General features: G+C 49.0%; 1 protein-coding gene across 1 annotated transcript; it reads right to left on the reverse strand.

The window, feature by feature from the left end:
- Positions 1 to 3,761: 3,761 nt before the first annotated feature.
- Positions 3,762 to 87,965, reverse strand: cat (catalase). Its single transcript, XM_072518842.1, has 13 exons — positions 87,825 to 87,965; positions 67,498 to 67,669; positions 63,696 to 63,806; positions 58,147 to 58,277; positions 50,585 to 50,689; positions 37,311 to 37,436; positions 35,801 to 35,992; positions 34,891 to 35,043; positions 26,891 to 27,029; positions 24,308 to 24,438; positions 17,663 to 17,770; positions 9,211 to 9,297; positions 3,762 to 4,518 (listed from the first exon to the last, which is right to left on the reverse strand). Exons 1-13 carry the CDS (start codon positions 87,888 to 87,890, stop codon positions 4,462 to 4,464), a joined length of 1,578 nt encoding a protein of 525 aa, XP_072374943.1. The 5' UTR covers positions 87,891 to 87,965; the 3' UTR covers positions 3,762 to 4,461.
- Between the last annotated feature and the right edge of the window lie 56,214 nt (positions 87,966 to 144,179).

Consider the following 144,179-nt stretch of genomic DNA (forward strand, 5'->3'; position numbering starts at 1 on the left):
TGTTCTGGGCCTGCCCAGCGCTGGAGGAATTTTGGAAGGGTGTAGCGAGGACAGTGTCGAGGGTGGTAGGTTCCAGGGTCAAGCCGGGCTGGGGGCTCACAATATTTGGGGTGGCAGAGGAGCCGGGAGTGCAGGAGATGAAAGAGGTCGGTATTCTGGCCTTTGCGTCCCTGGTAGCTCGGAGAAGGATTCTTCTTCAGTGGAAGGATGCGAGGCCCCCAAGCGTGGAATCCTGGATCAGCGATATGGCGGGGTTTATTAAATTGAGAGGGTGAAATTTGTCTTAAGGGGATCGGTACAAGGGTTCTTCAGGCGGTGGCAACCGTTCCTAGACTTCCTTGGGGGGGGGGGGGGGGGGGGTTGGTTCGTTTTTCTTGAGGGGGCGTGTATATTTGCCTCTGTGTTGATGAAGGCTGTTAATTTATTATTGATGTATATGGGGGGGGGGGCGTTTGTTCTTTTCTTTCTATATTTTGTTGTTGATATTGTGAAAATTTGAATAAAAATTATTTTTTAAAAAAGAAATATCTGAGGATGACAAATCGCCCTCCCAAAACAAAAAAAAAAGGGGAGTACAGTAAATACAAGATTAAGGTTAGAAACTTAACAATGGATTCTTGTCTAGAACTTCAGATCGTTTCAAATTTGCAAGATCGGATTTCAGTTTGAGATTAAGAGCCATTCAAGCCTTCCAGATAAACTCAACAGTAATTCAATTCATTTGAGTTATAAAGTTTTATGATGAAGGAGAATGGAGGATCTTGTTCAGTATTTTTATTAAGCAATTGTGAAATTGCTGTCTCTTTGAGCATCTGTAGCCATGAGAGAGGGCTAACAGTTAACTCTGATATTTGCGAGCTGTGAGAATGTGCGTGTTTGGTCTGTGAATGTTCATATATCTCTGCTAAGATTTATCTTCTGAGAAGTAACCTTGAGTTTATAATTTGGAACTTTAGAATAGGAACCAGGAAGATTTTTACTTAACTTATTTTGGTTAAAGCACTGAAGCGCTAGGTTTCCTTTGTGAGTGTGGTGATATTTGTTTGTCGTCTGACATTGTGATTTAAAGATCATAGTTTTGAGTCTAATTAACAAATTTTTCTTTTCAAAGGTTATCATTGACATTTCCAGGGTAATTTTGATACACGAGGAGTTTTAATCAGGGTACAAAATCGTGTAAGAATAAGAAAATATTAGTTTTATGGTGTTCATTGGAAGTTAGGACAGTTGAAATACACATGACCAATCCAGTGTTAGATTAGTCCAGGGTTAAAACTTCCTTGACACAACGCAGATGTATTAATTCTGAGTTTGCAGAATTAAGTGTAAAGGACAGATGGGTAACTAAAATATGTCCATGATCATGTTGCTTGTTTAAACAAAAGAAGGGTGGTGACAAAATGACGTACGGTAGAGAACTCTTGCTCCACCCCTTTTCAAACCAGCAGAGAATTGACCCGTGCTTGTTAATGCCTGGATTTGGTATGTCTCTCTTATGGGGACCATGAATTCATATTCAGTTGAATTGGTTTTTGGAGCAGACGAGGAGCTGGATTAGGAGTTTGTCCCTGTCCACACTGCGCTCTGGCTTTGTAATTCTGATAAAGTAATTAAAAAAACTGGAGCTTACAAATCTTAATTTTTGAATTGTCAGATATATTCAGATTAGTTAACCCACTCTGTCCCAAGCAGAATGGATCTTTTGTGTTTTACTTTACAAGTAACTGCAAGTGGAACAATATTTGCAGTAGCTTCAGGAATTTGCGATAATTGAGTTATTGTAAACTGGTTAATTAAACAGGCACAAGCACGTCAGGGTCGGTTTCAAGCGCAACAGAATCAGGCACATAACCACGAGGAAAATAGATATAAAAAGGTTGTAACCTATGAGAACGACTAACCCCTGAATAACAGAAGTGTTTGGCCCATACAGGAAAAGCTTTATACGGACAACATCTAACACCTGGTGACGACCAGGACACTTTTCCTTTATATTTTTAGATTAAACATTCAAAAAAGGCTGGAACGACAGCAGCAGTTGTGGGGACTTGTGATGGCTGAGATCTCAGAACAACTACAAGCACATAAGAGCGCAGGAACATCACTGATTTCACAACGGACACCGGATGAACGTAGCTATATGAACTATGGTGCTTTATATAATTTTATTGACGGGATGTGCATCCCAGCAGCCAGAGACTGGAACAACGATAGAGATTATTTTAAAACGTGGCTGCAGGTACATTCAGGGAAAGATGCGTACACAAATTGTGTCTGTACTTCTTGCAGGTTCAGGTATTGTTTATAATATGAAATAACTATGTATAGTGTTTTAAGTAAGGTTGTTATGAAGCAGGCTGCCAATGACACGGGTGCCACTAGACTGAGGGCATGACAACCTACACAGGGTTAGAAGAGGCATAATCAATGATGCAGTTTTGTTAAATGCAAAGGTGGAACAACTTCTAGGAATAAGGGAATATTAGAGAAAGGTCTAGCCAGTTTGAATAGGACAAGTGTTAGGTACACACACACACTAAGACATTCAACAATAATTAGCAAACTCATCGACCAAGAAAGGGAGGCAGCCGGAAGGCTCAGACAGGGGCAGCTAAGCCACAACCTTGATCTGATCTATAGGGGGGAGGTGCTGATTGAATAGACAGCCCGCAACTGGCTAAGCTAGCCAAATGTCAAGGGACGCTGGACAACCGTACTCTGAAGGGAGTAACCAGAGTATACTCAGCGATCCCGGACTGCAAAATGGACGAGATAACGGGGGTAGAGATGGTCCTGATGATCCCTATCATCACACCGGACTCAGGGCCATACTCTCACAACCAACTGGAGGACATTGGAATTGTACGGGCTAACACCTCCCTCAGGTACTATCTCATCGAGACCTTCTCTATGCAGGGATAATATATGGGATCTCCCTCACGTTGCCCCCACCCGGTGGGACAGGGAGAGTTGGACGAATGTGGGTTAATCAGAACTCATGAATGTGTCTTAGAGATTACACCTGCCCTCATGCATTTTAAGTTTACGGAGAAAAGGAAATGCTGCGTCTCCGCCACCGTAACCTCCTATCGCTATAGCTTTTGTACCCCTTAGGCCCACCACTATAGGCCTAGCAAGGATCATTTGAGTTAGGATTAAAGAGCTAGAAATGGGAGCCAGAGATGGTCCCACATCTTGCAGAAACTCTGAGGGAACGAAGACTCAAGATCGGTCAATCAGTTAAGCTTTACGACCAGTTAACGAAAAATCTATGCTTTGGGAAAAAAAAAGACAGAGGAACTACTTCAGAGTGCTAGTTAGTGGCAGAGAATGTGGGACCGTTAGATGAGCTTACTTGAAAACTGCTATGAATAACATCATTTAATGACAGACAGCAGAGTTAGTCAGGGAGGCAGGAATGATTGATATCAAGACATTAAATGGGACATACATCGGTTCGTTTGAGGGGTGATCCTTTGAATCACATGCACGGTGTACATACGGAACATCTGGGAGGTTACATGCCCCAAAGACCATATTAAACGCACCCTGCTGCCCTCCTATCGAATCATTGTGGTCATCTGTCATTCAGTAAACTTCTTCCAGGACCAAAAAAGATAGCACCTTCAACTGTGCAGTGCTCCTTCAGTACTGAACTCGAGCATTGGTCTAGAGTTTGATGCTCAATTCTCTATAGTGGGACTTAACCAACCACCTTCAGATTCAGAGATGAAAGTGCGATTAATTGTGCTACAGTAATATTTGTATTTGTACAAGTCAGTTTTTATTTGCAATAATATTTGTAAGTTGCATTCACAGATTAATTTGAGTTTCATCCTTTATTTAGTAACCAATTGCCCAGATTATAAAAATAAAATCAGTATTGTTTAATACAGCAGTCATTATGAGCCAAGTTATTAGCCTGTACTTGATTTCAAGAACAAAGGCACGGAAGTTAGTGTGTTGGGTATTCAAAACTATATTTAGCAGATGCCTAGACATATGAACAAGGATAAGTGCTGAAAGACATTTAGTTGGAACTGGAGAAGAGCTCACATGAGATCACCCAATATGAATTCTCAGCCAAACAAACGCATAGCCCAGATCAACCAGTCATCGTGTGACCAGATGAACAGTTTAAAATACAGTATAAAAAAGAGCTCATCTCTAGGACCATGTAGCTTAAATCTGGGAGCAAGTAATGGACGGAATTTGAAAATGCTAATTGGGAAGTCTGGGAGGAGGAAAGAGAGGAGAAACTCAATGCGATTGGTTACAAAGGCAGGCATTAAATCGGACAAGATTTGTTTTTAGTCTTTGAACAAAATATGCAAAAAGAAAATTCTTGAGTTACAAGATTTGAAGGTTAGCGATCAGTTACACAATCATAGTTAACAACAACGGAAGCTCATTTGGGTCTACACAGTTGCAGTCATGGCACTTCACTTCAGGCTTAACCAGTCACAGGTTTGACCTCTCGGCGGAAGAGGCATGACGACTGTAGGTTCTGACCACTGCCTGTATCATAAAAGGAAGACACCAAATGTTAGCACCCATGACCAAGGTTTTCTTTAAATATACACAAGCTGCATGGAAAGACCTGACTCAAAACCATATAGTATACAATGATAGTCATGTGCAGGACTTGAACAATCATAAATCCTGAATTTTGAGGATTTACCATAGTTCGCAAAGCATAACATGCTCTTAGTAAGGGTACTAATCTAATTTACTTGCAAAGCTTAATTCCATTATCTTGAAATATTGGCAAATCAGAAAAATATTGGGAATGGTATTATAGCAATGAAATTCCCTGTGTTGTGTGCTGAAACTATGTGCACTCTTATGAATCTTCTTCTGCCTCAATTTTGGTTGAGTTTCAACTTTCTCTAGGTTAACATTGAGAAAACCAAAACCATTCTCTGTATTTCCACATCACAACCTCCTTACTCTCGGCAATTATATTTCTTTCCCAGTAACTATCACTGTTCTAAATTCTTCAATCATCTTTTCAGAGGATGACTTGAATATAAGTTATATCAATTTGTTAAAGGCTGAAGTTTGCCTGGAAGACAGTAGTTACTCCAAATCGTGCATGCTAGGTTGGCCACCCACAGGCAGATGTGAAGAGATTTAAATGCAGGATGGGTTTTTTGCAAAGTAATTGTCCAGTGACCAATTCAATAACAATGTCTGGCCATTCAAAAGATAACTAGGACCTTGCCGCTTCTTGAATTATATGCGTCAGTAAAGAGGGCCTTTATAAAATAAAGTCAACATGGACACCAGAAAGTTGGTTAGGAAAACCAAAGAAGGGTTGCAAGGACGAAATAACGTCTCCATTATCAAGAAAGATAGCAGGAGCAACTGAATTAACAGAATTATGGGCACGATTCTCTGAAATGGAGACAGAGTGTTCGTGCCGTCGTGAACACCGTCGAGTTTCACGACGGCGCGTGACGGCCCCTATCCCGACCGATTCAGGGCCCGAAAATGGGCTAGGAGCGGTGCCGCATCATTTACGCGTGCCAGGCCTTGGCGACGCATACATGACACGGCCGGCGCCGCATAACTGGCGTCACCCGTGCATGCGCGGGTTGGCCGGCGCATGCGTGGTTGCCGTCCTCCGAGTCCGCCCCGCAAGAAGATGTCCGACGGATCCTGCGGGGCTACGGAAGAAAGGGGGTCCTCCTTCAGAGAGGCTGGCCCGACGATCGGTGGGCACCGATCGCGGGCCAGACCCCATTTGAGCCCCCCCCCCCAATGTGCAGGATCCACCCCCCAGCATCCCGCGCTGTTCCTGCCGGCAGCAGCCAGGTGTGGACGGCGCCGGGGCGAACCCGCCGTTTTGGGCAGGCCGCTCGGCCCATCCGGCACTGAGAATCGCGGGGGTACTGGTGAATCGCCATTTTGGCTGTCTCAGGCGACTCACTGGACCGCGCCGTGCAAAACGCGATTGTGCCGATCTGGCAGCTTCCGTGAATCGCGGGAGGGCGTCGGACCGGCGTCGCGGGAAAATTTGGCGACCCAGGCGATTCTCTGAAACGGCGCGGGAGCAGAGAATCGCGCCCTATATGTTTGGTTTATGCAAGAGATTCCCCTCCCCCTCACCAACTCCCAAGTGGGTGACTGTGTGGAACAAGTGAATGGAAGTTGAATTAATTATATCAAGTGGTGGTCAATACTTCAATATTCTTATGGTGGAATAATGCCGATTATGAAGTGAACCAAAATAGTACCAAACCTAGTGTTAACTTGGTCTGTTTCCTGAAAGATTATTATAGGTGATCAAGATGCACATGGATCATAGGAGAGGTTCATTTTTACTCTCCCAGGTTCCATTATTTTTCTAGTATGAAGGGCAATAGGGATTTATGCCAAAAGAACACAAAGCGCCCAAACCCCGTATCCTGGGACTATGACCTTTCCTTCTAGAATTCCCCACAAGAGGAAGCATCCGCTCCATGTCTACTTTATCCATACCTTTTATCATCTTGCATACCTCAATTTGATCTCTCCTCATTCATCTAAACTCGAGAGAGAGAGAGAGAGAGAGAGAGAGAGAGAGAGAGAGAGAGAGAGAGAGAGAGAGAGAGAGAGAGAGAGAGAGAGAGAATAGGCCTAAACTGCTCAATCTCTCTTCACTAGACAAACCCCTCATCTCTGGAATCAATCTAGTGAACCTCCTCTGAACTGCCTCCAATGCCACTACATCTTTCTTCAAATAAGGGGACCAAAACTGTGTATAATACTCCAGGTGCAGTCTCAGAAATGCGTTGTACAGTTGCAACAACACTTCCTTACCTTTATATTCTATTCCTTTAGCAATAAATGCCAACATTCCATTTGCTTTCTTTATTACCTGCTGTACCTGCATGCTAGTTTGTGCGACTCATGCACGAGGACACCCAGATCCCTCTGCACCGGAGCACCCCATTTAAAGTCTCTCCCCATTTAGATAATAAGTTGCCGTTCCATTATTCCGACCAAAATGGATGAAATAGGTGAAAGCCAAGCTACAAGGAGATATAAACAGTTTGCAAAGAGATACTGATAGGTTAAATAAGTGGGTAAAAAGTTGTCAAATGAAGTATAATGTGAGAAAATGTGAAGTTAATTTTGGAAGTGAGAAGAAAACAAATTATTTAAATGGAAAAAAAAAAAACTACAGAAAGCTGCAACAAAAAGGGACTTAGGGTACTTGTGCACAAAACACAAAGCTAGCACACAGGCAATCAGGAAAGCCAATGGAATGTTGGTCCTTATTTCTAGGGGTTGGACTATAAGAGTAGGGAAGTCTTGTTGCATCTAGAGTACTGCGAGCAGTTTTGGTCCCTTATTTAAGAAAATATATAATTTCATTGGAGGCGGTTCCTATGGTGCCCGGCATGGAGGGATTGTCTTCGAGCAAAGATTAAACAGGTTGGGCCTCTAATTTAGAAGAACGAGAGGCGATCTCATTGAAACATATAAGATTCTTAAGGGGTTTGACAGAGTAATTAATGCTGAAGGGGTGTTTCCCCTCACGGGAGATTATAGGACCCATGAGAATAGTCTCAGAATAAAGAGGTGCCAATTTAAGACAGATGAGGAGGAATTTTTTCCCTCTAAAGGGTTGAGAGTCTTTGGAACAGAAGGATGGAGGGGCAGAGTTCTTGTGTATATTTAAGGCCGAGAGAGATAGTTTCTTGATCGGTAAGGGAATCTACAGTTATGGGGAAAGGTCAGGAAATTGGACGCGAAGAATGTCAGATCAGCCACAATCCTATTGAATTGTGGTGCAAACTCGAGGGGTCGAATGTCCTACTATTTATTATGGTCTTACTATGGAGCATTTACTTTCTTCTCATCTCCAGTCTTGACCATTATGATGATCTCTTCACTATGCTGCCTTCCTCAAAATTTCCACCAACATCACATCATGCATAAAATTTGACTCACCCACTGCCCTCAGCCTCGCCAACTCACCATCATCCAAGTCACTAAATTATTAATTCATTCTTAAAATCCCATGGTGTCATCCAATCCTATGTTTGCAATCTCTACCAACCCATATTATATACATCCCGAAACACGCAGCACCTCTGAACCTGGTCTTTGTAAATCTCTCCCAATCCAACATTGGAGCAGAGGCAGGACAAAAAATTCTCTCCCCAAACCTCTCCCCCCATTTCTATTTATTAAAAAAAAACAATAGTTAATACATTTTAGGCCATGACACCCATTTCCTGGCTCAATATCAATTTTACCACCCTCCACCAGAGACGCATTTTACATAAATATTATATAGCTACATGTGCTGGTCGATTATGAGAGTTTTCCTACACACACCTTCCCTCCAATGAAAAACATATTGCTGCATTTTCTTTGGCATCGCCATTAATAAAATTCACTGCCGAGTGCAGCACAAAGCAACACACAACAGGAGATCCCAGGTTCAATTTGGTCTATGCAGAGTTAGTAGATTTTGGCATAGCGCATTGCTTTGGTCACGAGTACAATGGTCAACTGGTTTCATAGAATTTATCATAGAATTTACAGTGCAGAAGGAGGCCATTCGGCCCATCGAGTCTGCACCGGCTCTTGGAAAGAGCACCCTACCCAAGGTCAACATCTACACCCTATCCCCATAACCCAGTAACCCCACCCAACACTAAGGGCAATTTTGGACACTAAGGGCAATTTATCATGGCCAATCCACCTAACCTAATAGGTTTAGTAGTGAAATAGCGATTCAGGAAGTTTTAAAGCTGAAATCCTCCCAGTTGGTAAACTGAAATTAATAAATTCATTAGCCTGGTAAGATAACTGTGAAAGCTGCCAAAAAATTTGTATCTATCAACACATCTGATGCTTTCTTTCATTTCAACTAGTCAAGCCTACACATGACTTCAGTTCCCCAACGTATGGTTGATCCACAATTCCTTTAAATAAGCATGGACAATAAACGTCATCTTGATACATCATTCAAAATGATATTAGGAATTGGATATTCCACACGAAAATCAATGTTACAATATTGAAAATGGGATCAATACATAACATTACTGATGCAGTTGAAGATATTTTCTTAGAAATCCTTTCCCAGTCAACTCGAATCAAGCTCTAATCCCATCACCATAATCAAATGACGTGTTTCATGAAAAGATCATTGCGGTGCAAGCACAATTAAATTCAAAGTGGAATAAAAAGATTAAAGTAGTCAAGTACCTTCGGAGGACATTTGGAATTGTGCTTCTCCAGCAATGCTCGGACCTGAGCAGCATAGTCAGGATGAACTTTGTTTAACACACATAGCTGGAAAAGCAATAATTAGAGTTAGGAAACACACTTATATCCTAGCATTAGCATTCCACAGAATGCCAGCCCTCCATGTCTAAATTTTCCTTTGAAGCTCACGGTGGGTACTAATTTTTCCCAACAAGGTCAGACCACATTCTAGCTCTGCAACCTCTGCCAACACAGTAACACAAGATAAGTCTCTTTCTAGCAGCCCATGGCGCCTTGGCGACTCTTCATACAACATTCTCTTTCTGTGAAAAAGAAACTGGTCATAGTGGAGTACAGAGATCAGAAAGACACTGTGCAGCAGAATTAGAAGGGACAGGATGCTGTCCAGCACGTCACAGGTAACAGATTTTAACTCCAATACGCTTTCTCTCCAGATTTTATCAAGTCTAGTGGTTGGGGCTGAAGAAACATTTGCGCATTGTAGTCCTGTCCAACTGTTAAACTAGATGCAGGCAGGTTTAATATCATAATTAAAAAGATGCAATTTGTTGGTCAGGGCAAGAAGCTGGAAAACAAGCCATAGATAGCATCCCCATTGTTCTATCAGAGAGTTTTTGAAATTGTTTCCGGAGATTCATTTGTAGAATCTTTCCTCTCAGCACTCAATCCAGGGATACGGTCAGCTTTTAAAAAGCGATTAACCCATATAATGATTACTGTCTTTTGTTAGGATACCAGACCAGACCCCAACATTTGTTAAGATACTGGACAAGAACCCCAATTAATTTTCCCATTTGTAAAACTGTGAGGAAAGGATACTTCACCTCGGGAGTGATTACGCTGACCAATAGGTATCTTTTATGTTAAAACCTAAATACAGAATAACCACATTATCAAAGAAATAGCTTTATAACAGTTAACAGTTCTTTTGTGGCAGATGTTAAAAGCAGTGTTGGGGAAGATCATCTCATACAAGGCAAACATGGTCAGGGAGCCCATGCAGGAGTGTCAGGAGCTGATGGACGAGATTCTGGGTGTAGAGAGGGAGTATACGAGCGACCCAAAGCCAGAGCGTTGGGCATGAAATAAGCAGCTGCAGTTTGACTGGTTGTCTACGGACCAGGTGGTACATCAGCTGCGACATTTAAAGGGGGTGGCATGTAAGTATGGAAAGAAGGCTAGCTGCCATTAAAGCAAAAAAGAGATTTTGTGGGTGAGAGAGCTGGGGAGTGGGTTGGCAGAGGTTTGCACAGCCTTGGGAAAGATGCAGATGGGGAAGACGCCGGGGCCAGGTAGAATTTTATAAGAAGTTCGCAGATCAGCTGGCACCATTGGTTCCGGGGATGTTTAATGATTCATTGGCACGGGGTTTCATCCCGGAGAAATTGGGGCAAGTATCCACCTCCATCCTTCTGAAGAAGGATAAGGATCCCACAGAGTGTCGGCCCTACCGACTGATTTCTCTGCTCAACGTGGATGCAAAATGTTTGGCAAAGGTCTTAGTGTTGAGATTGGAGCCCCATCTCCTGGAGGTTATGGGGAGAGATCAGACAGGCTTTGCAAATGGTTGAAAGCTGTCGTCCAACATGAGGGGCGCGGCTGCCATTCTGTTTGGCTGGGACTAGAGTTTTCACTATCTGGGGGTTCAAGTGGCTCGGGATTGGGCACAGCTTTGCAAATTGAATTACACTAGCCTGGCGAGTAGCGTTGGCGGGGGGGATCTCCAGAGATTGGACAGACTTCCACGTCGGATTCAAGCTATTAAGATAAATATCTTGCTGCGATTCGTGTTTTTGTTTCCATGCCTCCCAGTTTTTCTACCCAAGGCATTTCTTCGGAGTTGGAGCGGCTCATAATGGGTTGCAAACGGGCTGGAGAATTCCTCTCTGATCTGGAGGGGGTCCCACAGAGGGAGAGTCAGGTGGGGGTGGTTGACACTGCTGAATTTAATGCTTTATTATTGGGCAGCCAATGTGGAGAAGGTGCTGGGGACCAGGAAGTTACTTGGTGGGAACTCCATCAGCATTTTAAGTTGAGGGTAGTATCGAGGTGGGCCCCAACTGTAGGAACCATTTGTTTGAACTGGCAAAATTGGATGCCACATTTGTGGGGTGGAAAGATAAGGGGCTGGAGAGGGCGAGGGACTTGTTTCTGGAAGGACGGTTTACCAGTTGGGGGGAGTTGAGGAGAAGCCAAGACTTGGGGGCAGATATGGTCAGGTACTTTCAGGTGCAGGAAATTTGTTTGATGGGCATTTTCAAAATTCCTGATGGCACCGTCGTCTACTGTCCTGGGTGAGGTTAGAGGAGGGCAGCATGTCAGGGATGTATGGACAGATCATTGGGTTGGGGGGGGGGGGGGGGGGGGGGGGGAACAGCAGGTTTCAGTAGAAGAGGTGAACGCCAGATGAGAGGAAGAGTTGAGTCTTATTTTGGAGGAACAGGCGTGGAGTGAGTCCCACCGCAGGGTGAATGCTTCTCAATCCTGCACAAGGTTGAGTTAGATTCAGCTCAAGGTAGTGTTCAGGCCACCTCACCAAGGCCAGAATGAGTACATCTGAGGGGGTTGAGGATAGGTGGGAGTGGTTCTCGAGGGAGGCCACCTAGCGACACCCACATGTTCTGGTTCGGTCCCAAATTGGTGGTTTTTTGGGGTCTTTTTCAGCACCAGACCGGCAATCTTGAATGTTGTTTTAGAGCCTTGTCCATTAGTAGCTATATTTGGGGTGTCATAGAATCATAGAATTTACTGTGCAGAAGGAGGCCATTCGGCCCATCAAGTCTGCACCGGCCCTTGGAAAGAGCACCCCACTTAATCCCGCGCCTCCACCCTAGTAACCCCATCTAACCTTTTGGGCATTAAGGAGCAATTTATCATGGCCAATCCACCTAACCCGCACTTCTTTGGACTGTGGGAGGAAACCGGAGCACCTGGAGGAAACCAAACACAGACACAGGGAGGAAGTGCAAACTCCACACAGTCACCTGAAGCCAGAACTGGACCCAGGTCCCTGGAGCTGGGAGGCAGCAGTGCTAACAACTGTGCCACTGTGTCGGACCAGCAGGAGCTGAGGACTGTTGTGGGTGAGGATGTCTGGCATTCGCCTCGCTGCTGGCCAGGCGGCAGCGGATTCTGCGGAGTTGGAGGCAGGCCACACCACTGAGTGTCACAGCGTGGCCTGGTGACATGGACCCTGAGAAGATCAAGTTGTGTGTGTGTGTGTGTGTGTGTGTGTGTGGGGGCGGGTGGATGCGATTGCGGCTGTTCATATTGCACTTTAAGGATCTCGTCACGGTTAGCTGCTCGGGTGGGTTCATTTTTTTTTTTTGCCGGGGGGCGTTGCTATAGTTGTTGGTAGGAGATTTTTTTTCTATAGCTGGCACATTTTTGATTTGTACAAAAATGGTAAATGTTCAATAAAAATATTTTTTAAAAAAAAGAATAAGGTGACTTCCGGTGGCGTTTGCGAGCGGTCGGCCGCATCGAGAAGAGCTCCCGCCAGTGGCCACTATTTGCGGTGCTTTTGGGGGGTTTCCCCGATTCTTCGCTCTCTCTTCCTCCCCCCCCCCACTGATTATTGGCGGCCTTTGGGGCCGTCCCGGGTAGCAAGCGGGGCCGGCTTGAAAACCAGCGTGGAACCCCGCGCGGGTGTCGGGCGGCTGCTGCTGTGACGTCAGGCCCAGCGCACGCGGAAGTCGGAGCAGCGGGGGCGGAGCTAAACGGAGGCCGAGGCAGCAGGCCCGAAGCCAGAGCGTGATGTAGGTGAGATGTCCCACATCGGATGGCTCCCGCCTAGAATGTGGTGAGAAGATTGAAGTCCAGTCCCAGGGAAATTCTGGAGGAATACAAAAAAAGAGAAAGAAGTTTTAAAGAAATTTGGTGAAAGTTTTTATCCCCCACTTTTTTTTTGGAAAAAAAGAAACAAAAGATTGAAGAAGGAAAGAAGGGTCGAAAAAAAAGGAAAAATAATAAGCCGTTAAAGCTTGCAAAGAGCAGCGTCGAAGAAGGGAGGAAAGGCGGGCTCGCCGTTGAATGAGAGGACGAGCAAAAGTGCTGACAAGATGGCGGATGCCGGACCGCATGGTGGGGCCGCACTACTTACGGTGGAGAAGATGACCGAGGTGATGGCAGTGGAGCTGGAAAAGCAGTTTGCGAGGCACATGGAGGCTTTGAGGAAGGAGACGGTGGTCGCATTGAAGTCATTGGTGGAGGAGGCAATCGCCTCGGTGAGGATAGCAGTGGCCAAGACATCGGCCGAGGTGAGAGAGCAGGGTGAGAAGGTGAAGGAAGTGGAGAAGGCAGTGTAGCAGCACAGCAACCAGTTCACCTCGATGGGGGACGAGCTGCGGAGGGTGGTGGAGGTCAACAGAGGACTCCGAGCAAAGCTCGAGGACATGGAGAACCGCTCGAGGCGGCACAATCTGAGAATTGTGGGCTTGCCCGAAGGGGCAGAGGGTCCAAGGCCAACAGAGTACTTCGCTAAGAAGTTGGCAGAGCTGATGGGAGAGGGTGAGAACCCCTCCCGGTACCAACTGGACAGAGCCCATCGGTCATTAAGGCCAAAGCCCAAAGTGAATGAGCCGCAAAGAGCAGTAATTATCTGCTTCCGTAAGTACTGCATGAAGGAGAAGGTGTTAAGCTGGGCGAAGCAGAAGCGCGAGGTGCAGTGGGATGGTGCTGGAGTTCAGATCTATCAGGACCTGACAGTGGAGTTGGCAAAAAGACGAGTGGCGTTGGAGACTCACTTGAGGGTGAAGGACCAGGTGAGACTTAAAAAGGGCTGGGTTAGTTAGGTGTTTCACGCTGGATTTGACGGAAGGGCTCGAGGGGTAGCGGTAATGGTCAGCAAAAGAATACGCTTCCAGATGGAGAAGGTGGTGGCAGATCAGTGTGATTGTGACAGGGGCGCTGTTAAGTGTATACGGTCCCAATTGGGGCGATGTGGGATTCGCAAAGGTGTTTGGGGCCATCCCCGACTTGGACACAAACAAACTGATAGTGGGGGGGGGGACTGGAATTTGGTGCAGGAGCCATGGTTGGACAGGTCACGGCCGCGCTCGCTGGTCCCATCGAGGGCGGGGGGGGGGGGCGAAGGCGTTGGCTGGGCTAATGGTGGAAATGGGAGGGATGGATCCTTGGAGGTTTCTGCAACCGAGGAAACGGGAGTACTCGTTTTTCTCAGCAGTCCATAAGGTATAATCGCGGATCGAGTTTTTTGTTGATATGGTACTGGAGAAGGAGATAGCACAGAGGCCGGGGTGGAAATTAGATGTGGGACTTTTGGGGGACCAAGGATTCTGTGACAAAATTGAAAAAGGTAATTAAGGAATATGTTGGTTTCAACTATACAGGTGAGGTGTCGAAGACAGGGTGGACAAAGAGGAGAGGTTGGAGCGGCAGAGAATAGATGAGATGTTGAAGGTAGAGAGGAGTTATGCAGAAGATGGGGACCCAGTGAAGCTGGAAAAGAGGAAGGAACTACAGGCGAGCTTTGACCTGCTATCAACCAGGAAGGCGGTGCGCAAACTGAGGCAAGCAAGGGGTGCAGTTTACGAAAATGGAGATAAAAAAGGTCAGCTCTGGAGGGAAGCAGCGGCAAGGGAAATTGTTCAGGTGAGGGATAGGGCAGGGAATTTGGTGGTGGCTCTGGATTTGATTAACAAGGTTTTTGAGGAATTTGAGAGGTTGTACAGGTCAGAGCCACCTGGGGGAGACCGTGAGATGCAAGAATTTCTAGATGGGTAGGAGTACCCGAGGTTAGGGGAGGGGGACAGGGCTACATTAAAATGAGCGATAGTGGAGCAGGAGATAAAGAATGCGATTGGGAGGATGCAGTCAGGGAAGGTGGCAGGGCCGGATGGGTTTCCGGTGGAATATTATAAAAAATTCAAGGATAAGCTGGCACCCCTGATGGTGGGAATGTTTGAAGAGGCGAGGGAAGGGGGTGTTGCCACAAACTTTGGGGCAGGCATTGATTTCCCTATTGCTAAAAAAAGATAAGGATCCAACAGAGTGTGGGTCGGATAGGCCCATATCGCTTCTGAATGTGGACGCAAACGTATTGGCGAAGGTACTGGCGGGTAGGTTGGAGGAGTGCCCCCCGAAGGTGATAGGTGAAGATCAGACGGGGTTCGGGAGAGGGAGGCAGCTCTTTTCAAATGTTAGAAGGGTATTGAACGCCGTTATGGCACCGGCAGAGGGGAAGGAAACAGAGGCGGTTGTGGCACTGGACGCTGAGAAGTCGTTTGAATGGGTTGAATGGGGGTACTTGATGGCAGTTCTGGAGCGGTTTGGGATTGGACCAAGATTTGTGAACTGGGTAAAGCTACTATACAAGGAACCGAGGGCGAGTGTACGCACAAACAACATCAGCTCGAGATACTTTTCTCTCCACTGTGGGACGAGGCAGGGATGTCCTATGTCCCCCCTGCTGTTTGCACTCGCGATTGAGCCGTTGGCCGTCGCAATAAGTAGTTTGGGGGTATGGAAAGGAATAGTGCGGGGGGGGGATAGAGCATAGGGTGTCCTTACATGCCGATGATTTGCTGTTATCCGTGTTGGAACCGAGTGTGTCGATATGGGGAATATTGGAGCTGCTTCGAGTATTTGGGTCTTTCTCGGGGTACAACCTAAATATAGACAAGAGTGAGTATTTTGTGGTGTCTCGGCCGGGGGTGGGGGCTGCCATTCCGTAAGGCAGGGACTCACTTTAGGTACCTGGGGGTGCAGGTTGCCCGGAAGTGCGGGGGGCTCCGCAGGTGCAATATTTCTAGTTTGGTGGGGAAAGTGAAAGCTCATCTGGCAAGGTGGGATGGTCTCCCTCTGTCACTGGCGGATCGGGTACAGGCGGTTAAAATGAATGTGCTGCCGCGATTTCAGTTTATTTTGCAATGTCTGCCGATTTTCCTGCCAAAGGCTTTTTTCAGAGAGATTGAGGGAAGGATTACTTCGTTCGTATGGGGAGGGAAGGTGGCCAGAGTTAGAAAGGTGCTGCTACAGAGGGGAAGGCAGGCTCGGGTCTTCTGAACCCGATGTATTACTACTGGGCGGCGAATGTGGAGAAGGTGCGGAGCTGGGTCAGAGGGGTTGATTCCCAGTGGGTCAAAATGGAGGAGTTTGTGCAGGGGGTCGGGATTGAAAGCACTAGCAACAGCGCCGCTCCAGATAGCCCCAGGGAAGTACTCGGGGAGTCCGGTAATAATAACTTCATTGAGAATTTGGAGGCAGTTTCGCCAACATTTCGGGTTGGGGGCAGGGTCAAGGGAAATGCCGATTCGGGGGAAGCACAGATTTAAGCCAGGGAGGTGGGATGGAAATTTTCGGAAATGGGAGGATTAAGACACTAAAAGATTTGTTTCTTCGGGGTCGGTTTGCAGGGCTGAAGAAGCTGGAAGCGAAGTATGGGCTGGAGCAGGGGGAAATGTTTAGATACATGCAGGTTCGAGATTTTGTCAGAAAGGAGATAGAGCTTTCCGGTGGAGCCGGCCTCCACATTGCTGGAGGAGATGCTGATGACAGGGGGACTGGAGAAGGTGGTAGTGTCAGCGGTTTACGGAGCTATTTTGGAAGAGGAGAAGGCACCACTGAAAGCGATCAAAGCAAAGTGGAGGAAGAGTTGGGAGAGGACATGGAGGAGGGGTTCTGGTGTGAGGTGCACCGGAGAGTGAATGCCTCCGTCTCGTGCGCGAGGTTGGGGCTGATACAGCTGAAGGTGGTATACCGAGCACACCTCACGAGGGCGAGGATGAGCCGATTCTTTGAAGGAGTAGGTGTGTGTGAACGTTGCCGGGGGCGGGGGGGGGGGGGGGGGGGGGGGGGGGGGGGGCTAATCATGTTCATATGTTTTGGTCCTGTCCAAAGCTAGAGGATTACTGGAAGGAGGTTTTAGGGTAATTTCTAAAGTGGTGCATGTGAAACTGGACCCGGGCCCCCGGGTGGCCATATTCGGGGTGTGGGACCAGCCAGGGTTGGAAACGGGTGCAGAGGCAGATGTTGTAGCCTTCACCTCATTGAGAAGGATGGGATCGTTGTTATTGATATGGGGATTGACATATTTGTTATTGATTATTGTTTGTTGTTGGTGGGTGTAAATTTGGGAGAAAATGTGAAAAAGGAGGAGAATAAAAAATATTTAAATTAAAAAGAATAAGGTAACATGAGAAAGCGTCAATGTAAAGCCAGTGATAACATGGTAGGCCTATATGTGCTCCCACATGTGCATGTTGCACTAATGGAAGAGTTTGTACTGAATATTTAAGCCCTATTTGCCTTGTTGAAACACAAGAGCACAGAAATTTGATCTAGTTTAAGTATTAACGTGTGTGGCTACCTAAATGGAGCTCTGCAACATAGAGAAATTTGATTAAGTATTATTCTTTTCTCTAATAATTGACAAGAACTATGCATCTTCACCACATGGTGTACAACTCACCATTCTGTTCTGAATGAAAAGTTGAGCATCCTTGAGATGACCTGCTAAATTCTCACATAGTCTTCGACGCTCATCTGCATTCAGTACTTGCAGATAAAATGCAGTGACCTGGTGCAGACAAAAAAAACCCTGAGTTTTTAAAATCATTGCAAATGGCATTTCATACTCATAAAATACCTACATTGTAGAAGGAGGCCATTCGGCCCATCGAGTCTGTAGGGAAACATTTCTGGGGGGAAAGAAAATCACACAAATACCAAGAAAAGGAAGGCATTTCATTGAATCACAGAATACCTCCAGTGCAGAAGGAGGCCATTCGGCCCATCAAGTCTGTAGGAAAATATTTCTGGGCGGGAAAAAGAAAATCACACAAATACCTAGGAAGAGGAGAGACAAAATAATCAGGACTTCTAATTTTGCAACAGTCTAATGGGCGAGTTGATAGTATTTTCAAAGAGCTGGCTCGGGTAAGATGGGTTGAATGGTTGTATGATTCTAATGCATGGCAATGTGGCATCAATTGGAAAGAGAACAGTTTTGAACTTTGGTCTATACCCAAATTGTGACCGGGTGGCAATGGGAAATATGTTCAGTCTCAGCAATACTGGGAAAAGTGGAAAATTCCCCTTTCTAGGAGAAGACAAGAAGTTGAGAGAATGTGAATGTAAAGCTGGTAATAATGTGGTGAGTGTGTTCATGTGCTCGTACATGTGTGTATTTCACTAAAGGGAAGATTTTGCACAAAACCTTGAAGCCATTTTTGCCATTTCTCCAAAAGGCACAGGATTTTGATCGAGTTAGTTTCATGCAGCCAGAGCTAACATTTAACTGGTAATACATGTGCGTTGATATTAACATCTGGATCAGTCATGGCTGCAACTGCCTGGTTAACATCTTTACCTAGACGCTCTTGGATTGTTGGAGGCTGTGTGCCAGGTAGCTTCAAACAACTGGGCCAAAAATGAACCTTGTTTAAATATTGCAAGTCATTATCAACAAAAACAACTGTCTGGACTCCTTTCCATTGTGAGGTTATGGTGCGTTGTTTTGCTCTGTACAAAAGTAGCATGTAGCAAATACACATGACCCATCGCGGAACAAACAACAGTACAGCACAGCAACAGGCCCTTTGGCCCTCCAAACCTGCGCCGACCATACTGCCCGTCCCTCCCAAAAATCTTCTACACTTCCGGGATCCGTATTCCTCTATTCCCATCCTATTCATTTATTTGTCAAGACACCCCTTAAACGTCACTATCGTACCTGCTTCCACCACCTCTTCCGGCAGGGAGATCCAGGCACCCACGACACTCTAAAAAACTGGCCTCGCACATCTCCTCTAAACTTTGCCCCTCGCACATTAAACCCTATGACCCTGGTAATTGACTTTTCCACCCTCAGAAAAAAAGTGTCTGACTTATCCACTCTGTCCATGACGCTCAATTTTGTAAACCTCTATCTGATCGTCCCTCAACCTCCTTTGTTCGTTCCAGTGAGAACAAACTGAGATATTTTTAAAATAAATTTAGAATACCCAATTATTTTTTCCCAATAAAGGGGGAATTTAGTGTGCCCAATTCACCTACCCTGCACATCTTTGGGTTGTGGGGTGAGACGCACGCAAAAACGGGGAGAATGTGCAAACTCCACATGGACAGTGACCTGGAGCTGGGGTCGAACCAGGTCGTCAGCGCCGTGAGGCAGCAGTGCTAACCACTGCGCCACCATGCCTCCTTGAACAAACGGAGTTAATCCAACCTCTCCTCATAGTTAATCCATACCAGACAACATCCTGGTAAACCTCTTCTGTACCCTCTCCAAAACCTCCACATCCTTCTGGTCGTGTGGCGATCAGAATTGAACACTGTGGACACGATTCAACGGAAAAATCTTGAAGTGTGGTAGCGCGGGGGAATTGTCACAAGCTTCCCAGCGCTCGGACCAGTGATGCCGGCAATGCAATTCAAGGCCCAGCGAGGCCAGCAATGTAATTCCAGGTTAATTGGTCCAGTTAACAAGGCCTCACGGGCTTCTCGCCGTAAATGACGGCTTGCCAGCTGTTTCGTCGGAACCGTACTCGCCAGCCCTCCGCTAACAAGGTCGAGCAGCACTTAGTGCACTTGCTCAGCCAACCCCAGCCAGCTCGCAACAATGACGCCGAGGAGACCAGCCCCAAGATTCGGGGACGCTGACCTGCGGAGGCTCCTGGACACGGCTCAGGCCAGGAGAAATGTCCTGTTCCCCCGGGGGAACCAGAGGGTGAGCCACAAGGCAGCCAGTGTACGACCAAGAGGACTGACCAGCAGTGCAGGAAGAAGGTCAGTGACCTACACTGGGCAGCACGAGCGAGTAGACACCAACCCGCCCCCCCGACCCACCAGACTCTTCCGACACACGGGAGCATCCACCCCAAATTCGCCAAGCGATCCCAGTGCCCTCCCTTCCCCCCCCCCCCCCTCCCTCCCTCTTCCCCCCATCTCCCATCACTGTGAACCACACGTGTGGCTAACGATGCCCTCGCTGTCTCCCCAGGAAAAGCTCTCCCACAATCGGCAGGAGGGGGTCCAGGCTGGCAGCCGGGTGCCAGACACAAGAATCCTCACCTCCTTTGAGGAGCGTGTCCTGGAAGTGGCAGAGGACAGATTGGTCACCCTCGCGGAGGCTGGCCAACGCCGCAGAGGTGAGGAACCACCGGGCTCCACCTAGTGGACCTGTCAAATGTGAGATGTGACTGCCTTACTGACTGACCCTTCCCTCCCACTGACCACATGTCCATTCTCCCGCAGGATCTCCAGCCGACGGCGCCAGCCCATCCTGGGCAGCATCCTCTCCTGACTCTGATGATAACACCGCGGAGAGCTCCGAGGATGCCACCGTGGTCGCGGCACAGCTGTCATTCTCACCCCCTACTAATGCAAATACACGTACCTCGGTGGGCATGTTAGTGGTCAGGCTCCTGGGGCACAATCTGATGAGCACCATACCGCTGATGACATATCTGGTGGAGGCAGGAACCCCCAGACAAGACAGCAGTCAGAGGGCTGCTGGATATCATGACCAGCTGGGTCCCAGCCCCTGGAAATATGTTACCCCGAGCTGATGGAGACGATAGGGAGCGGCCAGGATGTTCAGAGGTTGATGTCAGCGTCGCTCCAACAGAGGGGTCCCAGACGCTACGGGCACAGAAAAATGCGCCGAGGCCAACACTGCTAGGGTGGTGACCATAATGGAGAGCCTGCCGCACGACTATGGCACCATGAGTGAAGGTATCCAAGGCATCGCGCAGTCGGTGACAGTCATGGCTGAGAGTCTCAGCGGAATGTGGGCTCGCTGGGGAATGTAACCCAGTACCAAGCCGACCTTGATGAGGTTCTGCAGGATATGTCCCACTCTCAGATGGGCATTGCCGAGGCGCTGTGGAGCATGTCCCAATCCCCGAGGAGCATCGCCGAGAGCTTCGACACCATGGTGTAGACTGTGGGGAACCGCCAGGGCTGGCAGAGCCAGATGATGCAGTGGCAGCCAGAGCTCGAAACTGCTGCCCCTCTGTCCCAAGGTAAACCCCAGGGCCCCAAGGGCACTGATCGGGAGGAGGGGGTGCTGAGTGCCAGGTGAGACCTGTACCATGGAGTGGCGACAGTGGGCATCAGCTCAGTTCCACCCCTCTGATGAGGCTGCCTGTCAAGGACAGCACACGGGGCAGGGTGGCACAGCTGTGCATGTGCCACCAAGTGAGCTGGGGCTCTCTGTCCACAGAACCCCCTGATGACGCCCACAAGTCCCTAAAGGTGTGCTTGTTAGGTGAATTGGACATTCTGAATTCTCCCTCCGTATACCCGAATAAGCGCCGGAATGTGGCGACTAGGGGCTTTTCACAGTAACTTCATTGCAGTGTTAATGTAAGCCTACTTGTGACACTAATAAAGATTATTACTTTCATTTGCAATGGAGGCTGACCACCGGACCCGTGGCCCATCTCTCCAGGCATCTGCCCCTCCCCGTGGCACTCACCCACCCTCAGGCTGTGACATGTGCCCGGAGCTGTGTCCCATTCCCTGGGTGTTCAGATGTTGGCTGCTGCCGGTGTGGTGTTACCTCCTGCAGTGTTCAAGCACGGTGTCCAGGCATCAAGGTGAGATTGGGACTCTGGGGAATGATTCCCACATGCTACATGGCCAGCCCACCCATGGTGATCCACTTGACATGTGTCAGCCCACCCACAGTGATCCACTTGACATGTGTCAAGTGCTCACTTAACTAATTCCCGATTTGCAACAGCCTTCAGCCGCACAGCCCGAGGCCTCAGCAGTCGGTGAGGGGTATGGGTGATCGGTGCGGCAGATGGGCAAGGACAGGGGTTGCCTCTGGAACGGGTACATATGATCCAGGGATTGGCATGGTAGTGCCATGAACGATTTCCCCCCCGGTTGACCCCGCAGCGCCTTTCCCCCCTCCCCTCAATTAGCAGCTCACCTCTGCTGAGGGGCCCCACCCCCAGCCGAGCACTGGTGTGGCAATCCCAGTGCCCAATTTCCTCTGACTCCATACATAGATTCCCTTCCCTGTCCTTGAGTGGACCAACTCTTTCCCTGTCTATCCCCTTGCTCTTTACATACGTATAAAAAGCTTTGGGATTTTCCTTAATCCTGTTTGCCAATGATTTTTCAGGACTCCTTTCAGCCCTCCGGACTCCTTGCTTCAGTTCCTTTCTACTTTCCTTGTATTCTTCAAAGTCTTCATCTGCTCCCAGCCTTATAGTCCTTATAAGTGCTTCCTTTTTCCTTTGGACTAAGCCCACAATGTCCCTCGTTTCCAAGGTTCCCAAAACTTACCATACCTATCCTTTATCCTCACAGGAACATGCCGGTCCTGAATTCCTATCAACTGACATTTGAAAACCTCCCACATACACGGCAGATATTGAATTATCATAAACATCCATCCCCAATCCAAATTCTTCAGTTCCTGCCTAATATTGTTATAATTAGCCCTTCCCCAATTTAGCACCTTCACCCGAGGACTATTCTTTATCTTTACCCAACAGTACCTTAAAACTCACTGAATTATGGTCACTGTTCTGAAATGCTCCCCTACGGAATCTTCGACCACCTGGCCAGGCTCACGCCCCAATACCAGGTCCAGTAAGGCCCCTTCCCTAGTTGGACTATCTACATGTTGATTCATGAAACCCCTTGGATGCTCCTGACAGACTCTGTCCCATTCAAGCCCCTAACACTAAGCAAGTCCCAGTAAATATAGGGGAAGTTAAAAATCACTCACCACCACAACCCTGTTGCTTTTACACCTTACCAAATTCTGCCTACGTATCTGCTCCTCTATCTCCTTCTGACTGTTGGGAAGTCTGTAGTAAACCCCCAACATTGTGACTGCACCCTTCCTATTCCTGAGATCTACCCATACTGCCTCGCTGTTTGAGCCCTCCGAGGTGTTCTCCTGCAGTACAGCTGTGATATTCTCCTTAACCAGTAGTGTAACTCCCCCACCCATTTTACATCCCCCTCTATCCTGCCTGAAACATCTAAATCCTGGTTGAGCTGCCAATCCTGTCCCCCAACCAAGTCTCTGTAATGGCAACATCATCACAGTTCCAAGTATTAATCCAAGCTCAAAGTTCATCTGCCTTACGTTATACTTCTCTCATTGAAACAAATGCACTTCAGACCACCAGTCCCGCTGTGTTCAGCAACATCCCCCTGCCTACTCTTCCTCAGTCTTACTGGCCCTACTCTCTAGTTCCCCTCAAGTTAATTCCCCCCCCCCGCCACACTAATTTAAACCCTCCCATGTGACACTAGCAAACCTCACAGCCAGGATATTTATGCCCCTCCTGTTTAGATGCAACCCATCCTTCTTGTACAGATCCTATCTATCCTGGAAGAGATCGCAATGGTCCAGATGCCCAGTGAAGCAGTTGAAGCTCCTTCATTAAATGTTTTTAAGATAAAGATAAGATAGTTTTTTGAAGAATAAAGCAATAAAGGGTTTGTGGGGTTTGGGCGGGAAAGCGGAGCCGATTCCAAAAAAGATCAGCCATAATCTTCTTGAATGACGGAGAAGGCTCGAAGGGCCAGATGGCCTACTCCTGATCCTAGTTCATATATATCTGAAACCCTCCCTCGCAGCTGTACTATCGTCCTATTTCTAGCCTCATTGGCATGTGGCACAGGGCGTAATCCCGAGATTACAACTCTAGAGGTCCTGTTTTTAAACTTTCTACCTAACTCCCTGAATTCCTGCTCATGTCGTTAGTACCAATAGGCACCACGTCCTCTGGCTGATCATCCTCCCCCCTCAGAATTCCCCCTGCCCATTCAGAAACATCCTGGACCCTGGCACCAGGGAGGCAACACACCATCCTGGAGTCTCTTTCACATCGACAGAAACGTCTATCTGTGCCCCCGACTATAGTCAGTCATAAAGAAACACACCTAGTCTCACCCACCTTCAAAATCTTAAGCACATCAGGAAAAGATCAACATGTTATATCTAGTGTGTTTACTGAACATGGGCTACATGTTTGCTGTGTGGAGTTTGGTGTGTGTGCGCGTGTGTGTTAGAGGGATAGCATCAAGAGGAGGAGGAGAAAAAAAAAAGAACATCTTCATGCAGTCAAGCTCTACTTACCTGGGAGTAATCATCATCATTGGAGCTGTTGTACCGAGCAACATCATTCGTTAGAGTCAAGGAATGCTCCAAGGCCAGAGGCTGCGTTTCAGGGCCACTAAAACTATTTGGATAATAGTTTGGTGCTCCACCTACACCAGAGAACAAATAGTCAGGTTTTACTTTATGATTACACTAATTTTCTTTATGAGAGGTCAGCGAGACAGCAGAGATGAGACCATAGGATACAGGAGCAGAAATATGCCATTCGGCCTATTTGAGTCTTCTCCGCCATTCGATCATGGCTGATGAGTTTCTCATCCGCATACTCCTGCCTTTTTCCAGTATCCCCTTATTAATCATGTGATGCCCCGCATTATCAGGTATACACTGAAAACCACAAACTAAATTCTAGAAAACCCTTGCCAACACCCATAAAATGGCAGCCCAGCAGGAGGCAATAGTTAGCTTCACATGAAACGTTCCTGGTTATCATTGATCATTAATTTCTCCATTTAGCAGACAAGAGGTTTACAATGACACCACAAGGCCAGTCAAGCTGTTAATTTAAATAATGCGACAGTACGTCTGGGCTTGCCTACATGGTTCCGAGAGCAGCTCGCACGCCAGGTCAGGATGATACTCTCGAAAACATAACACTGCCCTGGGGATTTTTCTGACATGCATTTTCACATACATGAAGCAAACAATTCAAACTCATATTGGCAGAAACCAAATAGCAACTTAACCGTTTTGGTAAGGAATGGAAAGCACAAATTAATAGGAGTTGCACAGGGTATTTTTCAAAATTCCAATTGAAAATCATGCCCTGAAAACAGCTTAACTGGTCTTGCAACTCAAGTGATGTTTATACCACTCTATCATAAAATAGTCCTCCCACTATAATTAGACCTTGTTCTTTGGACTCCTGGCTCTATTTTCAATCCCATTATCGCTGTATAAACAGCTAAAACCTGTATGCATGAAAGCAGGTTAGTTGTATACTGTTGAAAGCTACTCCTTAACCAGCTACCCCTACCTCACTCCACCACCTGCTAAGGAATTAGAATGACACCAAAACCTCAGGCATTAGCGGTCTTCACTGTCTCCTCTTAAAAGCAAGGAAAAGTGTTTGAAAACTTTTATTAGTGTCTAATGTTCAAATGTGAAGCTAGGCAGGATTACATTACTCTGATCAATTATAAGGGATCAAAAGGCAATTGCTATGGAAACGGTCCGAAAGGTCCACGTTTTGTGAAATAAATATTTCCCAGCAACGTTCACTGGTGTCTTATTAACTATAGCAAAGTTTTGAAAATCCAATCTGGTTAATTTGTAAAGTTGGAGTACAAAACAACAGCTCAGATTTAAATCGGAGGGGATGTGAGGAAATTTGAGGTTTTTCATAGAATGCTGCAGTGCAGGAGGTGGCCATTCAGCCCGTTGAGTCAGCACCGACACTCCGAAACAGCACCCTACCCAGGTCCACACCCCTGCAACTGCACATCTTTGGACTATGGGAGGAAACTGGAGCACCCAGAGGAAACCCACACTTTCCCCGGGGAGAAAGTGCAAACTTCACGGTATCACCCAAGGCAAGAATCGAACCCGGGGTACCCTGGTGCTGTGAGGCAGCAGTGATAACCACTGTGCCAGGAATGGAAAATTGTTGATTACAAGGGAAGATTGGCTAGGTTGGGGTTGTTTTCTTTGGCACATTGGGGATGGGGAAACTTAATTGAGGTGTGTAAAATCACGAGGGACCTAAATAGAATGGATAGGAAGGATTTTCCGGAGCAGCCGTCAATAACCAGGGATCATTGATTAAAAGAAATTGGTAGAAGGATTAGAGAGAAAAGAGTGGAGGAGAAATGGTTCACTCAAGGTGGGGTGGGTAGAGGTCTGGAAATCACTATCCAAAGGGGTGGTAGAAACAAAAACCCTCACTGCATTTAAAAAGTACTTGAAGGTCGGTTACCGAAATGACAATGGAACAAGAGCTGGTAATTGCAATAAGCTGGATAGTTCCTTTCTGGATGGCATAGCACGATAGACCAAGTGGTCTCCTTCTGTGCAGTATGATTCTACAAAATGTCTTCTTTTTACCAGACTATGTCACTTGTTTTCTTCTATGTCACTGGATTCCAGCTCCACTTCAGTCTCTTTGGACAATGGAATGCATGAGCATCAATCCTAATCTCATGGTCTTAGCTTTGCCACAGCCCAACACAGAGTAGTCACTGTAAGAAACTGCAGGGTGATGACACGTCATCACTCACCATCACTGCAGTGCCTCACACACCCGAGATTTTGTTGAACGGCCAAGCCACTTGGGGGGGATAAAAACATCGCCATTCATAACCAAGAGAATATTTGCTCCCAAGATGCCAATTGGATAGCAAAACCAGGCATCCCCAGCAGTTTACCTTCACAATTGAAATGGACCTGGAAAGTGCCTGTGGCACCACAGTCACAATCTGAAAGGCAGCCAGCTGCGTATTGGGAGACACGCTGTAGGATACGGTGTAAACTACTGGGCCTATAAAACAAAAAGGCCAAGTAGCATAAAAGCTGATCGTACCAGGGGAAGGTTGGGGTGCTTACCCTGGTTATCAGTTGAGCACATGGGTCCATCTCGCTGGTAGTTAGCTACACGACACTTAAATGGGCAGTTCACTGGAAGCTGAAGATAGTTAGAACCCAGGCGGTGCCTGTGAGTATCCGTATATGAAAACAGGCGCCCCTATAAAACAATTGGGAGATATTGAGTAACACACAGATCCCACAGCACTAATCAATGGATTTATACCCACCTTTTGTTGAAAACCTCCTTTTTTTCAAAAGTTTAAAATCTGGAATTCCTGAAAAGCAGGATGATTGCTTTCAGGAACAATGTGAATAAAGCCATCTCAGCACAACTGTCCATAATTTGCATTTCATTTAGTCAGCACCAAGAGATACAACTATAAATGTAGGTTAGGGAGCACCAATTATTTCTTTCATTCCTACTTTGTTAAGACCATAAGACATAGGAGCGGAAGTAAGGCCATTCGGCCCATCGAGTCCACTCCGCCATTCAATCATGGCTGATTTCGGAGTTCTCTCAGAATCCCCCCTTTCTCCCCACCCCCATCACATGCAAAGTTTGGAGATCTGGGGGGAGGGCGGCCTCGCGAGATCCAACCAGATCTCCACGACGTCACAATCTGGATGCCACCCTGGGACCCAGCCTTGCATAGTTAAAAGCCCTTAAAGCACTTTTAATTATGCTTGCGGAATATGGAACGGCCACCCAGCATCCAACAGCCTCACTAAGGAGACAGTAGCCAAGCACTGCTCAGAACTGGCCCCCACAAACTGCGACCAGGCGAAATGTCGTCCTGAACGCTTCCTGCAATGAGGAGCTCCGCTCACTGGAGCAGGAAATGACACAAAGTGCAGCATGGAGGGCGTTCCCCCCAGGAGCCGAAATGGCAGTTACATAGTGGGGTCATTCCCAGCGCTTGTAATCCCGCCCAGGACTCTGGTTATCTTTGGTTCGATTACACCCCACATCTTCCCATTAAAGCTGCAATAAATTGGTTTAAGTTTTAGCAGCATGATCCTGACCCTTTCTTCCTAATGCCAATTCATCTCATTCCCCTTGGACAACATAATCGAGGATCTTTCCTCTGCTTCCTGGAGCACACCCAATCTCAATCAGAAAGATCAAAAAGAAATTAAATCAGTTTCACCTCTTACACGAAGAAGTCTTTAGATGAGCACTTGGAAATGCCATAGCAAACAAAGCTACGGATCAAGTACTGCAAATGGGATTAGAATAGATAGGTGCTTGATCGCTGGCAGAGGTATGATGGGCCAAAGCTCCATGAGGGAATACTTTGTGGAGTACAGCATTACAGCTAAATGTAGTCAAGGAAACCCATGCTTTCAAAAAAGTCATGGTAGCAAGCTGACGACTGAAACAGAGCATATATAGGAACGTAATGAATTGAATCTGTGTGTGTAAAAGATTTTCGGGGGGTGGTGGGGGAATGAATGGATGGATGCATCAACAGAGCCACAGAATTACACAAAGCAGACTCGACCCATACTCTCTCATACCAATCTTCCAAACCAGCCACATCCCTGATCTGAATTACACCATTGTAAAAAAAGCAATATCTGTTGGTCTCTCTGAATGCACATGGTAGGGAAAGAAGAGAGCATTTTCTGGCAACTCGAGAGTGATTCAGCAACCGCGTTGCGCCCAACGTGGATCCGGGCCTGCCGGGAATTACTGGAAAGGCCAAAATAGAGATTCGCACTGGACACAAACAATTCTGTGATCCTGTCGGCCCACTCCAGAGGACGCCCAAAAATGCCGATATCATCAACTTTCATTTAGAACTTAAGAACATAAGAACTAGGAGCAGGAGTAGGCCATCTGGCCCCTCGAGCCTGCTCCGCCATTCAATGAGATCATAGCTGATCTTTTGTGGACTTAGCTCCACTTTCCGGCCCGAACACCATAACCCTTAACCCCTTTATTCTGCATTCATTTCAATCTCCCCGGCATCCTGGGAATTACCCAACAGGAAATCACACAGGTGTCGTTTAGTACTTTTCAAAAACTCGATGCTGATGTAATGGCTACTGAGGGGAAGCGAGTAGCTATTTCCATTTTCCAGCATGCAGCTCAAGGACACTGAAGCGGTTGCCCCAGTGGTCGGGAGGGGGACGACGACTCAGGGGCCTGAAGCATTCTAGTTCAGGGATCATCCTGGCCGTGGAGGCAGGGCTTTGCGTCTCTTGAGGCCTTCAATCCATCATTAAATATAACAAGTGTAACCACAGCTATAGCCTGTCTGTCCTACCAAACACTGACAGGACAGAGCTGCTTCTAACCTCAAATTCAATTTCACGCCCATTGTGACCAGCCTCCAGCTTCACAGCTGAAGGCTATTTCAAATGAAGAATTAGCCTGGTTAGTTGTGTGAGCACTTAACAGCTGTAGGTTGTGTTTGCTGCTTGCTCCTGCTTGTGGCTGCGTATGTCTGGAGGCTGCTGTTGCTATTTCCTTCCTCTTCTGTAGCTGGAAAGAACAATTTTTTTCTAAGATACTTGGGAGTCTGGAATAACAGGTTCAGGAGGATATACGAGTCGTGAAGGAAATCTGGTTTGAAACAAGATGACGCTGCGGGACCTGGTGCGCGACATGGATCCGAACGATGAAATGAGTTTGACGCTTGTCATGAGAATGTCGCTTTAAGAAATGTTTGGCTGCACATGTTACTGCAATGATGTCAGAGTGTGGGTGGAGCCGAGCTCTGGTTCTGCTTTTTAGTTTCACTTTGAGAAAAGCTCGTGTGTGTCTGTCTTTTTGGTTTTGTTTTTCAGTGTGTTGCAGCTGACGTCAGCAAAAGCAGCTGTACTGCTGATCTCTCTGCCATGAAGGACTATTTGTTAATCATTTGGTGAATTCAGAATTATAAATGTTTTCAGTATTGAATGTAAACCCTGATGTGCTTCTGTTTAAAGATTGTCAAGTCTTTTGGATATTAAAAGGACAGCTTAAAGGATTACTTAGTGTTGTATTCTTTGGGGGTTATCTTTGAATTAATGGTCGCTGAGATATTCACTGTTTGTTTTAAAAAGGTTAACTTGAGTTCATAGAATAAACACTGTTTTGTTTAAAAAAATACATTTCCATTTCTGCCGTACCACACCTGTAGAGTGGGCCGTGTGCTCCCCATACCACAATCTATTAAAAGTTGTGGGTCAGGTGACCACCATGATACACTTTGGGGTTCTCTAAACCCTGACCCATAACACGCTGGTGTGGGGAGTGTTGCATGTACCTGGCACGTCACCACGGGCTAAACATGCTGGGAGTCAAGGATGTTCACCTGCATCTCACCAGTGGAATATGCGGATGCCGGGATTTGGCTCCAGTGAGATTGGACCGTGTGGGAGAGGCTGCACAGCTGCGGCTCCCAGACGGAGAATGGCACTGATACATGAAACGCATTGATCAGATTGGGCAGGTCATTTCTACAACAAAGCTCTGGACATGATAACCCATTCTCAGGCTTATCCTCGGTTTCTGTGAGGGGTTATATGGTGTTTGGTTTTCTGTGTGAAAATTAGGTGATATAGCAATATGGAACAGGGACGTTTCCTGGTTGTTTAATGGTTAGTGTGATGTGGAAGGTTACATAGTCATTTTCAAATCTGTTACTGACGACCATTTAATAAACAAAATATTCTCAACTCTCAAGTGCCTCCTCAAGGGCACACGTGTCATGACTCAGAGGATGATTAGTGCACTGCATGTCCAGCAAACCTTGGGAGCCTGAACAGCGCGCCTGTACTCTTGGGAGTATCAGCATCATTGAGGAATCTTCGAGAATCAAACACTAAAGATCAGAACTTCTGTGCACTGTGGATCTTCGTATAACCAAAGGCTAAGCATGTGGATGAGTGGAGGTCAGCTGAGCACGGTTTACGGAGCCATTTTGGAAGAGAAGACACGATTGGAAGGGATCAAAGCAAAGTGAGAGGAAGAGATGGGAGAGGATATAGAGGGGTTCTGGGGTGAGGTGCTCCGGAGAGTGAATGCCTCCACCTCGTGTACGAGATTGGGGCTGATACAGCTGAAGGTGGTATATAGAGCACACCTCACCTATAGGGGTTGGATAGGGTGAGCCTTCTCCCGCGGATGGATATGGCTGGCACGAGGGGACATAGCTTTAAACTGAGGGGTAATAGATATAGGACAGAGGTCAGAGGTAGGTTCTTTACGCAAAGAGTAGTGAGGCCGTGGAATGCCCTACCTGCTACAGTAGTGAACTCGCCAACATTGAGGGCATTTAAAAGTTTATCGGATAAACATATGGATGATAATGGCATAGTGTAGGTTAGATGGCTTTTGTTTCGGTGCAACATCGTGGGCCGAAGGGCCTGTACTGCGCTGTATTGTTCTATGTTCTATGTTCTCACGAGGGGGAGGATGAGCCGATTTTTTGAAGGGGTAGAAGACTTGTGTGAACGTTGCGGGGGGGCCCCCGCAAATCACGTTCATATGTTTTGGTCCTGTCCAAAGCTGGAGGATTACTGGGAGGCAGTTTTTAGGGTAATCTCTAAAGTGGTGCACGTGAAACTGGACCCGGGCCCTCAGGAGGCCATATTCGGGGTGTCGGACCAATCGGGGTGGAAACGGATGCGGAGGCAGATGTTGTAGCCTTCACCTCGTTGATCGCCCAAAGGCGGATCCTGATGGGTTGGCGAGCAACCTCTCCACCCTGTGCCCTGGCGTGGTGGGGGGACCAGTTGGAATTCTTGACTCAGGTTAAGTTTGAACTGAGGGGAAGGATGGAGGGGTTCTACAATTCATGGGCATTATTCATTATGCACTTTTCAAGAACTGGATAACATCGAACATTAGTTGGGGGGGGGGGGGGGCAGGGGCTGTGTGTTCATGGTGACTATGGGTGATTCCTTTTTGTCATTTGTTTATGTGAACATGCAGGCTAATGTTTGGGGTTTGGAGAGAGGATGGGATCGTTGTTATTGATATGGGATTGACATATTCGTTACTGATTATTGTTTACTGTTGGCGGGTGTAAATTTGAGAGAAAATGTGAAAAAGGAGAATAAAATGTTTTGTTTTTTTTTAATTCCAAAAGCAACAAAAGGTACCTGCACGAACATTAATTCTGAAAGTCTTTACAGATGTGGCACAAAATGCACTTTCAGAAACTATTTAAAACACCAAACTAAGTACCATATAATTAGAGCCAATAGCAAGGAACCTGGCTCAGAAAGGGCTAAAGGTGAAATAGAAACAATAGTAGATCCAATATTTAACATAAAATCAGTGTGGCCACCAGTAAACAAAGGTAGTGGATAACTTAATGTATCCAGAGGTCAGATCAGTATAAATTAGAAGAATTTGAGAGGAGGGCGGTGGATGTTGTTTACACGGACTTCAGTAAAGCCTTTGACAAGGTGCCTCATGGCAGTCTGGTACAGAAGGTGAAGTTACATGGGATCAGAGTCAAGGTGGTAAGCTGGATACAGAACTGGCTCGGTTGCAGAAGGCAAAGGGTAGCAGTAGAAGGGTGGTTTTCTGAATGGAAGGTTGTGACTAATGGTGTTCCTCAGGGATCTGTGCTGGGGCCTCTATTGTTTGTAGTATACATAAACGATTTGGAGGAAAATGTAGCTGGTCTGATTAGTAAGTTTGCGGATGACACCAAGGTAGAGTGGCAGATAGTGTTGAGGATTGTCAGAAGATACAGCAGGACATAGACAGGATGGAGACTTGGGCAGAGAAATGGTAAATGGGAGTTTAGACATAGAACATACAGTACAGAAGGAGGCCATTTGGCCCATCGAGTCTGCACGACCCACTTAAGCCCTCACATCCACCCTATCCCCATAACCCAATAACCCCTCCTAACCACTAAGGGCAATTTATCATGGCCAATCCACCTAACCTGCCGTCTTTGGACTGTGGGAGGAAACCGGAGCACCCGGAGGGAACCCACGCAGACACGGGGAGAACGTGTAGACTCCGCACAGACAGTGACCTGGCGGGGAATCGAACCTGGGACCCTGGCACTGTGAAGTCACAGTGCTACCGTGCTGCCCGGACAAATGTGAGGTAATGCATTTTGGTAGGTCTAACATATAGGAGGGGAAATATACTGTAAATGGCAAAACCCTTAGGAATATAGAAAACCAGAGAGATCTGGGTGTACATGTCCACAGACCTTTGACAGTGGCAACACAAGTGGACAAGGTAGTCAAGAAAGCATACGGAATGCTTGCCTTCATTGGACGGGGCAGAGTATAAAAATTGGCAAGCCATGCTACAGTTGTATAGAACCTTGGTCCGGCTGCACTTGGAATATTGCGCACAATTCTGTTCACCACACTACCAGAAGGATGTGGAGGCTTTGGAGAGGGTGCAGAGGAAGTTTACCAGGATGTTGCCTGGTCTGGAGGGTTAGCTATGTGGAGAGCTGAATAGACTCGGACTGTTTTCATTAGAAAGACAGAGGTTGAGGGGTGACCTGATAGACGTCTACAAGATAATGAGGGGCATGGATAGAGTGGATGGGCAGGCACTCTTTCCCAGGGTGGAGGAGTCAGTCACCAGGGGGCATAGATTGAAGGTCCGTGGGGCAACGTTTAGAGGAGGATGTGCGAGACAGGTTTTTTACGCAGAGAGTGGTGAGAGCCTAGAACACGCTGCCAGGGGAGGTTGTGGAAGGAGATACATTAACAGCGTTCAAAAGGCATCTTGACAAGCACATGGATAGGATGGGTATCGAGGGATATGGCACAAGGAAGTGCGGAGGGTTTTGGCAAAGGTTGGTGTCTTAACCTGGTGCAGGCTTGGAGGGCCGAAGGGCCTGTTCCTGTGCTGTATTGTTCTTTGTCTTTGTCTCAAGATATTCAAATGATGGGGGTGGTGTACAGGAGAGATAAAAGGCTGAAGGACTGATGAACTATAGCTCCTGATCTCAGAAAGTGTGTGACTGGGAGAATTATATACAAGGGGTAAAAAGCCAGTTTCCTTCACAGAGAAATATTCCAATGCTCTGGGGACCTGGCTTCAAATCCCACCATGACAGATGGTGAAATTTGAAATCAATAAAAAAATCTGGAGTCTAATGATGACTACGAAACCATCGGCAATTGTTATAAAAACCCCATTGGGTTCACTATGTCCCCTTGGGAAGGGAAATCTGTCTTCAACTGTCCCAAAACGTGGAAGACAAAAAGTTTAGTTGAGACCTTATAGAGAGAGAAGAATAAAGGAAAATAAAGGCCCACCACTACTTCAATGAATACAGGGCATAGATAAAGCCAGTGCAAACAATGTGCAAGAATTTATTCATCAGTTGCAATCGCTTTCTAAATTGGGTAGACAAATCTGAGACTTGCTCAGTACATAACACGAGAATAAATGAAAGTGTTTTATTTTGCATCACTGATGGGCTGAATGGCTGCCTCATCTATGTCCATCTTGGGATCTGTGCAGACCAGCCCTACACCAGGCGACACATTTATCCACTGAGCCACCAGGAAAGCGGCCTGCTTCCGATATCCATTACAAGAGACATACAAAAATGTACATTCAAGCCTAAAGACACTCAAACACAATTCAGAATATTGCTACAGATGTTATGCCATCTGTACCATGCTACATCAATTCAACAAATTCCCGCAAATTGGTAACATTTGCAAGGCAGGAATTACTACCGATCACTAGTTTCCCCGAAGCCATTAAAAGTCAAAAACATAATCGTTCATGTATAGGAGACACATATAGGCCAGAATGAGAATGATCCCTTCCCTTGAGGACATTTGTGGACAGTTTAAAAAAAAAAAAGCTGCAACAGAAAGTTGTTTTTTTTGAATGGTTCATACCCCCCACCCACACCCAGACAAAGAAAAGTTGTTGGAACAACCCAAACTAGGATGCTCCCACTTGTTTCTGAATAGTCAGCTTCAGTAGCAGGCTTGAAACAGGTTTCCAACCTGACCAGGGAAAAGGGAAGTTTCACCGCTCTTTTATAAATCTTAAAAAGAGCCAATCTCTTTAACCGTACCTGTAGCATCTTGTCAGGACTAGGTTCAATGCCTGATGGCATGTTGCTGGGGTCAAAAGCCATTTGTTCCACATCTGTAAAATAATTGATTGGATTCTTGTTGAGGACCATCTGCCCCACCGGGATGAGTGGGAACTCCTTATGAGGCCAAACCTGGGATGAACGAGAAAGCTACTTTTAATTAAAAGTATATTGTTTAAATAGAAGACTGTTGTCCATCTTCACAACCCTTTTAAAGCTCCCATCAGATTCTTTAATGCTCAAGTCAAAAGTACTGCATATCCCTTTTCCGGAAATTCATCCAGCTCCATTTTTAAAACCCAAGTCTTTCCTGTTTGATCATTTTTCCAGGTTACTGGTACCACATCTCCATTATCTTTTTTCTAAAAACAAAGGTGGCTAAATTTCCTGACATTCTTAACATTATAGTGGATCCCTCAGGTCCTGCACTTATAGAAATTCCTCAAAGCCAAATTCTTCTTAATGATCTCTCCTATTGTCCCTCACCCCCCACAAGTTAGGCAATCTTTGATCATAACATTGCCGAAATGGAATTTCAAAAATCAGCAAGCAGGATTGCTCGGAAATCTTTGCATCATTAGGAAATTTGCCACGACTTTATACAAAACGAGTTTCTATTGATCTTCAAATGTTTTAAGTGGCGTTGCAATTTCAACAGTCTAATCTTGCCTCACAATGGTTTCATCCTGAAGGGATTGTCAATAGTTCAGTGCCAAATGTGCCCTGCAGCCAAGTCCATAAAACGTAGATTGGGGAAATGTATTCAATACTGCCCGCACCCAAAGTGTGCTCTCCTATTAGGAAAAAAACCACAGCCCGAGTGTCTCGTTTGGAGACTATTCTCTCTTTTAGGCATGCTCTTTGTAATCTGCAAAGCTCAGTAGCTGACCTTGGTCACATCAAAGGGGTTCCATCGATGCACTTGTGCTTCCTGAAAAGTCATGACTTGAATATAGAAACTCCAGGATGGGAAATTTCCAGTTGCAATGGCATTATAGAGATCACGAATAGAATAGTCGGGGTCATCAGAAGCCAGCTGACTAGCTGCTTCCACAGTAAGATTTTTGATACCTTGATTGGTCTGTGAAGAGACATTAATTAAAAATTGTCAATTCAAATAAAAACATAAGAACTAGAGCAAGAGTAGGCCATCTGGCCCTTCGAGCCTGCTCCGCCATTCAATGAGATCATGGCTGATCTTTTGTGGACTCAGCTCCACTTTTCCACCCAAACACCATAACCCTTTATTCTTCAAAAAACTATCTATCTTTATCTTGATATCTATTCCCTTACATGTTTCAAAAAAGATCCCCCCGCATCCTTCTAAATTCCAACGAGTACAGTCCCCAGTCTACTCAACCTCTCCTTGTAATCCAACCCCCTCAACTCTTGTGATTAACCTAGTGAATCTCCTCCGCACACCCTCCAGCGCCAGTACATCCTTTCTCAGGTAAGGAGACCAAAACTGAACACAATACTCCAGGTGTGGCCTCACTAACACCTTATACAGTTGCAGCATAACCTCCCTTGTCTTAAACTCCATCCCTCTAGCAATGAAGGACAAAACTCCATTCGCCTTCTTAATCACCTGTAATAATTACATGTATTTGCTTTAGGCTTTGGAACCTTGATAAATCATATTGTTGGTTTTTCATTTCCTCATAACTGCAGTCAATATGATGATAGCCAAGCTAAAATTATGACTATTTGTTTGCAAAGGGAGACATGATGTTTCAGGCCAGCAGCTCCCCACTTCTTAGCCAGGTTGGAAGTGCTATTATATCATTGCAAAGAGTCATTTTTGTCCAAAGCTCAGAGATATAGAATCATTACTGTGCAGAAGGAGGCCATTTGGCCCATTGAGCCTGCACCGACTCTTTCAAAGAACAACCTACCTAGGCCCAAAACCCACCCCATAACCAAATAACCCCACCTAACCCTTTGAGCACGAGGGATAATTTATCATGGCCAATCCATCTAACCTGCACATCTATGAACTGGGGGGAGGAAACCAACACAGACACGGGGAGAAAGTACAAACTCCACAGACAGTGACCCAAGACGGGAATCGAACCAGGGTCCCTAGTGTTGTGTTACAGCAATGCGAACCACTGTGCCACCGTAAATAGGGGGAGGCTGTCTGCTTTAGCCTCCCCCTAACCTCAACCTATTAACGTAGTATCGGTTGTGAAGGTTTGTGACAGATCTGCAGTTCATAGTCTTCAATCACAGAAAGGTTCGCATAAAATCTTACTAAACAAGTGGGCAACACAAACTGCATTTTGCATGACATTCATCTCAAGATCTCAATTCAATGCCTAAGAAATGAGCAATGGGAGCCTAAACCCTGACCTTCCTCACCCAATGTTAAAACTGCAAGCCAGAAAGTTTTACTGTACCTTGAAATGGAATTTGCAATACACGGCCTCTTGTCTGTCATTTACCATCTTGAAGGTATGAGACCCATAACCATTCATATGACGAAATCCGTCAGGAATTCCACGGTCACTATACAGGAAGCTGAGCTAGGAATTAAAAAAAATACAGAATCTAAAAACATATACAATGCGCACAATAGCAGATTGAGCAGCGACTCAACAGCAGGTCTCACACCCACCTTCATGACTGGCAGAGTGATTCAATAAAAACATTGAACAGCGTCACATGGAAATATTTAACCAGTCGAATGCAACTAAAAACGGACTGCTCATAATCTTGTTGAGATTGCAAAGACATGGAGAAGAACAGCAAACCTGAACAAAGTCAAGGGGTCAGTTCTTTTTTTTTTAAATTTTAGAGTACCCAATTCATTTTTTCAAATTAAGGGGCAATTTAGCGTGGTCTCATTTTTGGTCACCACCTACCTTGCACATTTTTGGGTTGTGGAGGCGAAACCCACAAACATGGGGAGAATGTGCAAACTCCACACGGACAGTGACCCAGAGCTGGGATCGAACCTGGGACCTCCGCGCCGTGAGGCCGCAGTGCTAACCCACTGCGCCACCATGCTGCCCTAAGGGGTCAGTTCTGAACACAGAATCAAGTGCAGCGATTTTTAATCATTCATGTGACGTGGGCATCACTGGCTAGGCTAGCATTTATTACCCATCCCCAATTACCCTTGAGAAGGTGTTGAACAGCATTCTTGAACCACTGCACTCATGTGGTGTAGGTACATCCATAGTGCTGTTAGGAAGGAGTTCCAGGACTTTGACCCAATAACAGTGAAGGAATGATGGTATATTTCCAAGTCAGGATGGCGAGTGGCTTGGAGGGGAACTTCCAGGTGGTGATACTCCCAGGTATCTGCTGCCATCCTTCTAGATGGCTGCAGTTGGGGGTCTGCAAGGTGTTGTCTAAAGGGAATTGGTTGAGTTCCTGCAGTGCATCTTGTCGGTGGTACAAACTGCTGCCAGTGTAGAGTTAAGTGCTGTCAATTTCCAGCTGACCACTTCAAAATCACTCAAGCGTGAATGAAGGGAGGAGTTTGGAATGCACTTAATTCTGTTTAAAGTGGGGTAGGACCTGTCAATCAAAGATGATGGCCTGGATTCTCCATTTGCGAGACTAAGTGCTGACACCGGGACTGAATCGAGAGAGTTCTACATTGACGAAAATGGTGCCGGTCCCGGAGCGATTCAGGACACATTAATGGGCTAGCACTAGCGCCACGTGGAACTAGTGCACTTCAAACCAACACCAGGGTCTTATTCGCCAGGGTTGGGACTGACATTGGAGAGCCTGACAGGCTACAGCCGGATGCAAGCACTCCACTCCCTTCACACACTCATTCCAGCCAAGATGACACAACCCTGAAGTGCAGCACGAGATTTGCAGGTGAGAAGCTGGAGTCATTGTTGAATGGCGTGGAGAAGAGGTAGGACACCTTGTTCAACAGGGAGGTGTAGCCATCTGGGATGGCCACTTACAAAGAAACATGAACATTTGCAAAATTTCAAGAGATATATGGCCCACTACAGACACTATCACTTAGTGGATTTCCAGGACACCTCCAGCAGGGACACATTACGGCCCCTGTGGATATTCAAATCGGTAACATTAGAACCAAGCACTCAAGTCAATTTAGTAGATTTACCCCAGACAGCAGAACACATCTTGGGGATAGATTTCATGAGCTCACACAACCTTTCTTTTGACCCCGTGAATAAGTGTGTGTGGAAAATGGCTAGAGCAGCACGATCCCCCGCCACGCTCACAGTAGGAGACTACGAACACAGGGTTAGCTCAGTGGGAGATTACTGGTTTGATCCATAAACCATTAAGAAACATGGACATTTGCAAAGACTCAAGGGAAATATGGCCAATACAAGATTCAGGCAGGCTCAGAGCCTAAATGTATATTTGTAAGCAGAGAACCAGACAGTATCGAAACCCCCAGCCGATCCATTCTAATGACCCATTTCCCCAAGACAAAGGACTGGTACTCAGGTAACCGATACAATTCCAGACACAGCGGCACCACTCCCTTCACCCAGGAAGCATAAACAGCCAAGGTCAATGACCAGTTAGGACACGCCCACCCATCAAGGTACCCGCCCCTTTATTGGTTCAGATCGAAGGCAGTGATCGAGAACTGCCAAATTATTGGGTCCAAACCTAAGGACTGCCCAAAAGAGAGTGAAACCTCCCAAGGATGAAGAGAGACACTGCCATGTGCTCGGTCTCTTTTGGACCTGGTGCTCCGGCAATGTCCATCTCCAACTGTAGCACCACGACCAGAAGCAAGTCAAAGTTCAACGCTCGCTACCAGGCAGATGAGCCTAGCTGAACCGCAGTTACTTCTCCAGACCCAGTAGATCCAGATTTGAACAAAGGCCACTTTTCCTCTGGCCTAAGCCGGGTGCCTGAAGTTAAGTACAGGTTGTCATAGTGTTAGGTGTAATTTAGCTCGTAGTGTTTATGTTGCATGTATAAGTTAATCTTGTGTGTAAATAAATATTATTGAACTTGAACTAACTGGTTGTTAGGTCTTTGATCAATATCCGGTTGAACCTTGTGGTGGTATCATTTGATACCTGGCAACTCTGAAAACTAATATCAATATCTAGACAAAAGGGCAACCTTATTGACTGCCATATTTATAGCGAGTAAATATAGCAACGTTATTGGCGACTCTGGACTTCCGGTGGCGTGGGCTAGCAGGGCGGTCACAGCAACAAGAGCTCCCGCCGGTGGCCGCGATTCACGGCGATTTCGGGGAAATCCCCGAGTCTTCACGCATTCCCTGGACTATCGTCGGCCTTTGGGGCCGTCACAAGCAGCCAGCTTTAAAACCGGAGAAGAACCCCGCACGGGTGTCGGGCGACGGGGACTGAGGCGCTGGGCCCGGCGCGGCGTTGAGGTCAGAGCAGCGGGGGCGGAGCTACGAGGAGGCTGAGGTGGCAGGCCCGAGGCCAGGGCACCATGTAGGGAGGGTGCTCCACGTCGGATGGCTCCCACCTAGGAGGAAGAAAGAAGGCTGAAGCCTGATCCCAGGGGAGCTCTGGGTGAATGCAGAGGAGAAAGAAAGAAGGTTTAAGGAAGTTTGGTAAAAGTTTTTTTTCCTCTCCTTTTTTTTTTCAAAAAAGAATAAGTCAGATTGATGAAGGACAGGAGGGTGAAGGGGGAGAGAGGAGAAAAGAAAGAAGATAAAAAACAATAAGCCGCTAAAGGTTGCGAAGAGCAGCGTCGAAGAAAGGAGGAAACGCGGGTTTGCCGCTGAAGGAGAAGACTAGCAGAAGTGTTGACAGGATGGCAGAAGCTGAACTGCAAGGCGGGGCCACACTACTTACGGTGGAGATGATGACCGAGGTGATGGTGGTGGAGCTGGAAAAACAGTTTGAGGCACATGGAGGCCTTGAGGAAAGAGACGGCGGTCATGTTGAGGTCATGGGTGGAGGAGGCAATCGGCCTGATGAGGGTGGAGGTGGCAAAGGCATCGGCCGAGGTGAGAGAGCAGGGCGAGAAGATGAAGGAGGTGGAGGAGGCAGTGTCACGACACAGCGACCAGGTCACCTTGATGGGGGACGAGCTGCGGAGGGTGGTGGAGGTTAAGAGAGGACTCCGAGCAAAGCTGGAAGACTTGGAAAACCGCTCAAGACGGCACAATGAGAATTGTGAGCTTCCCCGGAGGGACAGAGGGCCCAAGGCCAACGCAATACTTCGCTAAGAAGTTGGCAGAGCTGATGGGGGAGGGTGAGAGCCCCACCCTGCACAAGCTAGACCGAGCTCATCGGTCATTAAGGCCGAAGCCCAAAGTGAACGAGCCGCCAAGGGCAGTAATTATCTGCTTCCATAAGTTTTGCATGAAGGAGAAGGTATTAAGCTGGGTGAAGCAGAAGCGTGAGGTGCTGTGGGATGGTACTGCGGTTCGGATCTACCGGGACTTGACGGTGGAGTTGGCAAAACGACGAGCGGCGTTTGGGCGAGTGAAGGCGGCTTTGTACAAGGGGGTGCGATTTGGTGTGGTGTACCCGGCGAAGTTGAAAGTAACATATAACGCCAAAGACTTTTATTTTGAGACAGCGGAGGCGGCTGAGGCGTTCGTGAGGGCAGAAGGCTTGGGACAGACGTGGAGAGCGGAACTCGAAGAGAGACTGTGGACTGAATGTATAAATATTACAACTTTCTTTTTACTGATTTGTATTGAAATTTACTTCTCTTCGCATTGTTGCAGAGTTCAAGTTAATGGCGTTCTGTGTTGCGACGGTTAAATGTTATGTTAGTGAATTGTTGGGGTTGGATTGGTTTTGGTGTTTCTTTCTCTGGGTCTGGGTGGAAGGGGGCAAGAGGTCTTGGCGGGGGGAGCCACCGCTAGCTAACTAAAGTCAGTTAGTGAACGGGGGTGAGGTGAGAGCCTGGATAGCAGGCTTCAATGGGCCTACGAGGAGAGCGAGGGGGGGGGGGGGAAGGGATGGATGTTGGGGGATGTTTTTGCAGGGGGGGGGTTCGATGTTAACTATGGACAGGGGCGGTATGGTGATGGTGGATAACAAAGGGGGGGGGGGGGGGAAAGACTCCCAATAAGGATAGTCACGTGGAACGTGAGAGGGCTAGGAGGTCCAGTCAAGAGGTCAAGGGTGCTTGCACATCTTTAAAGTCTGAAAGCCGATGTAGCAATGCTGCAGGAGACTCACTTGAGGGTGAAGGACCAGGTGAGACTTAAAAAGGGCTGGGTTAGCCAAGTGTTTCACTCCGGATTTGATGGAAGGGCTCGAGGGGTAGCGGTGTTGGTCAGCAAAAGTGTACGCTTCCAGATGGAGGTGGTGGTGGCAGATCAGGGGGGGTAGATATGTGATTGTAGCAGGGGCGCTGGAGGGGAGATTAATGGCGCTGTTAAGTGTATACGGTCCCAATTGGGACAATGTGGGATTCGCGAGGAAGGTGTTTGGGGCTATTCCCTACTTGGACACGCATGAGCGGATTGTGTGGGAGGACTGGAACTTGGTGCAGGAGCCAAGGTTGGACAGATCACGGCCACACTCGCTGGTCCCATCGGGGGGGGGGGGGGGGGGGCGAAGGCGCTGGCTGGGCTAATGGGGGAAATGGGAGGGGTGGACCCTTGGAGGTTCCTGCACCCAAGGGAACGGGAGTATTCGCTTTTCTCAGCAGTCCACAAGGTATACTCGTGGATCGACTTTTTTGTGGTGGGGAAGGCTTTGCTGGCTGGAGTCAAGGGGTCGGAATACTCTGCAATTGCAGTGTCAGATCACTCTCCACATTGGGTGGATAGGGTGCTGGAGAAGGGGGTAGCACATAGGCCGGGGTGGAAACTGTATGTGGGGCTTTTGGGGAACCAAGTGTTCTGTGAGAAAATTGAAAAGGTAATTAAGGAATATGTAGGTTTCAATTGTACGGGTGAGGTGTCGAAGGCAGTCGTCTGGGAGGCTCTAAAGGTGGTGGCGAGGTAATTTTGTTTAAGGCCAGGGTGGACAAAGAGGAGAGGTTGGAGCGGCAGAGGGTAATAGATGAGATGCTGGAGGTATGCAGAGGATGGGGACCCAGCAAAGCTGGAAAAGAGGAAGGAACTACAGGCGAGCTTCGACCGACTGTCCACCAGGAAGGCGGTGCGCCAACTGAGACGAGCAAGGGGTGCAGTTTATGAACATGGAGATAAGGCAGGTCAGCTCCGGAGAGAGGCAGCGGCAAGGGAAATTCTTCAGGTGAAGGATAGGGCAGGGAAGTTGGTGGTGGCTCCAGTGCTGATTAACAAGGTGTAGCACCATCGATCACACACGAGGCAAGACGTAAAGAACTTCAATCGAGGCTTTATTGAGCAGACTTGTTCAGACATGTTCCCCAGCAGCTCACTCACAGAATGCAGCTGCAGGGATTACCAAGGTTCTTATATCCCTCCTATCTGGGTGGAGCCCAGTAGGTGGAAGATCCAATCGGGATCCAGCATCTGTCCTCCAATAGCTGCTCGGCATTCCTGGTGTACCGTATTACCCCTAATACATACCACCACAAGGTTTTTGAGGAGTTTTATGAGAGGTTGTACAAGTCAGAGCCACCCGGAGGAGACCGTGAGATGCAGGAATTTCTCGATGGGTTGGAGTACCCGAGGCTAGGGGAGGGAGACAGGGCTACGTTAGAAGGAGCAATAGTGGAGCAGGAGATAAAGGATGCGATTGGGAGGATGCAGTCAGGGAAGGTGGCAGGGCCGGATGGGTTTCCAGTGGAATATTATAACAAAATCAAGGATAGGTTGGCACCCCTGATGGTGGGGATGTTTGAGGAGGCGATAGGGAAGGGAAGTGTTGCCGCAAACCTTGGGGCAGGCATCGATTTCACTGTTGCTAAAAAAAGACAAGGATCCGACGGAGTGTGGGTCGTATCGGCCCATATCACTTCTGAATGTGGACGTAAAAGTATTGGCGAAGGTACTGGCGGGTAGGCTAGAGGAGTGCCTCCCGAAGGTAATAGGGGAGGATCAGATGGGGTTCGTGAAAGGGAGGCAGCTGTTTTCGAACATTAGGAGGTTTTGAACGTCGTTATGGCACCGGCAGAAGGGAAGGAAACAGAGGCAGTTGTGGCATTGGACGCCGAGAAGGCGTTTGATCGGGTAGAATGGGGGTACCTGATGGCAGTGTTGGAACGGTTTGTGATTGGACGAAGGATTGTGAACTGGGTAAAGCTATATATAAAGGAGCCGAAGGAGAGTGTCCGCACAAATAATATCAGTTCGAGATACTTTTCTCTCCATCGTGGGACGGGACAGGGATGTCCTATGTCCCCCCTGCTGTTTGCACTTGCGATTGAGCCGTTGGCCATTGCATGGAGAAGTTCGGGAGCATGGAAAGGAATAGTGGGGGGGGGGGCGGGGGGGGAGAGAAATAGAGCATAGGGTGTCCTTATATGCCGACGACTTGCTGCTGTATGTGTCGGAACCGAGTGCGTCGATAGGAGGAATATTGGAGCTACTGCGGGTATTTGGGTCTTTCTCGGGCTACAAGCTGAACCTGGACAAGAGTGAGTATTTTGTGGTGTCTCGGCCGGGGGTGGGGGGGCGGCCATTCCGTAGGGCAGGGACTTATTTTAGGTATCTGGGGTGCAGGTTGCCCGGGAGTGGGGGAGGCTTCGCAGGTACAACATTACTAGTTTGGTGGGGAGAGTGAAAGCCGATCTGGCAAGGTGGGATGGCCTTCCTCGGTCACTGGTGGGTCGGGTACAGGCGGTTAAAATGAATGTGTTGTCGCAATTCCTGTTTATTTTTCAATGCCGACCAATTTTCCTGCCAGTCTTTTTTCAGGGAGATTGAGGGAAGGATTACCTCATTCATATGGGGAGGGAAGGTGGCCAGAGTGAGAAAGGTGCTGCTACAGAGGGGAAGGCAGGCAGGGTGTTTGGGTCTCCCGAACTTGTTGTACTACTGTGCGGCGAGTGCGGAGCTGGGTCAGAGGGGTTGATTCTCAGTTGGTCAGAATGGAGGAGAGTTTGTTCAGGGGGGGCCGGGGCTGAAGGCACTAGCAACAGCGCCGCTCCAGATAGCTCCAGGGAAATATTCAGGAAGCCCGGTAATAATAGCTTCATTGAAAATCTGGAGACAGTTTTGCCAACACTTCGGGTTGGGGGTAGGGTCAAGGGAAATGCCGATTCGGGGGAACCACAGATTTGGGCAAGGGAGGTGGGATGGATGGAAGTTTTCGGAAACGGGAAGAGAGGGGGATTAAGACGCTTAAAAGATTTGTTTCTTCGGGGTCGGTTTGCAGGATTGAGGGAGCTGGAAGCGAAGTATGGGCTAGAGCAGGGAGAAGTGTTTAGGTACATGCAGGTTCGGGATTTTGCCAGGAAGGAGATACAGAGCTTCCCAGAGGAACCGGCCTCCACATTGCTGGAGGAGGTGTTGACGACAAGGGGACTGGAGAAGGGGGCAGTGTCAGCGGTGTATGGAGCTATTTTGGAAGAGGATAAGGCGCCACTGGAAGTGATCAAAGCAAAGTGGGAGGAAGAGTTGGGAGAGGTTATAGAGGAGGGGGTCTGGTGTGAGGTGCTCCGGAGAGTGAATGCCTCCACCTCATGTGCAAGGTTGGGGCTGATACAGCTGGAGGTGGTATATAGAGCGCACCTCACGAGGGAGAGGATGAGCCGATCTTTTGAAGGAGTAGAGGATGTGTGTGAGCGTTGCGGGGTGGGGGGAGGGGGGGCGAATCACGTTCATATGTTTTGGTTCTGTCCAAAGCTAGGGAAGTACTGGAAGGAGGTGTTTAGGGTAATTTCCAAGGTGGTGCGTGTGAAACTGGACCCAGGTCCGTGGGAGGCCATATTCGGGGTGTCGGACCAGCCAGGGTTGAAAACGGGTGCGGAGGCAGATGTCAGAGCCTTCGCCTCGTAGATCGCCCGAAGACGGATCCTGCTGGGATGGAGAGCAGCCTCTCCACCCAGTGCCCTGGCGTGGCAGGGGGACCTGTTGGAATACTTGACCCTTGAGAAGGTTAAGTTCGAACTGAGGGGAAGCTCGGAGGGGTTCTACAAGTCATGGGCACTATTTATTATGCACTTTCAAGAACTGGATAACATCAAACATTAGTTTGGGGGTGGGGGGGCTGCGTAGATTAAGGGTGACTATGGGTAATCCATGATTCCTTTTTGTCATTTGTTTATGTAAACATGCGGGCTGATGTTTGGGGTTTGGTGGGCGGATGGGATCGTTGTTTGTTATGGGGATTGACATATCTTGCTGATTATTGTTTGTTGTTGATGGGTGTAAATGCGGGAGAAAATATGTGAAAAAAGAGAATAAAAATAATTATTGGCGACTCTGATGGGATAGTATTCCGTTCATCAAAATCAGCAACAGTGGAAAGGAGACTGCCCCAAACCGGGCCTGGGTGCAGGTGGCAGAGGCAGTGAGCGCTAAATCCAGGACCGGGCAGCAGAGCAGGAAGTAGCTGCTCAACCTCCTCGGGGTGGCCTGGGTGAGTCACCACCTGCGTGCCCCTGGCACCACCCACATCCTACACCCCCATACCCAGCCGGACTGGCAGGCAGTGCTGGGCGAGGGTGAGCAATCCCCCCCAGATAGGTTAGGGGAAGCCACCTCCACCACCATGTCCCTGCCACCAACCCCCAAAGCACACCCCCGCCCCTCCTTAGGGGGCAATCAAACCCCACCCATCCCACCCTGCACAATATGCCAACACCCATAGTGCCCGCCATGGCCGGCTGCCCGGAGTCTTGTCCTTTGTCTTGCAGGATCACCTGGCAACGAGGCGGGGCCATCAGACGTCCTCCGCGGCAACGCCAAGACTCATCTGGTGAGGAGGTGGGACCTTCTGGCGACATGGGCCCCCAGCAACAACCCAGCGATACCTGGGAGTGCACGCCTGGGGCTACACGGACTTCTCGCATTGGTGTCACCAGGCATCCTACACCACCCAGAGACACCCACCTCAGTTTGACACTTTAGTGGATAGGCTCCTGGGGCACTATCTGGTGCGCACCACACATGTGCGGTGGCACATCAGGTAGAGGTAGGAACCCCAGAAGGGGCGGATTGTCAGATGGTGGTCCGACCCCAGGGACTGGCTGCCATCCAGTTGGGTCCCTCCCTTTTGGAAACGGCAGTCCCATCAATTTTGGAGATGCAGGCGCAGAGCTGGGGGTCTACATGAGGGAGTGTCAGCACCATCCATCGCCTGCAGGTGCAGTTGGAGGAGTCCAACTGCCTGCTGGAGGAGGCGGTGCCAACCATGTATGCCACCCAGACCAACACCGCACGGGTTCCATCTGCAGTGGAGGCATTGGGTACGACGGTGTCAGCCATGGGTCAGGAGTTCCAGGGCTTGGGGGCCTGTGTGGGCGGTGGCCGAGGCACAGGCAGCCATGTACCAGGGCCACCTGGACAGTGCAGCAGCGCTCCAGAGCTTGGCCCAGTCACAACGGGCCATGGGCGTGAACTGCAGTGGCCTGGCGCTGGCTGACCCGAACTAGACACACAGGGACGTGGCGCTGTCTTAGAGGGACATGGCATAGTCCCCGTGGTCGATGAGAATGGACCTTCAGGACTGGCAGGTGACAGCGGAGCCCCCGAGCTCGCTCCAACCGTGCCCGTCCCAAGAAGTAGCCCAGGAGCCATCGGCCACCCCAAGGGAGGAGAAGGTGATGGGACCCATGGCTGTGGCTCCCGCAGGGGAGGTGCCAGGACAATGACACAGTGGCTAGCACTGCTGCCTTGCAGTGCCAGAGATATAGATTCAATTCCGGTCTCAGGTGACAGTGTGTGTGGAGTTAACACTTTCTCAGTGTCTTCGTGGATTTCCTCCGGGTGCTCCGGTTCCCTCCCACAGTCTGAACATGTGGTTAGATGGATTGGCCAGGCTAAATTGCCCCTTAGTGTCAAAAAGGTTAGGTGGGGTTACTGGGTTACGGAGATAGGTTCGGGGCATGCGTCTAGGTAGGGTACTCTTCCAAGGGTCGGCGCAGACTCGATGTGCCGAACGGCCTCCTCCTGCATTGTAGAGATGGTATAACTCAGGGCCTCCGAATCCCCCCCACTTGTCCCTGGCACATCCAATGTGCAGTGGGTCAAACAGGGTGGCGCCACACCACCCAAGACAACCGGGCCCAATCGCTCCAGAGGACAGCCCCCAAAGGGGACCCAGTTCACAAGGCAAGAGTCGCAGCAGACCGCCTCCACTCCTGATGTATCGCGTGGCGAACCACCTAAAAAGGAGCATTAGGGCCTTATGGCCAGAAAAGGTAGACATAAAACCCCATGGCGGGGTTGCAGCACACAGATGCCCAGCCTCGAGCGCTAACCTGTAAATGGCACAATAAACATCTCTTCACCAATGTTTCGAACTATCTTGTGCTGTGCTCTGTCAGAAGGGTGTGAGGGGTGGGGGTAGGTGGTGTGCTGGGCTGGGAGGAGTGGGGAGGCAGGGGGAGTTTGGAGCCCGCTGGTGTGAGATGTGGATGTTGGAGGTCAGGACCTCTAGGGCGGCCAGCGCACACCGCCTGGTTGCCCAGTCCCGCCCACTTCCCCATCCCACACCCCACCCCAGGGGTTTGATGGACCGTGACATGGAATAGCACGCACGCATGCAGGGATCACCCAGGCGGACAGTGGAGTGCGCAACCAATGGCAGGGGTCAGACTGCTTCCAATGATATGGAGCACCAGGGCTCATCGCAGAGCAAGTAGTCATCATCCCCCATCCCATGAATCGGACCGGCTGATACTGCAAACCCAGGGCCCGCATTGGCAGGTAGGAAATACGGAGGAGGGTGCTGGTGTCCGGAGGGAGGGATTTGAGCCACTAATGGCCAGGCCCCCTAGTTGATGAACCGGAAGGCAATGAGAGCATCCCGTGCGCGACAGCCCAGGCGCACACATGGTGCTACCTCCAGTGGCAACAGGGCCCATGCCCTGCCCATCCTGGCCCTCCTCCACATCTTCCTTGTGGGTGAGGCCTGCCATTCATCCCCCTCCTCCAGCGCTTCACCCCACTGCTGGGCAAAGTTGTGAAGGACACAGCAAGCCACCACGATGTGAGGGACCCTTCTTGCGCTATACTGATGGGCCTCTCCAGAGTGGTCCAGGCACCTGAACTGCATCTTCAGGACGTCGCTGTGCAGGTCATAGAATTTACAGTGCAGGAGGCGGCCATTCGGCCCATCGAGTCTGCACCGGCTCTTTTGAAAGAGCACCCTACCCAAGCCCACACCGCCACCCTTTCCTCATAACCCAGTAACCCGACCCAACACTAAGGGCAATTTAGCATGACCAATCCACTTAACCTGCACATCTTTGGACTGTGGGAGGAAACCGGAGCACCCGGAGGAAACCCACGCACACACGGAGAGAACGTGCAGACTCCGCACAGACAGTGAACCAAGCCGGCAATTGAACCTGGGACCCTGGAGCTGTGAAGCAATTGTGCTAACCACCATGCTCCCGTGCTGCCCTATGTCAATTTCAGTCTGGGTCGCCTAGAGTTTTGTTTTGGTCCTTTACCCCATCTGCATTTCCTCCTGCCCTCCCTTCACAATCCCAGTGACCTTCCTTCTCTCCCTGCTATATTGCAAATTTAACTTTAACACCCCTCACCCGGGGGTGCACCTCTAAAAGTGTCAGGTGCCATGGAATGTGCCCGGATTAAGGCACTGTACATGCCGCCTGGATATTGAGCACAGACGTGCATGATGAGCAACTGGCGGCAGCAGACCAACTGCATGTTCATCGAGTGGGAAGTCCTTTAGATTTGTGAAGGCCAGCCCCTTTTGTGGTGGTGCTCGTAGGGGAAATACGCCCCGTCGAGTACACCTGGGGCATCCCAGCAATGGTGCCGAACTCTGCTGCCCGGGCAACCTGGTGGGCTCGGTCCATATTCAGCTTGATGTACTCGCCGCCTGGGCATACAGGGTCTCCGTAATGGCACGGATGCAGCTGTGCACGGAGGCAGAAATGTCGCACAGTTCCCCTGCTCAGCCGGAGTCTTCGGCGTGACACTCGTCCGGCAAGTCCTCGAATGACAGGCGCTGCCAGTATACATGAGGCCTAATGCGGTGCCAGCTTCTCATCTTCTCAGCCTGTTGAACGGCCGTTCTCTCCGTCCTCACTGGCTCGCCCGTGCTCCTGTTGTGCAGGGTTCTCCCCAAGCAGCTCCTGCTTGTGCAGCCTCATGGCGTCCACAAGGCTGGGCAGGTAGGCAGATAACATTCCTGGTTGGAAACGGAAATCCATTCTCCATAGGGGGTGAAAGGCAGACTTGTTAACATGGCGGTTACCCCCATGCTTAAACGGCCTACATGATGACCCGGTCCTGCACTGCAGCCCCTGCATGTACCCCTCTTTAGTCTCCCACGCACCCCCTCCTCATGCGAGATCACCACACCATCGGGAGAGCGCAGGACCAGGGCCACAAAGCAAATATCTGGCATGAGTAGCACACGCTGCCGCTTTCGACACAAAAATTAAACAAAGCCACATTCAGGCTTTCAGAATAAACATGGACTCAATCTATTTAAAACATTTTTGTTTAAAAATGCCTCACTCAGGAAATGTTACCTTCTAGCCAGCTTAAAAAAAGGTAAATGCCCCTTCACAATGCTGGTTCCATAGAAACTCAAATACGTAATACAGGCTTTACTGCACATTACTGCCTGCTCTCATACAGCGCATTGCTTGAAGGATTGGCCACTCTGGGAACTTTGTGAAGTAACATTCTCACCTGGTGAAGTGTCTCTGGACGAAGAGAGAAAAAGTCCCAGGTCATGTCTGCATCCTTGAGGTGGGTCTGTGGGTTCCTCTTCTGGGTGTGAATAAATGACGGAAACTGTAAAGAGAAAATGATGAATATAATCACTCTGGAAATGCATCTATTTATATTAAACTACAAAATTAATTTTTTATTTTTTTTGCAAATTTTTTATTAAGTTAATATTTTATACATAACAAAGAAAACACATCCCGCCCCAAAGACAACCAGTACAAAAAGAACCCCCCCCCCCAGCAACTGATGGTGATGCGTTTGATAAAGTTTCCCATGGCAGGTTGATGGAAAAAGTGAAGTCGTCTGGGGTTCAGGGTGTACTAGCTAGATGGATAAAGAACTGGCTGGGCAACAGGAGACAGAGAGTAGTGATGGAAAGGGGTGTCTCAAAATGGAGAAAGGTGACTAGTGGTGTTCCACAGGGATCCGTGCTCAGACAACTGTTGTTTGTGATATACATAAATAATCTGGACGAAGGTATAGGTGGCCTGATTAGCAAGTTTGCAGATGATACTAAGATTGGTGGAGTTGCAGATACCGAGGAGGACTGTCAGAGAATACAGCAAAATATAGATAGATTGGAGAGTTGGGCAGAGAAATAGCAGATGGAGTTCAATCCAGGCAAATGCGAGGTGAAGCATTTTGGAAGATCTAATTTAAGAGAGGACTATCCGGTCAATGGAAGAGTCCTGGGGAAAATTGATGTACAGAGAGACCTGGGAGTTCAGGTCCATTATACCCTAAAGGTGGCAACGCAGGTCGATAGAGTGGTCAAGAAGGCATACAGCATGCTTGCCTTCATTGGACATTGAGTACAAGAGCCGGCAGGTCATGTTACAGTTGTATAGGACTTTGGTTTGGCGACTTTTGGAATACTGCGTGCAGTTCTGGTTGCCTAATTACCAGAAGGATGTGGATGCTTTAGAGAGGGTGCAGAGGAAGTTCACCAGGATGTTGCCTGGTATGGAGGGTGCTAGCTATGAAGAAAGGTGGAGTAGATTAGGATGGTTTTCGTTGGAAAGTCAGAGGTTGAGGGGGGACCTGATTGAGGTCTCCAAAATTATGAGAGGTATGGACAGGGTGGATAGCAACAAGCTTTTTCCAAGAGTGGGGGTGTCAATTACAAGGGGGTCACGATTTCAACATGAGGGCGAATGTTTAAGGGAGATGTGCGTGGAAAGTTTTTTTTTTTTTTTAAAACGCAGAGGGTGGTGGGTGCCTGGAATGCTTTGCCAGCGGAGGTGGTAGAGGCGGGCACGATAGCATAATTTAAGATGCATCTAGACAGATATATAAACGGGCAGGGAACAGAGGGAAGTAGATCCTTGGAAAATAGGCGACAGGTTTAGATAAAGGATCTGGATTGGCGCAGGCTGGAAGGGCCGAAGGGCCTGTTCCTGTGCTGTAATTTTCTTTGTTCTTAACTCCTTGAAATATAAATGAACGGTGCCGTCTTTTGTAGAACCTCTCCATCGCCCCTATCAGGGTGAACTTTTTGTGCAGGAATTCCACCAAGTCCCCCAGCCATACAGAAGCTGACCCCCACTGAAATAGGATCTGCCTGCGAGCAATCAGCAAGGCGAAGGCCAAAATATCCACCACCACACCCGTCTGCAGGTCTGGCAGGACAGACACGCCAAATATAGCCCCGAGGAGATTGGGCCCCAAATCTATTTGCAAGGTTGCCGACACTGTGCTGAAGAACGAGCCCCAAAACCTCCCCAGCTCAGGGCAAGACCAGAACATGTGAACATAATTGGCCGGGCCCCTCCCTCACATGTCCTCTACTCCCCCAAACAACCAGCTCATCCTCAATCTCGTTAATTGTGCCCTATGCACCACCTCTAATTGAATCAACCAGAGTCTCGCACACAAAGTTGTGGCGTTCACCCGGAGCAACACTACCAAACCCCCTCCTCCAGCGCCATTCCCAACTACTCTCCCACTTAGCCTTAACCCCCTCCAGCAGCACCATCTTTTCCTCCAGAATCCTCCCGTAAATACCCGAGGTACCCCTTTCCTCCATGCCCACCACCCACAGCACTGGCTGTAACAGCAAGGAGAACAGCATCACCTGGAACCTCAAAGATCTTTCTCCAAAAATCCCACACCTGCATATACCAGAAAGTCTTGGTCTGTGAGATCCCATACTTCTCGGTCAGCTCCTCCAAAATCGCAAACCGCCCATCCAGAAACAAATCCTTCGTTCCTACCATTCCCTTGTCCTCCCAGCCCTGGAACCTTGCATCTAATCTAGCCGGTTCAACATTGCCTCCAAATCGTCAAAGTTGGCAACACCACCGGATTGCCCCAGTATTTCCCTGGGGATAATGGGAGCGGAGCTGTCACCAGCACCCACAACCCCGTCCCCATCTTAACCCAAAGTTCTCTCGGTCCCCGTACCAGCCCAGCATCTTCTCACGTTTACCGCCTAGTAATAAATCAAGTTCAGCAGAGCTAGACCACCCTATTGCGGACTTTTCTGAAGCACCATCTGGCTACTTTGCTCATCCTGATAAACATTCCACCCCCCCCCATAAAACAAAACACCTTTGGCAAAAACACTGGCAGGCATTGGGATAAAAATAGAAACCGTGGTAAAATATTCATCTTGATCAATTGAACCACCTGCCTTTTACAAACCATGTCTGGTCCTCACCAACCAGCTGCCGAAGACACTCCCTTAACCTGACTGCCAGCACCTTAGTAAGAATCTTGGCATCCATATTTAGTAGGAGATAACGGCCGGTACAACCCGCACTCTATCGGCTCCTTATCTTTCTTCAATAGAAGCAAAATGGAAGCCAGCCTCATCGTCTCCGGGAGCACCCTCCTTGCGACCGCATCCTCAAAACATCTCCACCAACAGTAGAACTAGCCGGTCTGCAAACTAAATTTCACCGAACCCATCTGGCCCCGTTCCTTGCCCGTTCACATTTTCCCCATGGCCACCCGAATGTCCTCAATCCCCAGTGGCTCCTCCAACCCCTCCCTATCCTCCTCCACCACCACCATATGACACCCCAATCCCTCCAAAAACTCCACCATATCTGAATAATCCCCCAGCAACTAACCTGTACAGCTTTTGATAAAACTCTCAAAACACCCCAAACACCTTATTCACTTTCTCCGGAGCAGACACCAACACCCACTCGCCTCTCTTATCTGAACAGTCTCCTGGTAGGCCGCCTGTCGCCTAAGCTGGCCAGTCTCTCCATATATTTGTACATTGCTCCTTTTGGCCGCCTCAACTGGCACCGCCTTGCTTGTAGCCAACAGATCAAATGGTGTCTGCAGTACCTTCCTGCTGGCCAAAGGTTCTAGGGTGGGATGTTCCGAATACTTATCAACCTACAAAATGTCATTTACCAGCCTCTGCCACTCCTCCCATGCCTCCTTCTCAACCTGCACTTTGTGAGATTATCTCACCTATCACCACCACTATCAAAGCCTGCCACAGCACCAACGGCGAGACCTCCCCATTTTATCTTAAACTCCACATTCTCATCTATCACCCTCGCTATCTTCATGCAGAACCCCATGTCCACTAGCAACCCCATATCCAAACTCCACGCCACCACCATGCCAGCCCCCTCTCCAAAACCACATCCACCAGGTGTGGGACATGATCAGAAATGACGATCACCGAATACTCAGCCCCCCCCCCCCCCCTCCATACCACGCCAACAGCCCCCCCGCCCCCCCCCCCTCCTTACCCCGCCAACAAGGACCTCCTCCCCATGATGAAAAAAAAAATCAATCCAAGAGTACACATTGGGCAGGATTTTCCATTTCTGAGACTCGGCGTTGACGCCAATGCAGAATTCGCAGACTTTCAGAACAGAAAAACTGCTGCCCCGCTTGGACCGATTCCGCTTCCGTTGAGGATCTAGCACCGGTGCCATGTGGAACACAATCTATTCCAATGGAAAACGGTGCAGGATTCAGCGGGTCCGTGATTGACACTCGGGAGGCTGACACGCTGCAGCCGAACATACATATTACATTCCCCACACACTTTTCCCAGCCAAAAAGATGGCACTGGTTGTGCTGAGTGCGCCCATACAGCTGATGGGTCTGCGGAGGCCAGAGAGCCCTGGGAGGGGCGAGGACACTTATATGGCCTGTGGCACTAAGTTCAAAGTGGGATGTTAGCAGTTTGCGCTGCTGCATGGCTGCCTTGCAGGCTGTGGCAATGCTGTTCCCTGCCCGTCCACCCCGACCCCCTAGCCCAGGCATTTTCAAAGTCGGGGGCGTGACAAGCTGTTGGGTCGTGGGCGGCTGTCAAGAGGGTCGCGGAGCTGTCCATCGCGGTGCTCCCGATTGCGCAAATTCGCAGACAACAGCCGCAGCAGCTGGCTTTTAACAATGCCGGCTGAAAGGGGCATTCAAAAAGGCCACGACCATATAAAAACAAATGCGGCCGCTCTGCGCATGTGTGCCCGCTCATCGGTGCGCATGCGCAGAGATTTGTGCACGCACACCGATGAGCGGGCATGCTTGTGCAGTGCTGCCACATTTTTTTTTTTTCAAAATTGGTCGTGGATTTTTTAGGCCCCTCACAGCCGGCCTTGTTAAAGGTCAGCTGCTGCGGCTGTTGTCTGCGAATTTGTGCCATCAGAGACACAATTAAAATTCTATGTAATCTTCCTGCCTGAAGGGAGGCAGAGTGCAGGTCATGGCCCCAGAAGGTCGACATCACGTGCTTTTAGGTCGACATTACGTGCTTTTAGGCACGAGGTAAGAGAAAATGGTGGGTCACGAAGATTGGCCAGCGGGCCGGCGTGGGTCCTGAAGCTTGGCCGGTTGGTAAAAATGGGTCCCCGGAAAAAAAAAGTTTGAAAACACTGCCCTAGCCCACCTCCTGATCACCCCATCAAGCCCCCCGGCCAGCAGCACAACTGTCAGCAAACTATGGCGATGTTGGACACTTTCTCTACCCACTCTCTCTCCCTCAGCAGCCGCCACGCCAGTTTCATGATTTTTGAAAGCACACATGAACCGCGCCGTCGGGAACTCGGCCCATCCGAGGCGGAGAATCATGGAGGTCCTGGAAAATACCGGGATCAAGCCCGCTAATGATATGCAAACGGTGTCTACTGTACGTGCTGAGTGAAACGCATTGACGCCACTGTCGAGGTGCTGGGGCATTGCGATCTGGCATTAAATCGGCATGTGCCTCGATTTTGGCGTCAGAACCGATTCTCCTCCCAATCACCTTTCCCGATTTCAGCGTCAGCTAACGGAGAATCCTGCCCATTGTGTACTGGGGAAAAAAAAAAGTGTACCCCCTCCCCAGATTTCAAAACCTCGACAGGTCTACTCCCCACATCCCCTTCACCAGCAACACCTTGCACCCCAGACAGCTCCCCCCACTCCCCCAGAATCAACTGATGAGAATCCATATCGGGGGTGGACTGCACTCTTGTTAATCAGTATCGCTACTCTCCCGGCCCCTACTATCAAAGCCAGGGTGAAACACCTAACTAACCCAGACCTTACAAAGCCTTATCTAGTCTTTCACCTGCAAATGGGCCTGCTGCAGTAGCTCATCAGCCCTCAAGCCCTTCAATAAAGACTATTAACTGGGCAAAAACTCACCCACTTTTCCATCCCTCTCAATCCCTGCACATTCCACGTTATCAACCGAAGAGGGGCCTCTCACCGCCCCCCACCCCTGCATATCAGCCATGTCCACTGAGGGGCATAATCCAATTCCTAAAACCAGAGCCCACCCAAGATGGTCGCCAGCCCCGCTCATGAATGGGACCAAGAATTACTCCCAGCCAGCTACCCCTCACCTCCCAGAAGCTGCCAACCACTTCCTCTCAAAAGAGCTCCTCGCCTCAAAACCCACGCTGCCAACCACCCCCCAGCCGTTTGCTTGTGGGTGACCTCCCATCTGTAACAAAGTTGCAAACCCTCCCAGACCCATCTACCTCACATAATGAAACTCCCCCCTAACTCTTCCCAAAACTGCCCCTCTCCTCCCCTCACCTGCGAACCCTCTCAGCTCAAATAATCCCACCTACAACACCAAAGTCCCAGTGTCCATCTCAGTTCAGCCCCAATCCTTCACAATCACCTCAACCGCCTTGTTGCTGTTAGCAGAGAATGAATGGTGACAACCATTCATTACACGAACAACTGCCCACAGGGCTGGTGTGCTTTTTGTACCAGAACTTGCGTTATTGAGAGTCAAAACAGCATGGTGCCCTGTACAGTGGTTATGGGAACTGTGTGAAAGGCAAGCAACTTCTGGTTATCCATATCTTATTGAGACACTTAAACTTAATAATATTCATTCGTGTCACAAGCCAATTTATTAGTGTCACAAGTAGACTTACATTAAAACTGCAATGAAAGGTACTTTGAATATCCCCTAGTCGCCACATTCCGGCACCTGTTCGGGTACAGTGAGGGATAATTCAGAAGGACTTGTGGAAGGAAATCGGAGGGCCCGGAGGAAACACGCAGACACGAGGAGAACATGCAGGCTCCGCACAGTCACCCAAGCCGGGAATCGAACTCGGGTTCCTGGCGCCGTGAAGCAACAGTGCTAACCGCTATGCTACTGCAGTGGCTGAACATGGTGTACCATAGTTAATTCACATCAAATCATGTACAGAAAAGAAAGTAAGAGGGAGAAAATGATGGGATTAATAAGACACAGACAAAAGTTAACTTATTTTTAACCTCCAACAATCTGAAGGAATGAGACGCCTTACAAAAGTTTATTCTTCAGTACCCGAGGGCTTGTTCTACAATAACTATAGCTAAGCGCACAGAATTTTTTAAAAAATCAATCATGGAAAAGACCCCACTTTTCTGCTGAGTCTAGTAGGTATCCGTCACATAAATATCTCAACTTACTGGCAAATTTCTTGGCAAGGTACCAATACAGGCAAAAACATCTGGAGCAGGACAACCCGAGCAGCAATTGCTTGCTTGACATTTAACTGTGCATACACAGCCACTAGAAGTTGCTATCCGGTTTATTCTTACTATGCCTAATTCTTTTTAGCGTGGCCAATCCACTTACCCTGCACATCTTGGGGTGAGACCCAAGCAGACACGGGGAGAATGTGCAAACTCCACACAGACAGTGACCTGGGATCGAACCCGGGTCCTCGGCGCCGTGCTAACCACTGCGCCACCGTGCCGCCTATTCTTTAAGAATACTGAGCATTGATAGCTTTACCATTATTTTCAATTGCAAAATTCAGGACAGACTATCTTTTAAGCTGAAGATAATGTTCAGAAGGCAGGCACCCAATTCAAGCATTTTAACCCTACACATTGTAGCTAACAGATCCATCTATAAATTCTTAGATTAAAATAAAGATGTACATGTTTATAAAACCCGGAAAACCTATAAATGATCAGCCAACCAAAAACAACATTTGAAAAGCTCGAGAAATGCATGCAGAAATAGAGACAAGAAAGTATTTTCTGTAACATCAATCAATTGAACCAATATCACTACTAGCATTTAACGTCCATCTCCTGTTGTTACTAACCAAGAAAGGGTCCCGGATGAAGAAGATGGGGGTGTTGTTACCGGTTAGATCCCAATTTCCGTCCTCCGTGTAAAACTTACAAGCAAATCCTCGAGGGTCACGGACAGTGTCTGCAGAACCCGATTCGCCCCCTACAAATAGATCAGACTAGTCAGCAACAAAAGTACCAATGAAGAGACCAACATAACACCACAATAAATTTTTTAAAAATCTTTTGAATAGCCAACACATCTGAGCATCAACAGTAGCTGGTACTGGATTAGTTCCAGTGCCTCCCAAGCTGATGACAACAACAGCAGATTCTGTGCAGGCAAAGATAGTGAGAACGCTCATTAACACCACAATAATTTTTTTTTTAATCTTTTGAATAGCCAACACATCTGAGCATCAACAGTAGCTGGTACTGATTAGTTCCAGTGCCTCCCAAGCTGATGACAACAACAGCAGATTCTGTGCAGGCAAAGATAGTGAGAACGCTCATTCCTGTGGCAGTTAGCATGATCACTGGTGCCTTACGTAAACAACTCTTGGTCTACAGGCTCTTTTGAGCAGTTGGGAACTCTTTGAAGGAACTCTGGTATAAGTGGACTCCTTCCATTATCTGTGTTTTATTCAGCAGTCACTGCATGTTTGTTTCAATCTTGGAAGTTGCTTTCCTGGTTGTTGTGCACCAGCTGCCGGTCAGCAGCCTTCTGCCCCCAAACCCATTGGTCAATGTCGGCCAGAGGGCTGCCATTTCAGCCAGCGTTTACAGCATTTCCGAGGTGCACCTTGGTTGCGCATTTCAAAATCCTCCCATTTTCGGCTTATTGCTATTACCCTTGTAGGACAATGTATTCGATCTTGGGCACATTGAAGACCCCCCCCCCCCCCCCCCCCCCAGAGTCATTGTTAGTATGTTGTCCTCCCATCTGATGCTCACGATAGGTTGAAGACCGCACCAGTGTAATTGCTCCAGTAGTCATTTTATTTTCTGTACACAATTCTGACCCATACAAGGTGATGACAATCACGCTGTATACTTACTGGGAGATGCAGAATGAATCGTTTTTCGAGACATGTTTCCAGAGGGGCTGTTGGCCTTGAACGATAGATTTTCTATGTCCTTGTTGACAGTGGCATCATTTGAGATAATACCACCTAGATAGGTGATCCCGGGTCTCCTGGCGGTGTGGGGTGGATTCAATGGGAAATCACGACAGCAGCAGGACCAGGAGATCCCACCACTAACCTACGGTAGACCGTCTCACTTCACCGAGAAACATGCCAGAGAATCGCGCCCATAGATTCTGACATGTTCATTGAGTTTGCAAGAAGGGAAATAGTGCAGTTTGACAACTGGAGGAGTCTTAGCAAAATTCATCATGTAATTTCAAAATATTAACATATCAAGGCAAAACAAATGAACTTATTGGGAACATCCCACTCAAAGAGGGATGACAGTGCATGGAACTGCATGGTAGGCAGCACAGTGCCAGTGATTAGCACTGTTGCTTCACAGTGCCAGGGTCCCAGGTTCGATTCCCAGTTGCGTCTGTGCGTATCCTGCATGTTCTCCCTGGGTCTGCATTTGCTTCCTCCGGATGCTCCAGTTTCCTCCCAAAAATCCCGAAAGATGCGTTGTTAGGTAAATTGGACATTCTGAATTCTCCCTCGGTGTACCTGAACAGGCGCGGAGTGTGGCGACTAGGGAATTTTCACAGTAACTTCATTGCAGTGTTAATGTAAACCTACTTGTGACAATAGTAAAGATTATTATAATATTATTAAACTGTTCTACTAGATTGAGTTTGGTGCTATCAATCCTGACTCGTGGTCATGGTTGGTATGGCACAGGGCAGCCCTGGGTCACTATCCGCGTGAAGTTTGCACATTCTCCCCATGTCTGCGTGGGTTTCACCCACACAAACCAAAGATGTGCAGGTTAGGTGGATTGGCCATGCCAAATTGCCCCTTAATTCGAAAAGAAAGTAATTGGGTACTCAAAATGTATTTTTTTTATGGTTGGTATGGCACTTCTATTTTCTTTAGGCTAGTCATTAGACCAAAGGCATTTTCTACCTCAGAGAAACAGTTTAGAATAACTGCCAGAAGGGGCAAAAATCAGCAAACAGAAGCTCCACAATAAGCTCTTCTGTAGTTTTGGTATATGCCTGTCGTCACTGCAGGTTGAAGAGCGTGTTCAAAAGTGGATGTCTGTGCCCTCTTTACGTCTGCCTTTGGCAACTGAAACATGATATTGAAAGAAAGAGAAAAAAGGTTTGGTGCCAAAACATACCTTGGCTTAATACCACTGGAGATAGGGAGGGAAGTTGTCTCATGAGGGCTATACTGCACTTGATCAGATATTTCTGGCATGCAGTAGACAGAGAACAGCGAGGAAACTTGGAGTGTACCCCAATCCAGATGGTTTCTTCCAAAGTTAATTTCAGCGGTCTGTAACAAACACCCTGGTGAGAGCCACAAAAGCAGATAAAGGCTCACATTTTGTTCTCTACACTTCTGCATTTATCTCAGCCTAAAAGCCATATATATTGCATCCAAATCTTATTAAACCTACAGGAAGGTTTTCAGCTATTGTCAGAACAAGTTTATTCAGAAGCACTTCTGGTCAATACTTTGCTGGTGCAAGGTGACATTTCCATAGTTTGAACAAATCAGACTTTACTCTCGTGTAGAGGGGTACATCACCCAATTGCAAAAGGTTTTTGCAGCACCGTCTCTTCACCCAGCATGCTGAAAACCGATATACAAGCCTATTAAGGATCACACCTCCTCCCTGCTTACAGACCTCAGCTGGAATTACACCTATTCCATTTAAATGGTGTTGTAGTGGTCTTGATCGCTTCGCAGGTTAGAGAAGAAGCTTTTGGATTTTAATTTCATTTTAATCAAATCAAGCTTAGTTTCTTCTGGTTGAGAAGCCAGCCACATCTGTGGTAGTTTTCTTTTGTAAGATTGATTTTAACTGTTCCACTGATCTGCTAGGACAAAATCACTGCCCAGAGTGTCAGGCCACAAGGGCAAGTGTCTTCAAGCATGCTGTGGAAAACTGCTTTTATTTCTGGACGATAAGACTTGGAGCTTCTGTGTTTGTGGGTCGTCCCTGTTGGATGATAATTGGGAACGACAAGAGCATTGGCAAGACGTCACAGGCAGACATGACATTGCCAATGACAATGATAATGACCCACATCTGCTGGAATTCTACATGGAGCATGAGCTAAACATCACTAATTTTCTATTTCTGCAGGAAGTCAGATTCAAGAGCACCTGGAGGCAGCCACGCTCAAAGCACCTTCTGAATTACATTCTGGTGCATCAACATAATAAACCATCACCTACATCCCAGGTAAACTGCATCGAAATCACTGTGGCCCAAGCATAACTGAATGCCAGCCTTTACGATAAACACAGCACATCTTGAAGAACAATATTCTTCCCCCTACCGCATGCGATTATTTACAAACAACCACAGTCAAGCCTATACCAATGCTATTCTGAAACCACTAGCCCAGCTGAGAGAATGACATGTTCTTACCTTAAGGTGGTTATTAGGAAGTTGCCACATGGGTAATCATTCCATGACTTGGCCACACGGCATTTGTCTTTTAGACAAGGTGGTGCTCAGTTGCGGTTCTGTTGTTACTACTACCTTTAGTTGTTGAACTGCTTACGCCATAGGTTCCCATTTTCAGCACTAGTCCAAATTGATGAGGAACTGGTTTGAGAGTGTTCAAAGGGTTTTGGTGTGCTTCATTTCAGAATACACAGTTTTTGACTTTTGGCAACAACAAATTCTCTTTTTTGAAGCTTTTGAGCATCTGCGGGACCCAGTCAAGGCCAACACCATCTGGTTTGGGCGGGTTGGTGTGCTTAATCTCGGAATACACAATTTAGTCTATTGGCAAAAACAATTTCTCTTTTGAAGCTTTGAGCATCTACTAGGAACCAATTAAGGCTGATGGCGTTTTGATTTCAGATAACCATGTTTAAGATCCAAATCTCTAAAGGGTAGATTAGATTCTTGCATAAATTGTTCAGTCGATGTGACATCAGCTGAAGACTTATCCAAATATAGCAATGCTCTTGGCACGGTGCTAGTGGTTAGCACTACTGCCTCAGTACCAGGGATCTGGGGTCGATTCCAGCCTTGAGCGACTGTCTGTGTGGAGTTTGCATGTTCTCCCCATGTTTGCATGGGTTTCCTCCAGGTGCTCCGGTTTCTTCCCACAGTCCAAAGACATGCAGTTAGGTGGATTGGCCATGATCAATGTGCACGGTTATGGGGATAGGGCGGGGGAGTAGATGTAGGTCAGGTGTTCTTTCGGAGGATCGGTGCAGACTTGATGGGCCAAATGGCCTCCTTATGCATGGTAGGATTCTATGGATATCCAGTATCTGTCCTCCTGGAATGCTACAGAATAAGGCCAAGTTTTGGCTTTGAGTATATGATCAAAGAACTATTGTCATATAATACAAATTAATGAAGTGGTTGTTCTTCCTTGGAGCTGCTGTTATTTTTTTTAAATTGCTGTGCAGTATATGATGTAACATGGTGCTGGGTGGCCTGCTGTGGAGCAACAGGGGTTTAGGGAATTGGTAGTTCTTGGAGCCATACAAGGGCAGCAGTTGATGCCTCAGATTGGAATGTCAAGTGTTGCATTGTAACACATTTCAAATTCATTTTTTAATCTCTATATATAAAATTAGAAGAGTAATGGACCATCATTTCTTAAAAACAAAAACGGAAATACTGGACAATTACAGCAGGTCTGACGAGCACCTGTGGAGAAAGAAGGCAGCTAATGTTTCGAGTCTGGGTGACTCTTTGTCAAAAGCACTTTTAAAGCATTTAGTTTAACAACTCACACCAGTATGGCCTTGGCAGGGTGTTCCTCACCGAGGCCCAGAAATGAAGCAGAATCCCATTTAACAGCGGGGTCATTCTCGGCGCTGCAAGCGCCAGGAATCACCCGGCTAAACACGCCCAACGTGGGACTCCGTTAAATCGCACCCTATGTATCGGCTTTGGTACAACTGAGTGGTGAACATTCAAAGTCAACTACTCACAACAGCAGCAAAGTGCAATTTACACAAAGAAAAAGCCAAGGCTAGTGCTTTGGCCACTGGCACCCATCATTGAAGTGAAAGAGAGCAAATTAACCTTTCGAGTTCTAAATGTCTTTTGAAATTTGTACTTTTATAGGATTAAAAAAAAACATTTTCTTTCAGAAGGCAGTTAAGAATCAGCCACAAATCACATACAGACCGAATGATGGTGACAGTTTTCCTTCTCTCAAAAGGATAATAATGAACCAGCTGAGTTTTTAAGAAAATCCAACAGTTTTACATTCACTTGCTGACCACAGTTATACTTTACCCCCCACAAACGGAATTGAAAATTCTTAGACCTCTGGATTACAAACTGAATAACAGAATCACCATACTCTGTTTTAATTCAAAAAGGAATCTTATACATGTCACAAAAAGGTAGTCAGACAAAAGTGACAGTAAAATGGAGCAGGACGAGGAGGAGGAACCCTTACCAACTGTTGAGAAACGGACCGATACAGATGTTCTCTTTCCGACTGGTTGAAATAATTTGGCCTTGCAGTACTTCGAGATATCATGAGTCACCTCAAAGAAGCCAAAGGCACCTGAAATAAATTTTAAAAGACATTTGTAAAGTTCAATGATTTTCAGCTTCAATTTTCACTTTAGCAACCTTGGATGGATTCTCCAGTCCCCCAGCCATGTGTTTCTCAGTCACGCGCCATACATTGCCGGTGGGATTCAATCGTCCCGCTGTTTATCAATGGGATTTCCCATTGAAACCATTCCACACTGCCAGGAAACCCGCAGGTGGGGGTATGCTGTTGACGGGAAAAGAGAATTAAAACAATCGGAGAATTCTGACCCTTGTATACAAGCAATGCAAGATTACTTCCTTTTCTTCTGTTCTTAGACTCTTGAGAAGCCCAACACGTGTTCAAGGTTCAATGAATTGCAGCACAAAGACAACAGTTTAAAAGATCACAACATCTTATAAAGGGTGGCACAGTAGCAGTGGTTAGCATTGTTGCTTCACAGCGTCAGGGACCCTGGCTCGATTCCCGGCTTGGGTCACTGTGCGGAGTCTGCACGTTCTCCCAGTGTCTGCGTGGGTTTCCTCCGGGTGCGACGGTTTCCTCCCACATGTCCCGAAAGACGTGCTTGTTCGGGGAAATCGAACGTCTTGAATTGTCACTTGGTGTATCTGAACAGGCGCCAGAATGTGGCGACTAAGGGATTTTCACAGTAACTTAATTGCAGTGTTAATGTAAGTCTACTCGTGACACTAATAAAGATTATTATTAAAGCTCTAAATTCTCTCTTTTTTTTTTTACAAGAGTCAAAAAGTACAAAGTGCAGCAAAATCAAGAGTGATTTTCACCTTCATATACATTGGACAAATCAGACTGGCGAGTCGGACAGATATTTGATCGGTAGGAAGTCGAGGGTTTTGGGATGGGAAAACACACGACAAAGTTACAATCGGACATCCGGCAAGGACGCTCACTAGACAGCTCCCACCAGGATCGGTATTTTAGAGCCCGGTTTTCCAGGACATTTTCACATGAAAATATTTATTGTGAAGTATAAAGGATCCCCAAACCGTTCTAATGCCGAAAAACGGAATAAACAATCACAAAAAGCAACATGTCGACCGATTTTGGAGGCACTGCGCAGCTTCTCCATGGAAAAAATGTAGAGGCTGCATAGATGATGGAAACCTCCCTGATAACAGCTGGCTAGCGTGCTGGCCAAGGAATTTGATGCCGACTTCGACAAGCAGTGGAAACTGATGGCAGAGAACTTAGAAAAGTTTGAGGCCCAGGACCCTGTCTGGGTGAAACTGGATAAAATCACTGAATCGGTGAAAAAGCATGGTGAGGTACTAGAGGGTATGGAAAAAGCACTGACTAGGCATGGTGAGCAGCTTACTTCGGTGGAAGAGTGGAGTTAGTGAGGAAGTGGGCAGCCTTTAACAAGATTAAGGCCAATTGTACAAGAAGAGAGTTTGGTTCTGAATAGTGTATCCGACAAGACTACGTGTCACTTATGATGCAAAGGACTTTTACTTTGATGCATCGAAGGAGGCAGCCGTCTTTGTTAAGAAGCATGGACTCGGTTCAAATTAACAATGTATTTTATGGTCTTTGATTGCTGTGGATTGGAATATTGGGGTATCCTGTATATAGTTGTCGATGTCGGAGGGTGCAAGTATAGCTTCATTTGAACTGCTGCGGTCTGTTAATTTATCTGTAGGTTGATATCGCTTACAATTTGCGTTCTTGGAATCAGGGGTACTGCTTGGCGAGTTGCTTCCAGCAGCCCAGAAGATCAGCTATTTATTTTTCCTGCCACGGTGCACTGATCCATTCCTCCCACACTGTGATACCACAGGCTGATGTTAAAGCCTCATACTCTGATCTCACTCAACCGCAGAGAGCTATGACAGTATGGAGATCAGTCAGAAGGCTGCAGTCTTAGGAATCGATTGAGAATCACATTTGTGGAGTCTCAGAACTTGTCTGGGGCTCCGAAATACATAGGGAACAGGAGTGGAGAGGTCACGAAATATGGAGGAATTTCAGGAAGAGAGACACTAGGGAATTAGGGAATGGGAGTGGTCAGAAGAGTGGTCTACTGGTCTGAAGATTGGTCTTGGTCACCTGCACTTATCTGAGAGCTGGGAGCAGCAGTAGCAACATGGTGAGTGGCACTGAGGGTCGGTGGGGAGAGAAACAGGAAATCAGCAAGCTAAACTTGGACAATTTACTATGAGTTAGTAGTTAAAAAGTGGTTCAATGGTGTGTCAGTGGGAAAGGAGAGAATATAGCCCAAGGATTTGCAATGGAAGATACAAACGAAAGCAAGACAAATGTTTCTTGAACTGAGGGTTTAGTCTATGGGATACTTTACCAGATGCAGGGGTGGATTCTCCATTGATCAGGCAGAGAATGGGGCACTGGCCGAAAAACAAGATTGGCCAGTGAGTTACACGTCACCGCAGGCGGGATGCAAATCACTATTTGCATCCGATTAATGGGCTGGAAATCCACATCTCCTCCCCACCCCCACTCCTCCCCATTGTACACCGACACCCACAGTGGGAAATCCTCCTGGCAGGAATTGGTGCAATTTGCTCCCGAAAGTACATCGGAAGCACACCCAGGTTTAAAAGAATATTCTCTCTTTTGGTGCCAGTCTATAAATTAGGCTAATTACTGAATTCAATTTCACAAGTTGCTATGGTGGAAGCATAGGGCGGCACGGTAGCAGTGATTTGCACTGTTGCTTCACAGCTCCAGGGTCCCAGATTCGATTCCCAGTTTGGGTCACTATCTGTGCGGAGTCTGCACGTCGTCGTCGTCGTCCCCCCCCACCCAGTGTCTGCTTGGGTTTCCACCGGGTGCTCCGGTTTCCTCCTACAGTCCAAAGATATGCAGGTTAGGTGGGTTGGCCATGCTAAATTGTCCTTAGAGTCCAAAAAAGGTGTTAGGTGGGGTTACTGGGATTGGGTGGATATGTGGGTTTAAAAGGTGCTCTTTCCAAGGGCCGGTGCGGACTCGATGGGCCGAACGGCCTCCTTCTGCACTGTAAATTCTATGATTCTATGATCTCTTGGCCAATGGCCCAAAACCCATAACCACTGCACTACCAGGGCCAACTAGTTTGTGACCGCTAACCTGGCAAAATGGAGGATGTCTAAAATGAATATAACTGGTCACATTCAACTATTACTGTGACTCGGGGTTAATTGTCGAACACGACATAAGATGCACAATTAAATCATGGCCATCACATGACCGGCTACATTATTTGTTTTTTGTTTACTCAAATTAGAGTCAAATTTAACAAATGTCCAGAATGGTGAACAGTCCAGAGGCACTATTCAAAAGGAGGGACAGCACTCACTTTTACAGAAAATTACTGTCCATTTGGAAATTTAGCAAAAAGCTTAAGGAGGCTCAGTGGGAAAAGATCAGCAAATTCAAACAACCCGTGGAATTCCATACACGTCTTGTGGTGCAGGATGAATGCCATTGTTTAGGATGATGCAAACTCATCACTAAAACACTGTAGATGTGTCTTTCTAAATGATGGAGTTAATGACAACTTAATTTTTTAATAGGCTGATCATTGAACATTTCCTAATGGGAGTTAATTTATAAATTCTTATTGCCAGATGTCCTTATGATAGTAGATCAAGGATCAACCGGTTTACTGAAGAACGGAGGTAAAATTCTAACTTCTCATTTTACAAATGACTCAGGTAATTAATTCGGCAAAGTTTAAACTCACCTGCCCCCTTCGCGTGCACAACACGCTCAGGGATCCTTTCCCGGTCAAAGTGTGCCATCTCATCAATAAACACGGAATCCTGCATAAGTAGTGGCCCCCGAGGCCCTGCCGTAATGACATTTAGCTTGTCGCCAATAGGATGACCCCATCCGGTGGTCAGGGTATCTACATTCTGAAGAAATTACTTGAAAATTAGAAAACTCAAAGGGACAAAAGCCATAATAATAAATCCTTAAACCTAATACAGTGTAAATTGCAGAAACTAACAGCTCATGCAATTACCTTTTTCCCCCGGTCAATATTTCCTGAAAGATCTCACCAATTTACATCCCACTCAAGTCACATACAGTTTGAAGTGCTCATTTTCCATCTGGTCCAGGAAGCCACTGCCTTTCTGTTTCTCAATTGGTTGGTCTAAAACGAATCTCCAGTTAAGAGATATAATCACAAGCTGCGTTTGTACAATTGTCACATTTGGCTCCTTGCCAGTTTTATCTCCAAATCTTCTAAATCCCAGAACATACTTGCCCTCCTCCAATCGGACTCCAGTTCCATTAATGACAGATTGAAATGCAGTATATGAAACTATAGCTCATCTTCTCTCCATATCCCCAAACAAGGGCTGTTTAGCACAGGGCTAAATCACTGGCTTTGAAAGCAGACCAAGGCAGGCCAGCAGCACGGTTCGATTCCCGTAACAGCCTCCCCGAACAGGCGCTGGAATGTGGCGACTAGGGGCTTTCCACAGGAACTTCATTTGAAGCCTACTTGTGACAAAAAGCGATTTTCATTTCATTTCATATCCTGCTCAACCAGCCAGCACTTTCATTGTCCACCACCGAATCCTCCTCTGAAATAGCATCTCCACAAAGTATCTGTGGTCGGCCTTTCCTAGATTTCTGGTCAGCCACAATAAGGAAAGTGTATTTACATCAATGCTTTCTCTTCAAGAAATCTCATGCGCATTCCAAGACTTTATCCTTTCTTCCATCATCATTGCTGCTGTTCAGCAACATAATCACGTTGTCGATTTACACTCACGGGTGAGCTCTGTTGTATCAATACAGGCAGGATCCAGCTACCACCCTGAAGTGACATAAACCTACTCACTAACATTAAAGGTCAATTTATCCAATGCACTTATTGCTGCCTCCAACGACAACTTGTCAACAGAGAAAGGTGGGGAAAAATACAGGTGACTCCGGATTGTAGCCAGTTAAAATGGCTAACTCCCGATTTAGAATGGCTAACTCCCGATTTAAAATGGCGAACGGCAAAGGCTGATGGGAAAGTCAGCCAACAGGGCACAAACAAGCAGCTGCGGGTTGAGTGTGTATTTACCTCTGGAAAGGCCAGACAAGATCGATACCGGCAACCATCAGCATAACAAAACACCAGCCATCTGCATAGTAATAAGCAATCCCCGGGAACAATGAGCAACATTTAGACACATAAAGCCAACCCAGACTCCTCGGCGCCAGCAGAAGCCTACACAAAGGGAGGTGAACAACCACCTCAAGACCGCCCATCGATCAAGGAATCGCTCCAGCATTGGAGAAAATCGAACCAAGCGATTGGGACAAAGTCCAATCACTTGGAACCAGGTACAGGGTCCGCCCCAAAAGGCGGGAAGCCCCTGGGGACTATAAGAATAGAGTCCAAGTTCAAATCGTTCTTCTTGACCTGGTCACTCTGCAACGCGAACCAACCCTTGACAGTGCCCAGTCCAGCCATCGCTGAAATAGAGTAAGTCTTACTTCAACGCTCGCTACGAGATAGGCGCTCCTAGCTACCAATCTGTACCAACTTCGAATCCTGCAGGCTCAGAACCGAACGAAAGGCCATTTGTTTCCCTGACCTGATGGGCCAGTTCCGAGTTTAAGTATTGGCCTGTTAGTCGTAGAAGTAGCTTAGACGTAGAATTTATGCATGAGTAGTGATTACTGTGTGTAATAAATGTGCTTTGATTTAAATCTTACTAAGCGGTGTATTGGATTATTGATCATTACTCGGACTTGAGCCACGTGACGGTATCATAAGGATACCTGGCGACTCAAGAGCAAAAGGTGACAAAACAGAGCAATTAAACGAAGGCAAAAGTTAGCAACAGGATTTACAAAGAAATGTGAGATCATTATTTTGGGTGCACAGACTTTCTTCTTCAGATTTCAACCAAACTGTATATTTACAATTTTTTCCCATTCTTTCTGCCGTTTGTTTTCCTTTTAAATTCATCAGGATTCCTGGGAATGTGCCTTCTCGCACTCTCAATAAAACTTCAACCGTGAGAAGCATCCTAGGTTTTGTTCCCCAACAAACAAATTACAGTCTATTGTGTTCAGTACTTTGTACAGAATATACTTTTAAACTCTTGTACAAAGCTTCAGACACTACGACACATGAGGGAGGGGGAAAGAGTTTCCTGGACGCTGTGTTTCAGGAGTCAGGCTTAGATCAACTACCTTGAATTTGGCCCGTGGTTTGGGACAGGAGGGTGGCGACTATGAGTGAGGCAGGTAGAGGGATCCAGGAGGTAGGGTTGCAGGAGCCTCAGCCCTTGACCAACGGGTTTGAGATTCCTGCTCCGTGTGGATGAGAGCAGGACTGTGGGGAGGATGAGCAAACTGATTACAGCACCAAGGTACAGGGAGCCATTATGTGTGTGTGTGTGTGTGTGGGTTGGGGGGGGGGGGGGGGGGGAGAAGAGAGAAATGTAGTCATAATCAGGAATAGAATAATAATAATATTTATTTGTGTCACAAGTAAGCTTACAGTAACCTCACTTCAGTGTTAATGTGAAAAATCCCCTAGTCGCCACACTATGGCGCCTGCTCGGGTACACAGAGAAAATTCAGAACGTCCAATTCACCAAACAAGAACGTCAGGACTTGTGGGAGGAAACCGGAGCACCTGGAAGAAACCCACACACGCACAGGGAGAACGTGCAGACTCTGCACAGACAGTGACCCAAGTCGGGAATCGAACCCAGGTCCCTGGAGCTCTGAAGCAAGAGTGCTAAATCACTGTGCCACCCATATCCTGCAACCCTACTACCTATAGTTAGGGGCATAGACACAACTCTCTGTGGCCTGGATCAAGAGTCCCTAAGGCAGTGTTGCCGACATGGTGCCAGGGTTCGAGATATCTCATTTGGGCCGCAGGGGAACTGGAGTGGGAGGGGAAGATCTAGTTGTCATGGTCCACGTAGGTACCAATGATGTAGGTAGACCAAGGATAGAGGTTGTGTTGAGGGAATATGAGCAGCTAGGGGGCTCAATTAAAAAGCAGAATCGAAAAGGTAATAAACTCCAGATTACTGCCTGAGCCACAAGCTAAATGGCATAGGGTCAATAAGATCAAAGAGGCAAGTGCGTGGCTCAAAGATTGGTATGGGTTCAAATTCATGGGGCACTGGCACCAGTACTGGGGAAGGAGGGAGCTGTTCAGATGGGACTGGCTCCACTTGAATCATGCTGGGACCAGAGCCCTGCTGAATCACATACTAGGGCTGTAGATTGGGCTTCAAACTAAATAGTGAAGACGGAGGGTGCAGTTGCATGGAAAATTAGAAAATAAAAAAGGAATAGACAGAATCATCATATCACACCAAGGAATCGTACAAGAGTAGAGAAATTTGATAATAGAACAAGCTTTGGGCGCAATTTAACCACCGCGTTGAGCCTGGCGCAGATCTGGACTCGCCGGTTAATTAGCAGGAAAGGCCAAAATCAAGATCACGCTGGGTGCAAATCAGTTTGTCATCAAACTGGCCCTCTCGCGATGGTAATTTCCAGATCACCAAATATTGCATGCATACCACTGACTCCACAATTAGCATCAACTTGTATCTCATTAGCGAGATTGAGTTGAACGTAATGTCCTCCCGGGAATTAAGCAGCTCTCCAGAGAGAATGTTATGTGCGGACGGTCATGAACTCCCTTTGACTGTGGGCAGCCTCTAGCTTCACAGCTAATGAGGAATTGGTCTTGTTAGTTGCAAGAGCATTTCACACATTCTCCGGCTTATCCTCTGCTTCTGTCGAGGACCTCGTGAGAGGAGATACCGTGCGTTTGTTTGTTTTTTTGCGAAAAATGGAGCTTTGTATTGGTGCCAATGCGGAACGGTGATGTTGCCTTGTTGTTTAATGGTTAGTACGATATGGGGAATGTTTCGTAGTTGATTTTCAAATCTTTGTTACTGTTGACCGTTTAATGAACAAATATTGCAGGTTGTATTTGCTGCTGCAAATGGCTGGAGGCTGCTGTTGTGGGTTCCTTCATTCAGTAGCCTGAAAGGACAATCTTTCCTAAGATACCTGGAATACCGGGCTCAGGGGGAAGAATGATCCAGAAGGCAATCAAGTTTGAAGCAAGAAGATGCTGCAGGACCTGGCGAACAATTCTGGGGCTCGTAAGAAAAATGACAATAATCATGGATGATTTTAATATGCATATAGATTGGATTAATCAAATTGGCATGGGTAGCCTAGAGGAGCACTCCGTGAATGTATTCGATGCTATTCTGGATTTGGTTTTGTGTAATGAGGAGGGATTAATTAATGATTGCATAGTTAGGCAGTTGCAGAAATTTAAGGAGGTATTCAATTCCAGCCAACTAAAATTTATTCGAGAGAGGAAGAAAGATTAAGCAAGGAAGTTAAAGATAACAAAGACAAAAACTAAATGCTAATATTCACTGGCAAAGGCCAGAGGCAGGCTAGAAGATTGGGAAACTTTTGGGTTACTAAAAAGTAATAAAAAGAGCAATGCTAAATTATGAAAGAAAATTAGTGCAAAATATAGAAATAGGATAGCAAAAGCTTCAAGTACATGAAGGGGAAGAAAGTAGCTAAAGTGATTGTCGGTCCCTTGGAGGACATGACCGGGAAGTTACAGTAGGGAACACAAAAAAATCACGGAGACGCTAAATCAATATTTTGCCTCATGTTTTCAGGGTGGAATACCATCCCAATGGTAACAGGTAATAGAAAGGGAGGAACTTTAGCACAGTGGGTAGCGCTTGCTTCACTGGGCCAGGGACCTGGGTTCGATTCCCGGCTTGGTTCACTGTGCGGTGTCTGCACATTCTACCAGTGTCTGCGTGGGATCCAATGGGTGCTCCGGTTTTCTCCCACGAGTCTCGAAAGGCACGCTGGTTAGGTGAATTTGAAATTCTGAATTCTCCCTCCATGTTCCAGAACAGGATGCAGGATAGGTTCCAGTGGATTGGAAAAATGCTAATAATCAAAAAAGGGAGGGAGGTAGAAAGTAGGAAACAATTGACCAGTTAGTTTAACATCTGGCATTGGGAAATTGTTAGAATCCATTATTAAAAATTGGTAGAATCCATTATTAAGAAATTAAATCAGGACATTTGGAAAGTCATCATGCAATCAATCAGAGTCAGCATGGTTTTATGAATGGCAAATCGCATTTGACTAACTTACTTGCATTCTTCGAAGATGTAACAAGCAAAGTGGATAATGGGGATCCTGTAGGTGCAGTATATCTGGACTTCAGAAGGCGCAAAAGATTAATGCACAAGCACATGAGTTAGGTTATCATCTTGGATAGAGCTCTGGCTAACTGACAGAAGGCAGCCAGCTATAAATGGGTGCTTTTCAGGTTGGCACAGTGTAACTAGTGGGGTGCGCAGGGGTCTGCCTCATAACTATTTACATTATTAATGACTTGTATGCAGGGACAGAATAGCATGGCGAAGATAGGTGGAATAGTAAGTTGCAATAAAGACATTTACTTATGGATAGCTGAGGTGAGTGGGCTAAAATTTGGCAGTTGAAGTTTATCGAGCACAAGTGCAAGGTTATCCATTCTGGTCGGTAAAATAGAAAGGCAACTTATCTAAAATGGAGAGAAACTTCAGAGTGCTTTAGTGCAGAGGGATCACAGAATGTTAGTATTCACATGCAGCAGGTAATAGGCAAGATAAATGGAATTTGGGCATTTATTGCTAAAAGCGGACTCCCGGTGGCGGCTGTGAGATAGACGGCTCCCGCACGGAATTTTTTCTTTTAACCTAAAAGTAGTGATCGAGCTTTCCAAAGCAACCTCGAAGTCCGGAGATCAGTCAGCGAAGGTGTCAGCAAACGATTTGAGCGGTCCAAAATGCATCCGATTGCAGGGCTCTGGAGAGCGCGGTTGAAGGCGCAATGGCGGCAGGTGTGTGCTCCTGGTCCAATGGTCTACGGCACAATTAGCGGACCTTTTAAAAACACTCAATTTCAAAAGCAAAGGATGGAAACCTCCGAAGCCTTGGTAAGGGCCATTGACCCGATAAAAGCGGCAGTGGAGGGGTGAGCAGCGGTTGGAGTCCCTCGCTCCAAAGAAATGGAGGAATCTGTCGCCGAACACGAGCACCGGTCAGCAGTGATGGAAGCACAGCTTTCCACGATTGCCAGCAGCTTTACAAAAAAGGTACAGGATAGAGTGAACGAGCTGGAGAACAGAGAGCGGCGGCTGAATGTCCGGATAGTGGGTCTCCCAGAGGGGCTGGAACGTTCGAAACCATCGGAGTATGCGGCACAGATGCTGTGGACACTGGTAGGTGAGGTTTTTAAACAGCAACCCCCCCCCCCCCCAAGAGGTTGACCGCGCACACAGGACACGGAGAAGGAAACAAAAGGCAGGTGGACAACCAAGGGCAATCCGCAGTGTATCTGCATCGATTCCTGGACAAGGAAAAAATCCTGAGGTGGGCCAGGCAGGCGAAAAAAGGGAGGGGACGGAATCAGGATTTACCCCGATTGGGGTACGGACCTGGCTAAACGCCGTGCCGGTTTTAATTATGTCACAGCAATTCTCCACAAAAGGCGAGAGATTTGGAATGCTGTTTCCGGCACATCTGTGGATCACCTTCCGTAAACAGGAATACTTCATGGGACACTCCAGAGGAGGCAAATAAGTTTCTCTGAGACCAAGGGATTGGGAACTTATAATATATTAAATTGTTAAAATGTTCTTGTTCTGATTCATTGGGGATTGTGTTGTTGGTTTGATTGTTGTGGATTCCAATACTGTTACCATGTTCCGCTATCCATCACTCCTTTCGGTTTTCTTTTTTGTTCTAAAGAGGTGGGTCTGGTGCTCATGAGCTGGGGGGGGGGCTGATCTATTTACTCGGGCACTTTGCTTTTTATTTGTCTGGGGTCGGGTATAGGTGTTTTGACGAGTTCAGGGTAGTTGCGTGCTTCGTGCTGGTGTGAAACCAGTAAACGGAAGAGATGTGGGGGGCAAAATGGTTTGAGAAGGGTCGGGTTTTGTATATTTCTTTCTTTTGGTTTAACTGGAGGGTGGGGCTGGGGTGTGTGATAGCTGACGGTCTGAGTACTATTAAAGGTGCTGCAATGTGGAAGTCGATGGCAGTGGAAGCCTAGCGGTGGCCCCATAAGGTGCGGCTTGAGGACCTGGGGGGCAACTTGGAATGTTCAGAACCTAAAATGGTCCAGTTAAAAGGTTGCGAATATTTGCTCATCTGAAGAACGATGTTTCTCCACGAGACTCATTTGAAGGTGGCAGACCAGATAAGATGGAGAAGGGGATGGGTTGGTCATGTATACCACTCTGGTCTGGATAAGAAGAGAGGCGTGGCCGTAGTAATAAGTATTACTACGTCTTTTTCAATGAAGAGGTTCATTGCTGATCTGAGCGATAGATATGTGTTGGTGAGTGGGCGGTTGGAGAGCTCCCCAATGGTACGGTGTAATATACATGCCCCAAATTGGGACGAAACCGACTTTGAGAGGCGGATTCTGTTCCTGATCCCGGACCTAGATTCACACAGACTCATCCTAGGGGGAGACACAGTACATTCTTGGACCCGGAGTTAGACCCATCAAGCCATATGTTTGGGAGGATGTCAGCGATGGCTGGGAGCGGTCGAAATTCATGCAGCTCATGGCAGGGCGTAGATCCGTGGCACTTTGGGAGGGAGTTTTCTTTTTTTTCCCACAGGTTCACAAGTGTTATTCCAGAATAGGTTTCTTTGTTTTGGACAAGTCGCTGATTCCTAGAGTTGCGGGGACAGAGTACTCGGCGATCATGGTGTCTGGCCTTGCCCCTCACTGGGTGGACCTGCCGGCGGGAAAACCGTCCATTTGTCGACCCCAGTGGAGAGTGGACGTCGGTCCCCTTGCGGATAAGGGATTATGTAAGAGGTTGGAAGGGGTCATTTGTAATTATGTGGATCAGAACAACACTGGTGAGGTCTCCGCCGGGGTGTTGTGGGAGGCACTGAAGGCTGTGGCTAGGGGAGAACACATTTCAATCCGGGCGCATAGGCTAAGGGCGGAGCGAGAAGAGCAACCGAGACTGGTGGAGGGGATCTTTGTAGTTGATCACAGTTACCTGGAATCACAAAATGAAGCAGGGTTGAGGGAATGTCAGAGGCTCCAGATAGAGTTTAATTTGGTCACCTCAGAGGAGGCAGTGCGACTGCTGTGCAGAGCCAGGGCGTTCATGTACGAACATGGGGAGAAGTCTGGTAGGTGCTCGCCCATCAACTAAGGAAGCAGACGGCTGCTAGGGTATAGGTAGACTTGGGAGCAAGGGGGGGGGGGGAAAGAGGTGATCACAGACTCAGCAGGAATTAATAAAATCTTTGCATCCTTCAGTCAAAGGCTATACCAATCGGGGCCGAACTGAGACCTAGATTCCTAGGTGGGCTGGAGTTTCCGAGGGTGGGTTAGGTTAGGGCGCAAGGATTGTGGGCTCCGGTAGGTCTGCGGGAGCTGCTGGGATGTGAATTTGATGCAGTAATGGAAAGCCCCAGGACCGGAAGGATTCCTAGCCAAATTTTATAAACGTTTTGGTACGCTGCTGGGTCCGTTAATAGTACGAATGTACAAAGAGGTGCAGGAGAGGGGCTCACTCTACACTACGCTGTCGCAGGCTTCCATCTCCCTTATCCAAAAAAAGGATAAGGATCCGGAGCAATGCAGATCCGACTGTCTGATTTCCCTCCTGAATGTTGATGCAAAACTTCTGGCCAAGATCTTGGCCACCCGTATTGAGGGATATGTTCTGGATGTGGTTGGAGAGGATCAAACTGGGTTCATAAAAGGCAGAGTGGCGGCAACCAACGTACAAAGGTTGTTTGACTTAATCATGATGCCTGCAGGAGGAAATGAGATGGAGGTTGTGCTGTCAATGGATGATGAAAAACCATTCGACCGAGTGGAATGGATGTACCTATTTGACGTTTTGGAGCGATTTGGGTTCGGACAGGGAATTGTGGACTGGGTTGAACTGTTGTATACAGCCCCGGAGGCAAGCAGCTCCACTAACGGGGTTAATTCTGAGTATTTTACTCTGCATCATGGGCCGAGGCAGGGGTGCCCACTCTCTCCTTTGCTGTTCACCCTTGCAATTGAGCCTTTGGCAATGGTTCTTCGGACATCTAGAGAATGAACATGTAGTAAACAAGTGGTTGGGGGGATATCAGCTTGCTTTATATGCGGCTGACCTCCGACTGTATGTTTCCAACCCTTTGGAGTTGATTGACAAGATCCTGGGGATTTTGATTAAATTTAGCTCCTTCTCCGGATACAAACTCAATATGGCAAAGAGTGAGATGTTCTTGATTGGCTGCGGAGGGGTGTTTGATTGGCTCCGGAGGGCGGGAGGGGCGTTTGAGCGGGCTCCTGTTTCGCCTGGCTAGAAAGAGCTTCTGCTATTTGGGGATTCAGGTAGCACGGGATTGGGCCCAACTTCACAAACTCAATCTGACATGCTTAGTAAAGGGGATGAAAGAGGAGTTTAAGAGGTGGAACAGTTTGCCTCTCTCTCTGTCCGGTAGAGTTCAGACTATTAAGATGGTGATCCTGCCGAGGTTTCTTTTTGCATTTCAGAACCTTCTGCCCAAATAGTTTTTCAGAAAGATTAATTGGGCGGGGAGGGGTCCCCGTATTAAAAGAGTTTGTCTACCCCTCTCCAGACTAGGGGGTGGCCTGGCCCTTCCAATTTTCAATGTTACTACTGGGCTGCTAATATTGTTGTGGTCTGAAGATGGTTGATGGACCAGGGCTCGGGATGGTGCAGAGTGGAGGAGGCCTCGTGTCGGGGACTTCATTAAGGACATCGGTTTCAGCTCCCCTTCCTTTTTAGCCGGGTAGGTACTCCTCAAACCCAGCGGTGGTTTCCACTCTTTAGGGTTTGGAGCCAGTGCTGGCTACATTTTGGCTTGGAGGGCATGTACAGGAAGGCACTGATTAGCGGTAACCACAGATTCAGTGAGCTTGGATGCCAGGTTTAAGGAATGGGACCGCCTGGAGATCAAATGCTCTGAAGACCTGTTTGTGGGTGGGAAGTTTGCGGACCTAACCGAACTGATGGAGGACTATCAAATGCCCAGCGGTAAGGAGTTTAGGTACCTTAAGGCAAGGGCCTATCTTTGGTGTGCCTTGAGGATCCTGGTGTCATGGGGGGGGCGTGGCAGGGAAGGTGGCCGATGTCATGGCTTTCGCCTCCCTATTAATTCGAAGGAGAATTTTGCTAAAGCACTGGGTCATGGGTATGGGACCTTGCGGAGTTGCTTCATTTGGAGAGAATAAAGTTCGCCATTAAGAGGCTTGGATGAGGTGGTTCTCCGTGAGGTGGAAGCTGTTCATTGATCTTTTCAAGAACTACTAGAACATCAGCGAGGTGGGGGAAATAGGGGATGACAACCAGTTCAGTAATTCTTGACTGTTACTTTATCTTTATTTATTTTATTTTTTTAATGTTGCTGGGGGTGTGTGTATATATACACACACACCCACACTGTTCCTGTATTCTCTGTATGCTTTGGATATACCTTCAATAAATTATCTTTCAAAAAAAAAAAAAATGTATTGCTGAAGGAAGAGTATAAAAGTAGAGAAGGGTTGCTGCAATTGTACACGATTTAAAACAGAGATGAGGAGAAATCACTTCTCTCAAAGGATCGCAAATCCACCCAGAATGGATACCATGACATTTGAGTCAATGGAGGAAGAGGTGAACATATTTTTACATCAGTAATGGGTTGAAGGGTTATGGAGAGGTGGCAGGAAAGTAGAGTTGAGGCTAAGAGGAGATCAGCCATGATCATATTGAATGGCGGAGCGAGCTTGAGGGGCTGAGTTATCTACTCCTAGTTTTTATATGTATAAATAATTGGTCTGTAAAGCTGCGTCAACTTGGCCTCTTATTAGATATGTGCATATCTGAACTCCTAAACATTCTCTTCTGCTTAAGGGTTTTCTCCTCAAGTATAAAATTTAATCTCATTCTTCGGTCCAAAATTTTCACCTCATTTCTGGGCATCATATCGCAGCTAGCATTTAAAAAAATAAATAAAAACGGACACAAATGTTCCCAACACTGGTCCCTGGAGGACACCATTAGTTTACAACCCCCCCCAGGAGGAAAAATATTAACCATTTACCTACCAATGCTGTCATTGATGGCTGAAAACAAACTTCCTCACAAGGTGTAAAAAGACACTATTACCCCAGTTAACTTCAGCCTTTCCAAATATGGGCTGGGATTCTCCCCTACCCGGCGGGACAATCTTTCCTAAGATACCTGGAAACCGGGCTCAGGGGGAAGAATGATCCAGAAGGCAATCAAGTTTGAAGCAAGAAGATGCTGCAGGACCTGGCGAACAATTCTGGGGCTCGTAAGAAAAATATGACAATAATCATGGATGATTTTAATATGCATATAGATTGGATTAATCAAATTGGCATGGGTAGCCTAGGGGAGCACTCCGTGAATGTATTCGATGCTATTCTGGATTTGGTTTTGTGTAATGAGGAGGGATTAATTAATGATTGCATAGTTAGGCAGTTGCAGAAATTTAAGGAGGCATTCAATTCCAGCCAACTAAAATTTATTCGAGAGAGGAAGAAAGATTAAGCAAGGAAGTTAAAGATAACAAAGACAAAAACTAAATGCTAATATTCACTGGCAAAGGCCAGAGGCAGGCTGGAAGATTGGGAAACTTTTGGGTTACTAAAAAGTAATAAAAAGAGCAATGCTAAATTATGAAAGAAAATTAGTGCAAAACATAGAAATAGGATAGCAAAAGCTTCAAGTACATGAAAGGGAAGAAAGTAGCTAAAGTGATTGTCGGTCCCTTGGAGGACATGACCGGGAAGTTACAGTAGGGAACACAAAAAAATCACGGAGACGCTAAATCAATATTTTGCCTCATGTTTTCAGGGTGGAATACCATCCCAATGGTAACAGGTAATAGAAAGGGAGGAACTTTAGCACAGTGGGTAGCGCTTGCTTCACTGGGCCAGGGACCTGGGTTCGATTCCCGGCTTGGTTCACTGTGCGGTGTCTGCACATTCTACCAGTGTCTGCGTGGGATCCAATGGGTGCTCCGATTTTCTCCCACGAGTCTCGAAAGGCACGCTGGTTAGGTGAATTTGAAATTCTGAATTCTCCCTCCATGTTCCAGAACAGGCACTGCAGTGTGGCGACATGGGAATTTTCACAATAGCTTCATTGCAGTGCTAATGTAAGCCTACTTGTGGCACAAATAAAGATTAATCATTATCATCAATTGGAAAAAATGTACTGAACAACTATTGGGATTGAAGGCAGTTAGATACCATGGGCTGGATTCTCCATAGCCCAACGCCGAAATTAGGATCGGGGTTGGGCGGAGAGTGGATACCGACACCAGAATTGTGGCAGGCACCGGTTTGACATGGGTCCGCCATGCTCCGCCCCTCCAAATCGACATCAATCGGGACGCGCGTCATTGGCTGGCCCAGCCGTGATGCTCCGCCCCTATGAGCCAAGTTCCATATTTGAAAATTCTTGGATGCAGGATAGGTTCCAGTGGATTGGAAAAATGCCAATATTCAAAAAAGAGGGGGAGGTAGAAAGTAGGAAACCATTGACCAGTTAGTTTAACATCTGGCATTGGGACATTGTTAGAATCCATTATTAAAAATTGGTAGAATCCATTATTAAAGAAAGTAAATCAGGACATTTGGAAAGTCATCATGCAATCAATCAGAGTCAGCATGGTTTTATGAATGGCAAATCGCGTTTGACTAACTTACTTGCATTCTTCGAAGATGTAACAAGCAAAGTGGATAATGGGGATCCTGTAGGTGCAGTATATCTGGACAGTTTTGGTCCCATTATTTAAGTGAGGGGGGGGGGGGAAAGAGAAGTAGGTGCATTAGAGGCAATTCATTGGACTGATTCCAGAGATGAGGGGTTTGTCTCATGAAGAGAGGTTAAGACAAAGTAGACAGAGCTGATGCTTCCTCTTGTGGGCAATCTAGAACAAGATGTTAGTTTTAGAATAAGGGATAGCAGATTTAAAGAAGATAAGTTAAATCTCTCAAGAGTTGTGAATCTGTGGAATTCACTATCACAGAGTGGAATGGATGCCAAGACGGCGTTTTTAAAATTTTTCCAATTAAAGGGCAATTTAGCACGTCCAAGCCACCTACCCTGCTGATGCGACCATCAATTCACGCAAAGACACGGGGAGAAGTAAACCGTGGTTTTAATCAGCTTAGAACTGAGCCTGCCTGTGACTGGTACAACACTGAAGGCGGCCCCGCAGGTCAGCAGCTCTTATACTTCCTGTAAAGGGGGTGGAGCCATGGGCGGAGCCCGTACATGCCCCAACATATCCCCTGTGGGTGAAGCCACACAATGGCCCATAGGTAGAGCCCACAGGGTTAATAACACAATGCACTGGTGAATTATCAGTAATTATACATTCACCCCCTGTTTAAAAATGAAGTCCGGCGGGGGTGACGGGCTCATAGATTCAGTGGGTCCGGTGCCCGAATCGTACCTTGCGACCACCGAAGCACTGGTGTTGCAGCCGCTTCAGGTGGCTGTGGAAGTGGGTCCGGAGCAGTGGACTCCGGGAGCGGCTCTTCCGGAGCGGCGGGTGGGAGGGAGCGCGGGAACCACATAGGGGTGGGGGCGCTGAACATGGGAGGTTGGACGGGACATAGTGTGGGGGGATGCAGTAGTGGGAGTGGTGTTGGAGCCTGTGGGCGCCAGGTCCCGGAGGGAGACGGTATCTTGCCGGCCATAGGCGTGTTCGACGTACGCATAGTGTGGGTTGGAGTGCAGGAGCTGGACCCTCTCTACCAGGAGTTCAGTCTTCTGGCTCCGAACATGTTTTCGGAGGAGGACTGGACCTGGTGTCATCAGCCAGGGCGAAAGTGAGGCCCGAGGTAGCTCCCCTAGGGAAAACAAACAAACGGTCAGGAGGTGTCTGGTTTGTGGCTGTGCAAAGGAAGGACTTAATAGAGAGTGGAGCGCATTGGGGAGGACCTCCTGCCAGTGAGAAACTGGGAGATTCCTGGACCGCAGGGTCAGTAGGACGGTCTTCCAGACCGTAGCGTTCTCCCTCTCCACCTGTCCATTTCCCTTGGGGTCACAACTGGTAATCCTGCTCGAGGCGATGCCCTTACTGAGCAGGTACTGACGCAGTTCGTGGCTCATGAACGTCGAGCCCCTGTCGCAGTGGACATAACTGGGGAAACCAAACAGGGTGAAGACACTATGCAGGGCTTTAATGACAGTGGGGGTGGTCATATCAGGGCAGGGGATGGCAAACGGGAAGCGGGAGAACTCATCTATGATGTTAAAAGGAAGTAAGTGTTGCGGTTATTGGAGGGGAGGAGCCCTTTGAAATCGATACGGAGGCGTTCAAAAGGGCCAGGTGCCTTTACCAGGTGGGCCTTATCCGGTCGATAGAAGTGCGGTTTACACTCCGCACAGATTTGACAGTCTCTGGATATAGCTCTGACCTCCTCGGTGGAGTAGGGCAGGTTGCAGGCCTTTATGTAATGGGTGAGCCAGGTGACCCCCGGGTGGCAGAGGTCATCGTGGATAGCCCGTAGTCGGTCATCTTGCGCGCTGGCGCATGTGCCGCGGGTCAGGGCATCGGGGGGGGGGGGGGGGGGGGAAAATAGTTGAGCTTTCCAGGACGATATACTATATCGTAGTTATAGGTGGAGAGTTCTATTCTCCACCTCAAGATCTTATCATTCTTGATCTTGCCCCACTGCGTATTGTCAAACATGAAGGCAACCTATCGTTGGTCGGTGACGAGGGTAAACCTCCTACCAACGAGGTAGTGCCTCCAGTGCCGCACGGCTTCCTTTTCAACCGAGGAGTCTCGAATTTCGGAGGTGGTGAGGGTGCGTGAAAAAAAAAAACGCGACCGGTCTGCCTGCTTGGTTGAGGGTGGCGGCGAGAGCGACCTCAGAGGCGTCGCTCTCCACCTGGAAGGGGACGAACTCGTCCACCGCACACATCGCAGCTTTGGCGATGTCCGCCTTGATGCAGTTGAAGGCCTGGCGCGCCTCGGCTGCCAGTGGAAAGAGGGTGGACTTAAATAGTGGGCGGGCTTTGTCCGCATACTGGGGGACCCACTGGGCGTAATAGGAGAAAAATCCAAGGCACCTCTTCAGGGCCTTGGGACAGTGAAGGAGAGGGAGATGTAGGAGAGGGCGCATACGGTCAGGGTCGGGCCCTAGGGACCCGTTTTCCACAACGTAGCCGAGGATGGCTAGCCTGGTTGTGCGGAAAATGCATTTCTCCTTGTTGTAGGGGAGATTGAGTTTTGGGGCAGTTTGGAGAAATCGGTGGAGGTTGGCGTCGTGGTCCTGCTGATCATGGCCACAGATGGTGACATTGTCCAAGTACGGAAACGTGGCCCGCAGCCCATACTGGTCCATCGCTCGTTGGAACACCGAAATCCCGTTCGTGACGCCAAAGGGGACCCGGAGGAATGGAAAAGGCGGCCATCAGCCTCAAACGCCGTATAGTGGCGGTGGTATGCAGACTTCAGATCCACCGTGGAGACCACGCGGTAGTGCGCGATCTGATTTACCATGTCTGCAATCCGGGGAAGGGGGTACGCATAGAGTTGCGTAAACCGGTTAATGGTCTGGCTGCAATCAACCACCATCTGGAACTTTTCCCCGGTCTGGACGACCACCACCCGAGCTCTCCAGGGGCTATTGCTGGCTTCTATGACCCCTTCTCGCAAGAGACGCTGGACCTTGGACCTAATGAACGTCCTGTCCTGCATGCTATACCGCCTGCTTCTGGTGGCTACTGGCTTGCAATTGGCGGTGAGGTTTGCGAAGGGGGGGGGGGGGGGGGGGCGATTTTTAGGGTTGCGAGGCTGCATATGGTGAGCAGGGGCAAGTGCCCCCTGAGCTTAAGAGTTAGGCTCCCGAGGTTGCACTGGGAGTCGAGTCCCAAAAGGAGGAGGAGCGCAGAGGTCTGGGAGCACACAGTTGTAAATTAGCGTACTCAGCACCCTGTATTGCTAGGGTTGCAGTAGTGCATCCTTGGATTTGCACAGAGTGCAACCCAGAGGCGAGGGATATGGTTTGTTGCGTCGGGAATATTGGGAGCGAGCAGCGTCTTACCATGTCCAGGTGAATGAAGCTCTGTGCTCCCGGAGTAGAGAAGGCATGGTGTCTCGTACCCGTTAACCCAGACGGCCATCATGGAGCTCTGTAGGTGCTTCGGTCGCGACTGGTCCAGGGTGACCGCGCTGAGGGGTGGATAGACGGCGACGGAGGTGCTGGGGCGGCCCCGCAATGGCTGTCCATGTAGGTCGTACGCGTCGAGTGCGTAGCAGATGGCGGCCAAGATGGCGGCCCCCGTTGGTCGAGCGTGGCGGGCGGTGAGGAAGATGGCGTCCAAGATGGCAGCCTCCATGGATCGCACGTGGCCGGCCACGTGGGGGGAGGATGGCCAAGATGGCGGCCCCTATGAGTCGCACATGTTATGCGGAGGCGGAGTCGGCAGACACACTGCCACCTTGCGGGGTCTGCGGGCCTGAGTTTGAGTGCTTAGACCTGGCCAGGCAGACTGTGGCGAAATGTCCTTTTCGCCTGCAGCTGCTGCAGTTCGCGTTGCAGGCCAGGCAGTGCAGTCGGGGGGTGTTGGGGCTGGCCGCAAAAGTAGCAGGGTAGCCCCCCATGATGGGCGGGCGGCCGCGCGGCACAGGCCTGGGGTAGTCTCGGGTCGGGGGCCCACGAGGGGGTCGCGTGATCGGCCGGGAACGCAGTAAGGCTCTGAAAAGCGGCCTCCAGAGAGGTAGCCAGTTTTACCTTGTCGTCCAGGTCCTGGGCCCCTTGTTCGAGCAGACGCTGTCTCACATAGTTCGATCGGACCCCCGCCACAAACATCTCGGACGGCGAGCTCTATGTGCTGAGTGGCCGTAATGGCCTGGTAGTTACAGTTGCGCGCGAGGGCTTTGAGGTCGTGTAGGTAATCATCTAGCGACTCCCCGGGGCGCTGGCGGCGAGTGAAGACGTGTCGCGCGTATACCTCGTTCACAGGCCACATATAGAGGCGTTAGAGTAGTGAGAGGGCCTCTGTATAGGAAACGGCTTCGTCGAGCTGGACAGAAATGCGATGGCTCACCCGTGCGTGGAGGAGGCTGAGCTTCTGTTCGTCAGTGACGGATGGCATAGATGACACGGCGAGATAGGCCTTGAAGCATCAAAGCCAATGTGAAAAAATGTATTTTGCCTCCGCAGCCTGTGGATCGAGTTCCAGTCTGTCAGGTTAGAGGGCCGATTCCATGGTAGTATTTTAAGCTGATTAAATTGATGCGACCATCAATTCACTCGAAGACACGGGGAGAAGTAAACCGTGGTTTTAATCAGCTTAGAACTGAAACTGCCTGTGACTGGTACAACACTGAAGGCGGCCCCGCAGGTCAGCAGCTCTTATACTTCCTGTAAAGGGGGTGGAGCCATGGGCAGAGCCCATACAAGCCCCAACATATCCCCCGTGGGTGAAGCCACACAATGGCCCATAGGTAGAGCCCACAGGGTTAATAACAATACACAGTGCACTGGTGAATTATCAGTAATTATACATTCATCACACCTGCACATCTTTGGGTTGCGGGGTGAGACCCACGCAGGCACAGGGAGAATGTGCACACAGACAGTAACCTGGGGCCGGATCAAACCTAGGTCCTTGATACTGTGAGGCAGCAATGCCAACTACCGCACCACAGAGCCGCCCTAGAATGCTGGGTATTTTGAGTAAATGTGAGGAGATCAACCCATTACTAATTAAAAATCTGTTTAAGGGCTCTGGCGAACAGGCAGGAAGCATAGTGAAGGCTGTGAGGAGATCAGCCATGATTATATTGAATGGCAGAGCAGGAGCAAGCAGCTGAATTGCCTATTCCTGCTCTTGGCTCTTATGAATATGGTATGTCATTTTGTTGTAGATGTCCTCAGAGCATCTTTCCTTATTCCCATGTCTGCTTTCTTGCCTTATATATGCTCTCATATATGTCATTGGCCTGTTACAATGCAACAGGGCCAGCCTATAAAGTGTTCTGGTTCAGAAAGCAGACGCTTGTTCTGCTATCTTAATGCCACTGTTAGCACCTACTTTAGTCTTTAACACTATAATTATCACTCTCTTTGGCTTGTGTCCATGACATCTTGAGTTCCTGTTTATTCCAAACCTTCATATTTTACTCCACCTGATGGCCAAGCTGATTTTGTCATTTGTATGGGTGGGGAAGATGGCAGGATAAGGAAGGTGGTGCTTCAGAGAGAACAGCGTCCGGGGTTTTTAGGTCTGCCGAATCTAATGTACGATTACTGAGCGGCAAATGCGAATGCAGGGCTTTGTGGGCAAGGATGGAGCCGGTTCATGTAGGGGTTCAGGGTTGCAGGCAATGGCGCCACTCCCACTGGCTCCAGGGAAGTAGTCAGCGAGTCCGGTGGTGGATTTGGAGGCAGTTTCAACAGCATTTTAGGTTGGGAACGGTGAATGCCGCTCAAGGGAAATCACAGATTTGAGCCAGCAAAGATGGATGCAAGGTTCTGGGGACAGTATGAGAGGGGAAATGAAGGACTAGTTTCTGGGATGGCGGTTTGCGAGTTTGGAGGAGCGGAATGGGAAATTTGGGTTGGCACGGGAAGAGAATTTCAAGCACATGCAGGTGCAAGGCTTTGAGGGGAAGGTCTTCCCAACAGCACTTTTCTTCTTGTTGCTGGAGCAGGTGCTGTCAGCAGGGGGGGTTGGAAAGGAGTGGTTGTCTCTTGATTTACAGGAGGATTTTGAAGGGGGATAAGGTGTCCATGGAGGGGGTAAAGGCCAAGAGGGAGAAGTTGGGGGTGATGATGGAGAAGGGATTGTGGTGAGAGGTGCTGCAGAGGGTGAATGCTTCGACTTGGTTTGCAGCGCTGATCAAATTAGTTGGTGCACAGGGCACACCTGACAAAGTCAAAGATGAGCCAGCAGTTTGAGGGGGTAGAGGATGTCTGCGAGTAGTGTGGGAGGGATCCTGTGAATCATGTGCATATGATCTGGTCCTGCCCGAAGCTTGAAAGGTATTGGAGGGCAGTTTTCAGCACCATTTCAGGGATTTTACACATAGATGTGGAGCCAGCCGGAGTTGCAGTTGGGTGCGGGGGCAGATGTCTTCACCTCACGGATTGCCCACAGGGAGGGCCAAAGGAGTTCTTAGCCCTGGAAAAAGGTGAAATATGCTCTAAGCGAGAGTTATTGATGGGTTCAGTGGGTGGGTTTATTGTAACATGCAAAAAAGTTGAAAATTTGGAATAAACACATTTAAAAAAAATTTACTCCACCTGCCTATCCCCACTCTTCAACAGTATAAAGCCCATTAACTTCTACTTCTCCAGCTCTAAAGAGGTCATATGGATTCAAAAACATTCAGTTTAGCGCGCTCTATCACAGATGCTGCCAGGCCTGCTGAGTTTTCCCATCATTATCTGGAGTTTGTTCAACTGTCACTCACTCTCTTGTGGGTGGAAACTGAAGTTGGATCTGCTGAACTGGACAGCCGGACACATCCACGCACACAAAAACACACACAAAAACACACAGCCAGCCAGAAACGCAAACAACCACTCCAATCAGTTCAAAACAGAGCTCATCTGGAAGGTATAAAAAAAACATTTAGCACTCCTAATTTTAGACAATGAGATTTTGGGATTGGGACCTACTGCAAGGATGTAAACACAGCAAAACGGATGGTGTGAATAATCTGCTGCGATAACAGCTACAATAAAGTGCCCAAAACTGTGCCTGGAATCTCAGTCAGTCAGTGCAGTTTCACCGAAAATAAATCGTTTTGTTCGAATTACAGTCAATGCACGGTGGGGGGGAATAGGTCTTTCAACCCCAAGTCAGTCACAAGTCAGTCTTCGCCCTCCGACCTCTGCGATTCCGTCGACGTAACCAGCGTCTTAAATGAATGTTATCACCAAGATAAAATTCTGCAAACTGTAAATCAGCAGGATTACAGACCCCCTTCCCCGAGCTCCCCTCACCTTGTCGGCCCTGGAACACTGCCAGTGCTTCAGCTGGTCGCTGGCTGCATCCCTGGACTCCGCCATCTTCTCACTCTCAGTCTGGATCAGCCCCTGTGCCCGTCCTGGCCCACTGCCTCTCGCTTTTACTCTCTCCCTCCCCTCCCCGCCCCCCTCAGCCCCAGCTCCCAGCGCCGCCCACCAAGGCCCCGCCCACACCCACACGCACCCCTTATTGGATCACAAAGACGTCATTCACACGCTGCCCAGCCCCGTCCCTTGCGTCACAGCTGATTGACACCTCCCCCCCGCCCAGCATCAATCCAACAGCACTGCTCTCTCTCTCTCTCTCTCTGCTCCACACCAACCTCCTCCCGCTCTCCCACCCTAATCAGCTCCTCTCGTCTCTCTCAAATGTTTATCTCGCCTCCCCTGAACTGCACCCAAGACTAATTGCCTCATCTATTGCTTGCAAGTTCCAAATTCTAACTATTGTCTGCGCAACAAAAAAAAAGAAGGCTGAGAGGAGGTTTGATAGAGGTGCTCAAAATCCTGAGGCTATGGAAGGAATGAGAGTGCGAGGGCACAGACTTAAAGTAATTAGTAAATGAATCAATAGTGATAGGGGAAAAAACCTTTTCATGCAGTGAGTGGGTAGAGTTTAGAATGCTTCACCTGGGAGTTTGGTGAAGATAGGTTGATAAAATCATAGAATTTACAGTGCAGAAGGAGACCATTCAGCCCATCAAGTCTGCATCACTCCCTGGAAAGAGCACCCTACCCAAGCCCCACAGCCCCACCCTAGCCCCTTTATCCCCACCTAACCTTTTTGGACACTAAGGGCAATTTAGAATGGCTAACCCACCTAACCTGCACATCTTTGGACTGGGAGGAAACCAGAGCACCCGGAGGAAACCCACGCACACACGGAGAACGTGCAGACTCCACACAGACCGTGACCCAAGACAGGAATCAAACCTGGGACCCTGGAGCTGTGAAGCAACTGTGCTAACCACTGTGCTATCATGCTGCCCATTCAATCCAAGCATTCAAAAGGGAATTAGACTATTATTTGAAAAGAAAGAATGGGTGTGATTTAATGGAAACATTTCTATGTGTGAATTTGGGCGTAATTAACGGTCTTTCTCGACGGCCACGGTGGTGAGATTGTAGCCTGTATTTAACGGCATTTTGTACCGGAAATGAGCCTCCACAAGCTTCTCGCCATTACTGGCTGCCTTGCCATCTGATTCGCGTGACTTGTGCCTCAACTGCTCGCCGCTAATAAGGGGAGCTGCTGTTGAATGTTCCCTCACCACTCCCAGCCAACACACAAGCATGGCAGCGCGCAGACCTACTCACTTTGGGAATGCCAACCTCACAAGGATTCTTGATACCGCTGATCGAGATGGGACATCCTGTGCCCCCGAGGGGCTCAGAGGATCAGCAGCAGGGTCAATATCACCCGGGAGACAATAACAACAGTTATCAGTGTAGGCAGCATGACCAAAAGGACCACCGTTCAATGTGGGAAGAAGACCAACGACCTCAACCGAGCTGCATTGATAAGTTACCACCGCTCTCCTGGCATCATTTCTGCCTGCCACCCCTCAAGTTCACCACCATCCACCCAAAAATCACTAGCTGACACCTTGCATCCTCCCCACATTCAATCTTCGTGCTTGTTCCTCAGCACCCCTGGCACCCACCAGCACAACCCCTCCATGTCCAGTTGTCGTGCCTACATGTGCCACCTGCTGTAGACCCCCCAACCCATTAAGAACGCGGCTCAAAGCCCTCGCTTTGTCTTCGCAGGAGAAGAAAGCCCATAATAAGCAGAAAGGGCCAAGAAAGGGACAGAGTAGCAAAGATCTGAGTCCTCACCCATTATGAGAACGGACCCTGAGATCGCTGGATTGGCTGAGGAGGGCGCAGTCACTGACAGCAAATTGGCCTGCACCACAGAACTGAGGATCCACTGCCCTTTCACCGGGATGACCTGTCTCAAGTGAGTTCATGTCAGACAAAATGATCCTTCCCTCTCACTGACCGCATGTCCATTCTCTCTCTCACAGGATCTCCATCTGATGGGGTCAGCGTTGCAGAGACGTCCCCCCACCTGCCACCCAAAAGACCACCTCAGAGGAGAGTTCCGAGGAGATCACAATTGAGGAGTCACGGCATTATTATTGGGTGGCGAACGTGGAGAAGTGAGACGATGGTGGGAGGGGGAGAGGAGCAGTCTGGGTCATGCTAGAGGAAAGTCCTGTAAGGGTACGAGCCTGAGGACTATGGTGATGGCCCCGTTGTCGCATGCCCCGAAGAAGTATACGGGGAGTCCGGTGGTTGGGTCGATTATAAGAATCTTGAACCAGATGAGGAGGCACTTTAAACTGGGTCACATATTGGTGTTGATGCCATTGTGTGGAAATCATAGGTTTACACCTATGGGGTGGGGGGGGGGGGGGTGATGTAGGCAGTGGAGGGAGGAGTGGGTTCAGGACATGTTCTCAGTTCGCTGGGTTGAGGAGCTGCAGGAGAGGTTTGATTTATCAAGGGGGAGTGAGTTTAGGTACTGGCAGGTGCGGGACCTTGCACGTAAGGAGCTGCCTTCATTCCCTCAGATACCAGAGTATACTGTTGACTTGTATCTTTATTAATAATTAAAACATGCTCGTGAGTGAAGAGGACAATGCTCGGGCGGAGTCGGGGGGATGGTGGGCTGGCGCTGCCGAATTTCAGCAATTATTACTGGGCGGCTAATATAGCTATGGTGAGGAGGTGGCTGGTGGGGTGGGGGGAGCCGGCATGGGTGCGCATGGAGGCGGCTTCTTGCAAGGGCACAAGTCTGGGGGCGTTGGTAACAGCGCCTCTGCCGTTCCCGCCGGCGCAATACTCCACCGGTCCAGTGGTGGTGGCGGCACTGAGAGTCTAGGGGCAGTGGAGGAGACATGTGGGAGCAGGGGGGGCATCGGTATGGTCCCCAATCTGCAATAATCACCGGGTTGCCCCGGGGAGGATGGACGGGGGGGGTTCCGAATTTGGCGGAGAGCGGGGATTGAGAGGATGGGGGACTTGTTTATAGAGGGGAGCCTTCCGAATATGAGGGCGCTGGAGGAGAGGTTTGCATTGACGGGGGGAAATGAACTTCGATATCTGCAAGTACGGGACTTTCTGCGGAGGCAGGTACCAACCTTCCCACTCCTGCCGTTAAGGGGGATTCAGGATAGGGTGGTTTCTAGAGGATGGATAGGAGAGGGGAGCGTCTCGGACATATATAGAGAGCTTATGGGATCGGAGGAGACGCAGACCAAGGAGCTGAAGCAAAAGTGGGAGGAGGAGCTGGGGGGAGAGTTAGAAGAGGGCCTTTGGGCGGACGCGTTGAGTAGAGTCAACGCGACCGCAACATGCGCCAGGCTCAGCCTGATACAATTTAAGGTCGTTCACTGGGCTCACATGACAGTGGCCCGGATGAGTAGACTCGTTGGGGTGGAGGACAGGTGTGCGATGTTAAGTAATGGGTTAAGAGTTAAGTAATGCATTAAGAGACAGTGCAATTAGTTGTCTCATTTATGTTAAGTATCCAATGATTGACACTGATACGTAAAGGGGCTTCAGTGGCCCTTGTGTCAGGTGATGTGTTGTTGGAGTTTTATGCAGAGGCTGTGGAAGTGAAATAAATGGTGTTTGGTGAAAAGGAACAGGACTTCTGACTCTTCATACAACGGTAACTAAAACATATAACAATGGTAGCAGAGGATGGTTGCTGTGCAAATGTGAAGGTTTGAAAGATACAACTTCCTGATCAAACCAAGGAGTGAGTGAGAAGGAAAAAAAAAAGATACATGGCTGAACCCAGGATAAAGATGGCTGGTTATGACTATCCCCCCTTATTTTCTGAAAGGGAATCGTACGACCAATGGAGAAGTGCAGTAGTTATGTGGACTAAGGTAACTGCCTTGGGAAAGAGAAAACAAGGTATGGAATTGGCTCTTTCTCTACATTATGACAGTAAAATCCGAAACAAAGTGCTTTCTGAGCTGGAATTGGAAGAGTTAGACTCAGAAGAAGGTCTGGAGACTCTATTACAATATATGGATAAGATTTACAAGAAAGATGACTTGTTAAGTGCGTATGAAGCATAGTCGGAATTTGATAAGTTCCGGAAAATAGAGGAATTCTCCATGGAAGACGATATAATGGAATTTGGCAGACTATATAAAAGGCTGCAGAAATACAACCTGGAATTTCCACAGTCTGTGTTGGCCTTTAAATTACTTGACTGTGCTAGAGTGAGCAACATGGATAGGCTCCTGGTTTTGACAGGAGTTCAGTTTACAGATGAGGATACCTTATTCGATCAGCTGACAAAAGCTTTAAAGAGGTTTCTGGGGAAACATTTGATTCCGATGGCTCTGATGACTCAAATAGGTAAGCCTGCTATAAAGCAGAATATGGAAGATACACTACTAACAGGATGGTGAAATTGTACGGCTACGAACAGGGCCCAAGACTATAGAAGGAGATCGAGACAAGGGAATTATGAAGACAGAAACCCAGTTAGAACTTACAATAGGAAGATGAACCCCAGAAATGCACGGGGCATGATAAATCGATGTTTTCGATGTGACTCTCAAGACCATTATGTCTTCAAATGTCCAAAACATTATGATAGAGTGTTTGAAGCGACACATGACATGGAAGAGTCAGAAGAGGAAAAAGATAGTGTTCAGAGAGAAGACATTGTCCTATTAACAAGCAGTTTTACGCCGGTAATGAGGGTGTTGGTTGCAGAATCCTTCAATTGTGCTGTACTGGACAGTGGATGCACATCTACTGTGTGTGGAATTGACTGGTTAAAATGTTACCTGGACTCCTTGAATGCTGAAAGTCGTAACAAGGTTAAGAAATTTGAAGGTTCCACAAGTTTCAGGTTTGGGGATGATAATACTCTGAAGTCGCTGAAAAGAGTGATGATCCCTTGCAATATTGCCGGAGTGAATCATTTCATTAGCACGGATGTTGTATCAAGTGAGATACCTTTGCTTCTGAGCAGACCGTCGATGAAGAAAGCACACATGAAACTGGATATGGAACAGGATAAGGCAACAGTTTTTGGAAAGACGATGGACTTACAATTTACACAGTCGGGACACTATTGTATTCCATTACTGACAAATAATATTTCAAGTAGAGTGGTTAAGGATGTGTTAATGGCAGTTGAAAATGGGACTTTCGCTGATAAAAAGCTTGTGGTATTAAAACTGCATCGGCAATTTGCACATCCTATTGGCTGTCAGGCAGAAGGCAGAGAGTTGGGATAAAAGGTTCTTTTTCGGAATGGCAACCGGTGACGAGTGGTGTCCCGCAGGGTTCAGTGTTGGGGCCACAGCTGTTCTCTTTATATATTAACGATCTAGATGACGGGACTGAGGGCATTCTGGCTAAGTTTGCCGATGATACAAAGATAGGTGGAGGGGCAGGTAGTATGGAGGAGGTGGGGAGGCTTCAGAAAGATTTAGACAGTTTAGGAGAGTGGTCCAAGAAATGGCTGATGAAATTCAACGTAGGCAAGTGTGAGGTCTTGCACTTTGGAAAAAAGAATAGAGGCATGGACTATTTTCTAAACGATGACAAAATTCATAATGCTGAAGTGCAAAGGGACTTGGGAGTCCTAGTCCAGGATTCTCTAAAGGTAAACTTGCAGGTTGAGTCTGTAATTAAGAAAGCAAATGCAATGTTGTCATTCATCTCAAGAGGCTTGGAATATAAAAGCAGGGATGTACTTCTGAAGCTTTATAAAGCATTAGTTAGGCCCCATTTAGAATACTGTGAGCAATTTTAGGCCCCACACCTCAGGAAGGACATACTGGCACTGGAGCGGGTCCAGCGGAGATTCACACGGATGATCCCAGGAATGGTAGGCCTAACATACGATGAGCGTCTGAGGATCCTGGGATTATATTCATTGGAGTTTAGGAGGTTGAGGGGAGATCTAATAGAAACTTACAAGATAATGAATGGCTTAGATAGGGTGGATGTAGGGAAGTTGTTTCCATTAACAGGGGAGACTAGGACAGCCTTAGAATAAAAGGGAGTCACTTTAGAACAGAGATGAGGAGAAATTTCTTCAGCCAGAGAGTGGTGGGTCTGTGGAATTCATTGCCACAGAGGGCGGTGGAGGCCGGGACGTTGAGTGTCTTTAAGACAGAAGTTGATAAATTCTTGATTTCTCGAGGAATTAAGGGCTATGGAGAGAGAGCGGGTAAATGGAGTTGAAATCAGCCATGATTGAATGGTGGAGTGGACTCGATGGGCCGAATGGCCTTACTTCCACTCCTATGTCTTATGGTCTTATCCGTCTTCTCGGAAGCAGAAAAATTTATTAAAGGATGCAGGGGTAAGGGATGAAGACTCTACTAAACTGATAGAACAGGTTAGTGATTGCTGTGAAGTTTGTAGGAAGTACAGAAGGACACCAGCACGACCGATAGTAACCCTACCTTTGGCCAGGGATTTTAACGACATTGCGGCTGTGGACCTTAAGATCTGGGATAAGGCCATTTTTCCAAAAAATTTAAATTTTGTGTTGTAAATAAGTTTTGAATATATAAGCAAGCAGCATGAGATTAGGTTAGCTTAGAAATGAACTGTCTTTTAAATGAATTTAATTTAGAACTGCTTTAAATTAATTTGGTTTAAAAATGAAATTGTAGTTAGTAATGAATTAACTTTTGATGAACTATGTAATAATGGATTAGGTAAGATTGTGTGATGGATTTTGGTGAGAGTAGAGTAGGACCTGGATTGACCGACAGGTGACTGGAAACGCAGGGCAGGTATTGGTTCGAGTCTGTGATCCACCACGCTTCGCATTCAGGATAAAGAGGATGGATATGTGACCATCTAAAATGGCCACCGCAAAGGATGATGGGTATTGTGGGCAGGTTGGGACACAGACAGGACGCATCCTGTGTGGATTGCAAACAACAACTCAGACTTATGCAGAAACTTGCACCTGCTAGAGGCCAATCACAGGTCTCCCCAGGACAATGGGCTTCAGATTGAAACTTAACATTAGTAACAACTCAGGGGCACCTATTTGCCTTATTTGGGAGTGCCTACGTGCCTTGGACAATAACAACTAGGACCTGCCCAGCTGTCGAGGTGCCCATCCCTAATTGGCCAGAATCGATTTGGATGATTGAAATCCTATCAATCCATTGGACCCCTACCTGGGACCGCCAAGAAATGTGCGAAAGATCAGAAGATAAGAAGAACTGCGCAACCAATATTCTGTCTATTTTGGGACAGGCTTCTGTGTACCAACTGCAGCACATCGACCAGCCAAGTTCTAGGACCTGTGACCTCCACCTGAAAGACGACACTCAGCCTCCAGCCGCCATGCGTGGGGAACCAGATAATGGCCTTATCTAATCTGCACAGAGCCGGTCACTAGAAGTTAAGTAAAGGTCGTTTAAACTGCTAGATATAGTCTAATGTGTGGTAGCGTGTAATTTATCAAGTATAGAACTAATCTTATGTTCAAAAAATAAACTGTGATTGTACAAAAGTACTAGTTGTGTGGTCATTTGTCCAATACACGGAACGCATTTGCATGTTGTAATTATTTTATTTTTTAATAAAAATGTTATTGAGGTATTTCTTTGGCATTGTAACAGCAACAAAATCACCAATGTACATAACAAGGAAAATATTAACATAGTGCAAATACTTCCTCCCTCTCCCACAGGTCCCACCATTACTTACCCTCCTAACCCCTTCCCCCCACCTTCTGCTGACGTTTAATTCTCTGCGAAGAAGTCGACGAATGGTTTCCATCTCCGGGCGAGCCCTAACAGAGACCCTCTCATGGTGCACTTAATTTTCTCCAGGCAGAGGAAGCCAGCCATGTCAGATAGCCAGGTCTCTGATTTTGGGGGCTTCGAGTCCCTCCATGCTAGTAATATCCGCCTCCGGGCTACCAGGGAAGCAAAGGCCAGAATATCTGCCTCTTTCTCCTCCAGGATTCCTGGATCCTGCGACACCCCGCAAATCGTCACCTCTGGACTCAATGCCACCTTTGTTTTTAATACCTTGGACATGACGTCAGCAAACCCATGCCAAAATCCCCTCAGTTTTGGACATGCCCAGAACATGTAGACACGTTTCGCTGCCCCCATGCACACTTTGCATGTTATATGTTTTAGTTACCGGTGTATGAAGAGTCAGAAGTCCTGTTCCTTTTCACCAAACACCATTTATTTCACTTCCACAGCCTCTGCACAAAACTCCAACAACACACCACCTGACACAAGGGCCACCTGAAGTCCCTTTACATATCAGTGTCAACCATTGGATACTTAACATAAATGAGACAACTAATTGCAATGTCTCTTAATGCATTACTTAACTCTTAACCCATTACTCAACAGTCTCCCCTTCCTTGGAGAAAAAAATAATTAGGTGAAAACAAAATTTAAAGAAACTCAAAAACACACGCAATTTCCCCCCTTTTTTTCAATTTTTTTTTTTGGAAGAAAAAAAAATCACAGAAACAGGCGCCCTTCATTAACAATATCCAAAAGTTACATTTCTGTCAATATCTGAGATATATAAAAGGCCATATCCACCGCCTCTACAAAACTTAATGTCTCAGCAGCCAAAGTGCTTTCGACCACTTTCCTTATTTTCTTTGTTTCCCACACAAGAGGACAACATTTACCATTGTTCCCCAAAGGAAAATTATAAAACCTCCTGTGCTGGATTTGCATAGGACGCATCACTATAAACTATGAATTTCAAGTGCCTAAGGTCACCTAAAACCGGGGACCTCAAAACACACTCCTGCATTTTTTTTTAGTTTGGCCAAACGCTTTATTTGCTCTTATTATGTCTTCCACTTTGGGATCATTCATTTTTGTACTCAATTCTAAGACATCAAAACTCACATCCGGTCTAGTCTGTCTACCTAACCAATTCAGTTGCCCAATTAAACTTTGCAGTTGCTCTTTTTTCATCTTTGAAACCTTGCATCTTTTTGTGAAAACCCGGCCACGACTAATTGCTATTGGGCTGATGCTTTTCAAATAAGATTGCTGACGTAAAGTTGCCCCTAACTTAATCTTGTCCGATTTCCAGTCCAATATATTTAAATGCACCGGAAGCCTGACTTCCGACCCTGAATTCTTTCCTCAAACCAGAGATTACAAAAGCTTCAAAATCACTAGTCCCACCCCACAAAAATGTTATCAGCGGTTGTTACATTCGTTCATGAGGTATAAAGTTTCAGGGTATCTTTTATTGAATTCCAAAAAGGGGAGCTCGGACTGTGTCTATCTGTGGGTGGGAGATTCTTGCCTTCCACCTGCGCAGCTGGAAGGTGAGGATGCCAATACATAATACTGCAATCTGGATGAGGACTTCGGCTAGGTGGGAGATGAGGCATTTTAGGGGGTGGTTGCGAAGTCTGGGGTTCCAATTTCTAATTGGTGGGGGTCTCGGTTTCTAACAATTGTCGGGTGACATCCTGGGTTTGTTGTGTGGTGTTTGGGGCTGGCTTAGGTCCTGTCCTGATTTTGTACAGGGCTAAGTTACCCTTTGTGAGTGTCCAATTGGATTGGATTTGTTTATTGTCACATGTACCGAGGTACAGTGAAAAGTATTTTTCTGCGAGCAGCTCAACAGATCATTAAGTACATGGGACTGAACAGGGAATAAAAGAAAATACATAATAGGGCAACACAACATATACAATGTAATTACATAAGCACTGGCATCGGATGAAGCATACAGGGTGTAGTGTTAATGAGGTCAGTCCATAAGAGTGTCATTTAAGAGTCTGGTGACTGTGGGGAAGAAGCTGTTTTTGAGTCTTCCCAGACTTCTGTAAGTAAGCCAGGTGGGAGGGATCTTTGATTATGCTGCCCACTTTCCCCAGGCAGCAGGAGGTGTAGATGGAATCAATGGATGGGAGGCAGGTTTGTGTGAGGGACTGGGCGGTGTTCACGACTCTCTGAAGTTTCTTGCGGTCCTGGGCCGAGCAGTTGCCGTACCAGGCTGTGATGCAGCCCGATAGGATGCTTTCTATGGTGCATCTGTAAAAGTTGGTAAGGGTTAATGTGGACATGCCGAATTTCCTTAGTTTCCTGAGGAAGTATAGGCGCTGTTGTGCTTTCTTGGTGGTAGCGTCGACGTGGGTAGACCAGGACAGATTTTTGGAGATGTGCACCCCTAGGAATTTGAAACTGCTAACCATCTCCACCTCGGCCCCGTTGATGCTGACAGGAGTGTATACAGTACTTTGCTTCCTGAAGTCAATGACCAGCTCTTTAGTTTTGCTGGCATTGAGGGAGAGACTGTTGTCGCTACACCACTCCACTAGGTTCTCTATCTCCCGCCTGTATTCGGACTCGTCGTTATTCGAGATCCGGCCCACTATGGTCGTATCGTCAGCAAACTTGTAGATGGAGTTGGAACCAAGTTTTACCACGCAGTCGTGTGTGTACAGGGAGTTTTTCGGGGCTTTTTGCTAAACATCCAATTTTAGGACACCCTTCATTTGGAAATTCCTACCAATCCCCTTTTCCAGTGGTGTTGATGTAGCATTCTGGTGTGGTCCCATTGGGCCTTTTGTATATTGCCCTTTGATTATTACACCCAAATAGGATGCTTATATTGTGGTTTACCCATAATGTACCGTCCTGACATTCCCCTGCACTAGGTGGTGCAAACCATAGATACCCTGAGTACAGAGAGTTCATATTGTCCTGTGCTCTGACTCCAGTTGTTCCGATGAAAATCTTGATGAAGAGGATGGTTCCTGGCTTCATCCTGTGGTATGTCTGTAGTCCGTGTAGTTCTAGGGAATCAAGCATAGTATCTTGTTATTATCTTTATGGTTAACATCTGTATTTATTACTCTTTCTCTCTTATTTCAAATACCCGTTATAATTGTGTTGATTGTCACTATGCGTGACTTCCCCATTTTGTTTTAAATAAGTTTAGGAGAGAGACAAAAAATGCAAATTAAAGTGCAGGGAATTAAGTATGCATGTTTCTCACAGCCTGTCTGGCTGAGGCTTAGAATGGTTGGACACTTTCTTCGACCAGTCTACACCTTGATCACAACCATGTGTGGTTGAGGCTTTGCTTAACCAGCCGAATTTTAGGGCGGCCAGTTTTAGAAAGTTTTGTCCCGGGAGCAGAGGAATTTATCGTGGCACAGAAGTTCCAACTTTGTAAGGGCTGAATTTTAGGACAGCCCGTGTGTTTGTAGCAACAGTGATCACTAACCAGTGTTTTAAGTGTAAATAGCATGTGGGAGTGACCCAAAGGGGTCTGGAAAAAAAGGTGAAAGAGGCCATGGTTTAGAGTGGATAGAGCATTGTGAGAATACACTTTTCACCCCACAACCAACCAGAATGTAGATCAGACTTGAGGAGAAGATTAAGAAAGCCATTCCAGATAGTATGTGGGTGTCATGAGGTGCGTATGGGCCGCTGCGGGTGACGAATGTGTGGGATCCCTGGGTAAGGCGGGGGAAATGGCATTTCTCCACTACCAGAACGTTACTTGACCATTTTGGAGTCCCCAGGCAGGGCGGGGATTAGTTGCCGTGTCTCCCTACCTGAGTGAAAAAACAGGAAGAATTTGTGTTCGTGTGGATTTGTTTCCATGGGGATTTCACTTCGATAAGGCGGGACAATGTATGAGTTTGATGCATGCTTCTATGAATTTGATCCTTTGTGTGAGACGATTCGGCGTCGGGCCGTCATAAGTTAAAACCATGGCGTGAAGAGAGAAGTCGAAGACGAAGAAGATGTAGGAGGGCAGGCTCCTTCAGAAATTGGCCACCTTAATTCTTAGTAGGCGTCCGCTTTTCATCATCTGGACACCTCAGATATTTCCTTAGAACAGTGCATACCTCAGCTGTTCTGTTAAAATGCCCAGGAGAGGCTCATTCACTGAATCATCTGCCTCCCCTGGCCACCAGACTCGCGCCTGCAGATTCACGGCATTAATCGGGTTGTTCGCTGTGTTGCTCTGTGAGACATCTGCTCTCACCAGTCTGTGCGTAGGAGCACGGTACCAGAGTGGAGTGTTGTGGGGTAGGCGGAGCGTAGAGCGGTCATGGTCTGGGTTCAGGGAGGTGGAAGCAATGCTACTAGGGGAGTGAGGAAAAGCAGTAGGGCACGCCAGTCAGTCATGGGACCTAAGTAAACCAAGTCACTGTCCTGAGAAAGGTCAAGCATATTCTCTGTTGCAATTGGGTCACCGGGTTCGCTATCCTTAGAAAGGGTAAGCAGGTCGGTAGGGTCTCTGTCCTCAGAAAGATCAAGCCAGTTGCTGGGGTAGCTATCAAGATCAAGCAGGTTGTTGTCTGAGTCAAGTTCAAGTGTGGCGGCAGCAGGTGTGGGCGGGGCAAAGGCAAGGGTGTCATCACGAGGGGGAGTGGTTGGTCAATGGGCGGGGCGTCATTGTCTCCCATTGCCAAGGTGACGTGGTGGGCGTGTTTACATTGGGCTCCGTAGGCTTTACGTTGATTAATGTGGAACCAACCAGTCTTGCCGTTAGGGAATACTATCTTGTAAACGGAGGGGCTTACTTTGTCTGAAATGGTGTAGGGATCAGCGAATTTAGGGGATAGGAAGGAGCTTGGGTTGTACAGCGAGATCATAACTTGCTGGCCGACTGTATATTCTATGGGGTGGACCCTTTTATCAAAGTAGGCTTCACTCTGCCTTTTCCTAGTGCCAAGTCGGACAGCAGCAGCCAGTTGTGCTGTTTTAATGCTCTCTAATCTGTTGCACTGCTTTTTCGTGGGTGAGGGCGGTCATTGCGGGGTTGGCCAAATCGAGTCCTAAGAAATACTCTATTCCTTTCATGGGCCTGCCAGTCATAAGTGTATGAGGAGTAAAGCCTGTGGAGCTGGAAATCGTGTTTCTAATAATCATAAGGGCGAAGCGGATTACTGTGTCCCAAGTAGTGTTGTTTTGCTGCACTGTCTTCCTGAAAATTGATTTTAAAGTGCGGTTAATGCATTCGACTATGCCATTGGATGGATGATGGTATGCTATGTGGAAATTCTGCTTGATCCCAAAGATAGCCATTACATTTTGCATTACCCTGCCGGTGAAGTGTCTGACTCAGTGCTGTGTGGAAGACCCCAGCGCATGAATATTTGATGGATCAGGATTTTAACTGTAGCTTTTGCTGTGTTTGTGCGGGTGGGAAAGGCTTCTACCCATTTGGTAAATGTATCAATGACGACCAGAACATATTTAAAACCATTTCTGCAGGGTGGGAGGGGACCAAGGTAATCGATTTGAAGATTTGTCCAGTGGCCTCTACATGACGAGTGTGTCTTAATTGTCCCTACTTTGCATAATGATCGGGATTCTTTTGTGTGCGAATGAGGCAGTTCTCAACATAATGGGTGATGTTGCTCCTCAACTCAGGCCACCAACACAAATTTTTTAAATGGGCAATGGTAGTGTCTATTCCCTGGTGTCCATGTACTTCATGAAACTGGTATATTAACTGGTTTCTGTCCTGGGTGGAGACCATATAAATTCCTTCCTTTAAGACTATGCCATCCTTTATAGTGAGTGAGTTCTTCCATTTATCATAAGGGGCTGAGTAGGTGCCGTTTAAAACTTGTTTGAGGGACTCGTCTGCATTTGGGCTTGGGACAGAGCTGCGCTATTTGTTTGGGACACCTGGATTACACGCATTTGCTCACCTTCGGGTGGCTGCCAGAAGTGACCTTTGCGAGCTCCAGCTTTAGCTAAGGCGTCTGCCTTGCAGTTACCGGGTGGGGAGGTGCGGTGATGGCTTTTAACTGGAATTATGCCGTATGTGCAGCCAGCGGCTTCCTTAATGATGGGTTTAAGTAAAGGGGCTGAGGGTAGGGGTTTTCCATCGGCAGACACAAAACCACGAGCTACTAATAGGGGGAGGAATTCGGTCAAACTATTGCAGACATACATGCTGTCTGGGTGTATATCCGCAGGCATTGGGAAAGACTCTGGGTGGGCGATTACATAAACTATGGCTGCAAGTTCTGCTGCTTGGGCGCCTAGATGTCCTGGCAATTTTAAAACTACTTCTTCCAGTGAGCGTCCCTGTGAATCCTCCATATATATACCGCACCAAGTTATCCTAACACCGTCCTCAATAGTGGAGGAGCCATCTACTCTGTTTCTGGAGCTCCTGGGTCATGAGGTCCATCCACTCGCTTATCGGATCTATGACATAGATCTTAAATGTGTCCCTTGATTGTTGGGGATCTGGGGCGAAATTCTCCGGAAACGGCGCGATGTCCGCCGACTGGCGCTCAAAACGGCGCAAATCAGACGGGCATCGCGCCGCCCCAAAGGTGCGGAATGCTCCGCATCTTTGGGGGCCGAGCCCCAACCTTGAGGGGCTAGGTCAGCGCCAGACGAATTTCCGCCCCGCCAGCTGGCGGAAAAGGCATTTGGTGCCCTGCCAGCTGGCGCGGAAATGACATCTCCGGGCGGCGCATGCGCTGGAGCGTCAGCGGCCGCTGACGGCATTCCCGCACATGCGCAGTGGAAGGAGTCTCTTCTGCCACCGCCATGGTGAAGACCGTAGCGGAGGCGGAAGGGAAAGAGTGCCCCCACGGCACAGGCCCGCCCGCGGATCGGTGGCCCCCCCCCAGGACCCCGGAGCCCGCCCGCACCGCCTTGTCCCGCCGGCAAGGTAGGTGGTTTAATTTACGCCGGCGGGACAGGCATTTTAGCGGCGGGACTTTGGCCCGTACGGGCCGGAAAATCGAGCGGGGGGCCCGCCAACCGGCGCGCCGCGATTCCCGCCCCCGCCGAATATCCGGTGCCGGAGACTTCGGCACCCAGCGGGGGCGGATTCACGCCAGCCCCCGGCGATTCTCCGACCCGGCAGGGGGTCGGAGAATCTCGCCCCTGGTTTCTTGCGGCCTGCTCGTGGCTGTAGTGACCTGGGAATAAAGGGCCCTGTGTAATGTTTGGCTGTAATGATTTGGCATTCATGTGGGGTCCCTGCGTATTGTAAAACATGTGCGGACCTTGGTACGCTTTACAGAGATGTTCCTGCCTTGCAGTAGTAGTGTCCAGCATGCTGCTGTAACCTGGCTAACTGAACCGTCTTTAAGTCTGCCGTCTAACAGAAGTTGAGTCGGGGTGTGTTCGGTGAGAATCGTGACCGGGTTTAGGCCTGTAAGGTATGCAAAGTGTTGAACTGGCCAAAAGACTGTGAGCAGGTGTCGTTCACAACCAGAAAATCCGTGTTCTACGGAGTCTAAAACCCTGGAAGCATATGCTATGGGTCCTAATCTGTCATGGCCTTCTTGTCGGAGGACTGCTGAAAGGGTTTGATCAGTAGCTGCTAACTCTATGACATATGGCAAGTCAGGCTCAGGAACTTGTAAAGCAGTGGCTGTCGCTAAGGTGCGCTTTAATTTGTTTACTGCGGCTGTGTGTTGTGAAAGCCAATTCCAGGGGCGTTCTTTTTCAGAAGTTCTGAGAGGGGCGGTTTTAGTGCCAAAACCATCAATGTGATTTCTGCAATATCCTACCAACCCTAAGAATGAACGGAGTGCACTTACATTCTGGGCAGGGGCAATTAAACAATAATGTCAATGCGCTTCAGCTCAATCTCCCTTTTGCCGTGGGTGATGATTGTCCCCAAGTTAAGTACTTTGTCTCTCATGACTTGCGTTTTTTTTTGGGTTGACCTTACATCCGATAGAGTGGAGCAGGGCTAGCAGTTCAGCTAGCAGAGCCACATGCTTGTCCTTGGTGTCGGTTTGCAAAAGCAGATCGTCCACATATTGGACCAGGCACTCAGGGTGGGAGAATTTGGACAGACCATTAGCTAATTGTGGGAAATGGATGGGGAATTGTGGAAACTTTGTGGGGAGACACATCCAAGTGTACTTCTGGCCTTGGAATATAAAAGCAAATTTATATTGGCAAGCTCGGTCTAAGGGAATGGACCAGAAACGATTGCTAATATCTCGCACAGTGAAATATTTCGCTTGCACCCCCTGTTTAAGCATGGTCGCGTGGCAACGGTGGGTGCTGTTAGAGGGGTCACTTTATTCATTCACAATAATCAATTGTGAGTCGCCATGAGCCATCTGGTTTCTTAACTGGCCAAATCGAAGCATTGTTAGTGGACGCTACGGGTCGAATTACGCCTTGCTTTAATTTTTTTTAAAATTGTTTGTGGGCATCAGCCCACAGGCCCTCATCCAGCTCCTCGTCCAGCTCCTCCTCCCACTTGCCCTTCAGCTCCTCCGCCGAGACTTCCTCTGCCTCCTGCATTTCTTGGTATATGTCCGACACCTCCCCTCCCCAGATGCCAGAGACCACCCTGTCCTGGATCCTGTGGGGGGGGGGGGGGGGCAGTAGCGGGAATGCCACCACCTGTTTCTTCAGAAAGCGCGGGCTTGGAGGTATCTAAAGGCATTCCCCAGGGGCAAACTAAATTTCTCCTCTCGTGCCTTCAGGCTAGGAAAAGTCCCATCTATAAACAGGTCCCCCATCATTTTGATACCCGCCCTATGCCAACTCTGTCTATCTTGCCCGGATAAATCTATGATTATGTCGTATCGGGGTCCAGACTGAGGCCCCTTCCTCCTTCCTTAGCCTTCTCCATTGACCCCAGATCCTCAGTACCTCCATCACCACCGGGCTTGTGGTGTACCGTGCCGGCGAGAACGGCAGCGGTGCCGTTATCAGTGCCCCTAAGCTGGTGTCCTCGCATGACGCTGCCTCTAGCCGCTTCCATGCCGCCCCCTCGTCCATTACCCATTTCCTAATCATCGCTATATTAGCCGCCCAGTAATAACTGCAGAGGTTCGGCAGCGGCAGCCCTCCTCCCCCCCCCCCCCCCACCGGCTGCATTCTAAGAACAGCCTTTTAACTCGCATGGTCTTGTTTGCCCACACAAATCCCGTGAAAATCCTGTTCACCCACTTGAAGAAGGATTTGGGGATGAAGATGGGAAGGCACTGGAAGACGAACAGAAACCTGGGAAGGACCGTCATTTTCACGGATTGCACCCTACCCGCCAGGGAAAATGGGAGCATGCCCCACCTTTTGAAGTCTCCCTCCATCTGCTCTACCAGCCGAGATAGATTGAGCTTGTGTAGGGCTTCCCAATTCCTAGCCACCTGTATACCCAGGTACCGAAAGCTCCTCTCCACCCTCTTAAGTGGGAACTCCCCCAGTCTCTCCTCCTGGCTCCTCACATGGATCACAAATAGCTCACTTTTCCCCACGTTCAACTTGTACCCCGAGAAACTCCCGAAGTCCTTCAGGATCCACATGACCTCCCCCATCCCCTCTAGCGGGTCCGAAATATACAGGAGCAGGTCGTCTGCGTAGAGCGAAACACGATGTTCCTCCCCCCCTCTCCCCCGAACCAGCCCCCTCCAGTTTCTTGACGTCCTCAACGCCATGGCCAACGGCTCAATTGCCAGGGCAAATAGCAGCGGGGACAGGGGGCATCCCTGCCTCGTCCCTCGGTGCAGCCGGAAATACTCCGACCTCGTCGGTTCATGGACACACTTGCTACGGGGGCCTGGTACAGTATTTGACCCACCCTATGTATTCCTCACCAAATCCAAAACTACTTAACGCTTCCCACAGGTATTCCCATCCAGCCAATCAAAGGCTTTCTCCACAACCATTATAGCCACTACTTCTGCGTCCCCTCCTTCTGAGGGCATCATAATAATGTTTAGGAGCCTCCGCACGTTCGTGTTCAATTGCCTGCCCTTGATGAACCCTGTCTGATCCTCATCAATCACCCCCGGGACACAGTCCTCTATTCTGGTGGCCAAGATCTTAGCCAGCAGTTTGGCATCTACATTTAGGAGCGATATCGGCCTGTAGGACCCACACTGCAACGGATCCTTGTCCCGCTTAAGGATGAGCGAAATCGAAGCCCGCGACATCGACGGGGGGAGGGTTTCCCTCTCCTTGGCCTCGTTAAAGGTTCTTAGCAGGAGTGGGCTCAGCAGCTCCGAGAATTTCTTGCAGACTTCTACAGGGTAACCATCCGGTCCTGGGGCCTTGCCCAACTGCATATTCTCCAAGTCCTCAACTATGTCCCCCAACTCAATTAGGGCCCCCAATCCCTCCACCAGCTCCTCGTCCACCCTTGGGAACCTCAATCGGTCCATAAATTGCTTCATCCCTTCCCTCCCCTCCGGGGGCTCTGACTCATACAGCTTGCAGTAGAACTCCTTGAAGACTTTGTTGATCTCTTCCGGGCTCAGGACCATGTTACCTCCCTTATCTCTAACTCCCCCAATTTCCCTGGCTGCCTCCCTCCTTCGAAGTTGGTGCGCCAGCATCCTACTCACTTTCTCCCCATACTCATATACTGCCCCTTTCACCTTCCGCAGCTGTGCCTCTGCATTCCCTGTGGTCAGCAGATCAACCTCCGCCTGCAAACTCCAGCGCTCCTTTAGCAGCCCCTCCTCGAGGGTCTCCGCATACCTCCTGTCTACCCTGAGTATCTCTCCCACTAACCTCTCCCTCTCCGCCCTATCCTTCTTCTCTCTGTGGGACCTGACAGAGATTAACTCCCCTCTGATGACTGCCTTCAAGGCCTCCCAGACCGTAGCCACTGTTACCTCTCCTGTGTCGTTTGTTGTCACATAATTTTGGATGCTCCTCCAAAACCGCCCACAGACCTCCTCATCCGCCAACAGTCCCACGTCCAATCTCCAGAGAAGGCGCTGCCATCTCTCCGCCCCCAGTCTCAAGTCCGCCCAATGCGGAGTATGGTCCGAGACCGCAATGGCCGAGTACTCTACCCCCTCCACCCGTGGGATTATCACCCTGCTCAACACGAAAAAATCAATCCGAGAGTACACTTTATGCACGTGGGAGAAGAAAGAGAACTCCTTCACCCTTGGCCGAGCGAATCTCCATGGATCCACTCCCCCTACCTGGTCCATGAAGCCCCTCAGGACCTTGGCCGCTGCCAGCCTCCTCCCCGACCTGGACTTAGACCGGTCCAGAGCCAGGTCCAGGACTGTGTTGAAGTCCCCCCTCCATTATCAAATTGTTTGACTCCAAGTCCGGTATTTTACTCAGCATACGCTTCATGAATTCTGGGTCATCCCAATTCGGGGCATAAACGTTCACTAGCACCACTCAGGCCCCCTGTAGCTTACCACTCACCATAATGTACCTGCCCCCTTTGTCCGCCACAATACCCCCGCCTCAAATGCCACCCGTTTGCTGACCAGGATTGCCACCCCCCTGGTCTTTGCGTCCAACCCCGAGTGGAACACCTGGCCCACCTATCCCTTCCTCAGTCTAGTTTGGTCAGCGAGTTTTAAGTGCGTCTCCTGTAGCAAGGCTACGTCTGCCTTTAATCCCTTTAAGTGCGAGAACACGCGGGCCCTTTTGACTGGCCCATTTAGGACCCTTACATTCCACGTGATCAGCCTGGTCGGGGGGTTTACCAGCCCCCCACCCCGCCGACTAGCCATCTCCTTTTTTCGTCCAGCCGTGTGCCCGCGCCCCCCGCTCACTCAAGTCCTCCCGCCGGAGGCTCTCCGTCCCGACTCTCCGTCTTCCCGAAAGTTGGTTCCCCTTCAGCCAGCAAAGCAGCATCCCGTCCCCACCACCCACCCCCCCAAACCCCTCAATCCCAATCCCCCATGTCAAGCCCCTGCTGAAGACTAACTCTCCCCCATTGCACTTCCGTAAGTCAGCTGACCCATGCTGACCCCGGCCGCTCCCGCCTCTACCTCCAATCCGACTGGTGTCTCCTTCTTCGGGCCCCCCAACCACCCCTCCCCCACAGGGTAAGAGAGAGACAGCCACCCCATTCTTCCCGTGTAGCAAGAAAAAAAACGAAAGGAAAAAAAAAGAAAACAACAAACAAACTCCGGGTGCTGCCCCGAACAACGAACGCGGTTATTGGAGTTCATGTAATCCATTCCTAAAATGTGCTCTGCAGTGGGGGGGGTAGTTCGACCAAAACAACAGGATGATTAGTGGCTATAGTTCCGACATGGACAGGTTTAGGGGCTGTAGTGTAGCCTTCTTGCATGCGCCCAGTAAATCCGCTAAGTGTGATGGTGTCCGTGATCGGCCATGGGGTTTCGAAGTGCAGGTTGGATGAATTTAAAGTGGTCCGAGAGCCTCCTGTGTCCCAAAGAAAATCAACAGAATGACTCCAGACTTTGCCTGTGACTACCAGCCTCCCGACATTATCCCAGCGTGTATCACAGACCCACATTGTAGAGGCCGGGTACCGTCAATCGTGGGAGTTATACGCCAAGATCATCTACGCGGGCGTTTACGGTATGCATGGGGCGAGCACTGCCTTCTAGCTGGCGTGGTTGGCGGGTGTGATCGGGCCTATTGTTTCTTGGTGGGAGATTGGAGTGTTCCTGTGGTTTTTGGTATCGGTTATTGTCATAATATCCACGCATGTATATAATGAGATGCAGACAGGCAGTGATTGACACACAGGATGACCAGTAAGCACACAGCACAGTGCAACCAATCACCAGACAGGACACCACCACTATAAAGCCAGAGGCCACTAGGTTTCCCGTTCACTCGGGACCCAGCCACTGAGACAGTCAGAGTCCACGAGCTAGCACAGTGCAAACACCATGCGGTAGCTAGTAAGTCTGGTCAGGCTACTACAAGGTGTCCAGTCAGTTCAGTATAGTGTCGACCCACAGTTAAATATGTATGTTAGTTCTATTGTTCAATAAAACCGTGTTGGATCTTCTACAGTGTTAGAGGTCTGTTACTCGCATCGCTGCATCAAGTGCAGTCCACACCGAACTGAGCTGCCTAACACATCAGTTATAAGGTGGCGGATTTTGTCCACATTTGCGGGCAAAGTGTCCTGCTTGCCCACAGCTATAACATGACCCACGGGGCGTGTAAGGTGGACCTGGTGTATTGTTCTCTTGGATACTGTTCCCTTGGATATTGTTCTCTTGGACATTGTTCCCTTGGATATTGTTCTCTTAGACATTGTTCCCTGGGGTACTGTTCTCTTGGACATTGTTCCCTTGGATATTGTTCCCTGGGGTACTGTTCCCTTGGATATTGTTCCCTTGGATATTGGACCTCTCCTCTACCCTCATTTATCTATGCGGGTCCCTGATTAGTTTTAACTGGGTGCATGGCACCTTCCAGGCCGTTTTGTTGCATTTGCTCCTGCAGCGACTGTTCCCATGCTCTAGTTAAATGTCTCAGTAACCATGCTTCAATGTGTGCCTGCTCTGCTGGGTCAAAATTTGCGCAAGCCTTTCTGCCTGCTTCTGTGGCATGTGAAATTAAGGTGCGGGCCCGTTTGGTAATGTCTTCATCGTCTAAGTTAGCGTGATTTAAATCTCCAAATACGGCTTTAAAATGTATCCAGAGGTGACCGGCAAAGGCAGTCGGATGTTCCCCTTTCCTCTGTCTGCATTTAATGAAAATGAAAATCGCTTATTGTCACAAGTAGGCTTCAAATGAAGTTACTGTGAAAAGCCCCTATCGCCACATTCCGGCGCCTGTTCGGGGAGGCTGGTACTGGAATTGAACCGTGCTGCTGGCCTGCCTTGGTCTGCTTTAAAAGTCAGCGATTTAGCCCAGTGTGCTAAACCATCTACATGATCCCCTCTATTATAGCCGATGGCAGTTAATATGGCTTCCTTCATTTTATCTAGGGTTCCCTCTCCTACATTTTGGGGTGCAGGTAGAGCTGATTGTACGGATTGGCCAAGGCTCATAACTATTAATTTTACCTCTTCCCGTTCATCTAAACCGTACATAATTTTCTGTTGGCGAACCTCTTCAAAGAAGCAATGCGAGTCCGCAGTATGCTCAAATGTTGTGATTTTGTTACACGCGTCCCTTAACTGGGTTCCTGTGATCGGGGTGGTGTAGGTAATAGGAGGACCTGCAGTATTCCCTATCCTTCTTTCCGTAGTGACCGGATTCATGGGTGCCGGGGCAGTTTCACTACTCACTGTTGGTGTGCAACCAGGCCTCTGGTGCGGCTGGTGCATTTATTACTGGGGTTGGTGGTTGCTTTTGACTCTCAGTTCTTGTTACATACATCTGAGCGCTTTCCTGTAACTCCTCCCAATCAGCCATCTCTTCTTCCTCTATCCCTACTGTCCCGAAGGTACACATAAATCCCTCTTGAACTGAAAGCAATGAATGGAGTCTCTCTATTTCTCGCTGGCATTTGGTGTGGTCAGCACTAGCTTGCCTTTGCTCCTTAGTAGACTGATGGAGCGCTCTTAAAGCTGCCTGTAAATTGGCACATTTGTTCTCTAACTGGGTGATCTTCTGTTCGGCCTCCTCTCTTACCAAGACAGCATGTTGTGTGTCCTGGTAGGCCTTGTCGTACTGGGTTTGGAAGCTGCTAAGATGGATTGTACTGGACTGGTGGGCACGTTTAACATCCGCGATTTCCCTGTCCTTCGCGGCTAACTTCTCCCGGTGTTCCTCATCTTTTTTCTTAATCTCTTCCTCCTTCTCAATTAACTGACATGATATGCGGACACACACATAATGATATACAGACAAGCAGCTAATGGACACACAGAGAACAGGACATGACCAATAAGCAGGCAGGACACTCAGGGGTGGGATCTGACTATAAAAGACACGAGGCACTCACACTCCGCCTGTTTCCACTGGTGAACATCTAGAGAGTCAGTCAAGGGTGTTGTTACAATCTCACACCTCCACCACGTGGCTAAGAGCTAGTCTGGTTCAGTCAGACAGAGTAACCACACTTAATTTAGCAGAGAGTCGAACTCACAGAGAACTGTGCTAACTGTGCTATTAGTTCAATAAACCTGATTGAGCTAACTTCAAAGTTTGGAGTATCTTTCTGATCTAAGCTGCATCCAGGGGGAGGGAGAGTGTGGCGGTGGGAGGGGGGTGAGGGAGGGAGTGGAGGTGGGATGGGGGTGAGGGAGGGAATGGAGGTGGGAGGGGGGTGAGGGAGAGTGTGGAGGTGGGAGGGGGGGAGGGAGGGAGTGGAGGTGGGAGGGGGGAGGGAGGGAGTGGAGGTGGGAGGGGGGTGAGGGAGGGAGTGGAGGTGGGAGGGGGGTGAGGGAGGGAGTGGAGGTGGGAGGGGTGAGGGAGAGTGTGGAGGGTGTCATCCATTTGCGGATGCCACATGTCAGCCGCCCTGATATGGCAGGACGGTAACGAGGACACGGCCGCAGGTTGTCATGTGGCTGATGGGCACAGGCGACTGGCACACTGGTGAGGAGGATGGTGTGAACTGACCGTTGGACGCAGACAGTGACCAGGTGTTAGGCTGGCTGCGTATCTGCAGTGCGACCAGGCCACCAGGGCACACAGGTATCCCATGCAACCCGGCTGGCGAGGTGTGGAAGAATCTCCGTGTAACATGTCGTTTCTCTGCCCCCCACCACCCTCCTGCAGGTCACCATGTATGCCAACCAGACAGCGATGTTCACTGCCGTGGTTGGAGCCGCAGCTCTGCAGGTGGCCATCCGGCAGCGTAGACTCAGACGGCCCACAGTGGCTGCAGATGCAGCAGTTGCTGCTGCAGCAGAGTGGATGGCCGCGGAGTGGCCCATCATCGCCGTGCAGGCCGCAGGCGCTCAGGCCCGGAATGTCCAGGGGGATGCCGATGGGGAACATTGACCGCCCGACGGCGAGGAATGCACAGGAAGCGGGCACTGATATTGAAGTGCTTGGGGGAGGGGAGGAGGAGGAGGAGCCACTGATGGCGGTGCCAGGGCGCCACAGGCCTCCAGCAAGGCCTAGGGTGTACCGTGGCAGAATGTCGTTCGAGGCCCTACCGGACATTACATGCAGGAGGAGACGACGGTTCAGCAGGGAGACGGTTGCACATATATGCCACCTCGTGGCGCACCTCGCGCCACTTGGAATGGGTGGAGGAAACGCTATACCAGTCTCCGTCAAGGTGACAGTGGCCCTAAACCTTACGCTACCGGTTCCTTCCAGGCGCCGAGCGGGGACCTAGCCGGGATCTCACAGGCATCGGTCCACAGGTCCATCAGGGCCGTGACCGACGCCTTGTACGCCATCGCGGACAGGTACATAAAATTCCCCAAGGACCGAGCACAGCAGGAAGCACGGGCATGTGGATTCGCCAAGGTGGCCGGGGGTACCGATGGTCCAGGGTGTCATCGATGGTGTGCACGTCCCCATGCGCCCACCTGCAGGGAAGTGTTTATGAACAGGAAGGGCGCATACTCCATGAACATTCAGGTGGTGTGCGACCCCCACATGAAGACCATGCACGTGTGTGCAAGGTACCCTGGGAGTGTGCATCACACCTACATTCTGGCACAGTCGTTCATCCCCGCAATGTTCGATGGATGGCCCCCGCCGGCTGAGGGGCTGGTTGCTGGGTGACAGGGGCTATCTGTTGAGGTCATGGCTGCTGACGCCAATACGGAGACCTCAGACCAACGCGGAGAGCCTTTACAACGAGGCCCATGCAGCAACCAGGGGTGTGGTGGAGCGGTGCTTCGGCCTGCTGAAGGTGTGTTTCAGCTGCCGGGACCGATCCGGAGGGGCCCTGCAGTACCGGCCCGACAGGGTCGGTCACATGGTTGTGGTCTGCTGTGCGCTGCACAACATTGCCACGCAGAGGGGAGATGACCTGGTGGAGGAGTCGGAGGGAGGACCCGACAGCACTGGAGCTAACGCAAACGAGGGGGATGGGGAAGAGGAGGAGGAGGAGGAGGAGGAGGAGGAGGATGGCGTGCATCAGGGTGGGGGGCGGGGCGCAGGACACAGACACTGCCCGGGTGCTGGTTACGTCCAGGAGGCTGCACGACGGCACCGCCGCGTACAGCGGGCACGCGACGCGTTGGTGGCCGCACGGTTCACGCACTGTGGGGGAGGGATTCACTGAACACTGCCACTTGCACCGTCAGTCCTGCATACGGGCACCACACAGCGCCCACCACCTCTCCCCTGCCCCCCCCCTCCCCCCCCCCCCACGCCCCCCGCACCGCGTTCACGGCACCAATTCCACATCACCGTACCACTGCGGCACTACGGGATTGCACAACATTGATGATTGTGTAAGCGGGTGTGATCAGTGCCATGTTGAATGATGACGGCCCGCTCTGCGATGAGCTGTGAGCTGAGATTCGCCAGCCAAGGTCTAACTCATGGCTATAGCTGAACCATGCACTCCGGTGGTCACAGCCTTCGTTACGGACATTTCACCACATGCCCGTGTGGGGTAGCTGGCGTCGGAGTGCCGAGGACTACGGTGTCCGATTTTGGGAGGCAGGGGGGAAAGGGACAGCACATCCGGCACCGACGTTGAACCGCTCATTAACCACAGCGCCACTCGGTCACCCTCACGAGCCCCCTGGCACCGGACATAGCACAGAGTCTCACAAGTTAAGTGCAACAGTGAGTTTATTTGTGACATTCACATACAGATGCCCTTCACCTCAGCAGCCATTGCACAGCTTCATGTTTTTAAGAAGATTTATTAAACAACACATGCGTGATTTCTCACTGGGGAGCAGTTAATTCGCAGGAAGCCATTGCATTCGATTTCAATCTCTCTAATGAGATTTAAATTAATGCAAATTGGGGTTAATGATATGCTCGTCATATTCGGGCGAGATAGTAACTGAAGGGGAAGGTCAAGGGCCAGGAGAGCCAGTCGCTCTGCCAGAACCCCCATTATGTGGGCTTACTGGAGGGCATTGAGGGCAGGAACCTCACAGAACATGTGGCCCAGATGCGGAGTAACCTGGTCGGAAGGGAGAGCTTCCCCAAACCCCCGGAGGCAGAGGGAGCCCATAGGTCACTCCCGCCAAAACCTAAAGCGAGAAAACAGCCAAGAGCAGTAATAGCGAAGCTGCACCAGGATCGGGAGAAGATCCTGAACTGGGCAAGGTACACTCAGCCCTGCCAGTGGGAAGGCCATTCAATCCAAGTTTACCAAGACATTGGGGCAGACCTGGCCAAGCGCCCCGCTGAACTGAACACAGCCCAAGGAGGCCTTGTACAAGAGTGGGATTTGGGATACTGAGCTTGGCCAAACTGTGAGTAAGTTTCCAGGGGAAGGAATTCTACTTCACAGCACCGGCTGAGGTGGATGAATTAATGCACAGACAGGGGCTGGGAAGGCAGCAGCAACAGCGCCAATCGTGACGACCAACCCGTTTAAAAAAAAAAGTTATCTGCACGGGACAGAATTGCTTCACTTCCAACCTAGCCTTGAGTTTCGGGAAGGAGGGGGTGAGAGAGGAGAGGTGCAGAAAAATGTGAGCGTGGAGAGATGGGGGGAAAACACAACCAGTATGGTAAGACAGGGATCGTTCCCGGGGGGTTGGGGGGGTTGGGGGGGGGGGTGCACCACAGTAGCGAGCGAGCCAATGCAGAGAAGTACAGGCGAAGGTAGGGTCAGGCCATAGCTCCCAACAGAGAGTGTCTGGCAGGAGGGGAGGGGATAGGAATTGAAAATGGGGCGAAGAGGGGGAATAGGATGGCCCATGGGGGCACGGAGAGGGGGGGGCAAAAGGGGAGGCAGACCCAGATAAAGATGATGACGATTACTTTAACTGTGTCCAGGACCCACGGGTGGACAGATCAAACCCCAAATCGGGGTAACTAATGAATATGGCCAAGGTGCTGAACACCTTCAAGGAGCAGATGGGGGCAGTGCACCCTTGGAGGCTCACGCGCCCATGGGAGAGAGTTCTCCTTCTTCTCCCAGGTCCACAAGGTCTACTGGAGGATTGATTTATTTGTAGTGGGGAAGTCGGTGCTTCCAAAGATTGTGGGAGCAGAATACTCCACAATTGTAATCTCCAACAATGCTCCGCACTTTGTGGATGTGAGGCTGGGGAGGGATGGGCTTAACACCCCCCCATGAAGGTTGGATACAGTCCTCCTCACTGACAAAGCATTTTGCGATCAGGTATCACAGGTCATGGACAGGTGTGTAATGAACAACCAGAATAGGGAGGTCTCACCCTGAACATTCTGTGTTTGCACATTCTCCCCTCACTATTTAATGCAGTAGCAAAGATCCTGGTGAAGGCCCTGGCTAGGCGGCTGGAGAGCTGCATGCCAGAGGTAGTCGCGGAGGACAAGACAGGCTTTGTCAAGGGCAGGCAGCTAACATCGAATATCAGGCACCTGCTGAACGTGATAATGACTCCATCCGGGGAGAGAACACCAGAAGTGATTGTGGTAATACCAGGTATTGCGGTACCTGAGAGGTGGATGACCATTGGTTAGACCCAGGAGTCTACCATTGGCTGATGTGCATAGCTCCGCCCTGAGAGGCAGAGTATAAGAACCGATGCCGTCCCAGCAGCCTTCACTTTCTGTATTGAAGCTGTTCTAGCAGATTAAAGCCTATTAGTTATGCCTCACCTTGTCTTGAGAGTAATTGATTGTGCATCAATTTAATCTGCTACAACTTCAATTGAAAGGATAGATCTCCGTATCAAACCGGAGTGCCTTCAGCTCAGCCCCCACGTGGACAACTCTGCTGTTATTTTCAAACATTGGCTGGCCTGCTTTAAGGGCTACCTCGACACGGCCGCCGACACCCCCACGGAAGGACAAAAGATGCATCTCCTACGCTTACGGGTCAGCCCTGGGATCTACCCTCTTATCAAGGAGGCGGCGAATTATGCTGCCGCGATCGAGCTGCTAGAAGGACATTATATCCGCCCTGTGAACCAGGTCTACGCTCGTTACTTGCTGGCGACTCGGAGGCAAAGCCCCGAGGAAACGTTGGAAGACTTCTACCGGGCGCTGCTGGTGCTGGGCCGAAACTGTGGCTGCCCGCCAGTTTCGGGGAACGAGCACAAGGAACTTTTGATCAGGGATGCTTTCATGGCAGGTATGACCTCCCCCGATATCCGCCGAAGGCGCCTAGAAATGGACACTCTGGGACATGCAGAGGCACGGGCCCTGGTGGGGTCCATGGACGTTGCATATAAAAACGCGCTGTCCTTTGCTCCCGATCACGCGGCGGCCCCCTGGGCTGCGTGGCAGCCCGTAGCAGCAGCCCCTCAGACCTTTCCCTTGACCCTGCAAGCCTGCGCGGCGAGACGGCCCGCTAACGCCGCCAGGCCCTGCTGTTTCTTCTGCGGGCAGGCGAATTATCCCCGCCCGTGCTGCCCGGCCCGCACCGCCACCTGCAAAGGGTACGGCAAGAAGGGCCACTATGTGGGGGTCTGCCAGGCCCGCGCCATGGCCGCGGTCTCCAGCGACTATCGGCAACCCTCCTTTCAGGCCCCGACCGCCCAGCATTCACCGCCACCCCCCTATCCTAAGGCCACATGCGACCTGACCCCCGACCCTGAGCGCATGCGCCCCCTCTTGGAGTTCCCCCTCCCTCACTGCCCCAAGGCCCTAAAGCGCTGCTCGGGTTCTTCAGCTATTATGCACAATGGGTCCCCAATTACGCAGCCAAGGCTCGACCCCTGATCCAGTTCACAACATTCCCCCTGTCGACGGAGGCCCGCCAGGCCTTCAGCCGCATCAAAGCAGACATTGCAAAAGCCACGATGCGCGCCATCGATGAGTCCCTCCCCTTCCAGGTCGAGAGCGATGCGTCTGACGTGGCTCTGGCGGCCACCCTCAATCAAGCGGGCAGGCCTGTGGCTTTCTTCTCCCGTACTTTCCATGCAACCGAAATTCGCCACTCCTCGGTCGAAAAGGAGGCCCAGCCCATAGTAGAAGCTGTGCGACATTGGAGGAACTACCTGGCCGGCAGGAGATTCACTCTCCTCACGGACCAACGGTCGGTTGCCTTCATGTTCGATAATGCACAGCGGGGCAAGATTAAGAACGACAAGATCTTGCGGTGGAGGATAGAACTCCCCACCTAAAATTACGAGATCTTGTACCGTCCCGGGAAGCTGAACGAGCCTCCTGATGCCCTGTCCCACGGCACTTGTGCCACCGCACAAGTGGACCGTCTCCGATCCCTCCACGAGGACCTCTGCCACCTGGGGGTCACTCGTTTTTTTCATTTTATCAAGACCCGCAACCTGCCCTACTCCATCGAGGAGGTCAGGACCGTCACCAGGGACTGCCAAATCTGCGCGGAGTGCAAACCGCACTTCTACCGGCCAGAGAGGGCGCACCAGATAAAGGCTTCCCGTCCCTTTGAACGCCTCAGCATGGACTTCAAAGGCCCCCTCTCCTCCACCGACCGCAACACGTACTTCCTTAACGTGATTGACGAGTACTCCCGGTTCCCATTCGCCATCCCCTGCGCAGACATGACCACAACAACCGTCATCAAGGCCCTCCAGGGTATCTTTACACTGTGCGGTTTCCCCGCATACATTCACAGTGATAGGGGTCCTCCTTTATGAGCGCCGAACTGCGTCAATTCCTGCTCAGCAAGGGCATCGCCTCGAGCAGGACGACAAGTTACAATCCCCGGGGAAATGGGCAGGTAGAGAGGGAGAACGGGACGGTCTGGAAGACCGTCCTGCTGGCCCTACGGTCCAGGAATCTCCCAGTCTCCCGCTGGCAGGAAGTCCTCCCGGTGGCTCTCCACGCCATCCGGTCACTGCTCTGTACAACCACGAATCAGACACCTCACCAACGTCTCCTTGTTTTCCCCAGGAAGTCCTCCTATGGGACCTCGCTCCCCACCTGGCTAGCGACACCCGGACCCATCCTGCTTCGGAAACATGTCAGGGCGCACAAGTCGGACCCGTTGGTCGAGAGGGTCCACCTGCTGCACGCCAACCCCCAGTACGTGTACGTGGCGTTCCCTGACAACCGCCAAGACACGGTCTCCTTTTGGGACCTGGCGCCCGCCGGAGCACCACGCACACCCGCACCATTGCCCCCACCCCCACCCTCCCCACAGCACTTAACTGGAGGGTCAGTACTCCCGCCACTCCTGCCTAGGCCCGAACACACACCGACGCCCCCTACATGCGCCTTCCCCCCCCGTACCCCTTTTGCCCCAATAGCACCGCCTCGAGGTGATGAAGCTGCCTCGGAGGACGACATCATGTTCCCGGAGTCGCAACCGCCGGGACCCCCATCAGAATCATCGCCGAAGCCCAGACGCTCCAGAAAGATGACCAGGCCACCCGATCGACTGATTGCTGCACTATGAATACTTTGTTATTACCCTCGACATCACGGTACCTCCATACCTGGTCATACCATGCGAAAGGCGACTATTAACGCTGGCCATCACCCTGCCGGTCTCTTTTTTAACAGGGGTGAATGTGGTAATACCAGGTATTGCGGTACCTGAGAGGTGGATGACCATTGGTTAGACCCAGGAGTCTACCATTGGCTGATGTACATAGCTCCGCCCTGAGAGGCGGAGTATAAGAACCAATGCCGTCCCAGCAGCCTTCACTTTCTGTATCGAAGCTGCTGGGGAAGAGTTCTAGCAGATTAAAGCCTATTAGTTATGACTCACCTTGTCTTGAGAGTAATTGATTGCGCATCAGTGATCAAGTCCCTGGACGGAGAAAAGGCCTTCGACAGAGTTGAATGGAAATACCTCAGAGGTATTTGTGGTGTTGGGTGCTCTGAGGTACAGATGAACCAACACGGTTGCAATTGGTACAACGCTGTTTTATTTCAACTTGTTATTTACAGATCTGTCCTGGTACTCAGCACGTGGTGACTCTCTGAGTGTGTTGTTAATCAGGTCCTGTCCTTGTCCTGGTCTCCAGATCTACTGACCACCAGGTGTCGTGTTTCTTGTCTTATACTGTCTCTGTCCTTGTCTGAAATTGGCTGTCGTGTTATGTGTGCTAATTGGTCTGTTGGTCTGTCTATCATGATGTGTGTGTTTGAATATCATGACAGTATTGGAACGGTTTGGGTTTGGGATTGGGCCAGAGTTCACCTCCTGATTGAAACTACTGTTCAGTGCCCCCACGGTGTATACAGACAAACACCACCAGCTCTAGATACTTCCGGCTGCACAGAGGCACGAGGCAGGATACCCACTGTCCCCACTGCTGTTTACTCTGGCAATCGAGCCACTGGCGATCACTTTCAGAACGGCGAAGGGGTGGAGAGATATCCAGAGGGGGGGCAGCTAGCATAGAGTTTCACTCTGCACAGATGACCTGCTCCTCTACATCTCAAACCCCTGGACCAGTATGGAAGGGATAATGAAACTTCTAACAGAGTTTGGAGCCTTCTTTGGTTACAAGCTTAAACAGAGCAAGTTGGAGATTTTCCCGGCGAACCCGCAGAGGGAGGGGCAGAGCTGGTGGGGGGACTGCTGTTCAGCAAGCCCAAATCAATTTCCATTACCTGAGGATCCAAATAGCCCACAACTGGACATGGATCCACAAATGGAACCTGAAGAGTCTGGTGGAGGAAGTTAAAAAGGGCCTGCAGAGGTGGAAGGATACAGACGATCAAAATGAACGTGCTGCCCAGGTTCCTCTTCCTGTTTAGATCCCTCCCAATTGACATCCCCAAGCCTTTTTCAACACAGTCGACAAACTAATCTTAACGCTTGCGTGTGTGCGGGGGAGGTGGGGGGGAGGATTTAAAAGAAGGTCCTGCAAAGGAGGAGAAACATGGGAGCCCTGGCCCTCCCGAACCTACTGTACATGGGCGGCTACTGCAGAAAGAGTGAGGGGATGGGTGAAGGACCCGTGAGCAGAGTGGGTGAGGATGGAAGACACTTCCTGCACAGGGACATCCCTCTGAGCCCTAGCCACAGTCGCTCACTCATCCCTCCTGGCCAAATACCCGAGGAGCCCAGCCATGCTCCGAAAGTGGTACCAAATGAGGCAACGCTTCGGCCTAACCAAAATGCCCACCATGGCCCCCATTGTCGACAACCACAGGTTCATTCCTGCAATAATGGACACCACCTTTGAAAGGTGGAGACAGGACGAGGGGACTCTGACGGTTAGGGACATGTACACGGACAATAGAGTAGCGACCCTGGGGGAACTCACAGAAAGGTTCCAGTTACCAAGCGGAGATGAGCTGAGATACATTCAGGTCAAAAACCTCCTCCACAAAGAAACAACAACGTACCCCTAGATACCAGGACACTCATTAGTAGAAGAATGCTGGATGCAGGCATCCTGGGCTGGAACTGTGCGGACATGGAGGAGTGACCACTGGAGGATGTACGCTCCCGCCTGGATGAGACAAGGAAAAAATGGGAGGAGGAACTAGGTATAGAAGACTCTGGATCGAAGCACTCCACAGGGCGAAATTCACCTCCACTTGGGCAGGGCTGAGCCTAATGCAGCTAACGATGGTGCACAGAGTGCACCTAACCAGAACCCGAACGAGCAAATTCTTTCCAGAGTTGGAGGACAAACGCAAACAATGCCAGGGAGGCCTGACCAACCACCATGTTCCGGACGTGACCAGATTTGAACCGTACAGCGGCCTCAGGCAAGGCTAGGGGAGGTGGGGTCTGCCTCCTAATCAACGCCTCCTGGTGCCTAGATGTAGCAACACTGGCGAGTTTCTGCTCCCCGGACCTAGAATACCTGATGCTAAAATGCCGCCACTACTACCTTCCGCGGGAGTTCAGCTCCGTTATCCTGACGGCCGTTTACATCCCACCCCATGCGAACATGAAAATCGCACTGGACGAAATATACACCACCACAAATAGCCTTGGAACAAAACATCCCGAGGCCTTGTTCATTGTAGCTGGGGACTTCAATCAGGCCAAGCTCAAGAGCGTACTACCAAGTTACCACCAACACGTCACCTGTTCCACCAGAGGCCCAAACATCCTGGACCACTGCTACACAAATATCAAACATGCCTACCGCTCTATCGCCCACCCACACTTTGGCAAATCTGACCACAAGGCTGTGCTCCTGCTCCCGGCTTATAAGCAAAAACTGAAGCGGGAGAATCCGTCAAAGAAAGTCGTGCATTGTCGGTCTGAGGAATCGGATGATCTCCTACGGGACTGCTTCGAGTCAGTGGACTGGTCAGTATTTAAAAACTCTGCGACCAGTCTGAACGAGTATGCCACTACAGTAACTGACTTCAGTAGTAAGCGTGTAGAAGACTGTGTGCCAAAGAAGCAAATCCGGGTGTTTCCCAACCGGAAACCCTGGATGAACAGGGATATCCACTGCTTGCTGAAGTCTAGGTCTGAGGCGTTCAAGTCAGGCGACCCTGACCTCTACAAGAAAGCCAGATATGATCTAAAGAAATCCATCAAAGATGCCAAAAGACAGTACCGGACCAAGCTCGAGTCCCAGGCTAGCCACACGGATCCCCGCCGTCTATGGCAAGGTCTGCAAGACATAACGGGCTACAAGATGAAGGCATGTAAAATCGTTGGCTCCAATGCACCCTTCCCTGATGAGCTCAACGCATTCTATGCCCACTTTCAGCAAGAGGTCAGCGAGAGCAAGCCCTCCACCCCAGAAGCCGCGGATGAACTTGTATCTGTCATGAGAATGTCGCTTTAAGAAATGGTTAGCTGCTCATGTTACTGCAGTGATGTCAGAGTGTGGGTGGAGCTGAGCTCTGGCTCTGATTTTTAGTTTCACTTTGAGAAAAGCTTGGGTGTGTCTGTCTTTTTGGTTTCGTTTTTCAGTGTGTTGTAGCTGAAGTCAGCCTAGGCAGCTGTATTGTTGAGCTCTCTGCCATGAAGGACTATCTCTTCATCATTTGGTGAATTCAGAATTATAAATGTTTTCAGTAGTGACTGTAAACTCTGATGTGCTTCTGTTTAAAAGTTTGATAAGTCTTTTGGGTGTAAAAGGACAGCATACAGGTTACTTAGTGTTGTATTCTTTGGGGGGTGTATTTGATTTACTGGTTGCTAAGATGTTCACTGTTTGTTTTAAAAAGGTGAACTTGAGTTCATTGAATAAACACTGTTTTACTGTAAAAAATAACTTTTCCATTTCTGAAGTACCACACTTGTAGAGTGGGCCGTGTGCTCCCCATACCACAATCTATTAAAAGTTGTGGGTCAGGTGAACTCCATGATACACTTTGGGATTCTCTAAACCCTGACCCATAACAAATCTGAGATCACCACTGCAGACATCAGAGCAGCCTTCTCGAAGGTCAATCGACGGAAAGCCACTGGCCCGGATGGGGTACCCGGACGAGCACTCAGGTCTTGCACGGATCAGCTGGCGGGGGTATTCGCACACATCTTCAACCTCTCTTTACAACAACCTGAGGTCCCTACCTGCTTCAAGAAGACGACTATCATCCCTGTCCCAAAAAAAAGTCAAGCAGCGTGCTTAATGACTATCGTCCAGTGGCTCTGACATCCATCATCATGAAGTGCTTCGAAAGGTTAGTGTTTCTCTTATTAGCCTTAGTTTTATTAGCTCTAATTCTGTCACCTTTGCTCATGAGTCGCCAGGTATCTTTCTGATACCGCCACATGGTTCAAGCTCAAGTTACGATTAATAAGGCAGCACACCGCTTAGTAAGAGTTAAATCAACGATCATTTATTATATACAGCGATAAATGCTTATACAATAATCCTACTTTCTAGATTACTACCTACCACTACAGGCCAATACTTAACTTTGGGAATGGCCCACCAGGTCAGGGAAACGAATGGCTTATCGAATTGGGTCTGGCCTGCGGGATTCAAAGGCTGATATAGGTTGATGGCTAGGAGTCTCTATCGGGTAGCGATTGCTGGAGTCAAACTTATGGTTTCTTGTCGATGGTTCTTGCGAAGGTTGAAGGGAGAGAAGGGTCGATCTGAACTTGGCCCCTATCTTTATAGTTCCCAGGGGCTTCCCGCCTCTCGAGGCGGACCTTGACCCTGGTCCCAAGTGATTGGACTTGGTCCCAATCACTGGGTTCGATATGCTCCAATAATGGGGCGATTCCTAGATCGAGGGGTGGTCGTTTACCTTTCTTTGTCTCGGCCACTGCTGGCGCCGAGAGGTCTGGATCGGCTTTCAATTGCTAATTTGTTGCAATTGTTCCCGGGGATAGCCGATTAAACTGCAGATGGCTGGGTTGATGTGCTACTAATGGTTGCAGGTATCGGTCTGGGCCGACTTCCCCAGAGCCGAATACACTGTTCTGTCTGCAGCTGTCGATTTGTGCCCTGTTGGCTGATTTTCCCATCAGCCTTTTCAGTTCGTCATTTTACATCGGGGTTTGGCCAAATTAATCGGGAATCAGCCATTTTAGGCGGCTACATTAGTCATGGCACGAATCAACTCCAGCCTCCCGGATTGCCTTGATCCACTACAGTTCGCCTACCGCTGCAACAGGTCCACTGCAGGTGCCATCTCCATGGTCCTGCACTCTACCCTGGAACACCTAGATAACAAAGACACCTATGTCAGACTCCTATTTATCGACTACAGCTCAGCCTTCAACACCATCATTCCTACGAAACTTATCTGCAAACTCCGTGGCCTTGGCCTCAGCTCCTCCCTCTGTGACTGGATCCTGAACTTTCTAACCCACAGGCCACAATCAGTAAAGATAGCAACAACACCTCCTCCACAATCATCCTCAACACCGGTGCCCCATAAGGCTTTGTCCTCAGCCCCCTACTATACTCCTTATATACCTATGACTGTGTGGCCAAATTCCCCTCCAACTCGATCTTCAAATTTGCTGATGACATCACCGTAGTGGGTCGGATTTCAAACAACGACGAGACATAGTACAGGAATGAGATAGAGAATCTGGTGAACTGGTGCGACGACAATAATCTCTCCCTCAATGTCAACAAAACGAAGGAGATTGTCATCGACTTCAGGAAGCGTAGTGGAGAACATGCCCCTGTCTACATCAATGGGAACGAAGTAGAAAGGGTTGAGAGCTTCAAGTATTTAGGTGTACAGATCACCAACAACCTGTCCTGGTCCCCCCATGCTGACACGATAGTTAAGAAAGCCCACCAACGATTCTGCTTTCTCAGAAGACTAAGGAAATGTGGCATGTCAGCTACGACCCTCACCAACGTCTACAGATGCACCATAGAAAACATTCTTTCTGGTTGTATCACAGCTTGGTATGGAGCCTGCTCTATACCTGCACTCTACCCTGGAACACCTAGATAACAAAGACACCTATGTCAGACTCCTATTTATCGACTACAGCTCAGCCTTCAACACCATCATTCCTACGAAAGACCGCAGGAAACTACAAAAGGTCGTGAATGTAGCCCAGTCCATCACGTGAACCAGCCTCCCATCCATTGACTCTACCTATAATTCCCGCTGCCTCAGAAAGGCAGCCAGCATAATTAAGGACCCCACGCACCCTGGACATACTCTCTTCCACCTTCTTCCGTCAGGAAAAAGATACCAAAGTTTGAGGTCACGTACCAACCGACTCACGAACAGCTTCTTCCCTACTGCCATCAGACGTTTGAATGGACCTACCTCGTATTAAGTTGATCTTTTCTCTACACCTTGCTATAACTGTAACATTATATTCTGCAGTCTCTCCTTCCTTCCCTATTTACGGTATGCATTGTTTGTGCAGCATGCAAGAAACAATACTTTTCACTGGATACTAATACATGTGACAATAATAAATCAAATCAAATCAAATTTGTTGGGTACTGGACAACCTTCTTTGGGGCAACATCCAGGGTTGTGGGAGTGAGGATGGAGCCATGCCAAAAGTGGCAGTCTTCGGGGTATCAGATCAGCCAGAACTCTTCATGGGGCGAGGGCTGACGCCCCAGCCTTTGCCCCCCTGATCACCCACCGGAGAATCCTGCTCAGCTGGTGATCAGCAGCACCACCCAAGGCTGCAGATTGACTGCCCCACCTGGCGGAATTTCTCAGGCTGGAGAAAATAAAATTTACCATCCATAGGTCGGAAGAAGGCTTCCACAGCACAGCATTCACCAACTTGTTTCAACACCTGTTCATATTGTTATGGGTCCGGGTTTACAGAACCCCAAAGTGTTTCATGGAGTTCAACCGACCCACAACTTTAATAGATTGTGGTGTGGGAAGCACACGGCGTACTCTCCAGGTGTGATACAGCAGAAATGGACAAGTGATTTTTAAAACAAAACAATGTTTATTCTATGAACTCAAGTTAACCTTTTAAAAACAAACATTGAATATCTTAACACCCATTACTTCAAAGATAACCCCAAAAGACTACAACACTAAATAATCCTTCAAACTGTTCCATTAAACATCCAAAAGACTTCAAACCTTCAAAACTGGGAGCACATTAGGTTACATTCAATATATTTATAGTCTTTGGATTGCAGAAATCAACAGACCAGCTCCGTGTTTCTTCCTGCAGCTCACAGCAAAACACCCAGACACTCCCAGCTGCTTTCTCAAACTGAAACTCAAAAAGCAGAAGTGAGCTCAGCTCCCCCCACCATCTGACATCACTTCAGTAATATGATCAGCTCCATTTCTTAAAGGTATATTGCTTAAACATCCATTTCTTAAAGGTACTCTCACATGACAATAGCCAGTAACCAGTAGAGTAAGGGGGGAAGAGGCAAAAGGGAGGGGGGGACATGGGCAAGCATGGGGCAGAAAGGAAAAAGAAAGTGGGGAGGATGGAAGGGGACACATGTTGCTCTCTTTGGTTGTTTCTAAATATGGCGGTCAATATGGTCACCTTCCTTAATTCTAATTACGTTTGCTTTAGAGTCGGCAGGTATCTTTCGATACCGCCACAAGGTTCAAACCCGAATACTGATCAAAGAGTCGGTACACCAGTTAGCTAGTTCAAAGTCAATACTATTTATTTACATCCACAGCAATATCTACTCATGCACGAAATACTACAGACTAAATTATCACTACTGCTAAAGCCTATACTTAGCTTTGGGCGCCCACTCAGTCAGAGGAACAATGGCCGTTGTTCGGTTCTGAGGCTGCTGGGGTCGAAGTGGTAGAGGGGAACAGCTAAGGTCGGCTGTCTGGTAGTGGGCGTTGACCTTGGACTCACTTGCTTCTGGTGTAGCTGGTGGAAGAGTCTCTCCGCTTTGAATGCCGATTCCAAGAGAGTGATTCTATCTTGAGGCCTTCTTCTTATACCCGAAGGGGGCTTTGCGCACTTTTGGGCGGACCTTGAACTTGGCCCCAATCAATTGGGCCATTTCTTAATCATTAGCATTGATTCTGACCAATCAAGGGGTGGGTGCCCTGATGGCTGGGCGTGTCCTAGGTGGCGGTTGGCCTGCTTTGTTTTCTGCTTTCGGTTTGGGGAACTGGCGCCGCGAGGTCTGTGGCCAGATCAGTTACTTAAGTATCTTCCTTTGTCCCCAGAGATAGGCCATCCATATGCTAATGGGCCTACAGTTTCGGTCTCGTCTGGGAGCTGTTTCTCCAATATGCAGCTAGCCTTTGTGCCTGCTTGCTTTCTTAGCATTGTCCATTTTTCCCTGCAATCTTTGCAAATGCCCATTTTGTATTCTGGAAGTGGCCATCCCATTCGGCTACACACAGTGAGGGGGGGGGGGGGGGGGGGCGGGTGGAAGGGGGAGGGGGCAAATGAACGCAAAAGGAATGTGAGAGGCAAGCAGGAGAGACAAAGTTACAAGGGGCCAGTCCGATTGCAAGCCAAGGCCCAAACCAAATTGTAAATAAATGCCAGTAACTATGTGTCTGGGCCATATTGGGAAATGTGAAATATGTTTTCCGGTTAAAGGATTAAAGGAGGATCATGGCCACAGTTGTTGTAAAGATGCTCATTTGTAAATATAGTTGTTCGTTATGAGTAGGTTTGTAATTTATAAATTGTTGGGTATAAAATATGAAAAACATTTAAAAAAAAGAGAGTGAACGTAGTTTCTTGGTGAGACCATCACCCGCTGCCCTGGATAGAGGATCTATATGCTACATTAGCTGGTGGATCAATGTTCACTAAACTCGACATGAGCAGTTCTTATTTGCAGCTACGTTTGGATAAGGCTTCGCGGAAGTATATAACTATCAACACACAACAAGGTCTGTACGAATACACCCGGCTTTCATTTGGCGTGTCCTCGGCATGTGGAGCATTTCAGCGTGTGATGGAGGGCATCTTGAGCAGTTTTCCATGCGTTGCCAACTATTTAGATGGCGTGCTGATCATGGGGGCTATGGAGGAGGAGCTTCTGCGCAACCTCGAGGCGGAGCTACAGAGATTTTCAGAATATGTTTTTGAAGGATCTCCATGTGGCGGGGGGGGGCATCCTAGAATCATAGAATGGAATCATAGAATTCCTACAGTGCAGAAGGAGGCCATTCGGCCCATCAAGTCTGCACCGACCCTCAGAAAGAGCACCCGATCCCTGTAACCCCACCTGACATTTGAGCACTAAGGGACAATTTAGCACGGCCAATCCCCTAACCTGCACATCTTTGGACTGTGGGAGGAAACCAGAGCACCTGGAGGAAACCCACGCAGACACGGGGAGAACGTGCAAACTTCACACAGTCACCCAAGACCAGAATTGAACCCATTGACCACTGTGCCACCATGTCCTGGAGTGTCCAAGATGAAGATGTTGGCCAGAATCTAAATATGGTGGCCAGGGGTGGACGCGGAAATTGAGGTGTTGGCCCAGCGATGTCCTGTCAGTCAGGAGTATCAGAAGCTCCCCGTGGCAGCGCCCCTACATCCCTGGGAGTGGCCAGGCCGACCTTAGCCTTGCATCCGTGCGGACGTCTCCGGTCCTGTTTTGGGTCGATGTTTCTGATTCTGGTGGACACCCACTCAAAATGGCTGGAGAGCCACAGGATGACGCCCATCATGACCCGGGTGACCATGGAATCCCTGAGGTTTTCATCACCGATAATAGTGCCTCGTTTGCGAGCAAGGACTTTGTCACTTTTACAAAACACAAAGGAATTCACTCTGTCCATGTGGCACTGACAGCTTGGTGTTGAATGGTCTGGTCAAGAGGTCAAACAGGGGTTGAAGAAACGGACCGCAGGCTCTCTGGATACCAGGCTGGCAGGATTCCTGTTTTCGTACAGGACCATGCCTCATGCTGTGACTGGGATGGCCCCTGCTGAGTTGTTAATTGGTTATGGGCTTCGGACACGACTGTGCTTGCTTCTACCTGACATTGGTGCTAAGGTGCGCCATAACCAGGAAGCGCAGAGGTGTCATCCGGCTTGATATCAACCTCTTTGATGCTTCGCACATGACGACATGGTCCGCACTTGTAACTTCGCCAACGCTCGCTGGCTCTTTGAGATTGTCGTCCATCAATCGAGCCCTGTGTAGTGCTAGTTTCATGTCTGGGGGCAGCGTATGTGGCGGCACCTGGATCATATCCGCTCCCGGCGATCTGTCCTTCAAGAAGTACATGAAAGAGATCTGCCGCAGATCCTTTGCTTCCGCTGCCGGTATGGCCTGCTGCGGCTCCTCAGTTTTCTCACGATGTCAACATGCTAGATGTCGTGTCTTCAGACTCCGACAGGGAGACACAGGCGCCTGGGGTCTTTGCGCTCACGTCATGGTTCCGGCACCTTCGGCTGATTGTCCGCCCAGCCATTCCTGCCGCAAACGTCGTTCGCCGGCGAGATACACGCCGACCGATCCTGCTCACCCAATCAACGACGACCTGCCGGAGCTGAAATGCCCTTCACATCTGACTGCTGCGAGTGCTGCAACGGTTCCTCATTGACTTTTGCAATTTGCCATCTTCTTCTCATCGTCATCCTTCAAGAGGGTCTTCGGATTTTGAGGGAGAGGAATGTAATATCCAGCACGAAACATACGGGGTTTGGGGATGATTGTTTTCCCGTTGCTCCTCGAGGAGTACGAGCTCCCCCACTAGGGATGGGGTAGCTTACCCATATTTGTATAAAAGATCAGCCAGTGTGAAATGTACCGGCTGAGAGAGAGTCCCCAGTGAGGTTTAACCAGGGGTCATGTATACAATTGTAAAAATAAACACCTTTTACTTTTACTCGCTGTGGACTTCCCGAGCCTTATCGAAGTGAGGTTTCAGCCGCCATTACCTTCCCAGGCAGTTAATTCCAGATTCTCATCACCGTCTGAATGGAAAATGCCTTTCTCAAAACACCTCGGAATCTCCAGCCCCTCACCCTAAAACTGTGCCTCCTTGTGATTGACTCCTCAACCAAGGGGAATAGCTGCCTCCGACTTACCATGTCCAAACCTCTCACTTAGACTAGGCCTGTATTCACTGGAATTTAGAAGAATGAGAGGGGATCTCATTGAAACGTTTAAAGTTCTGACAGGGCTGGACAGACTGGATGCAGGAATGTTGTTTCCTCTGGCTGGGTGGTATACAACAAGAGGTCACAGACTCAGGATACGAGGTAAGCCATGTAGGACTGAGAAATTTCTTCACTCAGAGAGTGGTGAACCTGGTGGAATTTTCCCTACAGAAAGCTGTGGAGGCCACATCGCTGAATATATTTCAGAAGGAAATAGATTTCTAGACTCTAAAGGTGTCAAAGGGTATGGGGAGAGCACGGGAGTACGGTGTTGAGGTGGAGGATCAGCCATGATCATATTGAATGACGGAACAGGCTCGAAGGGCCAAATGTCCTCCTCCTGCTCCTGTTTTCTATGTTTCTATATTAGTTACAATCAGTGCATGCAATAATTTTCAGCCTTCAATGATAATATGGAGCCTTTTTGAAGGTTACCCTTGCAATATACAGATACTTCATCCTGGCTTCAAATAACCTGGCTAGATTACATAAGATATGACATTATTGTGTATCATTATATCTGATTTATTGTGACAATGTTATAATGTTTGCGACCGCCAGCAAACTTCCCTTTCAATGGGTTGCCTCAAATGCAATCAAAGTTCATATTCCTCACCTTTTTGATAGCATGCCCTCCATCCTGGAATCTAACTATTATTCAAGGAACCACTTTCTGAATAGCATACTGACAAAAAAAACACATTTGAATTTTGTGTTTTACGATGCTAGCATGATACTGCCGAACCCATTATCAAAAGTTATAAAGGTTTATCAAAAGTAGCTTTAGTTTGTTTCTTATCAAAGATGAATATGCTCTCTTACCCTGAATAGCCTATTATATTTATCACAAAATTGTTTGCTGGGTAATGTGTTTATGTGTCACATGGCATGGATGATAAGATTCGTATAGTGTTGATTAATGTCTAACAGTTTTATAGGTATCAGAACTTTGTGCTCACTTTAACAGAGAGAAAGGACCAGCTGTAATAATGTGCCATAAGCAGGCTCCAATAGTCATTTTGTTTCTCCTTCCACTTTGCTGGGCAGGTTTTGCTAAGAAATTAAGAATGTGCATTTATTTATGCTATTCCATGATCACTAAACATCACAAAGCATTTTTTAGTTAATTAAATAATTTTTGAAATGTTTACACAGCTGTAATGTAGGGAAATGTACCTGCTCATTGCATGAAAGAAGGTTTGACAAATTTACATAAAATGAGGTGGCTATATAATTTGTTTCATTCGTGGCTGAGGGGGAAATGTTGGCCAAAGATATCAGAAATTGTTGTTCTTCAAAGAATGTTATGATGGAATATTTACCAACTGCTGTGGTGTGTTGGATACAGATCGGTAGGTCTTAATGAAGTCTTTGCAGCCTTAAGTAGGTTAACTCTCATAAACTGAACTTTCTCGTAATTTGTCTGAGTGTCAAGTTCTATCTGTAAACTGTTGTGTAGTTCTCCAGACGCACTGCTGAGTTTTCAGACCAGATCTTGAGCCACTCTGGCAAAAATAAATAAGGGGGTGCATGGTTTACACTGATAAGGGGCTGATAGAGCAGGCAAGGCCGGCTCCACAGAGATCAGTGCACCATCTTTAAAGGGCGTCCCGATCAGCACTGAGGTAAAACTTCCCCCCCAGCCCTCCCGGCACCACAAAGGTATTGGAGGCTCTCCCTGCCTCCCCAACCCCCCACCACTGCACAAGTATAGGCAGCTCTCCTTCCCCCCCTCCCCAACCATCATGGGCATGCCCCCCCCCCTCTCATTGCCAGGTTCCCCCTCTCGCTGCAAGGTCGTCCCCACCGCCCCCCATCCTACACTGTGGTATTATCAGAAATGTTAGAGCTGCAAGGGTTAATGAAATGTCTAAGAACAGCCACTAGAGGGAGCTACAGTTACAAGTATATAAGACATTGGTGCTAAGCCTTGCGGGGAGAGTAGTGAAGGGGTTAGCTAGAGACAGACTGAAGGAAAGATAGTGTGAGTAAGAGCAGATCCTAGTTTATAACAATACAGAAATTAGTTGTAGATGAGTGTAGATTATGTGTTAATAATCAACTGTGTATTATTTAGGAGTACTTGTCGAATCCAAATTAGTAGTGATAATAAATTTACAGCCTTATTCAAGTTAAAGCTATTTTTGTGATCTTTGTGAACGCTACCTCAACCATCCTGCATTTAGCAACACAAAGAACACCACACCCACTACTAGATCCACACCTCACTGCCTAGTTCTTCCATTCACAAGCATGTTCTCCCTTCACAGGCATCTCCCCTTTCTCCTCCCCCACCACACATAACGGAAACCCCCAAGAGAGCTCCCCTTGCACATTGGTGAAGTTTCAATATTCTGTGGGGGGGTGAAATCATGTGACAGGGCGGCCCATTGTATCACGCAACATTTTTAAAAATCAGTTTCCTAATTGAAGAATATACAAAACTCCATTTCAAACATTTTTTCTCAGGTTTTGCTACTTTATTAACCCTGTATAAATTTTATCCTCAAGTCATTTGCGACATTACTAGCATCAAAGGAAAACATTCTCATCAGGATAGAGAGCATTTTAGATTATATTCCAATTGTTTACCAACTTTCTACCTGTTTCTCTGGAACTAGCCGATGTGCGGCTGTCCTAGTGTACTAGGTAGTGTACTACTACCAACTGATAATAGCCGGATGTCACATGACTGATGTCTGGCGCCACCTGCTGGTGAGGGAAGGCATTGCTGAATGTATGCAATATTATTCATAGGCACCATCATCATAGCTGGGCGCCGGGGAGAGGAGAAGGACCCGCCCCCTCACCAGCAGCTCCTGCAAGACACAAGACAAGGCGCATGATTGGCTGTGGGGTGGGGGATAGTAAAGGTGTTGGGTGTGGTGTGAGGGTGGTGTGGAGGTGAGGGTGGTGTGGGGATGGGAGTTTTTGTAAAGGCCCCGAAGAATCCAGCACGAGTTTTAAGGATACAAAATAATAAAGTTTATTTACTATAACAATATATACATAGTAGTAGCAGTAACTTCCCTTGCTACCTTCTCCTTCCTCCTGGTTCCTGGACTGGCCAGCTTATTTATAGTAGGAGTTTCTCCGCCCCCCTCATTGGGGAAGTTCATACTCCCATAGGATTGTGGGATAATCATTAGTCCCCAGCCAATCGTCAGTAGGCAGGTTATAACATCCCTCCCCCCCAAAGTCCAAGGAATCCACCGTAGGCCCTGGCGAAGGAAGGCGTCGAACTCGTTTGGCCGCAGGCCGGACGCCATTTGCACGCGGCGCTGGATCAGGCGGTGTATAACGAGACGGAGACCGGCGCTTCCGTGATGAACGGCGCGGTTGTACATCCACGGCCTGTGGACCCGAGGATTCCCCCTCTGATTCATCCTGTGTCTCCATCTCGGAGTCAGAGTCTGCTGCCTCCGTCATGTCAGCGTCTCTGTCCCCATTCGGTCCCGTCATGACCTGCGCAGGCTTTGAGTGAGGCACCAGTGGAAGATTTGGAGGACTACCTTCCCTTGTTTCTGGTCTTTGCCGCTGTTGAACTGAGCTCCGGGGGCGGGGAATCTTTTGCGGGGATGATCTTCTGGACCGGACGTGGTCTACATGTTTTCGCTGGAGACGACCCTGGGCTTGCACTTGGTACGATATAGGGCCCGTTTGGCGAAAGATTACCCCAGGAACCCATTGGGCACCACCAGCAAAATTCCGCACGAATACTGGGTCACCGGGCGCAAACTGCCGAATCGGACGATGCTGAGACAATCCCGGTCCCTGCCGTTCTTGTGTGCGGCGTACTTTTGCGCCAATGTCCGGGAAGACCATACTAAGGCGGGTGCGAAGTCTCCGGCCCATTAGGAGTTCTGCGGGAGCTACCCCAGTCACTGTATGGGGGGTGGTCCTGTACGTAAACAAAAACCGAGCCAGTCTCGTGTCCATTGATCCGGAAGACTGCTTCTTTAGGCCTCTTTTGAATGTTTGCACTGCACGCTCTGCCAACCCATTTGAAGCCGGGTGGTAAGGGGCAGTGCGGATATGGCGGATGCCGTTCATCTTTGTAAACCTAGCAAACTCCTCACTCGTGAATGGAGTGCCATTATCCGTGACCAGCACCTCGGGGAGGCCATGCGTGCTAAATGATAAACGCATTTTTTCAATTGTTGCGCAGGACGTTGTCCCCTGCATCTTATGCACCTCCAGCCATTTGGACTGGGCGTCAATTAGTAGGAGGAACATGGATCCCTGAAAAGGGCCTGCGAAATCTGCATGTAAGTGTGCCCAAGGCCGCCCTGGCCATTCCCAGTGATGCAGGGGCGCGGCCGGCGGAAGCTTCTGATGCTCCTGGCAAATGGAGCAGTTTTGGGCCACCTTCTCAATGTCGGTGTCGAGGCCTGGCCACCAGACATAACTCCGGGCCAACATTTTCATCTTGGTCACGCCCGGATGCCCATTGTGCAAGTCTGATAATATCAGCTCCTGGCCTTTTTCCGGGACAACCACACGCGTCCCCCACAAGAGGATGCCGTCTTCCACGCTGAACTCTGACAGCTTGGAGGAAAATGCCCGTAACTCGCCTGGGAGCTGTCTATGCTGCCCACCATACAGGACTATGTGCCGAACCTTTGACAGGACTGGCTCCGTCTGGGTCCACTCACGGATCTGTGATGCCGTGACAGGCAAGGTGTCCATAAAATTTAGGGTTGCGACCACCTCACCGGTCGTGGGGGTCGACATGGGGCCGGTCGATAAAGGCAATCGGCTCAGTGCGTCGGCATTTGCTATCTGCGTACCTGGTTTGTGCTCCAGAGAATACTCATATGCAGCAAGCAACAAAGCCCAGCGCTGGATCCGTGCAGAAGCAATGGGCGGTATCGGCTTATCCTCTCTGAAGAGTCCCAGCAGGGGCTTATGATCAGTCACGATAGTGAAATGGCGGCCGTACACATACTGGTGGAAGCGTTTCACCGCGAAAACCACTGCCAGGCCCTCCTTCTCGATCTGCGCGTACTTCTTCTCCGCTGCAGTCAATGTGCGGGAGGCGAAAGCTATCGGTCGCTCGGCCCCGTTCTCCATCTTGTGGGACAGGACAGCCCCAATACCATACGGGGATGCATCACATGTGACGAGCAAAGGCTTTCCCGGATCATAGTGGGTTAGTAACCCAGACGACGACAATTGTTGCTTTACCCGCCGGAAAGCGGTTTCTTGCGGCTGACCCCAAACCCAGGTGTGATTTTTCTTTAGCAGCAGGTGCAAAGGGGCCAGCGTAGTTGCCAGATTGGGGAGGAACTTCCCGTAATAGTTTACGAGACCGAGAAAAGAACGAAGATGCGAAGTGTCAGTCGGGGTGGGGGCATGTTGAATTGCACGCACCTTCTCTGCGACGGGGTGCAGACCCTCGCGGTCCACCCGATAACCTAGGTAGACTACTTCTTTTGCCTGAAATACGCACTTTGTGTGACGTAAATGGACTCCAGCCTCCGAAAGGCGTTTAAGGACAGCCTCCAGATTTTCCAAATGCTCTTGCTCCGACGTCCCTGTAATCAACACGTCATCTAGGTAGACAGCCACACATGGTAAACCTCTCAAAATGCCCTCCATAACACGTTGAAAAATTGCGCAGGCAGAGGATACTCCAAAGGGCAACCGTGTATATTCATACAGGCCCCGGTGTGTGTTAATTGTTACATATGGTCGGGAGGCAGGGTCCAGCTCCAACTGCAGGTAGGCGTGACTCATATCTAATTTTGTGAATGAGAGTCCGCCTGCAAGTTTCGCGTAGAGATCCTCTATGCGAGGCATTGGGTATCGGTCGAGTCGGGAAACTGTATTCACTGTAAGTTTATAGTCGCCACACAAGCGAACTGTGGCATCTGGCTTCATTACTGGCACAATTGGTGCTGCCCAGTCAGCAAAACGGACAGGCCTGATAATACCCAAACTCTCCAAACGAGTGAGCTCCCCTTCTACCTTCTCGAGCAAAGCGTAAGGCACTGGGCGCGCCCGGAAATAGCGCGGTGTGGCTCCTGGTTCAACTTGGATACGGGCTACGGCCCCTTTTATTTTCCCCAGACCAGGCTGGAATACCTCTGGGTATCGTCCTAGCACCTCAGTCAACCCTCCAGAAACTGTTTGGAGGATGTGCTGCCATTGCAACCGCAAATGGCGCAACCAGTCCCGACCCAACAGGCTGGGCCCATGGCCACGCACTACGATAAGTGGGAAACGCCCCTCCTGGCGTCCATAGACAACAGGGGTCATTGTAGTTCCTGCAATGTCCAGTGGTTCCCCCGTGTAGGTGGCCAACCTGGCCTGTGAGTCAGTTAGTGTAAGGGTCTGTATACCCTGCTTGATGCGGTCGAATGTCCTCTGGGCGATCACGGAGACCGCTGCGCCAGTATCCAACTCCATCTCCAGCGGGTGGCCATTGACCCGTACTGTCACCTTAATGGGGGCCACACGGGGAGCTGCCACACAATGCAGCTGCAGGCAGTCGTCCTCCGTCTCCACGTCCTCAGGAGTGGTCGCCGCAGGTTCATCCACATGGAAGGTACGGCCTCTGGGCTGGTCCCAGTTACGGCCCCTGGGCTGGTCCCAGTTTCGGTCGGAACGACGGCGCCTCTGGCGTCCCCAGGACCGCCGTCCGCGACGGGGTCGGCGCCTACAAGTCTGACACGGACATGGCTCCTCATCCATTGGCTCTGGAGAAGGCTCCCTTCGGGGAGGAATGTCCGATGGCCACTGGCGTCGGTCTGGTCGTTGCCTCGCCCAAGGTACCGCAGGAGTGCGGGGGGACGTTTTTGGGCGGAAAGGGTTTCGCCCCAAGGCATGCACTTCCATTCCCTGTAGCTCCTGTACTCCTCGCTCTGCGCTCTCTCGGGACAAGACTATTTGTATTGCCTGTTGAAAAGTCAATGTTGGCTCCGCTAACAACTTTCTCTGGGTGGCCGCATTGTTAATACCGCAAACCAAACGGTCGCGTAACATTTCTGACAAGGTCTCACCATAGTCACAGTATTCCGCAATCCCGCGTAGCCTGGATAAAAAATCGGCAAGGGATTCTCCAGGGGTCCTCTCAGCGGTATTAAACCGGTAACGCTGGACTATCGTGGACGGGGTTGGGTTAAAGTGTTGCCCCACTATATTCACAAGTTCGTCAAACGTTTTGGTGTCCGGCGCAGCTGGGTACGTAAGGCTCCTAATCACCCCAAACGTATGCGGCCCGCAGGCGGTGAGCAATATGACCACCTGGCGCTCGTTTTCAGTGATATTGTTTGCCCGGAAATAGTAACGCATCCTTTGCGTGTACTGGTTCCAGCTTTCCAGCGCAGCATCAAAAACATCCAAACGTCCGTACAGAGGCATGGTATAATAGAAAACAACTTCCAACCTGTATCCAACAAAAATCCAGGGAGGTGGCTTCAGCAGTGTAGACAGCTATTCACTTTTACCTTCGTCGCCAGTTTTGTAAAGGCCCCGAAGAATCCAGCACGAGTTTTAAGGATACAAAATAATAAAGTTTATTTACTATAACAATATATACATAGTAGTAGCAGTAACTTCCCTTGCTACCTTCTCCTTCCTCCTGGTTCCTGGACTGGCCAGCTTATTTATAGTAGGAGTTTCTCCGCCCCCCTCATTGGGGAAGTTCATACTCCCATAGGATTGTGGGATAATCATTAGTCCCCAGCCAATCGTCAGTAGGCAGGTTATAACAGGAGTGGTGTGGGGCTGGTGTGGTGCGGGGGTGAGGGTGGTCTTGGGGAGGGTTGACAGACGTGTCACGGGGAAACGCAACTAAGCAGGGTCTCACTTCCTTGCCCGAGGCTGATGTCCACCCCAGCAACTTCCCTTTCCTCGGGCCCACCAACCACGTCCAGGGCCCTCTGCTCTGCCACGGTTCAAGGCCACAGATCCAGCGGTCCCCCTCCCATTTCTTCCTGCTCCCAGTGGTTATGGGCAGCCATCTCCCGGGGGTGGTGCTGGGGAGGGGATGTTGGAAAACAGCAAACACACAATTTTAGACAGTCCACGCATGCAGCCTAGGGGGTGGGTAGCTGGTCCGGGCACCGGCCATAATGGCCGTATGGGTGCCAGCGTGTGGTGCAGGGTGGGGGCTCTACTGCCCTCCTGGTGGGAGCGTGGGGTAATGGGTGTGTAGGACAGAGGTTGGTGACAGGGGCACAGTGTGCCTACTCACCCTGGCTGCCCTGAGCAGGTTGTCCAGTTTCTTCCAGCACTGCAGGCCGATCCAGACAGTGTTGCTGGTGGCACTGCGGCCTCTGCCACCTGTGCCCAGGCACGGCAAATGGCGGCGGCTGGCAGCCTCCTTCCTGGGCCCGGGTACAGGGCCGCCTCTTCTCCATCGCGTCCAGGAGGGGCTCGAGCTCGACGTCCGTAAATCTCGGGGCCGCTCTCCTCGCTGCCATCTTGTTGACTGGGGTCGTGTGTGTGGGGAGTGACGTGTGTATATGCAGCTGCAGTTTGTCAGCCTCCCGAGTGTCAATCGCGAACCCGGTGAACCCGACACCATTTCTCATAGATTTGATTGTGTCCCACATGGCGTCGGTGTTGGCCCCTTAACAGTCGCTTAATTGGTCCAGGTGCAACCTGGAACTCCACGAATCCTGCGTCGGCGTCAACACTTAGTCTCTGGAGTGGAGAATCCTGCCCCACGTTGTTCTTGTACAGCACAGCCTTGGTCTTGCTAAATGCCGTATGTCTTCTTGCCAGCTTTGTCCCAAGATATTGGTATATCCTGATGGCATGACCTTCCCATCTATAGTCTCTATGGCCCTTCGCCCACCTCAGGAAACGCTCCTTGTCCAGGTAACAATAAAACCTGACTATGACCACCCGAGGTTGTTCCCCCGATCTAGGCTTCTGCCTCAGTGACTGATGGGCACAGTCCAACTCAGGAGGGGTCGAAATGACTCACTCCGCCACCAACTTTCCAAAGATCTAGGACACATTAGCCGTAGGATTGGAATCTTCCAGGCCCTCCAGCAGCCCGACGATCTTAAAGTTTTCCAGATCGGCAACCTTGACCTTAATCTCCCGCCGCTCGTCCACCCGCACCATCATCTCAGTCTCCAATGAAGGAATCTGATCACTGTGATCGCCGCCTCCACATTTTGAATCGTCTCCTCTTGTACCTCCATCCACTGGTCCAACTCCTCACTGGTCGCCTGGACAGGAGCCAAAGCCCCTCCAATGCGTTCTTTAGATCTTCGGTCATCTCCTGTCGCTGCTTCCTAAATTCATCGGCCAGGAAGCTAATTAATTTCTCTGACATCCACTGAGGGGCCCCAGCCTCAGCAGAAGCCGCTGCCATGTTTTCCACCCTGGGACTCGAGAGCTCCAGACTCCGTCGACATTCCCTTACCCAGCTTCTATTGGACATGGTAAGGATGGGGGATTCCTATACTACCTAATTATTCTTTTTTTCCAAAAATATTGCCCAAACATCAAGCAGATAGGGCTGAAAATCAAGCTCCCCATCGGGAGTCACATTGCCTCCACTGCGGTCAACCTTAACGTTTCTAACCCGCCAGCACAACGGCAGGGAGAATATATCTGAATGTTCATGAGACCGAGAGGGTCTTCAATAATTCTTCCCGAATCGACTCAGCTGGATTCTATTTCTAGTCTTAGTGCTGGGCCAAGGTCAGCTTCCCCCTTCGTACTCACATAAAGAGTTGTATAGCAGCGTCAATGTGTTCCACTTTGCACGTACAGTAAATGCAGATCGCATATCATTAGCGGGCCTGACTCGGTATTCTCCGGGGCCTCCGTGATCCTCTGCCTCCACCGGGGGTCATTCCCGACAGCGAGGTTCACTTGTGCTTTTAAAAATAGGGAAACAGGCGCCATGGCTGATGAAGGAAGGAGGGGAGTTTGGACACGGAGAGGCGCGACTCAGGGCTGCCGGTCCTGGCAGGATGGCTGGGGTGGGCCTGTGAGGGCTGTGGAGTGGCGTGGAGGGTGGGGGTTGAGCAGTGTAACGTTCTTGTCGGATGACCTGATTTATATTACAAGAATACTTGTAGCTGAAGCTATGAGCGATTTATTAACATCAACTGTGGGTAAACTATATACAAAACAACAGATGAATAACAGTAAGATCAAACACAAGCAACCTCTCTCCAGCTTCCTCCAGCCAGTCTGAGGGATCACCTGACTCTAACATTCACTTACATACTAATGAAACTCTAGCGGCCAGTTGGTGAATTACAACACAACCATGGTATCACTGCAACCAGGAGACAGGCCGTGGGGCCGAGGTGTCCAGGCACAGACAGCCATTGCCACGGCCTGCAAGACAGCCATCTTGCTGCACACCCCACTGACAACCAACCCCTGGTTCTGCAACGTGCCACCGGCCGTAGGGGTGCCCCACCCCATCACCCCCTACACCGCAGCCCCCACCCTCCGCCATACCATCCCCCCCACCAATGCTCACCCACCAGCAGAGCATCACACGGCCGACCCAAGGGCAACACCCACAGTAGCCCCTTCAGTAGCACCAGCCGGGGGTCATGGAGCACACCGCTGGCAAGGGTAGCGCTAGCCGATGGTCCACCTGTCAATAGGGAGGGTGTCAGGGCCAGAGGTCCGCATGCTGCCAGGCGCCGACGAGGCCAGGGATGCGGAGATGGGGGACGGGGAGGGGGACAGGAGGCAGCCGGTGAGGATGGGTAACTGGCTGCCAAATAGGCCGTGGAAGAGGTGGGAAGGAGGCACCGCATGAGGCTTTGTGTGTACCGGCAGCGCATGTCATTCGAGGACCTGCCAGACTTGGCATGCAGTCGAAGACTCCGGCTGAGCAGGGGGACTGTTTGACGTTTCTGCCAGATGATGGCACACCTGGCACCTTGGGGGTTTGGGGGAGGACACCCGCTTTCAATGGCCGTCAAGGTGACAGTCGGCCTGAACCTTTACGCCACGGGGTCCTTCCAGGCGCCAAGTGGGGACCTGTCTGGGATCTCACAGAGCTCGGTGCACAGGTGTATCCGCGCCATCAGGGAGGCCCTATATTCCCAGTCGCCACAACACAGTAATTCCAATGTGGACCCAGCCCACCAAGATGCCCGGGCAGCGGGGATCGTCACCATCGCCGAGATGACCCGGGTCCAGGGGATGATCGACAGGCTGTCTCATTACAGGGTGCGGGCCCTGTGTTGGCAGCAACAGTGGGTCTGTTCCATGGGATGGAGGGTGTGGATGACTCCGGTGCTCCACACCATTTGACAATGTCTGACCCCTGCCCATGGTAGCAATTTCCAATGTCCACCTGGGTGAGCCCTGCATGCCAGCTGGCCATTCCTTCATACAGCCCCACCAAACCCCTGGGGTTGAGGAAGTGGGAGCGTGCGGTGGGAATGGGGGTGGGGCACAAGAGCAGTAAGCACCGGCTAAACCTAGATAGTGTCTACCTTTCTGGCCTTCCAGCCCTAAAACTGCACCTAGGTGGATTCCCAGGTGGTAGATTTGGAATGGAGGCGACCTGCAGAGATTTCCGCCCTGTGACCAGGGCCCCCTGTGGTGGCTGTCTTCAGGGGTGACCGGGCCTGGACGGGCCCGACTGCTGCTCGAGTGTCCTAGGTGGCATGGTGCCACCCTATTCTGCCCACTGCCCATGTGATGCATCAGGGATAGGAGGAGGGTGTCCACGGCGATGCAGTATTGTGGCACCTCCCCTGCGGGAGTCACTGGCATGGGCCCCACCACCTCATGCTCCGTCGGGGTGCCTCAGGCCCATGGAATACTTCATGAGACAGGGATATGAGCGAATCTAACCCTTGAGGTTTCCTCACCACCTGCTGCTGCCAGTCCTGGAGGCCCACTCACAACTCAAATAGGGTCTCCATGTTGGTGGCCATGGAGCACAGGGAGTGGCCACCTCCTTCTGGGACTGCACCATATCACACTGTGACGGTGCCACCACCTTCTTTCTGGGTGTCATGTGAGAGTACCTTTAAGAAATGGGTGTTTATAAATGGGTGCGTATATAAGTATCTGTAGTGAGAGTACCTTTAAGAAATGGGTGTTAATTACTGCTGTGATGTCAGAGAGTGGGTGGAGCTGGGCTGTCTGTCAGCTTTTTACTTTCACTTTAGGCTTTTTGTTGCAGGGTGGGTTTGGTTTCATTTTAGTTTTGGAGAAGCTGCAATCACAGCAGGATGTGTGTGAATCTCTGCAAGCTTATGAGTGTCCATTTGCTGATTTCAACGTGGTAACTGTTCTCTGTAGTGAAGTTAAACCTGATGACTTTCTGTAAAAAGATGTTTTTAAGTCTTATGGATGTTAAAAGGAAAGATTAAAGGATTACTTAGTGTTGTATTATTTGGGGGTTGTATTTGAATTAATGGTTGCTAAGATGTTCACTGTATGTTTTAAAAAGGTTCACTTGAGTTCATAGAATAAACATTGTTTTGCTTTAAAAAATACTTTTCCATTTCTGCTGCACCACACCTGTAGATTGGGCCGTGTGCTCCCCATACCACAATCTGTTAAAAGTTGAGGTTCAGGTGAACTCCATGATACACTTTGGGGTTCTCTAAATCCTGGCCCATAACACTGGGTCTGTGCCACATCAGTCAGTGACTGCGCCATCTCCCTCTGGGACTGAGCCATCTGTGTCTGTGCTATGTCAGCCAATGCCCGGGCAATGTCGCCAGCACCCTCAGCCATGGCCCGCTTTGACTGGGCTAGGCTCTGGAGCGCTGCTGCAATGTCCAGGTGGCTCTGGCTGATGGCTGCCTGTGAGAGGGCAGCCCTGTCCTGGGCCTCAGCTACCGCCTGCGCAGAGTGCCCCAGGCCTTGGACGTCTTGACCCAAGGCCTCCATCGTGCATACCACTTGTACAATGTTGGCCTGGTAGCACACATGATGAGCACCACCTCCTGCTCCTGCGCACGGTTGGACTCCTCCAACTGCACCTGCAGGTCCTGGATGCTCATCAACAACCCCTCGTGTAGTCTCTGGCTCTGTGACTGCATCTCCACAATCAATTGGACTGTCCGTTCCAGACGTCCAAAACCCATCTGGATGGCAGCTAGTCCCTGGGGTCGGCCTGCCCTCCGACCATCCACCCCTCGGGGTTCCCACCTCCACCTATTGTACCCCAGCACGTGTGTGATCCGTACCAGATAGTGCCCCAGGAGCCACTTCACTAAAGTGCCCAACTGAGGTGAGTGTCTCTGGGATGGTGGATGATGTTGGAGACAGCTTTGACAGAAAGTCAGTGTCTTCCCCAGACTCGGGCTCTGGGCTGAAATGGGATCCAGTCGGGGGTTCCTTCGTTGTCCGTAGCCTCGTCATTGCTGCTCTTCTCTTGTGGTTATGATTGGGGTCGGGGGTGAGGGTGGGGGGCACCAGGAAGGTCCGCCTCATCACAAAGAACAAAGAAGAACAAAGAAAAATTACAGCACAGGAACAGGCCCTTCGGCCCTCCAAGCCTGCGCCGATCCAGATCCTCTATCTAAAACTGTCGCCTATTTTCTAAGGATCTGTATCCCTCTTCTCCCTGCCCATTCATGTATCTGTCTAGATACATCTTAAATGACGCTATTGTGCCCACCTCTACCACCTCCGCTGGCAATGCGTTCCAGGCACCCACCACCCTCTGCGTAAAGAACTTTCCACGCATATCTCCCTTAAACTTTTCCCCTCTCACCTTGAACTCGTGACCCCTAGTAATTGAGTCCCCCACTCTGGGAAAAAGCTTCTTGCTATCCACCCTGTCTATACCTCTCATGATTTTGTAGACCTCAATGAGGTCCCCCCTCAACCCCTGTCTTTCTAATGAAAATAATCCTAATCTACTCAACCTCTCTTCATAGGTAGCACCCTCCATATCAGGCAACATCCTGGTGAACCTCCTCTGCACCTTCTCCAAAGCATCCACATCCTTTTGGTATCTATTTGATCCTATATGCAAATGTGGCCGAACCAAAGTCTTATACAACTGTAACATGACCTGCCAACTCTTGTACTCAATACCCCTTCCGATGAAGGAAAGCATGCCATATGCCTTCTTGACCACTCTATCGACCTGCGCAGCCATCTTCAGGGTACAATGGACCTGAACACCCAGATCTCTCTGCACATCAATTTCCCCCAGGGCTTTTTCATTTACTGTATAGTTCGCTCTTGAAATGGATCTTCCAAAATGCATCACCTCGCATTTGCCCGGATTGAACTCCATCTGCCATTTCTCTGCCCAGCTCTCCAATCTATCTATATTCTGCTGTATTCTCTGACAGTCCCCTTCACTATCTGCTACTCCACCAATCTTAGTGTCATCTGCAAACTTGCTAATCAGACCACCTATATCTTCCTCCGGATCATTTATGTATATCACAAACAACAGTGGTCCCAGCACGGATACCTGTGGAAAACCACTGGTCACAGTTCTTCATTTTGAGAAACTCCCTTCCACTACTATTCTCTGTCTCCTGTTGCCCAGCCAGTTCTTTATCCATCTAGCTAGTACACCCTGGACCCCATGAGACTTCACTTTCTCCATCAGCCTACCATGGGGAACCTTATCAAATGCCTCACTGAAGTCCATGTATATGACATCGACAGCCCTTCCCTCATCAATCAACTTTGTCACTTCCTCAAAGAATTCTATTAAGTTGGTAAGACATTACCTTCCCTGCACAAAACCATGTTGCCTATCGCTGATAAGCCCATTTTCTTCCAAATGGTAATAGATCCTATCCCTCAGTATCTTCTCCAGCAGCTTCCCTACCACTGGCGTCAGGCTCACCGGTCTATAATTACCTGGATTATCCCTGCTACCCTTCTTAAACAAGGAGACAACATTAGCAAGTCTCCAGTCCTCCGGTACCTCACCCGTGTTTAAGGATGCTGCAAAGATATCTGTTAAGGCCCCAGCTATTTCCTCTCTCACTTCCCTCAGTAACCTGGGATCGATCCCATCCGGACCTGGGGACTTGTCCACCTTAATGCCTTTTAGAATACCCAACACATCCTCCCTCCTTATGCCGACTTGACCTAGAGTAATCAAACATCTATCCCTAACCTCAACATCCGTCATGTCCCTCTCCTTGGTGAACCGATGCAAAGTACTCGTTAAGAATCTCACCCATTTTCTCTGACTCCACGCATAACTTTCCTCCTTTGTCCTTGAGTGGGCCAACCCTTTCTCTAGTTACACTCTTCAAACAGCTGACCCCAATCCACATTCCCCAGTTTCTGCCGAATT

Source organism: Scyliorhinus torazame, chromosome 10, assembly GCF_047496885.1.
Source record: "Scyliorhinus torazame isolate Kashiwa2021f chromosome 10, sScyTor2.1, whole genome shotgun sequence".
Taxonomy (NCBI): domain Eukaryota; kingdom Metazoa; phylum Chordata; class Chondrichthyes; order Carcharhiniformes; family Scyliorhinidae; genus Scyliorhinus; species Scyliorhinus torazame.

What these genes read in the sequence shown, in the direction of transcription:
- cat (XM_072518842.1), bottom strand. Translation starts at nt 87,890, where the DNA reads ATGGCGGAGTCCAGGGATGCAGCCAGCGACCAGCTGAAGCACTGGCAG. An exon ending in GGTCCGTTTCTCAACAGTTG is followed by an intron (nt 58,278 to 63,695) that starts GTAAGGGTTCCT and finishes ATCTATTTGTAG; the next exon opens with GGGGCGAATCGGGTTCTGCA. An exon ending in TCATCCGGGACCCTTTCTTG is followed by an intron (nt 50,690 to 58,146) that starts GTTAGTAACAAC and finishes TTCTCTTTACAG; the next exon opens with TTTCCGTCATTTATTCACAC.